The sequence below is a fragment of the Tauraco erythrolophus genome, chromosome 1 (assembly GCF_009769465.1).
Source record: "Tauraco erythrolophus isolate bTauEry1 chromosome 1, bTauEry1.pri, whole genome shotgun sequence".
Classification (NCBI taxonomy): domain Eukaryota; kingdom Metazoa; phylum Chordata; class Aves; order Musophagiformes; family Musophagidae; genus Tauraco; species Tauraco erythrolophus.
In genome coordinates this window covers 36,318,937-36,448,901 of record NC_141465.1, presented here as the reverse complement: position 1 = coordinate 36,448,901, position 129,965 = coordinate 36,318,937, and the positions used below count along the sequence as shown (strand labels likewise).

Sequence of the window (129,965 nt, the reverse complement as noted above, 5' to 3'; positions counted from 1 at the left end):
AATTAATGAGTTAACTCAGTCTAAATAAACGTCAGGCTTTGCTTGAACTAGATCATGGAGATCCGTGTAACTCAGCTAGGAACACTCCCTCTGGAGAAATTAAGAGCTCGTGTCCCGCAGCAGGACTTGGGCTCCGACCAAGAGCTGGCACTGTGGTGCAGTTACTACTGCAAGGAGTTTCTGTGTGGGGATCAAGATGCCATCCTTTTGATGAGCTGTTATTGTCCTGTGTTTTTCCACCCTCTCTGTTCAGTAGAAAACCCAATGTACTTAAAGCCTCCTTCAAAAAAGGGAAAAATTATGAATGTCTTATTCAACATTTTTCCTCTTGTTAAATCAAATTTGAATTTCCAGAGCTGTACGTTAGCTGGATCACTGGCTGCATGCTACTCCATCTGTTTATATGTTTGAGTCACTGCATTACCAATATCTTAACACGTTACTTGGAAAGAATTTTAGGCAATCTGGAGAATGAAACCCCAAAGCTCTAAAAGATAATGTTCCCTTCTGTATGTTCTGTAGCACCACACTCTACATCGGTCGCTTTCTGCTATCAGAGATGTTAATTTGAACAAACTGCTATTTTAGGAAAAAGAGCTTATCGTAAAAGTACAGCTTCCACTTAGAAGCTGAAGACTGAGCTGTGATGTAGAAATCCACTGTCACCTCCTCACCTGCAACGCCTTGCCCTGGGAACTGTGCGAGGACTTCCATGGTGATGGAACAAACATCTTTCACAACCCAACCCTATCTTTTTTCCACTTGAGATACGATAAACAGATTACCTTCTAAGGGCAAACTGTCTGCTTTTAATGATGCCAAAAGTTGAGACTATCTTCTTGTTTGACTGCAAAGTTTCTTCAAAAATGTGTTATACTTAAACAGACATTTTCATTTACATCATTGTGGAAGCGGAGGGGCAAAAAACAGGGCAGAGGGGCAGAAAAGCAGAGTCAGAAGGACAGAGTTGGAATTGCTAATACACATCTTGATTTTTATTTTATGAAAAATAGAGAGTATTTTGTATGAATCTCACCATGGAGGACTATGAATGCGTTCATGTTATTCTGGGAGTTGAGAAGCAGAGTGAAACTCACTGAAATAAAAGAAAACCAGTGAGATTAGTTTTACCTTGCAGACCAGGGGACAGATCCAGCTCTCACAGAAGTCAGTGGAACAATTCCCACCGGCTTGAGTGTGATTTCGATTCGGCAAAGTGAAATGCAGAAAAAATAACCAGGAAGCATTAACGAGAGGTTCTCAAACACTGGTCTACAGAGCACTTTCTTCTGTCCATAGAGACCTGCCTTTCCTCTCCATTACTCATTTACTTCCAGCTGCTTTTATGGGTTTCTGCATTTTGGAGCCTAGAAGAACCGAGAGGTGTTGGCAATGGGGAACGAGAATGGCTGGCCAGCCAGCCTGCTCCCCACACTGTTTTGCAAATGGAAGAGGAAAGAATTCACTTGCTGAGCAAATAGAGAAAAAATAAAGAAGGGACTATCTGAAGGAGTAGAAGGCCATTGAGCTGAGAGGATTAGGTGGCGCTCAGCGAGGATTACGTGCTTTGCTGCCTAATGCAACTGTCTGGCCAGGCACCTGAGCTCCTAGCACAAAGCAAAAGAAAAGCTGAGCTCCACACAGACGTCTGCACTAAGCTAAAAGCAAATAGGAAATGCCAAGGGCAGAAGCGTTCCACAAACATTCCCTTTCTCATCTCCGCCAAGTTGGGATTTGTGGAAACTACCATGCACACCCATTCCCGGGCTGAAAGTAGACAAGCTTGTCTCTGATGGTCCACACTGCAGTACTTACACCATATCCTCCAGGCCCACACCCACGCTGTCATTCCAGATGTGAAGCCTTTCCTCCTTGGAGCAGTCAGGCATCTGGACCAGGCTCTGGATCAGTTGATGGTTGATGTGTGGGGCAGCATTCCCATTAAGGCTTTCAGGCTCTTCCTCAACACGAAGGGCTGTTGTCATCTGAGTACCAGGCTAACACATAGCACACATGACAACCTGGATGGTCCTAGCTGCCACACTATTCTTGACTGCAGGGCAATCCTTTCTTCCACGCATATATGTGGGTCAGACTACCTTGAGTTCAACACTGTCCAGTACTAAGTGCTTAGTGAGAGCATAAGAAACATGAAAACAACTGGGTCAGCCTTCCTCTGGTGTGTCTTAGGAGCTCCTGGGGTTGATAGTTTAGCACCTTTCTGAATCAGAAGTTGCAATCAGACCATCATATTTAATAGCCACTGGCAGACTTCTCCATTAATTCCTCTATTCCCTTTTTTTGAACCCATTTACAGATTGCAATTCTGTAATGTCCTTTTTCCTGCCAGTGAGTCTCTCTTGGAGTTAGACTTCCTAAGCCAGCCTTTCCTCACAAGAAAGAAGAGATGTAGGAGACTTTCTGGACATTTTTTTCTGAGATTTATTGATGAGAGAACATTCTAGGAAAGAAAGGATATGTCAACAGCTTGCAGAGCAGTAAGGTACAGAGATCCCTGCACTGGCTCTGCATGAAACAGCTTTGGATCGGAAAGCAGTAGAAGTAATACCAACCTCATGCTGTGCCCAGGTTACTTGGTGGGCTGAGAGGCAAGGCAAATTAGCTTGAGACTGAACATTATGCTAGCAAGGCAATACTGCTTCTGGGATCCAAGCTTGTATCCCTGCCAAGGCCTGCTCCTTCCTCTGAGAAAGACTGGCCCATTCAGACCTGGGTTGGGGATCTGCAACACAGAGATGCATTGTGCCACACTGGCACATCCTGAAAGGCATGCTCCCAAAGCTTTGCAATTCCTGAGGATACAGACCCACCTCCCCCAGGGACCATCTAAACTGGAAAGTCAGGGCAGTGACTTTTCAGCTCCTTTCAGTTTGCAACATCCTGTTTATTTCCCAGAGTGGGTACAGATTCCCAGGGAGAGACTTAAGCCTCCTCCCATAGAAGGGGTGCATGAAATCCCACAGATCTGCAGACCACATGCCTCATACCATTGGTATAGGGCCTCCTGGGACAGGAGCTGCACCCATCCATTGCTAAGATTCCTCCTTATCGCATACAGTATTTATCGACGAGCACAGATGACAATGGAACAATGCTCTGTAGGATTATTTAAGCACGTCTGATCCAGAATCAGACCAGAAATAAAATTTGCCCTGTACCATGCCCTGATTGCTCTCATGCCCCATGTCCAAGCTGAGTCACATCCTGTATCCATCAGAAAGCCCCATACTTCACATCATACTCTCAGGAAGGACCTGAAGTGCAGTCCCTGAGGCAGGGTGAATTGCTTGGTGTGCCCAACTGCCCACTTCTGTCACACACTGCTTCCCACTGATGGGACCTTGGTAAAGTTCTCCAGCAGACCTTGGTCTGCTGACCAAGACTCATCCAGACTAAATGAGTAACTGGTCTAGTGAGCAGCACACTTACTAGGGAGAGGGGAGACCTAGGTCCCAGCTCACAGTCCCAACAACAGTCAACGCTGTTGTGCTGTGCTGGTTGGCTTGCTTTCTCTTATCCAAGGAATTTTGAGCCCCAGAGAAGAAAGCTATTAGCAACTCATTCCCTTTTACTCATGTAAGGCATAAGTCACATCAGTAAGGGTTGGAATTTTGGGTTTTTTAAGTCTAATGAGTGAACTTCATGTAGATTGCATCTCTTTTCTAATCACCTGTATATTTTGGTAGCTTTACTTTCATAAATATGGCATTGAACAGCGTCAGAAAGAACACAATGGAATCAGCAGAGGCCTTTGAAAAAGCGCCAGGAACAATACTGCTTATGGCTTTGTAACTGTTCATAGAAAGCAAGAGTCAGCATTGCAGTCCATTTCATAACTAACCTGTACACTCCACAACTCCTTTAAAGCATCAAAAAAGGCAACGACGAAATCTGCTCTTCATGGAGAGGTGACTCTTGTGCTCCCTCACCATTGCAGAGATTTACAGTTCAGCTCTCTCTAGGGTTTGCTTCCCTCGAGCCTACTTTCTGCGCATTATCACCAAACCTTGTCAAAATTGTGCTTTTTTCCTGCATTGCCTTCTCTGATTTTCTTCTAAAGATGATCATGCTTCTGCTTTTCCAGTCACACGGGAATCAAAAAGCTGCATCAAACCCAGCATGTTTACCTCAGTATGACATCCCACGTATAAAATGTATGCCTATTTCGGATGTCAATATTTTCATTATTTTCTTTACTTCTATCAGACATAGGAAAACAATCGCAAAACATGCAGGGGATTTTTTTTCTTCTTCAGTACTATTTCAGAGTACTGTATGCATCTATAGGATGATGGCATTCTTTTGACTGCTAAGTAAGCATATTCCCTGCCTGTAGAATCTCCAAAGGCAGAAAGTAGCCGAGCTCCCATGCTGCACAGTTTGTGCGACAGACGGCATTTGCACAGTGAGATTCAATTCTGTCTGCTTATAGGGACTGTAGCTTGCTTCTTCTTTTTAAAACTTGGGAGCAAAGTTTTACATTATCAAAGGCTGGGTGTTTTGTGGGTTTTTCCCCCCCCCCAGTTAGTATAACATAAGCTGCACATAGCCAGAGTCTGCGGTGACTATAAATTCCAGCTGCTCCCCTACTAGACCATGTAGTGGTAGGATGCTACTGACATAATTAAACATCAAACAAATGAAAGCTTTCAGAACCCCCATTTTCCTGTTGTACCTAGACCCAGCCTTGCCCCTTTCTCATACTCCAGTTCAGTTTTATATCACCACCTCCACTGCTGACAATACTTTTTTCAATGGGAATATCGCAGCCGTAGCCACTGCCAGAATCTCTTGGCAAACGAGCTGCTTTCTGAGTCAGAGCCTAATGCCATTACAAGGTCTGCAACAGCTGCAGCAGTCATACATCTGCAAGTCATTTGAACATTTTATGATTAATAAAACCTATCCATTACATAGACCTATACATTATATATTAACCCTAATACTTATTCAGTTACACTAACAACAACCTTTTCCCTCTGCATGCTGTAAACCTCTTTGGCTACAGCATGTGTTAACAGAGATACTTAGAGCTCCGGTCCGTGGTGGAGCAGTCCCTGTGCACATATTACCTAACTTATTCTACCTATTTAAACTCAAAATGGGATGATGGAAAGAAAGAAAGAAAGTGAATGTAAAGCTATAAAAATTCATATCATGCATAAGGAAACCATTTTTATATAATTGCATGAGAATGCATACGCTCATGCAAATAGAGAGGATACAAAACGATGAGAAATGCAGAGGAAGAATGAAAACATGGACTCAGAATATACAGTTAAGAGATTTGATTAGGATATGCACAGATCTCAAAGCCATCCAGATGTCCCCAGCCGGCAACCTGATCCTCAACATCATAGCCAAGATTCGAAATCTAAAAAGTCAGAATACTGAAGAGAGAGTAGCAGGGCTTATGGAAAAAGAAATGGGAGTTGTGAGTAGTTAAAAACCTTTAAAATAATAACGATAATAAAGAAACATAAATGTGGTTTCACGAAGGAAATATATACACAGCCACAAATTATGAAGTCAGCCCTTCAGGACATTACATTCCTCATGCAAGTTGCTGAGCCCGCTCAACATAAATAGGTGTAAAATACACTCACCGGCTTAGTGACTTCAAGGATAGAGTCCCATATGCGATTCCCTACCAGTGAGTCTTCTACATATGTATACTTTTACAACAGTAAATGCGAACTGGGCAAGACATACCTCCCTACGAGTTTCACCATAAGAGTTTTAAAGAGACAAGGCGAAAGTCTGGCATGACAGAAATCTACCATAATTTTTCCACGAGATTCATCCAGAGCCAGAATTTTACTAGCAACTCATATGCATGCAAATGCTATTTCATGTTTGTTCATTCTCTGTTATTTGCAAACTCTTTTTGGATTCTCAGAAACACATCTCTATTGCTTCCCCTTCACTTTTACTCTGTATTTCATGTATCAGTTTAGTGCCCTTCATAATATCAGTATCGCTTTGGAAGCAGAATGTCAATTAACATCTACTTCCACACCAAGTTAAAATGTGTGGATTAGTGAGCTACAAAATTGTGCAGGTTTTAAATAAGAAGAATCTATTAGAATAGTCTTACAGTTAGAAAAGTGACTTTTAGGAAATGTTTTCTTGAATTGATCTGCTTCCTCTGTGCTGTCAGAGGCCAAACTGTTTATTTTACTGGCAATCTATCTTTATTGCTCGTGCTGCCTTTACTATTTCCATTCAAACAATCCACATATTAAAAATGAAAAAGAAAATCCTGAAAAGGTTAAAACCAGTTCATTTAAAGGGGATTCAAGAGGCATCCAACAGAGACCTTTTTTTTAAGGTTCAGAAAAGCATTACATTTCAGGGCTGAAAAACCACCTCGCCACTGACAAACGGGATGCTTTACTCAACACGGCCAAATCCCCGCGGTCAGTTTGGGCAGCACCTACCTCACGCTTAAAAAAAAGGGCAAAATCCTGGCCCTTCAGATTGCAAAGATAACTTACCGAGCATGACGTGACGCAATGATGTCTTTCTAAGTCAGCAGCCAGCCAGCTGTCTCTTTGCTGCTGCTCCTACTTTTCCCATGCTCCGGCGGAGCGGAGCTGAGCAGCCAGGCCAGTTGCACAGCCGCTATCGAGTCAAAGGGCAAGAGCAAAGCTTAGAATAAACACGTTGTTTTCACTCGCTTGCTTGAAGTGCTGCCAAATCTCTTAACATTAGCGCACATAAATCAGTGAGTATCATGAAGCCCGAGGCCCGAGCAGCTGGAATCTTGTAGTTGTTACCTGAAATCTTAACGTCCAGAAAAATAGCTTCCCCATTCCTCGAGGCTATGTGGAAAATCTCAAAAAACACAATCATAAAAGTACTACTAACATCAAGGAAAAGAACTCCCAATTATTTTTTTCTTTAGTTCTCTTTTTTTTATAGTCATCTCAACTTTGCGAAGTTGGGGGGTGGAATGGGGTGTCTCTCTTGAGATTTTCAAATATGCTGGTTTCCCAACACTGTGCCGAAGAAAGCACTCATTGATTCTAGAGTTAAATCCTGAAGTTATTCAGAGGGGAGGAAGACTATGAAAATAAGCAGCTCAGGGCCCAGCAGTAAACAACCATACAGCAGGAGCGAAGCAGCTGGAGGAAGGGTAGACGAGTCGATTTTTCTCTGTCCAACAGCGACCTTCAGGAGGCAGGAATGGAGCAGAGTTGTGATGTTCCTCCCCCAGACAACAGCTTTGAAATGGTTCTTCAGCAAGGACTTGAGAGAAAAAGCGCCTTTTCCTTATCCAGCCGCCAAGAGAAAAGGAGTTGAAAAACTTCGAATCCTTATGGCTAATGGGAGGGTGATATAAAAGATGGAGGCCATTGACTGGTGTCCAGAGACAACAACCTGGTATGAATTCCAGCACCATTTCACTTCCCAGCAGCTGGATTTCTCACCAGGGTGGATTGCTGGTTTTGGATACCTCCCCATTTTTTCCCGTCTGTTAACAGTCTTCCACTAGTAAGTATTTGGAACAGTTGTAAAGCTTTTTTTGTATCTAAACGGCTTTGCCATTGCCTGAATGCAATTTCAAAATTGCTGGCATTTCTGCGCAGACTATCTGAAGTGTATTTTTGTCATGCTGTTAATAAGCGTTGCGTCTCCTGGGAGAACCTCAGCCAGCTCAGAGTTTCTAGACGATGTGCACGCTCGACACGGAAGATGTAAGAAAAAAGTCTCATTTTTTACTAGTTTTTATTTTGAAGTTGCTCGCTAAATAGACGTCATGTACAAAGAGAAAGTTGGGACCGCTAACTCCTCATCTGTAAAGTAAGAATGAGAACCCAAGAAATTATGTGACTTGCCAACGGTTACGCAGGCAGCTGGGGGTCTCACAAATTAATCCAGAGCCAGTCCAATACCTGAGTCATAAGCACCATCCTTGCTCTCAGTTCTTACATTATCCTTTTGTTTTCCATACTGTGAATTTCTTTCCAGCTCCTCTCATATTTCTCCCAGTCCTCAAACAATAGAATACAGCTCGCTTTTAGGGATCTCCCAAGAGAGTTTGGGAAACATCGATACAGTTTAGAATGGCCTAGTCTAGCACGATTTTAAACTAAATTAAGCATAGGAGATGCTTTTTGGAAACAGAGTGCATGAAAATAAGAAATGAAAGCACAAAGGAGTGGTTCTTTCAAGTCCCCTTTCAAGCCTCCAGGGAAAAGTAACAATTGCCCCTTCTTTGATACAAGACATTAGCATGTGCCTAGTACAAGGTGTGTTGTGGCTTGCATATCCCTTCACAGTGCCAGTTTGATGCTGTCATAGGTTTTACAAACCAAACGTACCTCCACTGTGCAAACAGCCAAATGGAATACCAAGGGCACCTCACAACCACGGAGAGAGGTAAGACAGAAACAGAAAATGAATCCAAAACTCAACCAACAAAAAAAGAAAGCATAAATAATCTTAATTAGCTCATTTTTTACATTATTGGATAACTGCTTTAGGAGATATCTATCCAGACTTAATAAAACACTCAGATTTGGAAAGGGGTACTGCCATTTGAACCGCATGTCAGACTGGAGAAACAAAGACAACACAACTGCTGCTAAGAATTTTAGGCATTAATTTTAACTAAGATTCATGGCATGGGTTCTGTGAGTATTAGAAGTTAACATGCATACATGCTGTATTCTGTGATACTACAGATTTACAAAACTCTGTCCCTGTTAATTTATTTTGTAGTTAAAAGTTTGTTTGAGAGAGCAGAGGAGACGAAAATATATTTGAGAGCTGACCCACTGACTCCATACACTGACCCCAAGTCTGTGGGATACTTTATTATCATAAACACACACGCTTAAACTTATGTCCCTGACTATGCATTAACATAGTCTTTTCTATCCCAGAGCTACCACACATCCTAAGACTTTCAGAGGTGGGTATGAATTTGCAAATGCAATTGAATGTGTGCAGGCAAAAAAAAATAAGGGAGCTCAAAAATGTGTGCAGATTGTATTAGGAATCGTATCATCCTGAGAACACCAAGGATAAAATGTAAGCACCAAAACTACAGAATCATAGAAAAGATAAATATTTATAATTCCGTGAAATAGAACCACGTGAGAGGAGAAGGACGATCTGGAAACTTGACTGGATATTTTGTTTAGAGTCCTAAGAGTTTAATTAAAATCATCCAGAGTTCAGAGGAGTTTCTCTCAAAGGATAAAATTAAAACAAATAAACAAAGCCACAATACAAGAACACCATGGTTGTAAAGTCAATCACTCGAACGTTCAAAGGAGCCGTACCAAAGTGCCTATATTACCCTTATTGTGTTGTCTCCTTTTGTCCAATTCTGTATGCAAACAGCAGCACACAATACAGAATAGCATGGGAGGGTTGTAAATCACAGGCAGATGGCAAATACTTGGGCCAGGAATGATTCAAAGTTTTTTTTTGTTTGTTTCTACAGCAGGGCACAGCGGGGACCTGAACCTGCCCCGCACTACTGTCGCTGCGTAGCATCTTGAGGAACAGGAGTCTCCCAGGTCTCTTCCCATTCACTACAGAAGATTCCACGCTAAAAATTAGGAAAATTAACATCAGCCCCCTTCTAGCATGCTACACCTTGAAGCATAAGCTATGGGGAGGAAGACAGTCAGAGACCACTTGGGCAACCTGCGTTGCTACAGAACAAAGTAGGATGCACCGAGGGTGCACTGTGACCGTGCAAGGATGCAAACAGCCCTGGAGTATGTTGCACAAGATGAGTGTGAAAGAACGGAGGCTATCTGGTCTGAGGAAGTGAAGAAGAGGGACCTTATTTCTACCTTCAACTACCTCGTTGGAGAGTATAGAAAAGAAAAAAGCCAAGCTTGTCCATGGCATGTAGCAAGGATCAGTGTCAGAAAACAAAAAATCCCAATTAGATAACAGGTAAAGGTTTGGCTTGCTGTGTTTTTGTTTGTTTTTTACATCATGAGGGTGTTCAAATGCTGGAGAAGGTGACCAGAGAGATTGTAAGATGTCCATCCTTGAAGATATTCAAAACTCAACTGGACAAGGTCCAGGACAACCTGATCTAATTACACCTGCTACGGAGCAGAGGACTGATCATCTCAAGACTTCCCGACCAACCTCAATTATTTGCAGGATTCTAACATTATGATGCTACAGGATGCTGTGAGCATGCTTTCTACTCAATCACTCACTGCACAAGAGTCATTGATTGGACTCACCAGGAATTAAAACTGGAGCAGATGAGCGGCTGCTCTCATCAGCTTCTACTCTTCCTCCCAAAACATCACAAAACCTCACCAAAGCACTTTAAGAGCCGTGGGATTCTGATCAGTGTAAAGATGAGAAGTCCTGCTCTTCTATGGATCTTCAGCAGACTTGGACAGTCTGGTGACTGTTCTCAGCTCAGGTTCTCATTACCATGAGTAGCTGAAAGGAAGAACTGCACGTCATCCTGAGATACCCTTAAAACTTCTCACCATTTTTTCATCATGAGTGTACAGGAAACCAGAGTAAGATGCACTGAAGGTGTTTTCAGTTGTTGAAAGTGGGGAACGTGCTGTGGAAGACCTGTAAGTGCATCCAGTTAAAAGTCTCATTTCCCAAATTTAAAATAAATCTTGAAGACAGCCTTATAGATTGCAGTGCTTATCGTGACTGGATGCCAAAGGAAGTACCAGGAGGACCAAAAAAATCTTGATCTTGCAATAACTACAGTGATCACCACAAACTCTGCTTGCATTACTACTGCTGGACCTTGGATTAGTGAGTTTTCAACTGCTGTCCAGAACCTTTTAGGGTCCTAAGTTCCTTTTGAAGGATCTCAGTGAAAGGAAATGATAAAAAGTGATTTTATTAGGAGTTTGCTACACTAAAAAAAAAAATTCGAAGGACCTAAAGTTTGAAAACCACTCCCTGTGAGAAGGAAAGTAGTTGCTTCTTTTTTTTAATGAGAAGTTAGTGAATTCCACTTTCTACATTTTCATGTACTCCCACGGTAACACACTATTTACATTGAAAACCCACTTCTGAAGCTTATGCTGCTTCTGAAGAACTGGTTTTCACAAAAACTAAACTGAGAATTTCTTTCACATTTGAGGTTTTCCAGAAATTATGTTAATATCCTGGATTATACATTCTTTAATACAAGATCCCCGACTGTATCTGACAAGTGCCTAGCAGAGCAAGACAAAGTTACTAACATTACAGAATTTGAACACTTGTATCACATCCTGCTGCAAATTTAAAATGCTAGCCTTTGACTCAAACACAATAACATCTGATAATAGCCAAGTACCAAAAAAAAAAAAAAAAGTCCAGGAAAACACAACAGTGGGAAAAAGTCTTGATGCCCTTCCTCACATTATCTGCCCTTCCCGTAGCAGACTGTTTAACTGAACAGAACAAACTCAAGACACGCTATACGTACCAGTTGTGAAGTTATTTGTCTTCCAGCTTGAGTTTAGAGGCGCAGAAAAGATCACTGGAAGACACTGAGACAGGATTACACAGCTAGGAAGGGCACTTGCCATTAATTTTTGCTGTAATTGTGGAACAAGAGTAGCAAAACGCCTAGCCCAAATACAAATTCAGAACCTCCTTAGCTAGAAATGCAGCTAAGGAGAGCGTAGGAGTTGACTAAAAACAAGACACGCTTCTGTTCCAACCTGCTCTTCCTTAGCTGATTAAGTCAGTGTTTGTAACATCAACCCTCCTTACAAATAAAAAGGGCACTGGGTGAGCAAGCCTAGTTCCACAAACAGCTGACAGTCACAGCTACTGTGAGATTTCATGAAAACTTAAGCATGTTCATGGACTACATTTAACTTTCACTGTTTAGATTCTGACAATCTGCAGCCTCTTTCCGTAATCACCAACCAAACAGGAACACAGTTCAGCGCCAACGCAGATCTGAGCTGCAGGGTTCAGGTTACTACACCGAGTCGCAGTTAGTAACAAAACACAGCAGCTTTACTGGGGCTCTCCGGTGGGCCCTTAACAAAGGAAGATCCTTTTCCTTGTTCTTTCATGTTTTTCATGTTAACAGCAAATTTCTTCCCCTTTTACAAGTACAGGGTATGTGGTACCACCAGTGTCTCAAAGCGACTTTCTGCTCTTTATTCCTAAGCATGTGGATTTATACATTTGCTGATTTTTAAATTTCCTAGTTAGAGTCAGTAATAAGCTTTTTAGTTTTTACGGGACAATAAAGTTGCTTGCCAGAGGTTTCTGACTTAAAGTTCTACACAGCAGATTGATGTAGGCCTCTTGATCCTTCTTACCACATTTTTGCCAAGTTAGAGTATAAAATATCTGTTCTACTAATTGCACCCAGGGATTTGGGTCCAATATCCAGATAGACTCCTAAAGCTGACTCTGTTTTCCCTTTGATCTTGCGTATTCTGTTGCTTGAAAGAATACAGACAGGTGATGGAAAATGCTGGAGTTATTGCAAGTACAACTGCTCAAAGACCAATTAACTCGAGAGAGGAAAGAAAAAAAAGAAAGCCAAAATGGAACTAAACCCACAACAGCTGGTGGTCATCAAGGCAGTTTTCCCAGAGGGCAGAAGACTGTTACTAATAGGATGGAAACACAAAATTTACTGAGACCAACTGTAACTGCTGATAACATATATTGAGAAGTGCCTCATTTCTCACATTTTCTGCAGAGCAAGAGTGAAGCTAGAGAGTAATCTTAACTTTTACTGTGGGAAATAAAAAAAGTGGGAACTGAAACGTAGTCCCACTGAACAATTAGTACCAGGAACTGACTTTACTGTAATACTATTTTCATCACATTTAAAATAACATTCGAGTGATTCTACTCATAGAAATATGTTATTTCTCAGAGTTTAATCAATGTAGTATAGTTCATTAGAACTGCCCACTGAGATTCTCTCACATTTTAAATTATTTCAATTACTGCAGAACCTGGATGCTAGAACCCCCAAAAGAAGATGAAATAAATTTCTATGTTCTCCCTTTACAACAGCAGAGGTTTTGAGATGTTTCAATCGCATTACATAAACTTACATTCCTCGACTAACACAAAACATACACTCTCGCCACAGGAGACAAATACTTCTTATGCTGTTTCCAGCCAATGATTTTAATTTCAAATCCAGAGTAAAGATAACCTCTTCAGAGCTGGGAATGTGTTTGTGTGCAAGGAGAACAGCTCGCTGCAAGACAGCGATAACAATACCCATTAAAATCACGGCACATACTGAACAAGCACATGCACTAAGGCCATTACGTTCTTCAACACAGTAATGAAAGAACAGTCAGTTTCAAAAGTTTGGAGACACTGAAAGGTCAGGACTTTTTTAAGCTATCACCAAATAACACATACTGAGAGGCAGAAATGCTATTTTTGTTCAGTGATGACTCATTTGCAGCTCCTTCATGAAAGTCAAGAAGTGAGGGACTCCAAGAACCAAGAAGAACTGTTCAAAAGCACAAGCATAAGTTATCATGCATTTATTTATTATCTAATTTATAATACAGATGAAGCAACAGTGCTAAATAGGACAATTGATCATTCTGCCTGGGCGTTTGTTTCCCATGTGGTTCTTTCAGTGCCTTGGTGATGGTCTTCCAGAAGATGGCTGAGGCTGCCTGAATTTTGAGAGAACCACAACAGAATCAACAAAGGTATACGTGTTATATTCATGATGCTGAAGGTTCTTGTAGGTAGAATTATCGAATTCTTCCGGAGCAGGCTCAGCAGCTGCTGTGGTCTCTGTGAAAACAAACAGTAACTGGTGACTATAAGGACGCCACACTAGAGGGCAATATTCTTAATTACTGAGCCAGCTTTCACGTACTGTCAGACCCCTCATCCAGCCAAGATTAAAAAAAAAAAGTCAGTAACTATAACAAAAGGATAAGTTTACTAAGTTCTGCTGGTACCTTGTCTAGTCTTAAAGCAGCACATGATTTTGCAGTAGGTGAACTTGCAGTACAAGTCATCCAATACGGCACAGGTTTTCAAATCCAAACTACCACCTAATGCTGGGGGAAGGATAGGGCAGAACACTTCATTTATATTTCAAAGACGTATGTCTGCATTTCCTGGCTTTTTCATAGTTGCCTTGGTTTTCACTCTGGCCAGAACAGTAGGTGACATTCTTAGCAAGCCAGGACAGGCAATGCAGCAGTACAAGTGATATATCATCATGTCAGACCACAAGGTACAGCTATTAGAACTACTTTAAAGATTGATTTTTTTTTTTTTCCATGGGGAGAAGTGATGGAATTATTGAGATCTCCACAGTTTAATTTCAAATGTGGTTACACTGAACAGTAATATATCAAGATCCTTTGATGTACATTTCCTTTCTTCTAAATGTAATCTTCTAAACTTTGTATCAGCTTTTCTTCCCAAAAGAATAACCTAATAAAAGTTATTCAGAACTCCTTACTTCATGTTAAAGCCAACATTAATTATTACACTTTTAGAATATTATGTGAATTCAGGCAGTACTATTTACATAAAAGGTTCCTGTTACAGGCTGATTTTACAACCAAGGAAACTGCAAGGAATAAAACTTTACTCCCAATATTAATTTATTGTCATATACCCAGAGTTTTAACAATAAGAAATAAGCATAAATCTAGTGAAAAACTTCGTCATACAAATTTGTATGTAATTGTCTAGGTTAGATAGTATTAAGCTTCTTTTTGTAATACAACTATCTGCAATAAAAATACAAGAACTCAAGCAACTGAACACCAGAATTTCCCTTTAACTATGACATAGTAATTGCAACACAAAGCTACCAGTTTAAGAGCATGTATCTGTAACACTGAGCAAGACTTGCTTATAAAACACCATGTAGTAAGCCATGGTTTTCAGCAAAACAACAGCATAACCTATGAAAGGAAATATCCCTGTGCCTACAGCTCAATTCCTACCGAGACAGCTCACAGGAGACAACACGACAGAGATAAAAGCCGGATGATGCAGTTCTTTGCTGCAAATAGCCCCAAGAACAGGCAAGCGTAGGCAAGTGTACATTCAACCTGCAAAAGACAGTTGTTCCAAATGAAGAGACAGATGCTCAGAAAGAAAAGCAGATGGAATCTCATTTTTCCTGCCCGAATACACTGTACTTGGCTTCTTGAAGGAAAAATTTATCCCTGAGTTCATCCTCGCCATACTTCAGACTTCATCTATGCTTTCTCTCTTTAAGACCAAGCATCTCACAGGATGTTCTTCGGAAATGAATCAGAGGAATATTTCTGAGTTATCATGCTACTACTTTGCTACTTAGCAGTTAAAGTCAGCAATTTTTGCTGACTCCTTAGCATGCCTGCTTTACAAAGTGGATGACATCACCTTAACATCCAGGTTTGTAATGGGAAAAATTGCTTTTGCATCTTCAGTGTGCTTGCTGCAGTGTGCAGATGAACAAAAGAACAAGCAAACAAACAGGACAGAATTACAGCTTCCAGAAGGTATTATCATTAACGGTGAACATTAAACACGGAAAAGCAGTAGCTGCTCTCAAAGAAGGCCTCAAAGGGGAGAGCAAGATACGCCTGGAGATACCAGTGACACTGCTGAACACAATGCAGCTAGGTTTGACTCTTTGCTACCCCTGGCACTCAAAGACACTACACCAGCAGTAAAACGGTGTGAACTTTCCTGTACTAACCCTCACCTCTCCTGCAGCCACTGCAGCAGAGCCCTCAGCCTCACCATCTCCATGGGGCAAGAAGAGCTCAACAGCAAAAGTGCCACTTTCAGCAAAGCCCAGTCCTACCTGAAAGGGTTTTGCTGGTGTGGTTATGACGATTATAGGTCTGAGGCACAGTGGTATTATCGCCCCATTGATACAGACCTGCAGGAAAAGTTTGTCACGCAGGCTTAACCTTATTTTGGATTTACAGCATCAGAGCGGGGGAGGCTGTTTCATATATCTTCGATGGGTCATAATCTTCACCTTGAATCATTAGGACATTTTAAGACCGGGTCCTCCCTCTCATACTTGAAGTTCATTGAACTCATTTTTTGGGCCTTCATATCAGCTTCAGTGGGGAAAAAAAAAATGCTTAAGCATCTAGAACTCCACTGTGGATGAATGAGGAGAAAAACATCATCTGTAGATAACTACAAACAGCCCTTCTGAAATTTATATTTTTTATTTTTTTAATGAAAGCTTCTGCTGCTGACTGCAAGGAGGAACAAGTAAATGAAAGTATCATTTGCAAACTGCTGCATTTTACCATTTGAGTTGTGGTCAGGGAAGAAGCTAAGCTTAGCTTCCGACTCTTAGACCAAAATATGAGCTGAAGAGATCACCCCTGAGCCTCCTCTTCTCTGGGCTTAACAGACGCAACTCTCTCAGCCTTTCCTCACAGGAGAGATACTCCAGTCCCTTCATCATCTTAGTGGCACTTTGCTGGACTCTCTCCAGTAGCTCCACATCTCTCTTATACTGGGGAGCCCAGAACTGAACACAGCACTCCAGGTGCATCTCACCAGGAAAGGATCACCTCCCTCAGCCTGCTCGCAACGCTCCTCCTAATGTAGCCCAGGTTAGCAGGTCTTCGCTGCAAGGGCATGTTGCTGGCTCATGTTCAACTTGCTGTCCATCTGGACCCCCAGGTCCTTTTCTGCAAGGGTATCACTTGAAAGATGATATCCAACCAGCTTAACAATTATGCTGCTTTTACTTCCAAGTAGGCAAATTCTTTAATTCAAAGCAGCAACCAGAAGGGGGGGGTTTAAGAAGGGTATGCCGCCTTAAGTTGAAAGGCAAGAACGGTAAGCCACCACGGAGGGGCGTTTTCTACTGAAATACACAGAATGAGATCAGTAGGTAAGGTAACAGGACTGGTAGTAAATAAGAGGAGGAAGTTAAATAGTAAAATACAGCCAGGGAGATGATTATATGGTACACAATGCTCTCTGCTAAAATATATCACTGTCTCCTTCCAACTGACTACAAAAACCGGGTTATAAGGTCAACTCTGTGCTACTTGAACAACTCACAACGTACCAATCTCAGAATCAACCCCTGTTTTTGGTATTACACTATGATTTCTTGAAGTCTACTGAAGTCTGAAACACCGCAAGATTTAAAAAAAAAAAAACAACAGACAGCAGAGTTTAAGCAAAAAGTAGATGGCATCAAATTTGGCTCAGGAGAAAGGCAACTACAAAATCCTTCCAATAAAAGACCAGAGGGAAAACAAGTTTTGTCATATAAAACCCAGAATTTTGCTCACAGTGGAAAAAATCCCGTTTTCATTTTCTAAGAAACTGGTTTATGAAATTATAAAGTGAAACAAAGACTGTTTCCTTTCACAGCATAACCGGAAACTGAATATTACTGAGCTTTTACAACAATTAGCAATGAACAAGAATTTGTCTTCCAGAAAGTCACTGTTACACGGCTAGCTTCAGTTTAAAGATCAGAGAATCATGAACAGAGAAGATTTGGAAACCCTTTAAAAAAAGCTAAACCCTAGCCCAGATGAATCAATACAGTTCAAACAATTTAAAGGTGTACCCTCTATTGTGCTTTCTCCAGTCTGCAATCCTGCTTCCTGAATGGTCTCCTCCTTTGCTGTAGTGCCCATCACCAACACTGTGCTTCCAGAAGCCTCTTCTTCCAGTTTAGGACTGGTTACTACTTCTGCTTCCGACTCCTGTGCCTCCTTCACCTTTTTCTCATCTTCCCTGGATACCAGTTTTTGCTTTTTGCCTTCCTGAGTCACTGATGAAGCTTTCAGCTGAATAGCTGCTACTTGGGTTCCAATGGACTTTTCCTCCAAATAATCAGATTTATGGGTGACTTCGGTCAGGTCTTGGCTTTCAACCATGTGTGGTTCTAAGACCAGCTTCTGTGGATCTGCTGCTTTTGGAGTTGATTTTACTTTGGAGTCTCTCACTTTGGATTCTTTCACTTTGGATTTTGATGTTTTATGGCTGACTGATGTTTTAGAAAACGTAGCTTGCCTGATGGGAGACACATCAGTTTCTGTTTTGCCTGGCAGCTTCTTAGCTACATACTCTTTGTGAGATTTTGGGGACAAGTTCTCTTTTGCTAGCATTGATGCCTTTATTGCTATGTTATCAGAAAAGATGGAATTTCGTCTGGGAAACTCAACTTTGGTTTTAATGGCAACTTCTGAATCATCACCATCATTTTCTTCCTCAGAATCTGAGCTAGAATCTGAATCTGAGCTGGATGAAGATGAAGTTTCTTCCTCAACTAACTCTTTCTTCAAGCTTCCTTCTGTTGCACGTGTAGTGAGGTTTTCCTCCTCAGGGGAAGAAACAACTACTCGCTGAGGAAATGCAACCACGGTTTTTCTTGACATGAACGTCCTCATGTCTTCAGCAGAAGGTTTTGAAGATTCCTCGAGGTTAGTACTAGATACAGTCTCACCTTTGTTTGCAGACAATAGGAGAGAGCTAGAAGACAACATTTTAGGAAATTCAACTGTTGCCTTGATGGCTAGCGGCTTGGTGCTTCCCTGTGGTGACACTACATCTAGGAAACGGCATAAAGAAGATTATCATCGTTATATCCAACACCACTGTTAATTAGTGATCTTAGTCACACAATTTTAACTTTCTGAGATAATCTGGTACAAAAAGCAAATTGAAAGAAGTTATTATACTAAATACAGGCATTATGAAGCAGAAAGTTTTAAGATGTGTTAAGTTAAAGAAACTAGAGATCTAGTTAGCATTTAACAGTTCCTGCTGCTGCAATGCTGAAACTCAGGAGATAATGCCTTTTGCTCCTTGCTTTGCCAGACTCCTTGCAAGGGCTGTTTTTCTCTGTGCTTCAATCCTGCATCACTGAAAATGGTTTACAGACACTCCTGTCTCAGATGAACACTAAAATAGCTTGTTAGCTGAGCTCTTCAAATACGCTACTGCAGAGAACATTTGTCTGTGAACAAGCCAGTGAAGAGAAGACAGAGTAAACAGACATAGCAATAGCCAGCCTCTTACAATAGTTATCTTTAAAGCAGTAGGAAGGAATGACTGCCAAGAGACAAAGTAGTGGAATAAGAGATACTAGAGGCCATACGTGGAAGTATTACTTGTTCATGTATCAATGTGACCTACCAACTGAATTGTGTCTAACACAGTTTAACACGACTTCCTTAAGACTTTATCTTCTTCAGTCCTCACTATCTCCGCTTCTTATTTTTGGTTTGAGACCTCTTTGTGAAAAAACAGTCTTAGAAGATCTCCTAATGCTTCACGGTAGTCTGCCTTTATTTCTTCTCCCTCACAGATACTTTCATTAAGCTAAATTCTCCAGACAAGAAGTCAACAGTTGAAGAGAAAACAGCAGCTTTCAGGCCTTTTCAGAAAGTACCAAATGCCCTTGGATGCTTGTGCCAATGACATCCTCAACAGGCTGATCAACAGTGAATACTATTGTGGTTACAGAAAACAGGAAGACAACGAGGACTGGGAGCACATTAAGAAGACATACCACCACTGAAATTTGCTACAGCAACGCCAACTCTATTATGAGTTGCACCACTTCCAACCAGCAGTGTAATTCAACGGATTTCCAGTCTATCGTGCAGATTTATCTGCACAGTTTGGAAACCCAGATCTACTCTACAAGACCATAAACTAGATGCAGTTTTCCCCCTTACTGGTATTTTACATTAATACCTTGTATGATCCAAGGAGTTGCTATAATTAGTTCTGAATAGAAGCAAGACTTTAGCAACGTCCAAACGAAAACATCACAGAAGAGATGGACACACAAAATTAAAAGCAAAGTATTTAATAAATAAATACAGAGTTCTTAACGTAAGTACAAACAAACAAAAAAATATCTATTTAGCACACAGGTAATGCTTTTGAAAAGTTTCAGATACATACTTCTCTCTGCCAGTTGGAAGGGGCAAGGCAGGGAGGGAGGGCAGGGGGAAGTAGGAAAATGGGCAGCCGCCTTTGAAAGAAGCCTGACAGCCAAGTGAAAGCTGAGCAAAAGCTGAAGAAGTATTAATGCTAAGACATCCTAAGAAACCAAGACGGCAGGTAATATTCAACTTGACCATTAATAGTGTTACTGGAAAAATACTTTAAACAGTACTATTGGGATATGGAGAAAAAGATACATGTTTCAGCTTTTAATCATAAAGTCTAATACAACCATTTTATCAAAGCAAAGAAAGTTTGCAGACCCTGGTCCAGCTAGAACCTGAAAGAGACAGCTGCATCCTACACACCCTGACTAACCATAACCATTTGCAGGGGAAGCAGCTGGCTGAAAGAGGTAGTCTAAGAGGTCTCCTGACTCCTTCTGAAATCAGAGCTGCAGGACAATGAATCTAGAAACTGATGCTCAAGTGCATCTCAAATACACTTAAAATAATGCATAAAATAAATAATAATAAAAAGCAATCTGTTGTTCAATCAAGCTTCTATCAATTCACACAGCAAAAGCTTAGTGGAACCCAAGCTTTTATTGGCCTTAGCACTTAAGAAGCTAACATTAGAAGCCAGAAGTCTGCATTCTACTGCTCTTTCTGTGACCTTTTCAACAGCTGTCAACAAATCTGATTACTTCTACATACGGCCCCATGGAGATTTGCTGTTTAAGCACCTGCATTGCTAACTTGGGGTGGGGATCCTACTCACTGAATCAGTGAGCCTCTATTTAAAAACAGCATTTTGCACAAGATATCCCTCTTTGAAATTTGTATTCATGTTTTGACTTTGGTCAGGGACTAAAGTGGCCCAAGCACTTCTGAATGTCAAATGCACTGCAGCATCCAAATGCAGGTCCATGTTTTATGTTGCTTGCAAACCTATGGGGTGAGAAGCATTATGATCAAATTTAACACAACAGGGCCATGGCAGTTTTCTGCAGCTTCTTGACGCTGTTGCCTGGAGCAGATATTCTGGATGCCATCCAGAGGGACCTTGACAGGCTGGAGAGGTGGGCCTGTATGAACCTCATGAAGCTCAACAAGGCCAAGTGCAAGGTCCTGCACACAGGTCAGGACAACCCCAAGCACAAATACAGGCTGAGCGGAGAATGGGTTGAGAGCAGCCCTGAGGAGAAGGCCTTGGGGGTGTTGGTCAATGAGAAGCTCAACATGAGCCGAAAATGAGTGCTTGCATGGCAGGAGGGTTGAAACTAGATAATCTTTAAAGTCCCTTACAACCCAAACCATTGCAAAATCTTGCAAGTTTTTCTCTCTTTTGGTAAAATGGGATGCATTTTGACCCTTATAATCGAACGTTTTGAAAGACAAGGGGGAATATCTGAAGTTCAAAACCAGATTTTGCACCTCACTAAAAAAAGTAACTTGCTACACTCATTTCCAGCAAATTTCAGGCAACTTGCAAAGCTTCTTTATATTAATACAAACATAAAGATAGCTCTCCTTAAGCCTGGTCAAGCATCATAGCAGCTAACATGTGAAGGTAAACAGGAAGGAAGCATCAAGCTCATAGTGTTGTGTATAAATAAATATGCAGTCCCATTCCTACCAGACCTTTAGTTTCGGTTTATTTACTATGCAGTACGTTTGAACAGAAATCCCTGTTTACAGGGTGATGACCTTTCACTTTCTTGGCTTACGTAGCAGCTGTTCAGAAACGCAGCCACGAGCATTTTTAAGCTCTTCTTCCCTATTTAATGACAACCAAAGGGACTTGAACTTCAGACGGGCTGCAGAGAAAGGCGTTTCTGGTTTCGCACCAGAAAAGGAGACTCTCCTACTAGCAGCTACACCCCCATTTGCTTCTACTTTACACCCCACCACTTTTCAAGACGAAACAAACGCCTTACTCGTTGGCGGCGTCGTCCTGGAACCCCCCGGCCTGGTGCAGAGCGCAGCGGAGGGGACCTCTCCTCGCAGCCCCCGGGCCTCCAGCCGCAAAACCTGCGAAGTACCGTAAAATAATGAAGGAAGCGGGACAAAAGCGAGTTCCCGGGCGCGGCAAGGATCATCTCCCCCGGGCCCGTGGCGCAGATGCCGGCCGCCTCGCTATCTGCGCCACGGGCCCGGGGAGGGGGGGAAGGTCACCGACCGGGTCCGACCGGCTCCTCCCCGCGTCCGGTGCCCACCCTACCCCTTACCTTGCGGGTCGCCGTCCGGCCGCAGCCCAGCAGCGAGGGAGCCGCCATCTTGCCGCCGGCCCGTAGCCGCCCCAGCCCTCCGGGCCCTCCCCCGTGGGCGGAGGCTTAAGCGACGAGGTTCCGCCGCCGTTATCACCGAATGATAGCGCGTAATGCAGCTGCTGAGGATTACGTCACGCCGCTGTCGTGCCCTCCGTTCACAACGAAGCTGCCGCCTGAAGCGCGGCCCCGTCGGACGCCGCTACGGCGCCCGGCGGGATGGGTAACCCAAACCCCGCCGCGCACGGGCCCGCGGTTTGGCGTGTGGGTTCCCCGCAGCCCGGTACGCGCTCAGGGGGAGAAACGCGCCCCGCTAGCAGCCCGCCGGCGCCGCCCGCCACTCGTTCCCCTCAGCAGCCCTCCGGCCGCCGCCTCTGCACGGGGTCCCTCGGGAAGCGGAGGGTATTGCCGGGCATCCCCCGGGACAGGCGCTCCCTCACATGGTCGCCCCTACAGCTTCCCTCACCGCGCAGGGGCGGCGCAGCCATTGCGTCATTGCCTCGTCAGTGACGCCTGTACCCTGCGCCCGGCGCGGCGCGCACGTGGCAGTGTTGACGCATGGAGGGAGGCGGCGGCGGCGGGGGGCGCAGCCCCGGTCCTGGGCCGGCGCTGGCGCTCCGCGGGGCGCTGATGGCCGCCAGCGGCGGCAGTCGGCTCCTGGCGGCGCGGTACAGGGAGCCCGGGTCAGTGCCGGGCGGGGCGGGGGCTGGCGGGGCTGAGCGGCGGCGGCCGCCCCGCTGCTGGCGGCCGGGGGTGCACCGCGGGGGCGCGCTGCGCGGCCCCGGCGGCTCCCGCGGTGTGTGGCGGGGCCTTCCCGCGGGGGCTGCGCGGGCAGGAGGCGGTGGGAGCGCGGGGGAGGCTCTGCGCGCTCCCGCCGTGCGGGAGAACCCGGCGTGGCGGAGCGCGGCCGTCAGGCGCGCCCTGTGTGCGTTTTCTGTTCCCGAAGTACCGCTCTGAAGCTCGTCGGTTTTAGCGGCCTTCTGGCACGATCACGCGCCACGAGATGCACGTCAGGGGGGTGTGGACAACAACAGCGTGAATGCTGGTGACAAATACGTTTAAGCCTGACAAAAGTAAAATACCAAAATACCATGGTTACTTCGCCAACAGGTTACAATTTTTTTTTTTTTTGGGGGGGGGGGGGAAGGCATGCGTGTACAGTGCAAGGTTTTAAACTTCTGCCGCATCTGTAGCACTTTGGGAGCCCGTTTCACAGGGATGGTTCCTCGAGATAGGGTTGAGTTGCGCAAATAGCTGCGAAATAATAGCGTGTTACAAAAGGGTTGACCCTCGTCATAGCTAAGCTCATGGTTGTTCTAGTTGCAGTGGTTTTAGTCTGTCATTCTTTATTTGCAGTGATGGTAGTCTCTTCATGTACAATTGCATCAATGCGGAGAAGACGACCTTAGGAAATAAAGGGTGAGAATATCTGCTCAGGCAATCTACCCTTTTCCCAGAAGCTGCATCTCCTCCCGAGGTTATGTGGCAGTGAAGGTAGTAAAAGTCAGTCCTGGGATGACTCATTGATCAGGTGATGGCTAGATTGTTTTTGCTAACCCTGATGGATATATATGTATGTAATTTTTTTTGTTTCTGTTTCATCCCAAAGGGGAGACTGTACACCTTTTTCTCTTTTAGGGAAACAGCAGTAGTATAATCAGTGATTCTGTATGACCCTTCTCAGGCAAGACATTTATGGAAAAATGCTGCGTTTTGTATTAGGCTAAGACAGTTAGAAAAAAACCCCACAAACCAGTTAGATAAATCTGCCTTCGGGTCTATTCTCTAAGTCATGAGATTTCAAAATCTGAAAAAGTCTTTTTCTTAGTTTGAATTCAACCATTGGACGTTGTTTTACCTGTAACCAATTTTACTGTTTTCTCCTGAATCTGTATCAAGTTCTGCTAGCACAAACCCTAGCGGGTTTTTTTTTAAGCAGGTAATAATGCAGGCTTAGGCCTTATATCAGTTTTGGTTTTCTTGGCCTTTTTCTTTGCATTAATGTTCAAGTTGGCTCAACATTATAAGCACAAATACAGCTTCTAGCATTGTACTTTGTTCTTCATGCTCCTTGGTGGTGTGAGCACAACCTCCTCTTCTTAATGATTTCAGTAAATCTCAGGTTGTGAACTGTTTTCCCCTTCTCTCTATTAGACAGGATGAAAAACTGACAGATAAAGGAAGCGATGACATCTTAGCTTTTGCCTTCTCCCCATCAGGAGATTATTTTGCCTTGACAGATGACAGCAAACGTCTGATTCTGTTCCATACAAAGCCTTCCTGGGAATGTGTTAGTGTCAGGTAAGGAAGCAGGATGTTGCATGTCACTTTGTTAGAGAGTTACGGCTGATTAATGTAGAGTTATAAAATAGTAGTACTTGGGGTGCTGCTATTTGTTATTGCTAAACTTCCTTCTTTCCCCCCCCCTTGTATTTGCTCAAACAAATTTTATGTTCTTGGGAATTCAAAGGTATTTGTCTAGAAGTGATGCATGGTATGCCCCACACCGAGAATGAGAGTGCAGATGTTTATATCATTGGCCAAGGAAAGGATAATCTCTTTTCTTACTCTGAAAGACAGTTTTCTTATCTTTAAGAACTGAAACTTTACCCACTCCTAGTGAACACTAAGGTTGGGCCTGTAAGAGCGATACTGAGCAGTTTAGTGAGTGTGCTGTGTGTTCCTGTTGATTTGAAGGAGAAGATGTTTTGGAGAGTTTGTGAACTCCCCTAAAAGCATATCTTTGGAGGTGCTGTCAACTGTTTCCCTTCTGTAGTACAGTCCTCTTGAGAAAACAGTCTGTAGTTGTCCAGCAGAGGTCCTCCAGTTACAAGTTTTCTGCTGCTTCTTATGACAATTGTCTGTAAAAAAGAGGACCATGAAGGACATTCTGAGAAAGTTCCACAGCATGTAACATCTCTGCTTCTGGTGGACTCTGACAGATGTGAGGCCCTAGTTGCGAAACAAAATGGAGTCTCTGTCAGCTTGGCTGGGTGTGTAGGGTACACAATGAACATTTGGTGGGTTAACTAGTGTTGTAGTGAGTTAACCCACAAAACCAGAAACGGCAAATTCTGTTAATTCTGCATTCTGTCTTCCCTGCTGCCCTGCCCTGTATGTCTTGCCCATAATTTGCCATTAGATAATTGTTTGATGTTTCAATTTTCTGCTAAAAGATCATCTAGGACCAGAGCTGGATTTTTTGGGAATGTGAATACCTCCTTTAGGAAACTGGTAATACAGGCAAAAGGGTCTCTGCATGAAAACAAGAATGCCGGAGTCGATCTATGTAACTTGTGTCAGTGTTTTGTGGCAAGCTGTGTTAAAGGTTTCATGCAGTGCTAGCTTTTGTAGTCAGCTGATTTCAGACAAGGGGAACTTTTAAATCTTTTTTTAAGATCAAAGGCAGTACAATGAACTTGAAGCAAGACTTTTTCTTGTTGGCAAGGTAACCTATTTTGGAACTGTGTTGTCTGAGTCTGGAATGTGTTAGGAGATCGGCAAAGTCATGGAACAGGTTATCTTGAGTGCTATTAATGAGCACATACAGGTTAACCGGGTGATCAGGCCCAGTCAGCATGGGTTTATGAAAGGCAGGTCTTGCCAATCAAACCTGATCACCTTCTATGACAGGGTGACCTGCCTGGTTGACGAGGGAAGGGCTGTGGATGTAGTTTTCCTAGACCTCAGTAAAGCCTTTGATACAGTCTCTCATAGTGTTCTGGTTGAGAAACTGATAACTGCTGGCCTGGATAGGCACACCCTCCTTTGGGTTAAAAACTGGCTGGATGACTGGGCCCAAAGAGTGGTGGTAAATGGGGCTAAATCCGGCTGGAGGCCGGTCACCAGTGGGGTTCCCCAGGGCTCAGTGCTGGGTCCAGTTCTGTTTAACATCTTTATCAATGACCTGGATGAGGGGATTGAATGTACCCTCAGTAAATTTGCGGACGACACCAAGCTGGGAGGCTGTGTCGATCTGCTCGAGGGTAGGGAGGCCCTTCAGAGGGATTTGAACAGACTGGATCGTTGGGCTGAGGCCAATGGCATGAGCTTTAATAAGGCCAAGTGCAGAGTCCTTCACTTGGGGTATAAAAACCCCAAGCATCGCTATAGGCTCGGGGAAGAGTGGCTGGAAAGCTGCCTGGCGGAGAATGACCTGGGGGTGTTGATTGACTACTGGCTTGATATGAGCCAGCAGGGTGCCCAGGTGGCCAAGAAGGCCAAGGGGATACTGGCGTGTATCAAGAATAGTGTGACCAGCAGGAGCAGGGAAGTGATCCTGCCCCTGTACTCAGCACTGATGAGGCCGCACCTGGAATATTGTGTCCAGTTTTGGGCCCCTCGCTTTAAGAGAGATATTGAGCTCCTGGAACGAGTCCAAAGAAGGGCAACTAAACTGGTCAAGGGGCTGGAAAATAAAACTTATGAGGAGCGGCTGAGGGAGTTGGGGCTGTTTAGCCTGGAGAAGAGGAGGCTGAGGGGAGACCTGATTACGGCCTATAAATACTTGAGAAAAGATGGTGGGGAGGTGGGGGAAGGACTCTTTACATTAGTGATGGGTGATAGGACAAGAGGAAATGGGCATAAGCTTAGTCAGGGGAGATTCAGGTTGGATGTTAGAAAGTATTTCTTCTCTGAAAGGGTTGTCAGCCACTGGAATAGGCTGCCCAGGGAGGTGGTTGAGTCCCCATCCCTGGATGTGTTTAAGAATAGGGTGGATGATCTACTTGAGGATATGGTTTAATGGGGATTAGGGATGGTTGGACTTGATGATCTCTAAGGTCTTTTCCAACCTAGAAATCTATGAATCTATGAATCTATGAGATGTTTTTGTCCTATAGGTTTTCCCACTGTTGCAGGTTCCTTTAAACAGTAACTAAAAAGTATTGGAATTTTTGTCTTCCTACCTGAAGTACAGTTTATTGTTCCTTTGCCTCCAGACTGTCACCAAATTTAGAGTAGGTGAATAGAAATGTCCATTCCCTATGATCCCTGGTGTCCACAGTCCTGTATTAACACACAGGATGTACAGGGGTTTGGAAAAGAGGTGTTAGAAAAATAAAGGAATAACAGTAATGACAATAGCTGTTAAGTTGCAGAAGCGTTTTCCAGACTAAGTGGTTAAACGTTTTTTAAAACTTGTTTTCTGACATACAAGGTCTTTACATTTACCTGAAAAGTTGTAAGAAACCCGTTACCTGCTACACTGGTAACTGGAACCATAAAACACTGGCAGATGATGAGGAGAAGTCAGAGTTCAAGTTCATGGCTTTGCGTGAACAAGGTACCCTGAGACTGTATCTCTGATTCTGGATGCGAGGAGGAAGAGTCCTTGAGGCTCACAAGGAAGGACTTCCTTGTACAGTGTGAAGTGGTAACTGGAGAAACAGTTTCAACACAGTTTTTAGATGTGTTGCTGCAAAGGAGTTTTATTAGGAGAACTCCTACTTTATCATCTCTCTTCTATGTGTTTAACTTGTTATTTTTATTATGAAGAGTGCAAGAAAGTCTGCTCTCTTTCTTTAGAGTACTGGTAGGCTGCCTAGGCAAAATGCTCAGTTGAGAAAGTACCTCAGCAAAATGCAGGCATGCAGCTTTAAAGGTCTCTCCTTTTTTTGATCCCATCCACTCCAGGTGTTTGCTATGACCTAGTTTAGTCATTTAATAAGTCTCAAAAGTGCTATTTTGGCCCCATGCCCTCCGTTAACATTATTCTCACTGCTGCCATTTCAAGAATGTTGCATCTGAGAGTTTTTTGTCCAGTCTCTTGTTCTGTTTAAGTGGGTCTGAATCCAGACTTGCCAAAGCTGCTGTCCAGAGCTGTTCAAACTGTGCCATTTTTCCTTCAGGTCTGTGAGCAGGAGATGCACTTCCCTGGTTATTACAGCTGCAGAGGATAAGATTCTGGTTGCAGACAAGTCTGGTGATGTCTATTCTTACTCAATAACAGAACCCCAGGCAGAAGGAAAACTTGAGCTGGGTCACTTGTCTCTGCTATTGGATGTGGTAAGTGTGTGCCTGTGTAGTTACTGTACAAACCTGCATTCCTGCTTGTGTTTGGGTTTTTCACTGTTGCTCTTGTCCCAGATTTGGGAGTTCTTTTTTATATAAATTAAGTATGTGGTCTGGATTTCTCCTTCTACTGAGTTTGTGTCTGCAGAGTTTGCTGAGGAAACAAACTTACCAAGGGGTTATCTGTTCTGGGAGTGTGAGTATTCAAAAAGTCTTCATGTTACAGTCACAGAAGACTTGGTGATGGAACATAAATGGGAATTCACCCAGACTGTCCTGTCAGTTGAGCACTTCAATGTGATCTTTCTTTCTTTTTAAAGATGCAGTGAGACTTTGGCTGTACCTTTGGAGCTTGGTGACTTTTACTGGACCCAGTAGTCAGTGTCGCTTGTCTAGTGAGCAAGAAAGTTACTGCCATAAAGATTTATGCTTCCATTGTGGTGAAAAATTGGTGGAATAGCATGGCTTAGTGCTTGCACCTGCCATTCAGAGTCAGGAGAAACAGAAAGTTTACTGCTTATCTTTTTTTCTCCTGGTTAGGTAGCATTATGTTAAAACAAACATTGAACTACTGGGCACTAAAACTCTTCCTTTACCAACAGGCACTGAGTCCTGATGACCAGTATATCCTAACTGCAGACAGAGATGAGAAGATCAGAGTCAGCTTGACAAAGGCTCCTTATAATATTGTATCCTACTGTCTGGGACACAAAGAGTAAGTTTGTTGTGTGCAAAAGTTACTGTGTGCAGCTCTTCACTGTGCCTCAATGGGTGAAATGATTGTCTCCTCAAATCATATTAAACAACAGCTAGATCTGTGTTTAGAACCATGGAATGGTTTGCGTTGGAAGGGACCTTTAAAAGTCATTTAATCCACCCCCCCCTGCAATAAGCAGAGATGTCTTCAGCTACGTCCGGTTGACCAGAGCCTCTTCCAACCTGACCTTGAATGTTTCCAGGGATGGGACATGTACAACTTCTCTGGGCAACCTGTTTCCCCTTCCCAAGTGAAGGTCCTTCAAGTTACAGTGATCTGTAAAGTGGAAGACAGCAGAGTTACCTGCTAGCTATGCTGACGTGATTCAGATGTGCTCTGACTTCATAGAAGATTAGTAGTTCTTTTGGTGTAGGAATAGGGATTGCATTCTAGCCAGTTTCAGTACTCCCTTTTCAGTCTACAGAAGGGACTGTACTTTCCCTTTTCTTCTCAGTGGTCTTTTCCCATGAAGAAGACTCAGATGGCAAATGTACTTTTAAAAGACTTCCCCACTACGTTTTACTGCTTAAAACGTCTGTGTCAGTTGTGGTATTTTCAAAGTCTCGTGAGTTTGCTTCCCATCTCTACATGGTTTTGTGGGGTTTTGGATGTTTTTTGTTGTCGATTGTTAGGGTTTTTGAGTAGTGTAGAGGGGTTGTGCGAGTTTTTTTGTGTGGCCAGTGCTACATTTTGAAGTTCACAGTGACAGAACAGCAGAGAAGTCGTGACCCTACACAGGGCAGAGAACGCATGTCATTCTGCTTGTCTGACTACTGAGTAACTTGAGGATAACAACACCCTTCCAGGCACATTCTTCCATAAGATGTTGCAACATGGTGCAGTCAACTCACTATATCAGAAACAAGTTAAAGAAAGACAGTGTGACTGGGGAACTTGAGATATGGGTAACAACCTATCTAAACTTACCCACCAAGGTGTTTTAATTGAGCATTTAGGAAGCAGATTAATTTGGAGTGTCAATCTGATTTTAATAACATAATTGGTAGTCTAACCTGTGTAGAACTGGCATAGTATAAAAGCAAGAGACTATTCATGTTAAAGATCTAAGTCATTTTTGATCAGGTCGGTTTCTATAGTGTATTTACAGAGCCGTGTCTGATGTTTCCACCTACTGTGCACACAGTTGTACTTTTTAATGAATAGAACTTAATGGTCAGACACTTTTAAACTGAGGCTGTTGTGCCTGCACAAAGAGTTCATTAGTGGCTGCAGAGGGGAAAGGCGCTTAGTGTAAATTGATTGAAATACATTTTAAAATTCAGTATTTAAGTTAGGAATGAATGGGCAAAGGATTACAGAAAGCAGCTGTAACTGTTGTCTTGTTTCACGCTCCTGGATTTTCTTCTTTCAATGGGGTGCATGGTGATTCTTGCTGGATCTATATGCCTGCATGCATTTGCCATTATTGCGTTGTCATCAAAGTTTGTATCACAGTGACCAAACCTCTTCCTTCTGGGTTTTCTTTTTCCCTCTTTCTTTTTTTAATGGCCTTAAAATTATGCCTGTTTTCAGAAGCAAGGCTGTCCTGCTCAGGTAACGTTCTGCTCAGGTCACTACATTTTAAGTTGCTGAGCTCTTAAGATAATAACAAACTCCAGAAGTTCAGGTCCTCATTACTCGGCAAAGACAAGTCATAATAGACATAGCAGTATTACATACTTCTGAAAAACAAGGTTTCTGGCTGAATGAGGAGACTGGTGGTAAATTGCCTCATACTTGTTTTAAAATTTTGTAAAGATTGCTTTTGAATGATATCTGGCTGTGGTGGGAGAGATGTGGTGCTCTGAAAGCTATATCCTAACTGTTGTGTTTGACAAGCATCTGTTGATTCGCGTTTTTAATGTGCATCATGAACTGAGAAAGAGGAACATAGTATCCAAGTAAATCTGTCTCCGTTGGCATTTTTTGGTCTAAATAGCAGTGTTCTCCTCAGTCAGGAGGAAGTCGGTAGAATTCCCTGAGTGCAGATGAGGAAATTTTTGTTTTCTTTTAAGTAGAAGGTCAGTAGCTTGTGTAGTGTATATATACTGTATTAAGTACTGCAAACATATTTTTTTCTTCCTCCTAATTGGCTTGATGTGGCAAATCTGTTTGTTTATTATAAGGCTCTCTTTAAAATTGTGGTTTTCTCTTACTGTGTGTGTTTAAAGACTGGAGTGTCATGCCAGAGAGTTCAACTTTTGACTACTTTCCCTTTAGGTTTGTAAGCAGAATTCTTGTAATACCCAACTATCCTGATCTGCTGTTGTCAGCTTCTGGGGTATGTATGGCAGTTTCTTCAAAGAAGTATTTTTCTTGAAAATTTAGACTCTAAAACCATTGTTTGCTTGTGTTTCCCCCAAATTCCTTGGGGTACTTGGAATAATCTCTTGTGGTTTCCAGCATGCCCTCTCTCTCACCTCCTCCCTTTCTCAGCTTTCTGTTCAGTCTTCAGCCATTCTATTGCTAGATTATTTCAGAGCTGTTTACTGTGTTTACAACAGGCTAGCTTCTTATTAAGATCTCTGTGATGGAGAAATTGCAAAGTCCTCAGTGTTTCTTCATCATTAATTCTTGCTCTGGAGGACAGACAGACTTTAATCATTGAACTATTTAAACAACTTTCAAGTAAATGGATATTCTGCCAGCCTGCCCTGATAATGAAGTGTCTTGAGAATTAACAGCCTTAGATTCACAGATTTATGTTTTTTCTAGAGCTCTTAAGATGAGAAAACTGTCTCCTCTTCACCCTCCCACTTCCTTTCCCCTGTGAAACTTGTTCTGAATTACGTCCTTGTCTCTATGTCCTCATAGTACGTCAGTGCAAGTTGTGTAGAGATTGCAGTGCAGTGCTGCACAATGCTTGGATGAGAACTGAAGAAGTGAGTGTTCCCTCCTTTCCCTCCCCTCAGCCCTTTTCTTAAATTGATGGGATCCTGCTGTCATGCCAGACCTGTACAGAGTGAGTAGATGGAGTTGGTCTAAAGGAAGGGAAACAATATTCTTTGTATCCCAGACTACCAAAACTGCATAGGAAACAAATAATGTTTCCTGTGAAGATGTGAAGATCATAGTAATTCTTATCATTTCATTTCAGCTGCTGCCCTTGCTTCCCTAAGGCTCTTGTCTCTTGTTCCTCTAAGTGTTTAAGCAACTCTAGCGTTAGTGCTGTGTGTGGCTGTATTTCTTTCTTAGCAAATGCTCTTTGATGACTTTGTTTTTCCAGAGAGGTGTTCAGCTTCTCTCCAGGAGGTTACTAAATCAAATGAGAATTCGAGCGATAACAAAAGTAGGAACGGAGAAGGGCAACCCAAGAGAATTCCCATTAAAATGCTGAGCACATGTATACTGTGCTATTTGAGACAGAGTTGAAATGCGCTCCTCCAGCTACCCAATTTCCACTTCAAAAGGAGAATTAAAGTTAGCAGGAATTAATAATTTAGAATTGAGGGGAAAAATTATGTTAATTAAAATGCTTTCTCTGGAATTTGAGGTCTTAACTAAGTGACTATTTAGCAGCTTCTGTGGGAAGTTCTTCAGGGAAATAGGATTTAGCTGAAGGCCACAAGTGGCCTCTCTGCCTGAGGTGCTGTGAGTAATCAACTTGTGTCTGCTTCCATCTGTTCAGGACTCAACTCTGAGACTTTGGGAGTACAAAAGTGGGGAAGAAGTGTACTGCTGTCATTTAAGTAGCATCTGTGGGGCCGAGATGGTCAAAACTGACCAGGTATGTCCATGTGTGTTACTGCTTTTGCTATCCTCCTGATCCTTGTGACTCCCAGACGTGTGTGTTGCATTTTATTAGGGGTGCTTCCCTTCTTTTGGTGGGTTTGGAGGTTATGTGAGACCTGGAAACTGTAAAAGCCTGGGAATTCAGGAAAGGAAGAGAGTCCCTGAAATCCATTCCTGTGTCTGTGTGCATTTCTTAAAAGTGCCAAGCAGTGACCAAAAGAAGCTGTTAAATTCTTCCCAAATGTAAGTTCTGCACACTGGACAAAGCCTTCACTTGCTAATTTTTCCAAAACCAGAAATGCCTTAGTCTCTTAGCCAAAAAATACCCTGTAGCACTCGAAAGGTCTAAAAATTGTCCCATCTTTTAAACTACTTAAATTGCAACTTCAACACTTGAAATTCTGTCTGAGCAAGAAGAAGCTTTGTGACATTTGTAGCCAGTAACGTGCAGCAGTCCTGCGCTGTGGAGTCAGAAGAGTGGGCTTGTTCCTCCAGGTTGTTCTGAAGCTGTGCCGTGGCCGAAACGATAATGTGCAAGTCCCATGTGAAAACTGAGTATCTCAGGAGCTGTCCTTATCCTGCAGCCTGTACGTAGGTGGTGTGATACTTACGTGTTATCACTTACTCTGTGATTTGGATGATGGGAATCACCCAAAGAGATGTGAGCAGTGGTTCTGGTAGTACTTGATCTCTGGTTTTGTTCCTTCCTGTCACGTGAATTGGCATACGACCTTTTTGGAATGAAACAGCGCTTGTTCTTGTCCCTGCTGTGTACGTCATATTAAGCCAGCTGCTAATCTGTTGGGTCATTTAAGAGTTGTTCATCTTACCACCCACCCTGCTGGGTGTGTTTTTCATTTGAATCTCTAAAAATATTTCTTTCTCTGAAGACCACAGCTGTCTCTCAGTTGTTAGGTGAGTGGGAAGCCTGTGGCCATACATGGCTCTTGAAGCAGAACCACAGTGGAATTCGTATCCAGGCTGAAATTGAATCGAAAGTTCTGTCTTTCCTCCCTTGTGTTTTGTTGTGGTTTTGGTTGGTTGAAGTTTGTTGTGCTCAGCCTCTCCCAGCAGTCAGAAGCCATTCCTGGAGATCTTTTGGAGATTTTTTTACTGTTTATGTAGGTCCAGCCTGATCTTGTTAGTGGGATTCCCAGTTACTGAACTGGGAGCACAGCCCATGGAAGGACCAAGCTCCTCCTAGGGACAGACATGACAACTCAAAGTTGTTTCTGTGCATAAGACATCAGCAAGTTGTTCTTTGTGTTGGAGCAGTAACGTGCAGCTTTCTGTCTGTACGCGAGCCGAGGAGGGCAGCCGCTTGCAGCACAGCATTCAGAGCTTAGATACTGGATATTTTGGTTTTCGCCTAGAGTTTCTGTTAGCAGGAATTCAGAGCTTAGTGTCTATATGGACAGTTTAACCTGCTCCTGAACTTGAAAATGTACTTTAAGGCACACCTGAGCCAGAGACCTCACGTACACATTCATGAGGTCTCTTGACTCATTTCAGCTTGAGTCTAGTGCTTGAAATCTTTGAAGTAGCTACTGCTGTTTTTTTTTCATAAGCAAAAAAATGGGTGTGCCAAATTTGGTGACAAGTCCACATAGCTGATACCCTCTTGTAGTCTGGGTGCAGCAAGGTTTGCGTGAGGAAGGGAGAATTGAGGCAAACCTATAAAATTACTTTGCCACATGTAGTCTTCTGGAAATAATTGGCCCAGGGAGTTTCAAAGCCAAAGTGTTTCAGCTTTGTATTCAAAAGTAGCTAATAAGAGTACTGTGTTGAAACAGCGTAGTTTGATAGCTGTCAAATCCATGTCTGCAGTAATGTTGGAAGGCATTTCTTCTGGGAGGAAGAATGTTTTTATTTGAATTACTTTGCCTTCCAGCTTTATTGGATCATTGAGGACTAGTAAGCAACTAGCTGTGAAGTGGAGAATCGTAATATTAATTTTAAAAATGCTACTTGTTGCTTAGAGTGGCTTATCGTTTTGTAAGATAACTTGCATGTAAATTTATGGTGCTTGATCTCACACTGAATCCTAACTCCATGCCTACAAACAAGTTTATGAAAAATAACGCTAAGCCTAACCCACGACATAAGCCTTGAATGTAGCACTGGATAAACTAACAAATGTTAGAGGAAAAAAAACTTCTTGCTGCCAGCAGGAACTAATTTAAAAATAAAATTTAAAAAGGCAAAAAGCTCCAACTGTCTTAGAATGCTTTTGAATGTAGTTTCGTAATACTTTCCTTGCCTTCCAACATACCTGATAAAGTTCCTTTTATAGGATACTCTGTATAGTGATGGAGTCTCTAGGTGGAAAATTTGGGTTCCCTTTGACTGTTCAGGAAGTCTCTGTTTAGCTTCTTTACCACAGTGTGAGTAAACAATGAGAGAAAGGGAAAATCCACAAAATGAGTTAATAGATACAAGATGTCAGTTAATGAACTGTATTCCTGCAGTGTTTTGCAGTTCTTCTACCCATTGGCATGTTTTAATGTCTCCTAACGGTGGTTGCAGAAGCCTCAGGCTGACCTGTTCTTTGAGCCTGCAAAATTCTGCTTACTGCCAACTCTTACAGGCTTTTTAAAATCTGTCTCTGATGACACTAAATTTGCACAATGCTTGAGGGGTGCAGAAGATTCAGTCAAGTTCCAGAGTTGATGCTTACTTGGAACAGCACGATCAGGCAGCGTCCCGGTGATTATAGGCAGATAAATGAGAGATTTAAACCTTCATGTGGTGCGTTGCCACCTTTGTGCTGTGTTGCTACACAGCTGTCAATATGTACTGCTCTCAGAACAATTACTGTCTCAGTGGCCAGCAGGACAAAATGGGAAAGGAGGCTTGTGTTTTGCTGGCATCATGGTGCTGGAAATGCCAGAGATGACATCAGGTGGTAGTGTTCAGTTGTGCTGTGCATCCAAGTGTATCAAAGATCAACTTTACAACCTAGTGTGACATAGTCTGAATTTAAGGGAACAATCTTTTGAGTCAGGACTTTGGAAGTTGCAACTAGCACACTGCCTGCAAATTACTCTGGCAACCAAAGGTCAGATGGGGATATAAGTGTTTTTTCTTTCACGCTGCATTTCATTTTTACCATTGATAACCACTGTGAATACACTGAAGCTTGAAACACAACTTGAAGCACAACGATAATGGAATCATCAGTAATGGTGAGCCATGTGAGCACATAAATGTGAGCTTATTTTGCTTGGCAGATGATTAATATATGTCTGTTTTGGGAATGTAGGAGTGGTTTTGAGCAATGTAGCATTGATTTCAGCTGATGGGTTGCAGATCCCCAGTTCATTTTCCCACTAGAATGGGAGTAATCCTCTTAATTCCGTAGTGCTATATAAATATTTTTCCTGCTTCAGAGCTTTCACCTCATCCGATCCTCTTGACAGCAGAAGCTTGTTTAAAGTCCAGAACATGAATTGCACAACTCTACCTCAGTGCTCCAGCACATTAATTTTTCATAGGGTCACTGCTTCTCATAGATGACATGAAAAGTTAATTTTAAGGTGTTGGCAGGCTGATAGCAGTGTCATATAAATGCTGAAAAAGTCCTGAGAGCATCAAGTGAACATCTGTTTATCGCAAACCGCTCTTGTACGTCTTCTTTGGGTTAACTGATTTCATAGGCTTGTCCTTGAACTAGATAATACTCTGGGGCTTGCATTCACTTTGCTGATTGGTAACTTACCCACACATGGAAAGGAAAGAGCTTGCAAAGAAGATGCATTGCCTCTGTCCAGCTGTGAATAACACTTGGTTCAAATCAAAAAAGCCTCCTCCTCCCTCCCCCAGTGAGGGTGGGGGAGAGCAGCTGTATACTTAAAGCTCACAGAACCCTTTGTCTCTCTGACAAAGCACTCAGCTGTGTAGGTGGGCGCTTTCTATTGCTGCGCTTGCCCTGCATGTTTGTCATGAGACAGGCAGAGCTTTGTTATTAGAAATAAATATCACAGGTTTGGGTTTTTTAATATATATATATGTATCTTGGCTTGTTCCCTTAAATGTCTAAAGAACCCAGTGGTGGTTTACAATAGGAGCTGTCAGTTCTACTCTAAAGCTGCAGTGTAAATGGCTTTGTACTGCAGTAACTACATTTAGATGTATTAGCTACAGAGAACCTTTCTGCTTCGGTTTACTCATCCTACCCAGTATTTGGAACTGTAAGAATTTTTTATGCCCATGTTAAACAGGGGTCCTGGGTCCCAATGCTAAATATGGGCCAACAGCCAACAACTTAGTGTTTCTGCAGAGTAGCAAGAGATTAGTCTCATCTGTTCCCAAGAGCTCTGAAACATATCATCCTTTGATAATGTTTTTCATAAAGTGCTCCTCTTCTGTCCAAACAGATAATCAAGGTGTGCATGCTATTGTTCTTACTGCCTCTCCATGAGATTGTATCACACAGTTGATTTCTTCTTTCCCTTGTGTGCTGGAGATGTACTGTGTAATCCTGGTTTTCAGCTATGTTTATACCATTAATTAACTTTCATTCCCCTAGTTGGTTTATCTTTTAGTAGTTGCATCATGTACTGTTGACAAAATAGTTAGCTTCTGATATTAAACTTGCTGACTTGAATGTTTGGAAGCTGTACAGCATGTTTTTCTTTCCTACATGGATTGCAAAATTCTGAAACAAGCACCTTGACAATGTCTATGCATCAGCTGGTAGCTCAAAGGGTAAAATCCCGTGGTTACTCCCAAATTGAGCTCAAGATGGTGATCCAGAGCTTCTGTGTAGTGACCAGTGTCATGTTAGGGGAAGAGATGAAGGCTGGAAAGGAGGTAAAAGGAAAGAGGACTCGAGGACGCATCTGAGTTCTGCCAGCAGAGTGTCAAGAAGATGCTGTTTCCTGCCATGAGGGGAGTAACTCAGGAGAATAATTCACTACTTCTCTAGTAGGAAGGTTTTATTAATCAAAAGTGCTAGTGTTATCACTGCTTGTAAAACATACTTGAGAACCAGCCTTTTGCCTTTGCAGTTTTGTCTTTCACATTATATAACAGATACTTTTGAAAAAGCGCCCTGGGGCATCTTCTTGCAGTTTCTCTGCTCCTCCCAAGTTTTTACTTCTCATTCAAGGAGCCTCAAATCAGTTGTTACATATTTCAAGTAGTAGGGTTTGTACAGCAAAGCTATTTCTCTGATTCTCTCCCAGATAAAGCTATATATCGTCTAAATGAGGAGTGTGGTGTGGGGATTTTTGGTTTTGTTGGATGTGGGATTTTTCATTTGTTTGTTTTTTAATGAGGAAAATGGCCTCTGGCAGTCTTGCCTTGTTCTTCAGAACACATTTTCTCTTAAGCGGCATGGCTTTACCCAGACGCAGGTTGGAAACAGAGACAACGCAGCAAGGATATTAACTAAACAAAACTGTCGTGTGTTTTTTTTTTTCCTACCAAACATAACAGCAGTTAATGGCTTGTGTTTATAATTACTAAGCTGCTAGTGTGATACCCTGGCTGCGCAGGCTTAATGTTGATGTTTTTGCCATTAGCATTGCAGGAGAGAATGTTTGAAGGTGGTGTATTTTCCCTTTGTCTATTAGTTTGTCTATTAAGAGTAGTTCACTAAAACATTTACATTTGATCTCTTGTTTGGATGGCTGTGAAGGGAGAAGTGTGGAAAACTTCATAAGACAGCAAACACTGGTACAAAAATATACTTGACTGCAGTTTAAAGGTGATTATGTTGCTTAACTTGCAAATTAAGACATCTGCTAAATTTTAAAGGTTAAGATATGAAATGGAATGTGAATTTTCTGCCCATGAATGGTCTTAACTTACAGGGGTGTTGCTTTTTTTTTTTTCCTTGATAGAAATACCCTGTGTCAAGGATAACCTACTGCTGCCAAGGTGGTTACATTGCCGTTCTATGTGACTGGTAAGAATAGATGGAATAATGGCCAAAGTCATCAGAGCTCTTGCAAAGGCAATAGCAGCTTTCCCTGTTGGCTGTCCTAACTTTTTCTTAGCCTGAAGCACTTAGTACTGTGGATCTCTGAGTGTCCCAGGCTTGCAGGAGCCTCTGAGTCCTTATTGTACTTGGTCTGAGGGCAGAGGTGAGTGCAAGGGTTACCCAGCTTAGTTAGGTTTTGCAGAATTTGTGATGCCTTTCCCACACTTGAGGAAACACGAGGCTAGGATGCGCAAGAGCTCCACTCCATGCTCAGGATGTCTCCCTAAATCGCTGCACCTGACCCGTGTATTTTGGGTCTCGTTTTGCTCGGGGTGCTGTGGCAATGGAGCGGCCAAACTTCTGTTACTGTATTCTGCTCCTGTTTAACGGGTTTGGCTGTTCTGTTTAAACCCACAGTGTTGCTTCAGTTTAAAACTGTGAAGAGGCTACATTGACTTTTGGCTTCAAACATACGCATTTGCGTAGAAGGGAGCTTGGGAGCTGAAGGGCCCAAGCATTGAGGAACCTCACGTGTCCAACTGGCAGAGGATGTCTTGCAGGGATGGACAAAGCCCTCTTCCCCTCTCTTTCCACAGCACCTTAAGCCTTCCAAGGAAGCTGTTCTTCCTGACGCAAGCTTGCCAACAGGAAAGGGAGAGATTGCCAGAGCTGCCTGAATAGTGAAGTTGGTGATCCATCCCCTCAGTGGACTCGCTCTTCACCAGAGCGAGGAGCCTTGGCTGCTTGTCGTGGGTTAGGCCGCTCCAGCAACCGAACCCCACACACAGCCGGTCACTCACCCTCCCCCATCTCCCAGGGATGAGGGAGAGAATTAAAGGAGAAACAGGAAACCTGTGGGTTGAGATAAGAACAATTTAATACAGATGATTTAATACACAGTGTAGATGCTCACCACCCCCTCGTATGTGAAGCCCGTCTCGTCCCGAAGCTGCAATCCCAGACGAACGCGAGGCCCCGAAATAGGAGGGGCAGAGAGAGAGATAGTACTCCGAGAGTGGGAGTACTGGCAGAGAGAGAAAAAGAAAGAAAAACAATAGAGCAAAAGAGCAAAAGCGGCGAAAGAGCCAAAGCGCAAAAGCCCTTCTTTCCGGCTGACCCTCACTTTTATACTGGGCATGACACTGCATGATATGGAATACTAATTGGCCAGTTTGGCCCTCAATCTTAAGTTCCACCACAAATCACAAGGGGAATCGTGTCCCCCTTGTCCCAGCTATGCTCCCCTCCTTATCCCGCCGTGCTTCTGCACTCCGGCACACTGAAAAGTCCTTGGAGTCTCACATCCAACCACAAACATCAGCTTGCTATCAGCATTCTTCTCAGAGCGAGCCTCTGAGTAAAACCAAAACACGGAGCTCTTCTAGCTGCTAAAAAGAAGAGCTAACACTGTCCCAGCTAAAACCAGGACACTGCTTCTTGTCACACCTTCTGTCTGCATGGGCATCCAGACTGGCGCTGGGAGGGGAAGCCATGTCAGCTGAGGGCTGTACCCATGTCCCTTAGCCCAGAGGCAGCACCGTGCTCTGTGTCAGGCTTTTATTTCCAGCTCCACAGCCCAGCGTTTCTAAACAGTGCTGCTATGTGGACTTGGTGGGCCACTCAGGAGGAAGCTGAGGTGTCCTGCCTGGCACACTGGGGACCTGTCCGAGGGAGGTTAGGAAGCTCTGCACGTAGAGGCTGTAGCCATTAGAGGAATGAGTGCTGATGGGAGAGGTGGAGATGAGCGCAGTGGCAGCAGAGTCCTGTTCTTCAGCCTTGTTAAGGTGTCCTGTCCCTCTCATTCCCTCCTCCCCTCCCCAGTGTGTAATTACTTTCCTGTTTTGTTTTGACTGGTGCTCAGCTACCCATTCCTTCGAGTGAAGCCCTGTAAGCCAGTGTGCTCTGATGCAACACTCCTTGCATGAATCCTTAGTAATCCTTAGGAAGTTCCCTTTACCACCTTTTATTTAAAGAAAAGGCAGCCTTGACTGCTTTTTCTTTGATATAACACTTGAAAAGCCATTTGACGTGTTAGATATTTACAGCTTCTGCCTCAGATCGTGTAAGCAAACTGCACTTGAAGTGCTAGGATATTTTATGCAATTCATAATGACTTTGCTTTGACTCTGTTTGGAATTAGAGTGGGTGTTTGTAGTTTGCCGTACAAGTGACGGCTGTAGGTGGATTTGGTAATAATGGTAATTGAGTTTTTCCTCTCAAAAGTATTCCTGCAGTCCACGTCTTTCAGCTTGACGCGATTGCCCAGCAGCTAGTTTACAGACAGCAAATCTCTTTGAAACACAAGGTTTGGGACATTGCATTTGAGGAAATGGGAGATCTGTGGATTTTGCAGGAAGACAGTGAAGCTCCTCTTCAATTGTACAGACCGTGTGATGGACAGTGGAAGGTAGATGCTTTTCTTATGCTAACATCCTGAATGTTTTGTGTTGTCTTGACACCGTAACAAAAATGGAGTAAACTAAGTTCCATGAAAGCTAAATGGCACACTTCTCTATGTCTTGAGACTGAGTAAAAGTCACAGATACATATCTCATTCTACATCTCTCATCTGTGTCTAACACAAAGCTGCTGAGAGCTTGTTACGAATACCAGTGTTTTCTGGTAAAGCTAACATCTGACATAGTGGAATCAAGCAGAGTTGTTGTCAGCTGTTGCACTCAGTGCTTTAAACCATCACCTGTGCTTTCTGTGTGCTACATTTGATTATTTAAAAAAAAAACAAACAACAAAACAACAAAATCCCTTTGTGGTGTGCGCAGGATTGCTTTCCACACAGCCTTCCCTGTGCCTGCCTCTGAGGGATCCTCTGAGGTTCAAGGCATTCTGAGAGCATTAAGGGGATTTTTTTTGTTGAGAACAGGAGTCAAATTTGAGGGATTTGCTATCAAGTTCTTTGTAATAGCCTATTAAACAACTGGAAACTTGCTTGTTATACTTGTAAGTCCCCAGCTAATTATGGTGTAGTCGTGAGGTGTTTTAAATGAAACTTGTAAGTATATTTTTTGACCCTTATGTGTTTCTTGTGATATTCCTTTTCCTCACGGATTAGTAAGTGAGAATTTATTTTCTTCAAGCTGCAAAACTTCCCCAGCAGGACATGTGAACTCAGGCTAGGTTTCTATAGCAGTCCTGGAAAAATGAAGCCTAAAAGAGATCATGGAGGGCTTATACTCGCTCTCCTTTCACTGTACTCATCTGAGAGCTGTCGCATTTTTCAATGTGCTGTGAAACATGAGATTGTTTAGTATTCCCAAAATACCATGCAATGTTCTTTTTTTCCCAGCCCATAACTGATGACAGAGGATTACAGAAGATGTCAAAATATCTTCAAGACAACTGGACAGTGTTTGAAGGTGAGAAATTTGGCCTAAAGGCCCAGGAAATACAATTTTTATGACTAAAGCATTAAGATTTAGGTGCAAGATCAGAGTTCAGGTCAGTTCAGCTGGCTGTTGAAGTCACTAAATCTTTCCGTTTTCTCAGTTTCGTCACTATGTGTTATGGAAGTTAGTGTAGACCATGAAGTGTGTTCAAGTTACTGTTATCACAAAATTATGTAGGTATTTGGGTCTGAATTACAGCATTATAACTCTTTTACATATATCCCTATGATAAGGTGTCTATCTAAATACCCTATGACAAAGCTGGTGGAGTCATGTCTTACTGCAGTGGTATCGAATACTGTTGTTTGTCATCTTATCTCTTACCTGGGTGTGACACTTTATCAGAAGTACAGTGGAGACAGTAAGAACAGAACAGACATGGGAGGAGCAGCTTTACTGTAAAGATGAGCTATTCGGGTCCACCTTGGCAAGGCAGATTATGTGGAGTTTGCTGTGGCTGGAGGGTGTGACCCTGGATGGTATCACAGATGAAATTGATTGGCATCAGGGCTGGTTTATTTTGTTCTTGATTTCTGCCCCACCCCCAGTCTCTGGCAGAAAAATAGTAGGTGGTTTACTAGTTCAGAAGCACTCTGTTTCCAGTTTTTTGTGTTTGTTTTTTTTTTTATTTAAAACCCACCCAACTTTATTTAGAAGCTGAAATTATAGCAGCAGTGGCTGCAGGGTGGCGAAGGGTTGCGATGTGTGCTAATGAATGTCTCATTATGTACTGAGAATTGATTAATTGAGATTTCTCTCTTGTACTTTGCTGGGAGACTGGGAACCTTCTTTAAAAAACCTGTTACAGTTCCCACTGGTCTTTTGGTCTGTTCTTGGTGGTCATGCACAAAGATGGAAGAGTTGCCAGAATGTGCAGTCTAATGTAAAGTCTCCATAATATCTGGTATTGGATGGTTTAAGGTGTAGCTGTCATTAAGTTGGTGCAGTCTTTGCAATCTAAGAGGAAGTCAGGTACTCCTTTGGAAGGGAGAGTGTTTGCATGTAGATGTTGCAGACTTGGTAGTTACAGCCAGGCAGATAATTAGAAATATGAGGTCTGAGTGAAAATGAGCAACAGAGAAGTAAAAAGAGCAGGCAAGGGAAGAAGTTCTGAGCGTAATTAGCCAGCGTAGCAAATTACCGTGATACACAGTAGCTGGCTTACAGCTGCAGCTGGGAAAGGAGAAGGGCTTGAATGACAGGGTCTATTATTATTAATTAGTAAGGAGAGCCTCACTTGATGAGCACTTATTCCAGTGCATAATTAGTGCTTGAAAAGGTAGTTACTCCTTTTAAAAAAGGTGATCATTATATTGTTTAAGCCCAGTCTTAATGCCTGCATATTGTCCTTTTCTAAACTTGTTTCACCTGATTGCTGATTCTTAGGATTTCAGATGCGTAGGTCGATCTTGAAGTACGTGTTGAACAGTTTGATGTTCTGTTATAACCGATTCCAGAAAAAGATGGAACTAGTTTTAGTGCAGTCATCAAGTGGAGAGTAGCATGGATATTCAAACTGACAGCACACAATTTCTCCCAGGGCCAAAGGCCAATAGGCTGATTACTATGTGAGTGCAAGACCCTCAAAAGTAAATGCATGCGCTTTGCTGTATACCAGCAAGGGCAAATTGCTTTGTCTGTCTCCCAAGAAATACAGGGATGCTGTATGTACATTACTGTGGAGTAGCATACTAGCTTTAGGGCCAAACCCTGGCAAGGACTGGATTTCCTTACATTTGCCCTTTAAGATCAAAAATTTTTGTAAGCAGGAAAAGGTAGTAAGCCAGGTAACTGGCTTTGTCAGGTGCCACTCTAACAGTTTTAAGAAACGTGAGCCTAGCCAGCTAGTCTCGTTCTGTATTCTCTTCAGAAACGATCCGATTGCCGTTTTTTGTATAGTTAGTTACCCTATTAACTCATCTAAACTTAACAGTCTTGGTGTGCTGAATATCATGCTGAATTCACAGAAGGTGTAACAGAACTATCAGGGTGAATATTTAGAAATGTATATGCACTGTAGGACATCACTGTTTGAAGTCTACTTCTTTGGGCTTCTTTTTACTCTAGGAGACAAGTCAGGTAAGCACAGTCAGGTAGCTTATGCCCTTTGCAGTGCTTAGGTCTTGGGATACAACTCCAATGGGATATCTAGCAATAAGTTGCCACAGCAGTCTTCTTTCAAAACAGAAACCTTGGATGTCTGCGAGTGTCCAACATGTAAAGAGAGCTGGGTGCCCTCTTTGCTTCAACATGAGGTGCTTGCCTCTGTGCAAATTTTTTAGCCTAAAAATGGAGGCCATGCTTGGCTGTGTAAATGCAGGACAGATGCTTTCCATCACAAATCAGGTTTGCACAGTGTAAATGCTGATATTTAATAAAGTGGATAGACCACAGTAAATGAGTTGAAATGCCACCATCTAGAATTGCAGTACAGGAAGTAATTGGTGAGACCCCTAAGGGAATTAACACTGCTGTTGTGTTCTTGCTTTGCCCGACTGCAGGTTTTGTTGGCGTGGAGAGCCACTACAGCAGTCTCTACAAGGCTTCATTTGATAATATGGCTGCCTACCTACAGAGGAAAGAGGAAAGGTTACAGCAGCAGAAAAAGAAAAGGCAGGATCTGCAATGTGGTTCAAATGGACAAACAAAAAAGATGAAGACTGAAGAATCATCGCTATGACCCCGTTGTTAGCTTGTAACTTTTACCTTGCTGAAAGGAACTGATCCAGCTGTGAACTGTTTTTACATGCAAAGTGAACTGTGGAAGAAGAGTGGTTTAAACTTTTATTCAGATTCAAATTTTCAGGTAGCCTGATACGACAATATCCTGCTCGCAGCAGATAATGTATTTACCAAATGCCTAAGCTTCTAGCAGCATACAAGTGTTAGCAGTTCGTTCCTAGTAATCTCTAATGCATGATACAGGAATATCAGACATGGTATTTTCCTTGAAACAGGATTTTCTTTTCGCCTACTGTGTTCAGGCTTTCTTCTTCAGGTGGAAGCGCACTGATTAAAGTTGATGTGATTTTTATTTGTTTGTTTCTTTTGGTTTGTTTTTAACTTTTTAAAAGGTCTCTTAGTTAATGTAACTAACTTAGTGTACCTGGCTATGGGATAGGGAACGTAGCAAAATTCTTGCTGTATGTTAAAGGTTTTACTTGAGACTTCACCATCTGTGTTTCTACCTTCAGTTTGTATGGTAGGGATTCTGCCTAGCTTGCAATTCATTTCTTCTTGCTTGTGGCATATTTCTATAGGAAGAAGTACAAAATAGATTTTATACACTGGAAAGTAAAAGTAAAATGTGTCAGTCACCTTTGTGTTTTTGGAAGATCCTTCTATTGCAATATGATCCTAGTGTGTCTGTGAGAATGATTTGGGAGGCCTCTAAGCAAAACTTGGAGAGTATTCTATTTCTTTCAGCAAGAACTCTTTTGTACTGCAATTAGCCAAGAAATACATCTTTTGGAAAAGTTATCAGTAAGAGCCTTATGGGATCACTTGTTGCTTCATCATGGGGCAGAAGATGTGCATTCATCTACCAGGTGGCATCATGTCTATTTGGAATATAATGTATTTCATAAAACCAGGTGTAGAAATCTGTACAATCCATTAAAAGTATTCAGAATTAGCCTATGAACCATGAACAGTTCTCTAGGTCTCTTTATATAGCTGTCCTCTTTGGGGGTATCTGGAGACTTGAAAATTTTGCACTCAAATTTTAGGTACACTAGTGTATAAGACATTGTTGAGATGTACCTTGTTTTGAGAATATCAGGTATTCAGCAGTGAAGCAGAACTGGCTGCTTATGTCTGCTCAAAATTGCAGTCTTGGCCTTATTCTGTGTCCCAGAGGCCATGAGTCTTTCTCGTGCTGTAGGATGTCACATGGATTTTCACATTCCTTCTGTCTTGTAAGTGCCTCCTTAAGGACAGAGCGTTGCATGCATTAGTCCTGAGCCAGTCCTTCACCTCCAGGGTCTGATTTCTTTCAGTGATTATTTTTAAGTAAGGACCTTCTCCCTTGGCAAAGGTCTCTTTGGACAAAAATTACGAAGTGTCAAGAGTTGTATTGTCTGTCCTGGTTAAAAGCCTCAGTTCTGGCAGGAGCTGCCTTGGTGTGAATAAAATGTGAAGTAGTTTTTTCTACGTGTACAGTTACATGACGTAAGAATGGAGTGTCATGCCCACAAAGATTATGGTCTCGTGTAGCAATTCAGCCCCCTCTGTCCAATATCTGCATACCATGGATCTTGGTATATCTGGTGCATCTTGTCTAGGTATCACCAAATCAACCAAGTGCTCCTGGATTATGGTGGGTCTTGGACAAAGGAGAAGGTGTTAGGTGAGTATGTTTGGGCTTGAAGAGTTTTACCCCCTCAAGTACAATAACAGTAAACAGACCTGACTTTATGTTATCTGGAGCAAAGACTTTTGAGCTGATGTGTTTTTCTGTCTTTTGAGAGAATGCCTGAACCACCAGGCTGGCCTAGTGGAATGGCTCTCTGGCTTTCATGGCAAAGAGCTGGCCTAGGTTGGAGATCAAGCCCTAGGAGGGGGTTATTGTCTGAGCACCCTGAGTGCCTAATGGCTCTTGTGCTACATGGAGTCCTTGACATTTCCTAGGAGTTGGCTTAGGTAGTTTCTTGATTTGTGGTGTTGACTGGTGAGGATCATGTTCTCAGACGTGTTGCCCTCTCTGCTCTGGGAACATGGCGTCTGTCCTTAGTTACACTGTATTAGGAGTACTTATTTCTGCAGTGCATCGTTGTATATGCGTGTGTGATGTCATATAAACGGAGCAAATGCTTTTCCTATATTTAGGTTATGAATATGGTAAAAGGCTTAAACTTGGAGCTCAAATGCAGGCATTTGAGGCCCAGCTGCTTGGTTTGCTTACAATTTGTAGCCTCTCCTTCTCCAGTGGAAGATGTCGAATGTCAGTAACGGAGCTCAACAGCAGGTAGGCAAATTTCCTGGTATTTTGCCTATGTACCACATTGAACGGAAACTAGGATTATGAAACCCTGTAATTTCAGTCTTTTGAAGGACAGTTGCATATGTGAGATGAAATCATTTGACTGTAAATCCATCTCACACTGCTTGTGAACAAGACAAGACTGGAGGAAAGAGCTTCAACGAGCCTTTTTGCTGGCTGTTGGTGAAGAAATAATTCTTTACTCAGCATGAGGCCTGCTGATCTATGTGACAAACTGCAAAATTTTTGAATGGATTTGAATCTGTAGCAGGAGTCTGTATTGGATAATTTCTGCATGTCACGAGGTAATACTGTTTCTGAAGTGGTGGTGTGAGCCAGAAGCATGTCTTTTTTTCTGTGTCATTAAACCATTATTTTAGCCGGGTCATCTGAGCTGGTGAGGGCTGGTCCCAAGAATTGCTGCTGATGCTCTTATCTGAGCATGGAAGAGCTGCAGGGATGCTGGAGCTTGCGGGGCTTTCCTGCAGGGGCTGGCAGGGCAGGTCCTCTGTTCTCTGTGACGCTCCTCCTCACTACAGAGGTTTCTGCCCAACCGTGTCTTCTCTTTAGCAGTTTTGGTGTTGAATGTTACTAGTCCATGTGCATAAACAATACATTTACTCATAGAGGAGGAAAATCTTTTGAGGAGGACATATAACTGCCTTCAGTGGGTTGGTTGCAGATTCTGTATGGTGTTTCGGCACAAATGTCGGTATTGTTACACTTCTAAAGGATAAGAGACTGCCGTGTTGGCAATTCCTATCCCCGAGGGATATTTTTCCCCAGCTGTTTTCTCAGCCCAGGATAGACCTTGGCAGTGATCTTCACTGGCTGTGGGAGGCTCTTGTGACCCTCACCCTGCTGCTGTCCTGGAAGAAACCCAAAATTTCTTCCAGCGCTTGAACTCATGGCATATCACGGCATGTGGGAGAACATGAGATGTGGTATCTGGCAGATGATTTAGACCTTCTTGTTCTTTTTCCTGCAAATGTTCGTTTCCCTTTCCTATTCCATTTCATGTTTCCTTTTCTGCACACAACAGTTCCTGAGCTTAAGTTGTGAGGCTGTGCATGTCTGTGGACTGCCATGTAGGGGGTCGGTGAAAAGCGATCAGAGGAAGGAAACTTGCTGGAAGGTCTAAATCCACTGTAGCGTGCCTACACCTGGAATGGAAAATGGTTAGACACATGCAAGTCATTAAAAAGGAGTGAATACCACTGCTACAAAGAAAGAGACAACACTCCTCTCCCTGGTATTTGAGCTATTTATTTCTAGTGGTTAAACCTGATGTCGCTCGCTTGTGTTTATTTTCTGAACTTGAACTGAGGCGTGTATGTGTGCCTAGCAAAATGTGGATGTGTCAACTAGGGCATAGGTTTATAGCAGAAGTAGGAACCCTCACACCATTGCGAGGGGTATTTGTAGGCCACATAAGTTCATCCCACGCTGTGCTAGACACTTTTGTGGTGATTGTGCGAGTCCCCTGCTTCTCTCCTGAGCAATGACAATCCAAGGAGCCTTTAAAAATGCAGGTAAAGAAAAAGTTGAAGCAGTACTGAGTTTCTTTTCCTCAGCATTTTAAACTGAAACATACGCTTCCATTGCTGGGATGTCACTGAAACCCCTTCAGCAACACATTGTTGAACTGAGCGATCTTTTATCTATCGTACCAGGAAGAAATCCTAATCAAATGCAGCCCAGTAGCATGCTTTAGAACAATCCTTACATTTTTAACAAAACTTTGAAAACAAATTTACTCTATAAACAGAAGTGTCTGTGAGCAAAAATGTTCCTTTGTGTTGTGGTTTTTTTTTTTAAAGAAACACAAAAAATGATACAATGCAGTTGCTTTACCCTCAGGCTAATAAAGAGTTGCTGCCAATTTCGATATGCTCCAAATTCTGCTTCAGCTTTCTTTGCTCTTTGCTGAAATATTTTGTATGAAATGCTTTGATCTGAAAAAGAAAAGCCCTGCGGGCTTACTGGTTGTCCCTGCTGCCATCAGTCCTGGTGATGTGGTGTGAACAAGGCCAGGATGACTCAGCTGAGTGTGGTAGTTCGCAAATGAGAAAACCCAGGCTGGACATGATTTGTTAATAGTTGTAGTGGCAGAGGCTGCAAAGAAAAATGGCTAGAGAATTGAATGACTTTAGAGGCCAACAGATATCCATTTCCAATGTGTTGGCACAAGTTACTGTGCACCTCTGAACACCAGGGTTCTGGAAAGTCCTGCAAGAACTAAAAGTAAAGGCTCTTCCACTGCTGAAGTGAGTCATTGCTTGATACTCCACATCAACACTTTTTTACCCGGTGACCTTCTGCACATCCTCTTCTCTTGGTCAGGTCAAGGTTGGAGTAGAAATTCTGTGGAAGAAAGCTGTCGGGAATTAACATGACTCTGGAAGGCAAAGGAGCAGCTGAGGGATAAACCAAGGGCTGCAAGGAGATGGAATGGCCCTGCAGAAGGCAGGGACCTGCACATGAAGGCTGTGGCTGAGGGCACACCTGTACGCACGTGCGGTTAGCAGGTTCTCACGGGTTGGTGCTGATTGGGCTGGCACATGGCTGCTTTGAGCAGGGGAGCAGGGCACAGAGCACAGCCCAGCAGCAGCCCACAGGTGCACTGATCTCCACCTCTGCCACTCAAAACAAGAATGCTCGGGCTTTTTGCTCTGCGCTACGATTGTTTTTGTCTTTGCTTTTCTCCTCAGCATCATACTTCACTTCAGGCTGTCACCCACCCCAGCAGGGGCTGCAGCAGCAGCAGTTCTTCTCCTGGACACCTTTGAGCTGAGGTCCCCAGGCAGCAGCGTTACAGCTTGTGGCCAGTGCTGAGGACACTGTGCCCAGCGTGTGGGCAAGTGCACCTCACCACTAATGGTGACTGCGCAAGTCTCACGTGTAGTGTGTGATGCTCGGCAAGCCTGTGGTGTAATGCCACCATATTTTGCGGGGATTAGCAGCTAAAATCCATCAGACCTTATCTCCAAATTGAGCTACCCTGGCTATGGGTGCCTCAGGGGCTGGACCACAACTGTGAGTAATCATTAGGCAGATTGTGCTAATCGACCTTGTGCTCACCAACAGGGAGGGACTGGTGGGTGAGGTGAAACTTAAGGACAGCCTTGGCTGCAGTGACCACGACACAGTGGAGTTCAAGATCCATGGGGCAGCAAGGAAACCATTCAGCAAGCTCTGTACCCTAGACTTCAAGAAGGCGGACTTCGGCCTCTTGAAGCACCTGATGGGCAAAGTGCCGTGGGAGGTGGCCCTGGAGGGACAAGGGGCCCAGGAAAGTTGGTCCACATTCAAGGAGCACCTTCTCCAAGCTCAGCAGAGGTGCATCCCGACGAAGAACAAGTCGGGCAAAAAGACCAGGAGGCCGGCGTGGATGAGCAAGGAGCTCCTGGACCAACTGAAAATGAAGAGGTTAGCCTACAGAGGGTGGAAGCGGAGACAGATAGCCTGGGAGGAATACAGAGAAGCTGTAAGAGTGACCAGGGATCAAGTGAGGAAGGCTAAAGCCCTGAAGGAATTGAATTTGGCAAGGGATATAAAAAGCAACAAGAAATGCTTCTATAGGTATGTAGGGGACAAAAGGAAGTCCAAAGAGAATGTAGGCCCCCTCCGGAAGGATACTGGTGCTCTAGTTACCCGGGACATAGAGAAGGCTGAGGTACTTAATGAATTTTTTGCCTCAGTCTTCAATGGTAAAGCCTCTTGTCTTACCACCCAAGCTGTGGAAAGAACTAGCAGGGACTGTGAGGATGAACCACCGCCCACTGTACTTGAAGACCAGGTTCGAGAACATCTGAGGAACTTGAAGGTGCACAAGTCCATGGGACCTGATGAGATCCATCCGCGGGTCCTGAAGGAACTGGCGGATGAAGTTGCCAAGCCACTGGCTATTGTATTCGAGAAGTCGTGGCGGTCTGGCGAGGTCCCCGATGACTGGAAGAGAGGGAACATAACCCCCATTTTTAAAAAGGGGAACAAGGAGGACCCGGGCAACTACAGACCGGTCAGCCTCACCTCTGTGCCTGGCAAGGTCATGGAGCAGATTCTCCTGGGAACCATGCTAAGGCACATGGAGAGCAAGGAGGTGGTGGGTGACAGCCAACATGGCTTCACCAAAGGCAGATCGTGCCTGACCAACTTGGTGGCCTTTTACGATGGGGTGACAGCATCGGTGGACAAGGGTCGACCAATGGATGTCATCTACCTGGACTTGTGCAAAGCTTTTGACACTGTCCCGCACGACATTCTTCTCTCTAAATTAGAGAGTCATGGGTTTGATGGATGGACCACTCGGTGGATAAGGAATTGGCTCAATGGCCGCACTCAGAGAGTAGTGGTCAACGGCTCAATGTCCAAGTGGAGACCGGTCACGAGTGGCGTCCCTCAGGGGTCCGTGTTGGGCCCGGCCCTCTTCAACATCTTTGTTGGTGACGTGGACAGTGGCATGGAGTGCACCCTCAGCAAGTTCGCCGATGACACCAAGCTGTGTGGTGCCGTTGACACACTGGAAGGGAGGGATGCCATCCAGAGGGACCTTGACAGGCTGGAGAGGTGGGCCCGTACCAACCTCATGAAGTTTAACCAGGCCAAATGCAAGGTCCTACATCTGGGTCGTGGCAATCCCAGGCATAAATACAGACTGGGTGGTGATTGGATCGAGAGCAGCCCTGAGGAGAAGGACTTGGGAGTACTGGTGGACGAGAAGCTCAATATGAGCCGGCAATGTGCTCTTGCGGCCCAGAAGGCCAACCGCGTCCTGGGCTGCATCAAGAGGAGTGTGGCCAGCAGGTCGAGGGAGGTGATTCTCCCCCTCTACTCTGTCCTTGTGAGACCTCACTTGGAGTACTGCGTCCAGTTCTGGAGCCCCCAACATAAGAAGGACATGGACCAGTTGGAGAGGGTCCAGAGGAGGGCCACGAAGATGATAAGAGGGCTGGAGCACCTTTCCTATGAGGACAGGCTGAAAGAGTTGGGGCTGTTCAGCCTGGAGAAGAGGAGGCTCCGGGGTGACCTTATAGCGGTCTTCCAGTACCTCAAGGGGGCCTACAGGAAAGATGGGGAGAGGCTGTTCAGGAGGGCCAGTTATGATAGGACAAGGGGTAATGGTTTTAAAATAGAGGGAGGTAGGTTCAGGTTGGATATTAGGAAAAAATTTTTTACTATGAGAGTGGTAGAACACTGGAACAGGTTGCCCAGAGAGGTGGTGGATGCTCCATCCCTGGAGACGTTCAAGGCCAGGTTGGACAAGGCCCTGAGCAACCTGATCTAGTTGGAGATATCCCTGTTCCTTGCAGGGGGGTTGGACTAGATGACCTTCGAAGGTCCCTTCCAGCCCTAACCATTCTATGATTCTATGATTCTATGAAGAATGTGTTGTGTGACCTGATGCTTTGTGTTCAGGACAGCTCACAGCAACAGCAACGTATTTCTTTTAGTACTGTATTTCCCCCCATCTCCCTTTTCTGTTAAGAGGGATAATGAATGTGTGTTTGTGCATGCGTAAGACAGGTGTTCCTGGATGCATAACTTGAACATCTGGGAGCAGCTACTCCCCATTTTCTAATGAGTACTTACAGCCTCGAGTCTCAACATCTTTTGGTAAGAGGTTATGAAAATCAATGGGACTGATGTTCATTGGATATGGAAGTTAGGTACTGTTGGTTGTTTAATTCAACTTTTAGTTCAAACAGTATGTGATAGCTAGGTGGATGTAGTAACTCCAGAGAATCAGCATGAAGCAAAACGGGTAGAAGTAAATATGACATTAACAGTCATGGAGCCCCCCTGCTCCTATTAACAGCAAGGCTGTAGCTCTCAATGGAAAAGCTTTGTATGCTTGCTCTCTTGTCTGAGATTGATCAGATTTACATCTACAAGCAGGGGATAGTATTTCTGCAAGTTGTCCATAGGGATGCAAAGAAGAATGTAACAGTCTCATCCAAAATGGAAATTTTAATTTTGGACTGTCAGACCTGGTCATATATATATAAATACCACAACAAAAAATCTCAACCATTATTAGGAGACCCAAAATGCTTTCTAACACAAAGTAAGGAGACCCTGCCTTGTGTTATATCTTGCTGTCATCCTTTGGTTTAAACTTCACTTGTACGTGGGAAGAGAACAATATGCATCAAACAGCTTGCGGCCCTTGCCCCTCTTGGTCGCGGTGGGAGGAGAAGGGGACAGCCTAAATCCTGCGCGACGGCCAGGGAGCAGTACGTGCTGGCACCATTGAGTTTTCCGTGCCTTATGTTAAGGAAAGGAGTATGGTGTAAGCAAGTAGCTGTTGCTGTTAATCCCTTCTGAAATGGCTACTGGGGAAAGGCAGTTATGAAACACAGTACTCAATGTGAAAAACACCAATTAAAACATCCATTTCAGCATTCCATCTGTGCAGGTGTTTAGTCCCGTAGCTTGATTAACTGCCTTTACAGCTGTATTGTAACCCACCAGTGTTTTGTGCTTTTAAATAAGGACTGTGTTAACTGTTTTCTCATCAGCATGTTGTCAAGAAGGCAGCATCTGATATAAATTCTAGTTAGTTTTCTGCAGTGCTGAGTGTCTTGGATTTCTCCACTGACTCTTCTTGTTTATAATTGCAGTATTTCACATTGCAGTGCTTCCTTTGCTCTCTAATATTCCAAAGCTCAAGAAAGTTAGGATGAGACACACCAGCTACTTAAATAAAAAACAACATTGATCGTTTTTTTTTTCCTATTTCCTGGTCTATGCAAGAATTCATATTACCTACGTACCATTTAGATTTACCTCAAATAATAATTCATCATCATACCTAAGGCCAACAGTATTCAACAAATAAACTAGCCATTAGAAAGTGAACGCTTCTTATCGTCAAGGAAATAATAATTGTAATAATTAGTCACTGTCTTCAGATTTGCATGTACTGCGTTTCCGGAATACTTTACCGAGAAATTGTGTTTTGTAAAAAAGGCAGAGATGTTTTGTGTCAGGCAACTTCTAGGAAGAACAATAAAAATCAACCAGCAGTTCTCAGTTTTCCAGAAATTTCTTAAGAGAATTTCTTTAGAGAGAAAAATAGTTTCTGCCAGCTTGTTTTAATACATACTTTTGTCATTATGTCCTAAGACTGAGTTTTCAGTGTTTTTCTACTCTTGTCATTACCTTCGTTAAAAAACAAAACCCCTTCCCAAACACAAAAAATAGAAATGGAAAAAAATCCGAAACAAACTAACAAACCCATAGCCAAATTAGAACAGAAGACTCCAGTGATCCTTGTCTGCTCGGTGCAAAACCAGCTATATGAGATTTCCATTGCTTGGCAAAAATACTCGTATCAAATCAGGCTCTGTCCCTTCTCTATGCTCTGTGGTACAGTCTGGAAGAGGTTTCAGCCATCTCTTTTTTGTTTTGGTTTGTTTTTTTTTAACCCAGCACAGATAGGATCTACAGTAAAAAGAAATAAAAAGAGAAAAATCCTCCTGACTGTTTCACCTTTGCAGCTGTAGAGAGTCCTCTCTGCGTAAAAGGTTAATGGCTTAAAACTCAAAGCACTTGTCAGTCAGATGCAGCAGCTTGGGCAAAGAGTTGGGTATAGCAGCTCCATTTGGATGTGTCAGGCACCAGCATGGAATCGCTGCTGCTGCATTTTTGCTTCCTGCTAATAAGCAGGAAGTATATTTAGGAAGGCACTGAAAATGGGTTGGATAAATCGAAAAGCAAGAGGTGTTTTCACCCTATCTGCTTTTTTTTTTGATGCTTGCTGGGAAGCCCAACAGACTGCAGTGTTAGCTAGATAGCATAGGGGACACCCGTGCATGAAATAATAACTACTGTAATTCTTAGGAGGTTCCCAGTTCACTTATTTGGTTCACTCTACTGGCAGCGCTGCTCCTGAGCTGGTCCACCCAGTTTGTGGCACAGCACTATCTAAAGCTGCACAGCCACTGCCCACACCCAGCTTCCGTTGGGCGGGCTGCCTGTTGGGACAGAGCAAGCTCCTGTCCTCCTGTGACGCATCTCATAGACTCAGCCTAGTCTGCTCTGCAGGAATGAGGTCCCTCAGGGCCCCAAACCAAAGGGAGTTTAGTCCTAGTGAGCACCGACTGCGTGTTTTTAGCCCTAGCCGATTCCTTTTGGAAGAGACACGGCTGCACCAGCCCTGCAGCAGGTGCTACTTTATCAAGCCCTGACTCACCCAGGAGGTGGTAAAGTGTGTGAGTGGGACCCTGCGATGACATTTCTGCCCGGCTCCCCGGGCAGCAGTAGTGACTGATTTCCAGCTCACATGCTCTCGGTTAGTCAAGTACATCCCAATTTACAGGAAAAGTCTTTCCTGGGAAGACTAAAGGCAGCTTGGTGTTTGCCCCAGTGTGCTTTGCTTTGAGAGTTTAATGCGTTCTTTGCACTTAACTGAGCTGAGCACCGTGTTCCCAGCTGAGCTCATCTAGTTACAATAAAATTATGTAATGCAGGAGGAAAGCATATCTAAATTATCCTTATTTAAAATCAACAGATAAGCTGAACATGCCAGAGTAATATGAGGCCCAGGAAGATCTCGGGGAGGAAGAGAAAGTCTCTCTGGATCCAATCTTTGAGCCAAGCTCCTCTGAGAAACAAATGGATCACCTCTGTACAGAGTTATCTAGCAGACTTCCACCTAGGTGTAAAGGAGCTGCATCAGCCCCTGTGTGCTCTGCCGTGGCTTAAACTGGTGAAATCAGCAAATCTTTCCAGAACTACAGCAGAAGACATGCTGTGACCATCACTGCAACAAACTAAGCAAGAAACTTCAGCTGAAAAAATGTAAATGGGTTTGCACTGGCAAGTTCATTTTGTAGAAATGTAATTAGTGTTTTTCTGATTTGGTTCTGCGTCCCTCTGACTTTCCTGACTTCTCTCTCAGATCTCTGGGCGACCAAAGATGGCACCAGCACTGTGTTCACACACAGAGGTTAATAAGTAGGAACTACTTGAGGAATGAGGGTGGGAGGAGGAGTCTGCTGTTGCTACAGAACATTCAGCATCATCAGAGCGCTGCCATCATCTGCTCACTCATCCTAGAGTGTGTATTGCAAAAAGTTTTGTTCTTTCTTCATAACTTTTTAATTCATTTATGTCCCGTTTGAGGTTATGCAGTCAACTCCTTGAAGTAGAAACCATGCTTCTCTTAACATTTGCAGACTGTCCAGAAATTCGGGGCTACCACAGTTTGAAGTCTTTTTCCAGCAGAAATTAGTATGTGGGATTAGAAGAGAAAAGAGAATTAATTACATCTACTGTAACTTCTCCTAGGAAGGGGAGACACCCATTTCCATTTTATCCTTACAGATGTCTGTTTCCTGGTTGTCTCTGGAGAAACCTGGATGAATTTTAAACTGAGAGGCTTCTAGTGAAATGTTGCTGTTCTACATACCCACTGTAGAAGTGCCCTATCATAGCTAATCCGAAGAAGCAGTGTTTAGATTTGGTAGATATAGTCTAAGATTTGAGGTCAGGGCTCCAACTGAGTCAAATCCATTTGGGATGATTCATATCAGAGAGCTTAACGAAGATCTGTTACTACTATAAAATTGCCAACTGGTTAATCTCAACTTGATCTAGAGGAAGAAAATACTTGAAAAAATTAATGATAGTCTTAGTCTTGAGAGGGTAAGCATTTGCTCCATCTGCAACTGTTGTGGTTTTAGTGGCTGTACAGCTTGCTTGTGTTTCTGGAGAACAGCGACTGTAGGGCCACTCAAAGCTGGAGCCTATGGGTGGCTGATGCATGTTACTTATGGAATTGTATTCCTGGCAGAGACCTCTGAAATGTTCAGGGGCTTTTACAGCCATACAATAGTTACAAAGTTGTCTATTGCCATACCAGGTAGTCACTGAGAATAGTGGCTGTTATCCTCCCCACCCTGCTAACTCCTTAAGAATCAGAAAATGTAAAAATTTTGCCTGATTTTCTTCTCTGATCCTCCCTAGGCAGTTCTTTAACACAATGGTTGTGCAATTGGGAGTGGAGACTAATGTGGGTATCATCCGTAGTATTTCAATGTGGTTTGCGAAAGTATAATGGAATGGCCTGCTTGGTGCAGAAAGCTTCCAAAGATGGAGAGTCCTTTCAAATGATTAGTCTCCTTCACCTGTGAAAAGATAGATATCATCAATATTCCTCTAGGACATTTTGAACAGTAAGTACCAACATAAAAAGAAATGTCAGGCTCCTATGTATTTCCTTGCTATTATGCTGCTTTTATGGACATGAGAATACATTTAGATGGGCTAAAAAGGGGTTCTTAATGGAGTAGAGTAGATAATAATATAATTCTGAAAAAAAAAAGAGAAACTGGAGAAGATGAAAGGTTTCAGATTTGGGTAATGTGGAACAAGGATGGAGCTGATGCAAGCTACTGAATCCATATTTCGGCAGAAGAGGGTATAATCACGTCTGAGGTAAACACGACAGCTACCACGTAGCATAAAACAGTACACCTGCTGGGCCTGTGCGTCTGCCATTCTTGCATGCCCTGAATGCTTAGCTGGAATTTTGTCTAATGAGGCCGGTATGCAAATCTGTATGCAAATCTAACTGCCAAACCTACTTTGTTAAATGCTGTATTGCAACTTGAAAAGCACACCAACACCATGAAGGCAAAGCAAAAGTCAGGCAAAAAACCCAGGAAGCCTGTCTGGATGAACAGGGAACTCCAGGACAAAATCAAACCCAGGAAGGAAGCCTACAGAGGGTGGAAGCAAGGACAGGTAGCCTGGGAGGAATACAGAAAAATTGTTCGAGCAACCAGGGATCAGGTTAGGAAAGCTGAAGCCCTGATAGAATTAAATCTGGCCAGAGACATAAAGGGCATCAAGAAAAGCTTCTATAGGTATGTCAGTGATAAAAGGAGGTCTAGGGAAAATGTGGGCCCTCTCAGTAGGAAATGGGAGACCTGGTTATGCAGGATATGGAGAATGCTGAGGTACTCAGTGACTTCTCTGCCTCAGCCTTCACTGGCAAGAGCTCCAACTGCACAGCCCAAGTCACTGAAGGCAAAGGCAGGGACTGGCAGAATGAAGAACCACCCACTGTGGGAGAAGCTCAGGTTCAAGACCATCCAAGGAACCTGAAAGTGCGCAAGTCCATGGGAACTGATGAGATGCATCTGTGGGTCCTGAGGGAACTAGCAGAGGAAGTTGTTAAGGCACTATCCATCATATTTGAGAAGCTGTGGCAGCCCAGTGAAGTTCCCACCAAATGGAAAAGGGGAAATATAGTCCTCATTTTTAAAAAGGAAAAAAAGGAAGACCCAGGGAACTACAGCCCAGACAGTCTCACCTCTGTGCCTGGCAAGATCATGGAGCATATCCTCCTGAAAAATATGCTAAGGCACATGGAAAAAAAGAGGTGATTGGTGACAGCCAATATGGCTTCATTGAGGGCCAATTGTGCCTGAAAAATTGGATGGCCTTTTGTAATGGGGTTACAGCCTTGGTGGATAAGGGAAGAGCAACTGACATCAGCTACCTGCACTTGTCCAAAGCATTTGACACTGTCCCGCATGACATGCTTGTCTCTAAATTGGAGAGACATGGATTTGACAGATGGACCACTCAGTGGATAAGGAATTGGCTGGATGGTTGCACTCAAAGAGTTGCGGTCAATGGTTCAATGTCCAAGTGGAGACCAGTAACAAGTAGTGTTCCTCAGGATCCAGTATTGGGGCCAGTGCTGTTTAACATCTTTGTCATCGACATGGACAATGGGACTGAGTGCACCCTCAGCAAGTTTGCTGACAACACCAAGCTGTGTGTTGTGGTTGACATGCTGGAGGGAAGGGATGCCATCCAGAGGGACCTTGACAGGCTTGAGGTTGGCCTGTGCAAATCTCATGAAGTTCAACAAGACCAAGTGCAAGGTCCTGCACCTGGGCTGAGGCAACTACAAGCCTCAAATACGAACTGGGCACAGAAGGGATTGAGAGCAGCATGGAGGAGAAGGATTTGGAGGTGTTGGTTGATGAGAAGCTCAACATGAACCAGCAACGTGTGCTTGCAGCCCAGAAAGCCAACCATATCCTAGGCTGCATCCAAAGCAGTGTGGCCAGCAGGTTGAGGGAGGTGATTCTGACCCTCTAGTCTGCTCCAGTGAGATCCCACCTGCAGTACTGTGTTCAGCTCTTGGGCCCCCAATAGAAGAAGGACATAGAGCTGTTGGAGAGAGTTCAGAGGAGGGCCATGAAGATGATCAGAGGCCTGGAGCACCTTTCCCACGAACACAGGCTGAGAGAGTTGAGGTTGTTCAGCCTGGAGAAGAGAAGGCTCCAGGGAGACCTTCTAGCAGCCTTCCAGTACCTAAAGGGGGCCTAGAAGAAAGCTGGAGAGGGACTTTTTACAAGGGCGTGTAGTGATAGGACAAGGGGCACTGGCTTTAAACTGAAAGAGGGCAGATTTAGATTAGGATCTAAGGCAGGAATTCTTCCCTCTGAGGGTGGTGAGGCACTGAAATAGATTGTCCAGAGAAGTTGTGGGTGCCCTATCCCTGGAAGTTTTCAAGGTAGGTTGGACTGGGCTTTGAGCAACCTGATCTAGGGGAAGATGTCCCTGCCCATAGCAGGGGGATTGGAACTAGATTATTTTTAAGGTCGCTTCCAACCCAAACTATTCTATGATTCTATGATAAGGCATTTAACTCTTGTGTCCAGTTGACCAGTGCCTTTTATTTTCTGCGTTGGTTATGTGGAAGTAGTATCTGGCACTTTGTTCCTTAGGGCCAGCACAGTCCTCACTTTTATTCTCTGCACGCAAAGCCCAGGTAAGAGGTGCGTATGTCCTATCTTCCTCCAGCTTCGCAGTTGCCAGCTGTTAACTTCCACTGCCGTGGGAGGTACATGTTGCATGGGCCCCATGCAACAAGAGGTCCTCAGCAGGGTGTCCACTGCCCTTCCCAAGCCTGATACCCCCTGAGGGTCTCAGCAGCACCAGCAGAGCAGACGTGTGCAGCCTCAAACCTGGGACCTCTTCCCCTTCCAGGAAGGCTGAGGATGAAGCTGGGGCCATGGGATGTGGATTTTGGGGGTGCCAAATTTACTCTTCCCTTTGCTATAGCTGCATCCCTGCTGCAGGCGCTAACCCTGACCTGGAAACTGCCAGCTTCCTTACGTGTTAGTGTTGACAGCAAGGTCACAGCCGTGCTGCCATCCTTAGTGGTATCGTGCCTTGGTCATTGTCATCTCTATCGCCTGAAAAAGGGTGAGCTGTGCTACTGTGTTTTTTTAAGCAGGCTGGCCTTGCTGGGAGTGCAGACTGGAGCATGAGCTCTCCTTCTTGCAGACCAAAATGCTCCTGCTGTGCACTGAGGGAAACAGTAAAAGGGTTTGGTTGCTGTTCACCCTCTAATGCCTACTGTGATACCTCCTCCTCCTCCTCTGGGCTAGGAAGGAAGGGGAAGCCCCACAGCACAGAGCATCTGTGGCTATGCTGCCAGTCACCTGACAGTAAAAATACAGCAACAGTTGGGAGAGCAGAGTAAGGGCAGCATGTGCACTCATACCCAGGGCTAATCCAGGTACTTTTATCTGCTCTTGATTATCTGGCTTGTTTACAGAGAATCTGATGTTCCAGGTAACTAATTGGAGGCACCTGCCTGCAGCTTCAGTAAGACTGCATTGTGTAAACGTGCGTTCAGAGGGTGAATTCTGATATAACTTACAGTGATGAAACTTAACTTTTTTACTGAGCTCTAAACGAGACAGGGCTCAAAAGAAAAAAAGTTAAAAAAGTCAAGCTAATCTCATCTGAGAAACAGCCTTCGATTTTGACCCCAGTGTACAGAGAGCAAATCCTCCCATGCAGCGCAGTGCAGGATTCACCTCTTTTTTGAAAGAATGTCCCAGAGGTTATTATTCTCTTTTACAGTCTGTAAACACCATTCTTACTCTGCAGACTTTGAGTTCCTCTTCTAAGTCACGCTACTGAATCCCCCTCCGTGTGCAATGTGTCTCTCAAGAAGATTATTGTCTCCCTAGTTAAATTTTAACAGCAGGGAAGATAAAAGATCTTTGTCCTAGAGATAAATTCAGAGGTGTCATAAGGTTATTACACTGGAAATAATGGATTTAATCTCAAGTTTTGAAAAAGTAAGCCCCCTCAGTTAGCCTGCATAGTTGATGTTTAAAAGGAATAGCTCCACCAAACTAATTGGTACAAACCTTTTATATTAATCAACTTGTACCTTTTCAATTTTATATTACGTATTTTCATGCAAAAGATACGTGTTGAGCCTTTATTCTGTAGAACACCTAAATGAATCTATATGAATGCCTGTAATTCAGTGCAGTTCAAAACTGTGGGTGCCACTATCTGAGTGTTTACAATTTTCTCCTTGATCAAAATAGTTAAAGCAATACATAAATAAAGTAAGACGTAGGCACAGGAATGCATTTTTGCTGCTTTTTAAATGTACTTGCCAGGGAATGCAGCTTGATGACCTGTCATAGCCCTGTCTCTCATGAATGTGTTTAGCACTGTGTGGAGACTGGGCAGCAGCTGATGCTTTCTGCATGGGTGGAAATGGCAACACAAAGCACAGGTCAATAAATAAATCACCAGACAGGATGAATAAATGAAGTGACTAGTAGGATAAAATGAAACACTACAAATAAAGGGGAGATTCCTGTACTTTTTGTCCACTGGCATCCTATAAACCAGGATATCCCTGGACTCAGGCTGCCTTCCAGATGGAGACGAAACTCACTGCCCTTCTCCGGCAGAGCGTCGCCAGCCTCTGCCAGGTCCGGATGACGCAACTTTGGCTCACCTTCCCCCAAGTGAGTGATGTGTCCTCTGCAAGCCAAGGAGCTGGGATGAGTCGCTGAAGCTGGAGATATGCCCTTGGCAACACATACAGTAGCCAGCGTGACGAGGAGGATCAAAGTCTTGAGTGAGGGGAAAAAAAAAATACAGCCTGGAAGAAATGAAATTGTCATTTATGACACGCTCATTGCCCTGGTGAACTTTCTGAAGTACACAGCGTTTTAGAGTTGTTATCGTATAACCTTTAGGAATGCATTTCTTCAGCTCTTCCCCAAGATAAGCAGCTATCTCTCTGCAGCCAAATCCTGCTGGCCAGTCCTGGTGGCACCATGCGACTCCCAGTGCCCTGGACGGCGCTGGGAAGCTCTGGGGGTACAGCTGTCGGGGAAAGGAGGCACCAAACTCCTGGTGCGAGTGGATTTTGGGTCCACCAGTGCCCATCCCAGACTCTTCCTGCTTTCTGGGGTGTGCTGGCCTCCTGTTGGGTGCAAGGTGCTGCCTGCACAGCTTTCCCAGCTTGCCTCCCATCCTCTGCCCCCCATCCTCTGCCTCCCATCCTCTGCCTCCCACCATCCTCTGCAGGGCCAGAGGGCAGCAGAGGAGGGATCCCAGCCATGGCCTTGTCATCACCTGCAGGCTGAAATGAAATTGGGCGGATTGTTTCAAAGCAGGGCAAGGAAATGTGGAGGAAAACATTTCTGATAGAGACGTTGTGTGTTTGTTTGTTTCAAGGATAACTTCGCCTGAAATCAGAAACATTTTTTGAAAGGGAAATAATACTCAAGACTGAAGCAACACAAAAGCATTGTTCTGTTCATTTCATTTAGCTGAGGATTTTTTAGAATCATAGAATGGTTTGGGTAGGAAGGGACCTTAAACATCAGCCAGTTCCAATCCCCCTGCCGTGGGCAGGAACACCTTCCCCTAGATCAGGTTGCTCAAAGCCCAGTCCAACCTACCTTGAAAACTTCCAGGGATGGGGCACCCACGACTTCTCTGGACAATCTATTTCAGTGCCTCACCACCCTCAGAGGGAAGAATTTCTGCCTTAGATCTAATCAAAATCTCCCCTCTTCCAGTTTAAAGCCAGTGCCCCTTGTCCTATCACTACACTACACACTATGTTTTTTAGTAAAGAAAATGACATTTCAGGCTTTCAGGTTAGTGCAGAAATTTTGAGGCGGAGGGAAGAATTTGCCCATCAAACTGGAAAATCTGTTATTCCTGTGACTTTTATTCCCAAAGCTGTGAGGCTGTCAGAGGCTGTTCCCCACGGCTCCCCTCCTTCCCTTCGTTCATGAGCCTGGCTGGCTGCAGGGGCAGAGGTGGCTGAGGGAGAAGGCTGGGGCCAGCAGCTGAGAACCTCCCATGGCAGCCTAGAGGTGCTCTGCTCACTGTTTCCCCACCGCTTTGTCCTGTAGGGGCTTCTGGGGTGCTGGAGTCCTGGTGTGCTTGCTGTGGTCCCCTGGGGGCTCTGGTACCCATGGTGAGAGCTATGCTGCCACCAGCCCCGGGCTGTCCGGGCTGCTCCGAGCCGCCCTGCGTGGCGTGGGCGCTGGCCATGCCTCACTGCACGCTTTCCAGAGCCGCCTGCTCACTTCTGGGCTACGTTTATAATTAAACTACAAGAGGGGTTTCAGCCTGCAGTGCCATTTTAGGTGGCCCCGCAGGTGAAAGCCTGACAAGGTGGCTCTTGCGGGGCAGAAAGCCTGCCCGGTCCCCAGGCGCTGATTGCGGTGGTGCGCAAACGTGGCCGCTACGCTTCTAGCACGCTGATTTGAAAAGCAGACCAAGCCCTGCAGGGCCAGGTGGAAAAGTGCTTGAAAAACCCCCACCCAGCCCCAAAAAGAAGCTCCCCTTCAAAAAGCAACCTCAACCAGCTTCCCTGGTACGAAGCTGAAAAGAGCAGAACGGCCTCATACATTGAAGCTCTTGCAATGCTGGCTGCTGAGGGCAGTCGTGGCTGGGCACAAGAGCCACAGTCGTCAGTGCCCAATGTGTCCATCACCAACAGTCCTTTGTAGGGGGACATTTTCACCTCTCAGGTGTGGGGAACAGGGGAGGTCAGGCATCAGACAAACAGTTGGAGACACAATGCCAGGAGTGAGCCATGCACAGCTGAACACTGAACCTAGCTGGGAAAACCTGAAAAAAAACCCCATAACATCTGAGGCTTAAAAATTATAAGGGGACGCTATGTCCCCACACCATGCAGTGACCTGACTGCTCATCCGTCTGACTCCTGTGCTCTTCTGTTTTAGGCCAGGCCAGAGACATGTCTGGATCTGCTTTTCCACTGAGATGTATGCGTATTTGCATGGTTTGCAGCTTAGCTGTCCATACACAAGCCCATTAGTTACGGGTACTTTGGAACATCTTTGTGTGCTGTTGGTGGTTGCAGAGCCTGGCAGCAATGTGGTGGCACAAGACTGTGGGACAAGTTGGAGAGACATCTGGCTCGCAGGGGTTAGCCGGGGGAGCTATTAACTGAATGCGCTAGAAGCATGGCTTGAACGCACAGATTTGTGGAGGATTTATACATTTTTGTGTTGATTTTCTTGTTGTGTTTTTCAGCCTGGAGCACATGCCAGCTGTTCTGAGCCCTGAACACCATCAGCGGGCTGAGAGCAAGCTCTTTACGTCTAGAAAGAAATAAAGCTCCTCCAAGTCCCTGTCACCTTGGAGCTTCCTTTAGGGCAGAGGATCTGCTGGGTCTGTCAGCCAGGCAGTAAGTGTGCTTCCACACAGTTTGGAAAAACAGAGATATTTTTCCTCAGACATGATAGCAAATGTTGGCTCTGACAAGACTAGTTTACACTTTCCAAACTGTCCTGGTTCTAAGTATGTCTTGCAACAGAGCCAAGAATAGTATTATAAAAATATCTACTGATAGCCATTCTGTGCATGTGCATGTGCCTGAGTACACCTGTAATTCCTGATTACATGCCAAAATAGTCAGGAAGCTTTTTCTATGTGTGTGAGATAGTGAGAAGTAAGGCTTCTTGCTAGCAAAGAGCCAGATCTACTACGACATTGTCACAAAGAAAGAGATATTTAACTTGTTGGTTACAGCTTCTTCATTTATAAGGTTATCTAATAAGTTTTTTGGCCAGAAGTTACCATGAAGTCATATTTTCTGAAAAGAGTAACTCTTGGTTCTTGCAGTGAAGAGCATTTTACATCTGAATACCACAAGATGCTCTACAGAGGTGGATCTCTCTGTTTGGAAGGAGAGGGAAACTCTGGCTTGGTGACTTGCTCGAGGGCATATTTGAAGCCAGTGGCAGATCTAGGTTCATTATTAAGACTCACTGGTTTCTCGCTCTATCATAGCATCCACACACAGACCAGGACTCCAATGTGCCAATTTTTCAGAGTAAAAACTTTACCTCTGCCTAGGCACTGCCCTGGAAAGCTGAGAGAAAGGAGAGATTACCCGCTGCACTGCCAACGTTGCCTAGAAAAGCAGCATCTAAGCAGTTTTAAACACACTTTAGAAAGTCTTTACTTCACTTTGCGGGCACTGAACAGCCTTAATCACAAGAGAGCTGCATGGCAGAGGATTGTGCATACAGAGGGGTGGCTCAGAAGGGCAGGAACCTGCCTTCTGTCCTCTGGACCACAGCCTGGACCTGGGATGTGCCTGGTTCCAGAGCAACCTCTTGGAAAGTCATTTCTTTACATTGGGAGTCAGAGCAGCAGCTGGATGGCTCTACATCAGGTCCTCCTTTCACATACATCCTTCCTGCAGGCTGGGGCTGAGTGTACCTTGTCACTAACAGGCATGTTGCTGTGTTTTATAGCCCACTTTGCCACAGGGAATCAAGGAGATGATAGTGTGGGAAAGAGGTAAATATGGAGAGACTCTTACCTTAGTAGGGTAGGTGATTTGCCCCACTGTTTCTGCTTTTTCACAGAAACCCTCACAACAAAACAGAACAATATGCTATGAGGATTAACCAGACAAGAAAGGTAAGACTTCTTCAGATGTTTCTGGGCAGAAGAGGCAGTTTGCAGTAAAAGCCCACCGTTTAAACAGGAAAATTGAATATTACTTGACAGTTCTTTTCCTGATGGGTTCATACTCTGCACCCACTGCGCTCCCATATGAAACAGATGCTGTTGTTATTGCTGCTCAGAGGCAGCACTGAGATTAACAATTTCCATGTACAGATAGTTCTCTGGCATTACATAACCCATGTATTTAACACATACTAAATTTTCATTGCAAACTGCCTTCTATGGGGGTATGCACCTTTTTAAAAAGCTATTTCCTTCCCAAGACATGCAGTTATACTATAGCCTGAGTTTGATCTGATTATGAAAGCCATGCTAAAAAATGAAGTGAGTATGGGGCTGTGGGATCTCATAGCTTTAAAAAACTAAGAAGTAAAATACCAGGGCTCACTGCTAGTTTTCCAAGGTAAATGGCGAGGAATAGTTATAACCTGTTTCACATTCATTTTTGATCACAAGTATAGGAGTAGCAATGTAAGGCTGGGATGCACATGGCACTGTCTTGATGCTGAAGAGGTGCATGCAACGGATCATAGGAAGTTCCTTGTAAGGCACCTGCTGTAAGATGAAACAACAACACTGAGATGCAATATTCACTCTTATTCACTGGATTAGGGAGAGAAAAGATTAAACCACATCTGTCTGGCTGCACCAAAAAACTTCATTTTCATGCTAAGTGTGGTTTTAAAATGTCGTCCTGAAAATGTGTGACATTTTAATGGGCTGATTGCCAAGATTCTCAAATATGTTAATTTGCATATGAATCACAGCATCAAATATTATGGAAAAAGTATAAGAAACTACAATTATGAGAGAATGTCTTGTGTTCCCCTTGGTTAAACCTATGTTGGGAGGATTGTCTCTTAGAAATCTAGTATTACAAAGGCAAATGAGATTTAAAAATGCTGTGGTATTCCCATTTATACCGATAGCTGGTTGTGATTGCATGTGGTCTTTTTTTACAGCTATCTGTGAATAGCAGCCTGGATGTTGCTTGTTCTTTCAATAAGCCGCACAGCACGTTACAGCATCGTGACAGTCACTAGTGCATCCCTGAGGAAGGGTTGCATTCCCTTCTCCACATTTTTGATGCAGCTCCAATAAAGTCAGTGGGATTTCACCAATGTCTTCTGATCATCTCCCTCCAGTAAACAGTTTTCAGGTTGCTCTTAAAAATGATGGAGCCAAAACAAACACCAAGGGCCATTAATTCTCAAACTTCCATGCACTTCAATTAGAGAAAGCGAAGGAGCCTGCACTATGCAATTAGCTACTGTACGCCAGGGTCCATGACTAGGCTCGTGGGAGTTACGCACATGCAGAAATACTTGTTGGATTAGGGTTCATGGTCAGAGAAAATCCTTCCATCTGAAAGAAAACTTCCTATCAGTACCTAACTCTTAAACAGTTTTAGTGGGAGGAGGGTGCAGTCAAGTTCCTATGGCAGGTTTTTTCATCTAATGTAACTTGCTCAATGCAGGACTTGGCATATTCTAAGCAATTGTTTATAGCTCCTGAACAGCACATTTGCTTTGGGAGCTGATTTGTGATGGAAATCTGCTTGAATGGAGATGGTAAATTTGATTTACTTGTGAAAAAGAAGTGAAGAATTCCACAGCAAAACAATCTGGGTCACAATGTACTTTGAGTTCTAAGATTTAGTACAGAAAAAAGGCCCAAACCACATAATTCAGATCCAACTTTCAGGCATCAAAAGTTTGAGGTTAATTAAAACTAGTTCATCCATTCATGAAGATGTCTGCGTAGCTTGGAGCTGACCCTGTGCTTGGATCTTCCCATCTCCATTGGGGTCCCCCAGGAGTGTTCAAATCCAGGGATTAGACCGTTTTCCAGTTTGAAGCAGAAAGCCCAAAACCACACACGCAAAAATCTGTTTAAAGGAGAAGGCAGCTTGGGCAGAAAGAGGCACCAGCAGAGAGAACTAGCTGTGAGTCTGTCCTGGGTCTCTTGAAATGTGTAAGCAGGAATAAGGTAGAGGGATGGATGTTTAAAGGTAATATTGATCTCCCTGAGAGACTGAAGAGTAGCTGGAGTAATACAGTTTGTGCAAAAGAGACCAAACATGGGAAATGGCACTGGTGCAGAAACAAGAGTTAAGCTCAGAATTAACGTGCAGAAACAACAGGAGAATAAATCTGAATTTCCAGAGCAGGAGGCTGGGTTACCTGTTCAGAGGTGAGGTTGGTATTAGACACCTGCCAAAGAGGCTGAGCTTCCTAAGGTGTTTCCTGGGTCACAGGGTGAAAGATTAGCTCCCACCTGCTCATCTCTTTTTGAAAAACAAGCTGAGACAACACAGGTGGCTTTAGACTTTGCAGAGGCATAGCACTGGTGTTACCCTTATCGCTAACACACCTGGCAAAGTTGATGGGGCAGCCTCGGGAACTGAGCCAAGGAGGACTGGAGCAACATGCATGATGCTTCGCTGGCTGCATGCCTACGGCTGCCGGGGGAGAGATGCCAGCAAGCCAGCGTGCACGCAAATCACTGGTATTAGCAGCCGTGCCGCGGTAGGAACTGATCCTGCCTGCTGAAACCCTCAGGGAGGGCGACCTTTCCCCAGTGGGACAAATCAGGAGTGGGTGAGCAGCACAGCTGTGGTTTGCCTCTCATGGGCACGAGGAAGCGGGGTTTCTTCTGGCCTCGCCTTTGGCAAGGTGGTGCACAGGAGTCGACCACAGTGTTGCCTGCTGTCTGCACAACGGCAACTCCAGGCAGAGCTTGGCTCCCAGCATTTACAATGTCATCAAGGGAAGTGAAGCTCTTTTGGTATTGTGTTTATGATGCAAGTATGCCACAAAAAATGTTTCTGAAGCTTCTCCTCTTAAGGAGAAGTGACCTGGCCTTCTCCTTTACAGCCCCTTACCTTGTATTCATTATGAAAGCATTTATCTTTATGAACAGAGACAGTTCTCACCTGAATGCATACGCAAAAGAAAACAAGTACAACACTCATTTCTGTAGAAGAATATATTATTTAGCGGATCAGTTTAAAAGTAAAAAAACCCTGTACATCTTTGAAGGTTTTTCTTGTTGCTTTTTGCATCCACGAGAATAAAAATAGGCTTGCACAGTGGTTTCAGATTTGTGCTCCCTTCTTTGCTTGTGCTGAAGGATCCCATCACGTCTAGCTGTACTGGACCACAAAGTGAATGTGCAAACTCACTAAGGTTTCTTCTGATTTCTTCTAGTGTAGAAAACAACAAAAAAATGCATCCACTATGCTGGGCTTCTGAATGTACTGTGAATACTATAAAATTCAGAGAATAATACAGAGAAATGTGTCTTTAGGGCCTACTAGGCAAACAAAAATATATGCCAGGACCCCTGTCAGAATATAAGCATCTGTTAATCTATGCTGTAATTAGCATACTGCTGTACACATATATATAGTATCTTGACTAAAACAGCTGCTTCTTTTCTTTTTGGATGTCAGTGGGTCATTTTCCAGAAAAGGCTCCTTAGCTAAACTCGTTTTGTCTCTACATACTGTGGTCAGCGTGGTCACCAAAAAGGTAAATCTGCTGAAGATCTGAGCCATGCTTCGACCTGTGCAATGTCCGCAGGGGAAGTCCTGTCGGGGAAGCTGCGGTGGGCATGCCGGAGCCGGGGGAGCCCTTGGTGCCTGGCGGCGGCAGCACCTGTGCAAGCAGGCTGCAGGCTGTAGGGAAGGTGCCCAGGCAGGCAGACAGGCAGGCAGGGCATCCGTGCCTGCCACCTCTCCACGCACGTGGTCCCAGTTGGATTTTGACATAGCCACCATGTCTGTTTGGCAAATACAGTATTTCTCAAAAACAAAATAACCTTAGGGCTTATGTTTTACTCAATGTCTCTTTCATCTCACTTTTCGGTACTGCTGGTGGTCAAACTTTCACTTTTCTTTTTCTGCAACTGAAATGAAGAGCAAAGCAGGATTAATATCCCTGACCCACACAGTGCTGCTTTCCACTGCTGCTGTGAGTCAAACGCTCATCTCTCCACAAGGCATGTGTGACATTTCTTGGGAAATAATAGGCAGCAGCGTGGTATATCACAGGCATCAATTAATGCAAACAGCTCTGGATGTATGTCCTTAGTAAACAGCACTTGGTGTTTTTCGTCATCTGCTGTGCTAGGCTCAAGGATTATTAACTAACTCCTTTTGTTCCAGAATATTTCTGAATGCCGGCAGCTCCAATTTTCCTAAGACCTCTTGTGCCAATACACCATAATTAAAGCTCCATCAGTTTTTATAAAATTTCTGTTTTGACAGCTTCTGTAAACCAGAAGAAAAATCTTGGCTTGACTTGAAAGATCAATAGGACTGAGAAAGTCTGGCAGTCATATTTGAGTTCTTCTTCACTCCTTTGAGAAATGCTCCACTCTAAACTGAAGAATGCCTAGAAGACTTTCTTCTACTTTATAACTTTGTGCCCTCAAAGCATGTGATCTTTGATTAACCAGCCTTAGTATTTGTGCCGCTGAGGGGCTTTTCCTCCAAAGCAACTGGGAGGAGATGGGAGCTACACCGGAAAGCTACTCTTTGCCTCATCCTGCCAAGGATGATCAAGTGAACGAACCTTCATTTCCCACGTATATATCAAACAATATATCAGCACAACTAGTGCTCCAGGGCACTTCCCAATTTATTTTAATGACAGAATGACTGATAGTATCCTGTCTACACGATAAATTTGTTCATGTCAGAAAACCCCTACACTGTGATGCTGTTTGGGCTGGTTTTGTTGTCTGCCTCTGCAGGAAAAAGAAGCACTCAAAGAAGTGTGCAGGGAAGGCGTTCCGGCCTCACGCCAGAGGCTGCCAGGCACTGTGGGAGCTGGGCCAGCACACTGGCTGCCGCGCTGCGGGCGCGGGGCAACCGCTCCCAGCACCTGGCCTCGGTCTCTGCCCTGCCAGGTTCCTGAGAGAGCAAACGTGGTTACATGTACCTCTTAACTCCCCTAAGACTTACGTGTCAAAATGAGAGACACTCTGTAAAGGGAGGTGACCACTCAGCCTGGGCCATAAAATGGCTTCATTGGTCGCGTGTTTAATCCTGCTGGATGCTGTGTGTTAGAGAGTAATTCCTTGTAAAATTTCAAGCACATCCTTGATGATAGACACGTGAGTGGGAGTTTCTTCCCAGGAAATAAACTGCATGGGTGGTGCAGTGCCTTGAACTGCCCAGCCACAGGATGTTTTGCTGCAACCTAGCCCAGGCTAACTCCTTTTCAGGGAAAGGCAGCTCCCTCCCGGAAGAGGTGTTTGCTAACACACTCCCTTCAGGCGGTTATCTCTGGGGTTTGTCTTGAGGTCCCTCTGTTCCAAGCAGTTCTCTTCCTACAGCTGTACCCATGTGGTGCCTGGTCAACTCTCCAAGGGGATGCTCTTGTACACACTTGCTGCTCATGGTACACATCTTTCTCCAGCCAGGTGTAATGAATGTGTTTCTCCTGACTATGATTATGCCATAAGCATTCCTACTGTTTCAGAATTAAGCTGTTATTAAATTATAATGTTTAACTTATTCAATCATCATGTTTGCTTTATCAAAGAGATATTTAGAGCTTACCTCTTTCATAGCATCATCTATCTGTTTTAATTCCTCATAGCGGTCCCTGGATTCCCAAAGGGGCTGGAGCATCACCTCCTCCACTTCTGGGAATAGCTAGGTGAAAACAAGAGAGAGAAAATCAACATTTCCTTTTGTATTCATTAACTTGTACGTGCTAGAAGTGGGGTGAAAGACAGGACATGAACTGTACATGCCCATTTCCCCAGCTAACTAAACACCTGTCAGAGCAAATGCTGAAACTTTGCACGCCCCCACTTCTGCTTCTGGCCTTGGGTGACTTACCTTTGTTACTGTTTCGAACATGGGGATGAGAACGAACTTCAGGAAGCCAATCTGTGCTGTTGGCTTGGTCACTTTATCACGGTCCATGAATGGTGCCACTGGAAGCCCCTCAGATTTTTCTCGGTCGCTCTGGAACATATTCAGAGTTAACAAAAATTAATATTGGCTAGAAGCCTGAGAGAAGAGTGATGTACCAAGCAGATCACTAGCTAAAGAGCAGTAGCCTTCAGATACAGATCTCAGTGGTGTCTGAAGCTAGCACAGAATAGCAGTACATTTCCCTTAGGCCAATGTATCCTGCTTTGTTGAGAGCAAGCATCTGAATAAAGAGAACTCTGTTAAGTTACTTCTGCATAGCACTGTCATTAAAGTGTTCACCTCCAGGCTTACAGGGCACTGAGGCCACCTACTTCCCTTTGCAAAGCCATGGGACTTATGAGGTAAAACATTTCTGAGCATTCAGAAAGGTGATAATGGCTCCTGCTGCTCTGGAAGACAAGGCATAGGTTTTTGATTTCCTCATGACTCTACAGAGAGTGATCATTTTCAGGTATTCAACCAGAAATTACATAACCTTCTCTACTAAAGATTGAAACTAGTTCTGGCTAGGTCAATGGAGAATAGCTCCACTGACTATAATGAGTTTTCCAAGCTACCTACTTGACCACAGAACTCACTGTTTCTGTGTGGGTTCATGTGTAAGGAGGACACAGACAGTGAGTGCAAAAAAGACATTCTCAATTATTGGGTCTTTAGCACGTAGTGCTTTTGCTGGATGGCCAAAGCATTAAGGCACACAGATACTGTAATTTTGAAGAAAAAGCTGCAGATGCAGTGAGCTAGAAGTGTTTCTGACACATCATGCAAGATGTCTGTCTCTTGTGAGAAGCCCTCCTTGGCATGCACCCTTATCAAAGTCCAGACAAAACACACAAGAAAGCTCTGGCATCTCCTCTGAGCACTGCAGCTCTGTGTCACTTGACACACACCACTTGGGAGCCTGTGTGCCGGAGGCAGATGAGGGTTGCTCTTCCAGGGATCCTTTTTTAAGCAATCAAAAACTGCGTTCAGCTGAGCATCTGATGAGGAGCAATGGTTTGTGGAGCTTAAAGTCTGGCTTTGCACATCTCAGCAACTCTTCTGCTTTCTTTTTAGGGGAATGTTCACATGCAGCGAAAATTATCTAAACTAGTTCCCATGTGATATTTGATATAATTTGCTTGAAAACTTTCTCTTGCCTCTGCTCTTGCGCTTTTGGCTCAAAAAATATTTATATGTCAAACGAGCTTGCAAGGCAGCTGCTTTCCAGAGAACAAGCTTCAGTCTGCTAGTGTTAGGATTTCTAGGTCGCTATTGTCTTTCATCTGCAAATTGCAGTTAATTGCCTTCACTTGCTTTCTGAACAGCTTCTTTTGCTGACATCCTTCTCCAGCTTTCTATAAAAGAAACCTTTCCATTCTGGAGCTAGACTGGCCTGTCAGACAGCAGAGCACCTGTAGCTGAGGTGGGATTCAGGAAGAGCAGCAGTTTGTGCAATTGCATCTCTCCTTCATTCTTACCTGCATAAAATATTCCTCTAGCAAGCAATCTACCCAGGGCTCTGCTACTTCCATCGGGCGGACTTCATTGGAGATATCACAGCATTTTATCAGTATCATCTTCAGCTGAAAGAGGATAATTCTTTAATACTGCAGTCTTAATGCCAGCTCTTTTTTCCCCTATCCAGAACCTGTATTTTTACAATGCAGTGGGAGGCAATGTCTTCAAACAGAAAGGACAGTTTTAGGATTAAATCAGAAGTCTTAAATGATCTGGATTCTTTCCCACTCTCTCAGTTACTCTTTGTAAACCACTTATCCCGTCTCTGCCTCAGTTTCCCTGTCTGTAGCACTGGGATGTGTCACAGTGGGACATGCACTTATCTGCTGCATGAAGAGATTCAGCCACAAATGACCATGAAGTTGTTTGTGGAGCACTCAGAGGCAGCTGGGGAGAGGCTTCCCTGGATGTCAAAGATGACTGGATTAGGTCACAGAGGAGACTAGAGTTTGTACTCCTGTGGATGCTTTTTGTCCACAGAAATGGACAAGCAGAATTTGTGTCCTGACAGTAAATATATGTACTTTTTCTTGATGAGACTGCAGGAGCTTTAAAGCTGGAATAATCTATTTTATATAGAGCACTTCCAATTTTAATTCTTTTTGGTGGGGCAGAGGATGTAGGAAGGATTCATTTTTGATAACGTATATTGAATTATGCACTATGCACAGAAAAATAATCTACAAAACCTCCTTACACAGGTCATGTGTTCTTCATTTGAGTAATCAAAATTTTCCATTTTTTCCTTGAAAGAGTCCAGTATTTCTGCATGTCTCGCCATGTCTGTAGCCAGGATTAATGTAATTATTCCCTAGCAAAGAAAACATGTTCACATATTAACTTGACATTCTTTACAAAGTCTACTATTACAGCACAAAGTAGATTCTTTCTTACACACAAAAAAGCCTCAGATGCTTTACATTGTTAACACTGAAAGGGGAAGCTTCTGACTTGAAACTGCCGAGCAAACTGGAAGAGGGTTGTAAAGAGTACACGGTATATGAAGATCATAGTTGGATCGATCTGTAACACTGGTGTGATATTCCAGAGGCATTGAGGTTTTTCCTTTCTGATTGACTAATTATGGAAAAACAAACTGTACAACAAGATGTTAAAAGTCACACTTTTTTTACTAAGATCCACTTCTGGCTCCTTGGAAAGCCCTGTAAGTTTTGCTGCTGCCTCTTCATGGCCCTAGGAAGAGACTAAGATCAGTAGATGTGGATGTCCTCTATGGTCATCCTCCCTGGATTAAGGGCTTTGAAATATCCAGATGCAGCTGATGTGTTAGGAGCTCTGTATCCTCCTGCTAGACAGAGTTTATGATGGGAAAACATGTGGTTAATTTAAAGTTGTGGGTTTTCATACATGTCTATCCATTTTGTGCCCATGCCTGCTTCCCATGCACTGACAGAATCAGTAACTCCGACCAGACCAGTATCCGAGCCCTTATTTTGCTCTGCTTTTTCATTTGATGTGTAAGGAAGGTGTAACGTGGAAACTAAGACCGACTTTTGGCCCTTAGTGCTCTAATGGGAATTGTAGCATTGTTCACTGTCTCAGAGATAACTATGATGACTTCCAGCCCACCAGAGTCTCTTCCAACAGTACAAGTGCTCTGCTGTTGTAAATCTTTTCCTGTTTTGAAGCCCCTCTTAAAATTAATGCAATGTTCTCTTAAAGCATAAACTTCTGCTGTGAGAGCTTAATCCTTTCCCAGTTAGAGCTAACTGGCTCCTTCGATAATATAAATATCTACCCCCAAAATGTCATAGGCTTTAATAGTCAGGATGTAGTCATTATTTCTCAGCAAGACATTCCAGGGAGTGCTGCTGTGGAAATTTTCCAAGAATCCCTCTCAGATCCTTCCAGTGTGAGGGGCTTTTTCAGTCCTACCCTCCAGGGAGAATGATTCACTCACATTGTACAGCAGGGAAGTCTGTGCATGGTTACATCTTCAGGAACAGATTGTACGACACACGTGGGAGCAGCATTCATACCTGTCTTATCTGTTTGAATTGATCCTGGTCGACGTTGGAGAAAATGTTGTATTCTGGCTGGGAAATGATCTGGAAAGCCACAGCACAGTGGTGGTTCTCCAGTGGGGAGATGTCATTGTAGCGTACTGCAAGCTCAGTTCGCGCATTTATCTGATAGCTGATGTGGAGAAAAGCAATGAGAACTCCTGCAGACACATACCAGCTGCTCTAAACCATACTGCTTACTTTTATTTACATTCTTTTCAATACTTATTCAATTAGCTGCAGTTTGTTTTTCGATTGTTAATACCAAGTCAGATTTTTAAAGAAGGTAGATATTACTTTAATATCATCTCAGGCACTATTTCCCCGTCTGTTGGGTTGGTGTGTTTCTTTGTGGGTTTTTTTTTGTTTTGTTTTGTGTTTTTTTTGTTTGTTTGTTTGTTTGTTTTTGTTTTTGTTTTTGTTTTACCTAGTCTCTGTAGCTTAAAATGACATAGAACACACACAGAAGGAACTACCTGGGCTTCATTCAACCCCAGCTAACATCAACAGAGAGATTCTCACTGATCCCAGTCAGAATTGGGTTCTGCCCTTTTTTAATGAATGGCTACAAAGAAATTAGATTCTCTTTCTTTTTCACACACACATGCATGCACACAAAAATGTCCATGGATCAACAATTCTAATTTCCTCACATGGTAATAAATAGAATAATACGCACTTCATGATTTATAATTATGAAATAATGTGTAAGTTAAATCACCCTTTGCATTTTATCAGTCAATGGAGTCCTCTATGGAGGACTCTATCAGTCATTTATGTCCTCTCTCTCAGCTGTAAAATATTTCACCTTATTTTCTCAGGAGTAGGGGAAAGTGTTGGAATAGAAATCTGAAAAAACATTTTCCTTACAGAGCCAAGGACAACTGGCAACCCCAACCCAGACCTGAGTTTTCTGCATGAAGCTTTGCCTTGGCCCACATATAAATGAACGGCAGGGCCTTGGGGGAAGGTTGTGGCCGGCTCAAGCTCTGAGAAGGAAAGGCTGATCTACCAAAAACGCCAGCTGGTATTACCTTCACAACAAATTTTAAGGGAAGAGAAAGCAAGAGACAGACTTACGTATTGTTATAGCCCGGATGGTCCAAGTCATGACACACTGCTGCAGTCATGAGAATCAAGATGTCAATTTGGGAAAATTTCTCCTGTAAAATACAAAACATTAATGTAGTATTACGATTTCTACTTCCCCTATCCCCATAAATGAAAAGAAGTGAAAAAAAACACTGACATTTACTTTTTAGAGAAATGTAAATCTGAGCAAATGAAGTATTTTTCCATAGATCAATTTACTTCAGTCAAGAAAAAGAATTCTGCCTTCCCTTCCAGTAAAAATGACTCAGATTTGCCTTTGTTGCATTAAATAACAGCAGCTCGGAGGAGGCAATTTGCTTGAAACTTGCTATTACTGCAGAGATCATATAAAAGCACTAATATATTAGTACAGTCTCTTATAAGTCATTTGAGCATCCTGATTAGTCAAGGGAGGGCTGGAAGACAGCTTAGTTTCCATTGCATTCTGCATTAACTACAGTCATGATAAGAGTGAGAAAAATTAAGCATTGCATTCCCACAGCTTCTGAATAGGATGAACTTCCATTAAAGCAAGATTTTCTTCATACTCTTAATGGCAAAAAAATAGACTTAGGCCAGTAACTGAAATGTTTGACTATGGAGAAGAAAGGGGGTTTTTAATTGAATAAAATCTGATTTATATAGAAATGAATGAACATACAAACACAGGTTATCCAGTCAATGAAAATAAATGTCTATAGTTTTGGACAAAGTACAGGACAAATATGAATCACAGAATGGTTTGGGTTGGAAGGGACCTTAAAAATCATCTAGTTCCAATCCCCCTGCTATGGGCAGGGACATCTTTCCCTAGATCAGGTTGCTCAAAGCCCCATCCAACCTTGCCTTGAACACTTCCAGGGATGGAGCACCCACAACTTCTCTGGGCAACATGTTCCAGTGCCTCACCACCCTCAGAGAAAACAATTTCTTCCTTAGGTCTAATATAAGTCTACCGTCTTTCAGTTTAAAGCCATTGACCCTTGTCTTATCACTACACACCCTTGTAAAAAGTCCCTCTCCAGCTTTCTTCTAGGCCCCCTGTAGGTACTGGAAGGCTGCTAGAAGGTCTCCCTGGAATCTTCCCTTTTTGAGGATGAACAACCTCAACTCTCTCAGCCTGTGTTCGTGGGAGAGGTGCTCCAGGCCTCTGATCATCTTCATGGCCCTCCTCTGAACTCTCCAACAGCTCCATGTCCTTCTTCTATTGGGGGGGCCAAGAGCTGAACACAGTACTGCAGGTGGGATCTCACTGGAGCAGACTAGAGGGTCAGAATCACCTCCCTCAACCTGCTGACCACACTGCTTTGGATGCAGCCCAAGATATGGTTGGCTTTCTGGGCTGCAAGCATACATTGCTGGCTCATGTTGAGCTTCTCATCAACCAACACCCTCAAGTTCTCCTCAGGGCCGCTCTCAATCCCTTCTGTGCCCAGCCTGTATTTGTGATAGCGATTGTTTCAACCCAGGTGCAGGACCTTGCTCTTGGTCTTGTTGAACTTCATGAGGTTCACACAGGCCAACCTCTCAAGCCTGTCAAGGTCCCTCTGGATGGCATCCCTTCCCTCCAGCATGTCAACCACAACACACAGCTTGGTGTTGTCAGCAAACTTGCTGAGGGTGCACTCAATCCTACTGTCCATGTTGATGACAAAGGCGTTAAACAGCACCAGACACAATACTGACCCCTGAGGAATGCCACTCATCACTGGTCTCCACTTGGACATCAACCATAGACCACAACTCTTGAGTGTGACCATCCGGCCAATTCCTTATTGGCCAAGTGGTCTATCCGTCAAATCCATGTGTCTCCAATTTAGAGACAAGCATGCCATGCAGGACAGTGTCAATTGCTTTGGACAAGTGCAGGTAGATGACATCAGTTGCTCTTCCCTTATCCACCAAGGCTGTAACCCTATTGTAGAAGGCCACCAAATTTGTCAGGTATGATTTGCCCTTAGTGAAGCCATGTTGGCTGTCACAAATAATCTCCTTTTTTTACCATGTGCCTTAGCATATTTTCCAGGAGGATCTGCTCCATGATCTTGCCAGGCACAGAGGTGAGACTGACTGCCTGTAGTTCCTTGAGTCTTCCTTTTTTCCCTTTTTAAAAATGGGGGCCATGTTTCCCCTTTTCCATTTGGTGGGAACTTCACTGGACCGCCACAGCTTCTCAAATATGATGGATAGTGGCTTAACAACTTCGTCTGCTAGTTCCCTCAGGACCCGCAGATGCATCTCATCAGTTCCCGTGGACTTGCGCACTTTCAGATTCCTTGGGTGATCTGGAACCTCATCTTCTCCTACAGTGGGCAGTTCTTCATTTTTCCAGTCCCTGCCTTTGCCTCTGCAGCTTGGGTAGTGTGGCTAGAATATCGTATAGAGTACATGCAAGACATTATTTGCCATGCTGACCTGGGTGCAAGCATACCTTTGGAGAAAACCTCTTGTGGGAACATTTTGTGTCACAGATGAAGGCCATATTCACAGACCATAATTCAGTAGGCTTTTGGATCTGATTCATAGATGTTTCATGCTATCAGTGTCAAAAGATCTTCAGTGTACAAACTGGGGATATCCAGGATCATAGAATCATAGAATCGTCTGGTTGGAAGAGACCTTCGAGATTATCGAGTCCAAGGAGGTGAAGGTAGCTTCCCAGCAGCCTTAGAAAGCTGTGGTGCTTGTGGTCTGGGATGAGATGGCTGAGTGGGTAGCCAGAGGTGGAAATGCAACACCTCTCCTTCTCTCCCCAGGGACTGAACAAGTGCAGCTACTGCAAAGCTCAGCTCTTCCTAGCAAGCTGGTGGCCTGTCTTGAAAGAAAAGTGGCACAGGTGTCGTGATGCTCTGTGGACGAACATGTGCCTCATGATGGAAATGGAGTGACACTGTTGAGGTGGGGGGCATACCTGGAGGCTGCAGAGTGAGATCATGCTGTACATCATCTGGGTCACACAGAAGCAGTGCCGGAAATTATGAAAGGGGTTGTTTCTGTAATTGTCATGAATACACAGCTGCAGAGAGAGAGAATGAAGCAGTCAGAGACAGGAGACCTCTTTCTTTATAAAAACATGATTATATACACTCTGCAGCCTCCCTGGAAGCACTGTATGTCCCTACAGGAGCCTGCGGAGCCCAGTATTATTTTCTGCTAGGACAGAGAGACAGCACAAGGCCCTCTGACACTCTCTGCCTTCCTGGAGGAGGGTGAGAGATTACTGCCTTTCAAGAATTTGTCAGCAGGTAAAGCTCATAGCAGTTTCTCTCATACCAGCTAGCAATGGGTAAACATCCCAGCACAGTTGCAAGTGCATCTCAGTCTTCAGATAGGACTCTGTGCCCTCATCATGAATTTGTATTTTAAACTGTGTGGTGGTTAAATGGTGACTTTGGGGTATGAAAAGAACTCGGAGAGCATCCCCGTTCCCCTCTTTTGCTGAATGCAAACTGCAGCTTTGAAATCTTCAAGGCTGAAATGTAGTTGTTATTTCATTTGCAAATACTCAGAGGCTGCACTTCGGGATGTGTTGCTTGGCAAAGCGAAGACACAAATGCACACGCACTAGAATACCTGTGCGGATTTCCTACGCTAGGCAGCATGGGAGAGATTTAGCCATATGGACACATGGGACTGATTTTTGTGTGTTTTACCTTTCTACAGATCCTGGCTATGTGCCCTTGTTACAAATGGAAGCTAAAGCATGTCTTTCCATGTGTCCTTGCTATTGTCAGCCGGGCCAAATTTACTGCTGACCAAATTTGGTGTCAGCAAGCTGAGTGAAGCTGGCGCAGCTGGGTTAACACATGCCACAGTCATTCTTCCAATGTACTGGATAGCCTTTGGTATCCTGTCCTGCACAAAACAGCCAAGCATCAGCAGCACTGCTGGACCCCTTCTGCTGAATCCTCTGTAGCCTGGACCCTAGAGAGCCCTTATGCACGTGCTTCAATTACTGAGCCTGAATTAATGACATGGACGGAATTAGTGTCCCTTTCTCCAGCTAAATGGTCAATTTACTTCAAGAGTCCTCAAGCCCCACCAGGATCAAACCTTCAACCTGAGACCTGACTTCTAGGAAGCCTTAAAGCTCTGGATGAAATCAGAATAACTGTGGGTTTTCAATGCTTATTCAGTATTTGGGGGCTTTATTGCAAAAGCTGTTCAGAGTATTCTGCAGCAAGGACTTGAGAAATATACTATGTTATTTTAAAATGAATGACTAATGGCACAATATGGTTGCGTTGCCAGCCAGGCTCACAGGTAGTAGACAGTATCTCATGACCTCCACATGGACACCACGATCACGCACAGACATCGTACAACACTGCGCAGATGTGATGTATACATCCAGCAGCGGAGCTCAGAGCATCTCAGGGGACTCCTAACTCAAAGCACTGAAGGACTGGAGTGATTGGGTTGTATTAGTCATCCTTTCCTTCCCTTTCTGGAACATTTCTGTAGCTGGTGGACGTGGGAGCAAGAAAGCAAGCATATGCATGAGGTGGCTTTTTCTCACCCATCAAGTTCAAACAGGTGCCCGTACTGTGCCTGGGGAGGTATCATAGTTTGAAGCAGAGTCCTTGGGGCTTTTTTAAACCATCTTTCTTTCTGCGAAGCTAGTGCTTAAGAAAGGAAATCTCACCCTGTCTTACCTTTGAAGAAAATACATAGTGAAGTCCTCTCGTTGTTCAGAATGGGGCTTTCTTAAATGCTAGTGACCGTCACTGCCCTGCATACCCTGGTGCCCCGGTGCTTTTTGCTCTTTCTGTACTTCATGATATGATGAATCCAGTGTTTTGCTTTGTGTTTCCTAGCCACCTTCTGATTTTGTGGAATTTGTTCAGGCCTTTCTGGGAGTCTACATCAATCATGTAAAACAATTCCCTCTATTCTGTCCCTACTATCCAGGTAATTAGAAAAGATTAGTGAGATATAATTCTTTTCTACAGGAATTCTATGAAACATCTGTACAATGAACTTCACATCGTGATGTATTTAATTATTGTTTCAATCAATTTGTCAGGTAGAGATGTAAGTTTTACTAACTATAATTCTTCAGGCTATCCCTAGATCCTTTTTAAACAACGAGTAAAATATTTACTGTTCTACAGTTCTCCAGGAATATTCTGGGTTTTTTTTTCTGAGAAAGTCAATACATTATTCAGATTTTTAGCAAATTCTTTCTTATACTCTCCCTTGGACCTGATAACTTATTGATTTTTAAATACTCCAGCATTTCTTTTTTAGACATCTTAGTTGTGGTATGATCTTATTTTTATCATGTCTTGCATCTCTGCAACATGCTCAACATTAAAAACCAAGGAAAAAAAAAGTTATTTAACTTCTCAGCAATTCCTTTTTCTCCCTGCCTTGCTCTTTTACTCGTTGTGATTTACCACATCTAATGATTATTGCACACACTAGCTTTTTTTTGGCCATATCTGAAGTCATTCGTCTTGTTTCCATTTACGTTAGGTACAAAGAGCATTAACCAGAAATGAACGGATTTCAGTAATAGAAAGCTCATCAAACAAAGGTAAAACAGTTAAAAAAAAGTCATCTGTTACCACATTTGCTGAAGTACTTAAATTTTAAGAATTTTTATAGATTGACTGCTTTGAGTGGGATTACTCATGTGAGTCAAGTTAATTCCATGACTAAATGTTTTGTTTATTGATTTTTAAATTTGAAATTGCAAATATCAGTAATTTGAAATACTTACCAACCACCTCTTTAACGTGATAGGATTGATGTTGAAGTCTTTTACCAACCCAAGATCATGGTACATATGTTCCAAACAACTCAGCATCTGCAGCCAGGAACAGATAGGTTATTGGCTTGGTAAATATCACTTTACTTTACGATACATTGCAGAGTGAATTTACTCCTTGCAAGCATCAAATAATTGCAGAGCCCTCTTGTTAAGATGAAAGAAACATGTTCAGAGATTGCATGATTAAAGACAGTGCAAGAGGGGAGACAGAGAGGTTCTGAAAGCTTTTTGAAGTAGACAGATTGCTGTTGACTTCATAGGTTTTGTGCAGGGCTTTGAATCACACCAGCTCTCTTTAGTAATAGTGATTCATGTGTATCATAGCAATTCCTTCTCACAAAAAAAAATTGTAATTTTTCTAAATCAGTTGGGATATGTTCTAAAGCTCAATGAAATCAGTGGGAGTTTTTCCACTGATTCCAAAGGCCCTAGCTGTACAGAAACAGATCAAGCCCTAGCTGTATAGAAAATGACAGCAGAAAATAAGAGATTCCTAAAGAAACATTTATTCTAGATATATGTTAATATCTTCTTTCTTTATGACTTCTCATGAGTTCCTAAATCCACTATCTTAACTCAAATTTCTTTATTAATAAAAAATCTCCTGTTCTAACACTACAAAATTACAGCAGGTTTGTGACCATCCACTCCTATAAACCGTAACTATGAATCCCAATAGGGGAAATGCAAAGGCGAGCTGTTCTTTTGAGACAACATCTGCTCTGTAGTAGGAAGGGGGGTGCAGGTAGTTTAGCACTACCATTCCCAGTTATTTTCTGGGTTTGAAAATATTGCAAAAGAAAGGTATCGATAATATGATGTGTCTGGGCACTTAACAGCTGCCACCGATCAGAAACAAACAGGCTTCCAGGAGTTCAGGAGTTTATGTATCTGCGTTCCCATTTCTGAAAGTAAAATCTGCAGGGGATGAAATGGAGCCATTATACTAGCAGACGCAGTTTTTAGACTGCAGACTGATCCAGGAGTTTTAACATGATGAGTATAATGTCACAAATATGGCCTTGGAGATATTTTTAGTTAGGTTTCTGTTATTTAGGCTCTCTAAAACTCCAGAAAAAAAAATTATTTAATCTAATGAAACTTTATATTCATCCAAGGAATATACATAATTTCATGCAGTAACAAGGATGCAGGTTTTGAGTCATCCAAAGAGGAAGAAAGTGACTTTCCTGCAAAACTTAAGGGGCAATGTCACAAGCTGAATAGTGCTCAGATCACAAGACCTGCATTTTGCTGTAGACCACCTTGTCTTGTACCTAGTCCCTGAGGTAGAATATATGTTTTGCAATAGTTTCAAAACAGACTTTCCAAGACAATAAATGTAATCCAGAAGGGCTGAATTACCCTCAGAAATGCCTGTCTCCTTCCAGCTGTTGCCAAGACAGCTTTGGGTGACTGGCAGGGTGACTCTAAGTCTCAAAGCTCCAGCCCCTCAACACATTAGAATCTCAGTTTTCATTTTTAGCTTTCTTGGTTAACAGCAAATGCTTGAATATTGGACTCTTCTAAGGCTTGAAAGGGAGTGGGCATTTGAGAAACAGAATGCAAGCTTGCTGCATGGCTCTGTTTACCAAGATGCTGCACAGCACATTATTAATTTGCTTACAGAAGACTACGGTTTATAACCTGCCAGCCCTACATTGAGCATATGGGCAAATGCTTATTGCTAAACAAGCATTGACAGAATTGAAATATTCTCTGTAAACATAAACCAGAGCTAAAAGGGTGAGATAAACCCATATGGTGATTGGCTCGCTAGAGCTTGTATGGTATTTATTTCTGAGCAGCACTCCTCCTTGAAGGGCATGTCTAATCTCCGCACCCTCTTGTTAGTCTCGTTCATGCCACTATATAGTGTTTCCTAGTACTCTGAACAAGTTACTGTGCTAAAATACTATGCCTCAGCACACAAGAATTCATGGATAATGGTTTTTGTCTCTCCCTATTCTTTCTTAATAGTCAGAACAACAATGAGCCAACAGTGTTATCGTCCACCTGGTAGGTTGTAATTCTCTCTTGCTGTAAAGACCTGACAGGCATTTAAAAGCTGAGGGCGAGTCATTTTGCCTGAGCAATTGTACGGCCATAGTACAGAGAAAAAGGGCTGGAGAAGGAGCGGTAACTGCACAGCACCAGCCTCAGCTTGGCACGGGCCACACAAGGGAATTGCTGCCAGCCTCTGCGAATAGGAGATGGACCCAAAGCCACCAGAGAGTCCTTCTGTAACTGTGCCAGCCAGACGAAATATTCTGAAGGGAATATGCTGTTCCTGTGGGTGCAGTATGGGGTATTTTTTCTTGTCATGTTGATCTACAGATGCTGAGCCAGAATGACTCTTGTATGCACAACATCTTATTTGAGAAGGTAATTAAGGTGATTGCTGCTGGGAGTGCTGCTAGAACAACTCGATCCTTCCCTTGGGAAAAACCCAACACTAAGCCCCTAGTTTAGTCCTGTCCTCTCTTACATTTTTCTGAGGTGAGCTTTGCTTGTATTTGCTGAATCTAATTTTACAGCACATTTTAAGGTGGCCATTACAGAAACATCCTTCTCCTTCACATTACTACAGAGGTTTATATATTGGCCTTCCAGAACCTTCTGCAATATGAGTGACGAACAACGAATAATACTAATAGCAATAAGAAAAATAAGCAAATGAAGCAATAAGAAAATACTAACAGGTCATGCATGCAGCTTTGCAAACTGTTCAGTAAGCATCACAGAAAAATCCTTGTCTAAAAGGATATGAATCAATACATGCACCTCTGCCTGGCCTCACACAGCAGCACGCAGCTTCATTGATTTGAGCAGAGTTATTGATGATGTGCTTAAGCACAAACTTTGCTAGGGATTGATTTGTTAAAATAAAATGGCACAAGAGAACACATGTAGCAGTAGTGATAGTGCCCTGGTTGTTGTGGGACGTTACTAGGAAGAGATTAAAGAAAAAACAAAGAGGGATCAGGTAATGGCAATCAGCATAATCTATCTAGTATCTGTAGGGAACAAGTACCGTATTCTGGTGTGATATGAAAATAAAAAACATATAGAGATTAAGGGGCAGAAAAGGGAGAAAACCTTGCAGACCATCTCAAAGGGCTATTCCGGCCTTGTTGGCACTCAGAAAGAGTGCTAACCCAGCTAAAGCGGCATCCTTACCTCGTTGGGCTCCCACAGCCAGACGTCAAAGGTTGGTTTCCGAAGTGCTTCTATGGTCTCTTGGGACAGCATGTACTGCAGACAAAAAGGCGGTTGGTGTAAGCGAGGGTACCCTGCCCTGACACGGAACCTGCCGTCTGCACATCCCTGAGACTCCTTGGGTGCCATTCACACCAGGTTTAGTTGTATTTCCCAAGGACAGAGAAACTAATCTCTCCCTCTGCCTGCCTAACTCTTCTTTCCCTCCCCACCGGCTGCTCTTGGTCATGCAGGGATGCTCACGGTACCAACAGGCAGGCGCTGATCAGTGGAGATCCTTACAGAGCAGGGAGGTGGAGGGTTTAGGAGAAAAGGGAGGAGAGCAGAGGTGTTATAGATGGGGTTGCAGGTAAATCCAGAAAGGGGACATAAAGGGCACAGATCCATCTCTGGCTGCACTGGCTCTGCTTCCTGCAGAGCACCAGTGACATTCCGTGCAGCCAGTCATGGCTGAACAGTTTGAAGTGTCTATGCTTGTAGTGTTAAATTAGCTGGTGGGTATAATGTATTTACTTTCAGATGATTTATATTCTCATTTTGAGTATTTTTTCAAGAACGCCCACATTTTCAAATTGGTTGTCAGCCTGCAAGATTCAAGTGATTTTTTATCGTTACGCTCAGAGACTTAAAACAAAATCAAGCTCATCAGCTAGTTACAATTTGTATACAAAATGAAAAAAAGGAATGTGGAGGCTTAAAAGACATGGGGAGATGTGGACTCTACTGAATCTTTTTTTTTGAGACTCTATTGATCAGAGTTTTTCTGGGACACAAAAACCTTGTAGCTTTACTTGGCTCACCTACCTTGGCTGTGTCTAATTAGTTTGGGCTTACTGTACTGAGCAGGTGAATGAAATTTTCTGAGCCATCAAATTGTTGATAATTAATTCAAAAAAGAATAACACTGAAGATTAATTTTTCTTCTTGAGAAGGCAATAATTTTTGCATTTGCATATGTAATGTACATTTAATATTACATTCTGCAAGAAATCTGTCAATTAGCAGTTCACATTTGTTATTTGATAACAGTGCTGTAAAGACGTCTTCTTTGAGCATAGTCATCACTTCCTATCCTCACTGACATTGGACAAATCCAGCACCAACAAATTTCACAAATCTGTCAAACAGAACCCAAGCTCCTGAAACCAAAACTCGTATGAGCTTTGGTCTAGAGATGATACAGAAATACAGACTACCAGTTTACTCTGCAGTCAGTCAGCACAACTCTTTGTAGCACTTGTTGTTAATTCAAGATCCTAATACCATAGCAGTATATCAAAATTTGATCTGAAAATATATACTTATCAAGGGAAAAAATCTGTTTTAGAACCGGTATGTTTTGCGAAAACGTGTCAGGAGCACAAGCCTCTTGGGCAAAAGTTAATTAAAAGAAATTTAAGACTCACGATGTCTGCTTCAGAGACGTAGAGGTCACTTTTGCTAGGCAGAGCAGAATAAATAGCAAAACCTGTAATTCGCTGCTCTGTAAGGCCCGAAGACAAATATGCCAGGATGCATGTCTGTATCATACACCTGCATCACACGAGACCATGTGAACTTCAGAGTGGCCAAGCAGCTTTGATGTGTGCTATGATTTGCACATGGGTGAGCCAGTGTTTCATCAAGGTGTGAGCTGGGCACTGAGCAGACATAACCTGGTAGTTTTGAGTAATTCTTGTGGGAAAAGACCGCTGGTGCTAGGACCAAAGATTCTGTGTGCTTCATGGTTTCAGCATCATTCATCACTGTGGATTTGTACTTGTACTTGCCCAGTAGACATTTTTCTTCAAGCATTACTGTTTTCTCTAGCAAATACACTAACTCATTTTCACAGGGATAATGAATCATTCTGGAGAGAATCCAATGTCACATTTTCTCTTTGTTTCCCTAGGTGAAGCATCCCATAAATTAGTTTTTAAATTAAAAATTAATCCATTAGGAGAAAACAGGCAGCGGCACTATTTTCAATTAGAGTACAACATTACAGGCTATTTTTGATTGTTTGCTACAAGCATGGAGAATAAACAAATATAACTAGACAAAAGAGTGTTAAATATTGATGAATGCAAAACATTCATTAACATTTCAAACACTAATGAACATTCGAGTATTAAAGACTACTGAGGATCCAACTTTAAGTCACTGCAGACAATGACAGCTTTTCCCATCAGCTTCCAGGGATTTTGAATCAGGCTCTGGGTTTAGAATAACTAGGAGGTAGATGGGTAGGGAGTCATGCACTGTAAACCAGCACTTGTCAGGATGGCAAGCACATGGTAGGATTCTGGGAAGAGCAAGCATTGCGTGGTACCTTTGGGTAGGATGGTACATCCCGCCGGGGAGTCGGCCTCTTGTTTTCATCTAAAAAGCTGTACTTGCAGGGACAGTTAGTCCTGAAATGAAATATTCAGCTCTTAACATTGTGAGAACAGAACCGCAGTGCCTCGAAAAATGCCAGAACTACTCCAGTCTCTTGGTAGGCGTCACTTGGAGAACTACCCTACGACCCAACCTCTTCCTTTCTAATGTGGCGTTGCTCAAATGCTTTAAAAGTGTGATCCTCTTCAGGATTTTCTCCCCTTGTGCAACACCCCTGTCACCCATTCTCCATCTATTTAAATTCAAGTGAGGAATGTCTGTCTTCAGACAAGTATCCATGGATACCCAATCATCTTTGTTTAAAACAAGTAACCTTCCTTTCAGCGAGCAGCTTGCTGTCTGTGGCAGGCATAGTTGTCCCAGGACAGCAGTGCCCTGCCTGAGGCCATACTGAGTATGGAGTCTGGCACCCCTGCTTATTTACTACTATAGGCACCCACTGAGCCTATGGCTTATTGCAGCCCAGCTCCAGGCCCTCTAAAAGCTTGGATAAGACCATCCATTTTGATGGCATGACCATCTTGTCTGCTGTCCTTCAGGCAGGACAACAGCAGTGAAGCACAGGCTTGGCAGACACAATCTGCTTGGCTCTCTGGTCCTGGAGGAAGGGAGCTGCTGCCAGCAATTACAGGCAATTAACACTTGCATGGTTCTTAACAGCAGTGCCCATTGTCAGTTATCTATTCTTCCTTCCTCTGCATGCAGAAGAGCCAAGCTGATGCTATCCCATCTGAGCAGAGGCCCATGATGGCAGGAGGTGCACACCTACCGCCTTTGCGGATCATCTACATTGCTGCCCTGTGGTGCAAGCACCTTGCAGCCATGGAGGACACAATAAAATGAAGAGCTCTGTGGTGTCACCCAGGGCAATTGTGATACTTTAATTTAACACGTTTCCCAGGTAGTCAGCCACATGTACTTTAGTCACTCTCATTATTGAGTTGATCTGCTTGCATTTTGCATTTACTCCTGTAGTCCTAATGCTTGGATTATCCTTTCTCATTTTTAAAGCCTCCTGCCAAATTAAGCTAAAAGAAACTCCCAAAAGAAGCCAACCAAAGTATTCCATTAACTTTATTTGTCCCTTTTGTAACAATTTTGCATATTCTGTATTGCACCTCTTTTTAGTGCTTCTCTGTTGGGAATTGATCTGGGTCTCTTCTTTCCTCCTCTTAACATCGATGTCTGCTATCACTTCTGATGGTGTTGCCTGAATCCTGTCAAAGTTATGTCATCTTATAGTTCATGGTGGTCAGCTGGCTTCAACCAGCTGCCTTTCCTGTCTTATTTAAGGAGATTCTCAGTTGGTGAAAAGCTGTCTTAATCATTTCTAAAGCTGTTTCCTCAAAACTCCACTGTGAGGGGTGTTAGTAGGATAAAAATAGTGAGATTGGGGCATTCCTCGCCCTAATTGGAACTGGCTGCCAGGGTTAGCTGAGGGTCAGCCAATTATTCCATAATTCCCAGCTGCAGTAAGACATCGAAGCCTTCATTCTACCGCACTGGGGAACACACCAGAGACAGGATGCATCAGACCTCTACAAATGTAAAACTGTATCTGCAAACGATCGTGATTTTAAATGACACTGTAATGTCATTAGCATCTGCCAGTAGTAAGCACAAAAAGCAGACTAGCAAAAAAAGCAAACTGAGAGGATGCAAGTGGGGCTGCTTTGCTCTTCTGCAGATGAGATGCACAATTCATTGTGTGCGATGACTTTTATAAACCTAGCTGTTCATCCTTACTCTGTTTGGTAACGTAAAAGCAGATGTAAGAATATGTAAATATACAAGAATAAAGCTGTGTACACTGTGATATTGTTGAAGTAATATATGCACTCAAACATACTTATATATATTAAATAAATTTAGGTGTGATCTCTAATTGCAACTGTAACATGCTATCTAGCAAATGACGTTGCACAAGGGATGACTAGTCTAAACAGGAGCAAAACCATTTCCATTTGCCCTGGGATGCCTCTGTCCCCCTCCCAGCATGCACAAGCTCCCAGTATGTCCCCCTCCCATGTCATGCCAGTGGGAGAGAACTTGCTCAGCCGTTCTGGGGTGAAGCACCTCTAGACTGGGGTCACTGCAGGCTAATGGCATGGCTTCTGCAGAGCTATGGTCACTCGGGAATAGGGAACCACAGCTCATTCCTCAGGAACTTCTGATGAGGTCCCTCTTAAGGGCCAGTTACCAAGGAGCATCATCTCTTCACTCTTATATCAAAAAGAAGTGACTCATACCCACCCCCGGTTATATGCTGAACCTGGCCACATCTAGCTGGTGCTTTGAGACTCAAGCCCTTAGGGTACAGATAGTCATGGGCAGAATTTTGTGCAAGGAGGAGGAGCTTTTGTGCAGCTAGAACGAGCAAGACTCAGCTCAAGACAACCAAGAAGAGCTGTGACAGGTAGCTGCCACATTGATACAACAGAGTGATGCTGAGCAGAGTGAGTTGGGCTCTTGCTTCAGCTAAAGCAGCTATGCAGTGCAAGCTCAGAGCAAGCTGCTTGGGTGTCTGTGCCCAGCACTACCTGCTGCTGAGCACTGCACCCATTTTGACCACAGATTTCCAGCATCACGCTCTATGCTGGTCTCTGACTTTTGGTGGCTGTCATATCCCACTCACAGCCCTCAGCAAATGGAGCCGGCTGCACTGGGCAGATGCAGCACTCCTCATTCCTATTTTTCTTGTTAACAGATTGTTGTTTATACTACAAAATATAGATTGTAAGGTGACAAGGTCAGGGACAGGAATGAGTCATGGCTGCTGATGGGACAATCTTGTACTTCCTGATGTGTGGTGGCAACTGGATGACCGTGAGGTTGCCATAACTTCTTTCTTAGATTTTAATTCCCTATCTGCCTGTGAGTCACTATGCTCGTAAAAGCAGCTCTCCCAGCTACCCACAACAGTCCAGGAAAGGTAAAGACACATACACAGGCACACACATTATTCACATCACGCCCAGCAAAAATCAGCATACGCGTTTTTGCATTTGCTGCCAATCCGAGCTCTGATTTTTCCTAATGAGAATTCCTCACACATCTGAACAAGAAAAGATGCAAGGCTCAGGGCAAACTGCAATCCATCCTACTGGTATAAATCTGGAGCAGATCTGAGGTTGATAACGCTACTTTGCATTTATGCTGGTATGACAACTGAATTTGGTCTTAGACTTCATAGGAATGTATTAACACACCTGTCTCCTGACATATCTGGATAGCAAAATTTATAAAAGTGAGTGATTACAAAGCCTAATTATTTTACCAGATCTCCCATTGCCCTCAATAAGAAATAGCTTTGATTAAAGGTCAGAGAATTTGACCCCAAATGAAGAAAAAAGAGAGAGGCTGTCACGATAGAGTAGCTGCATTTCCTGACAAAAATCCCCTGCACCCACACTTTGAGCAACGTGATATATTCCTCTTCAGCCACCTTCCCAGAACTATTCATAATCTCCCAGTGATGATTTGTTTGTCCTAGGGGGGCATTTCAGTGACACAGGGGGCAGGCTTTCCAGCTGAGACCGTGTACCGTACAAAATGCAATTTTTTCTGCTGTTGTTTTAATTACAGTGAAACCACTCTTCACAATCACAGTGAGCCCTTGAATTAGAAAGTAAATTCCCAATTTCTTGTTGAATTTGAAATGGATGTTTTATAATAGCATGAGATCATAATTAGAGGATCTGTTGCATATTTATTTGATATTTTCCCAGAATATATTGGAGCTGATTTGAGCGTTAGCTGGTTCCCAACCAAACACTGCACTATGCAGAAGCTCTTTTCCCATTCCCTCTCTCTCAGTAAATCTGGATGAAGAATTCCCATTTTGTATGGTGAAAAATAACTCTCTGTTGTGAGACCTTTTTCTCTATTCCCATGGCCCGAGCTATTTTATCTGATGAATGGCTATAATTCTTCAGATGTTAAGTTAAAGCCACTGTCCTTAATGGTTATTGGTTTCCTTGCTCCTTTACTTCTAAGCCCAGAAGGTAACTCAATTCTGCGGAAATGTTGCATTAGGGTTTGAAACTGGATGCTTATTTCTTTGGCTAGGTCCAAAGCAGAACCTACCTGCTGCTTCTTGCTGCCATTTCCTCCCTCATCTTTTTAATGTCGCTCTTGCATTTCTCAATCTCCACTACTTTCAAGCCTTCCACTGTCAACAAAGGAAAACAACAGGGTTGTTACCATGGTAAAAGTCGAAGGATCTTGTTTCACAATTGTGTAAAATTTCAAAGGCCTTTAACAGTGAGGTTATCCAGTGAGCCAGCAAGCTCTTACAGTCTGCCCCAGTTCTCATACATGCAGGTGCTGCCAAAGCGATATATCTTGCAAACCCATAGGAATTCTCTGCTGCCAATTTTAGATAATAGCTACAGTATTTTAATTCACAGAACGGCTATAACGTCTCAGCTTTTCCATGATTGTTAGCAGCAGTCAGCTGTTCTGGTGCCTTCACTTCTCTGCTGTAGAACACGAATCAAAGGAAATCCTGAGCAAAAAAACCCTCCCATGATGGGATGATAAACGCAGCTAGGCAAACACATCCCAGTAAGATAAAAGGTTTTAATTTGAAAGTTCACGCAGAGCATTAAGGAGCTCTGAGAGGCATTACTAGATACAGCAAAACCAAAGTGAGAATGCAAGAGAGAGAGGGAAATGTTGAAAAGTTTTGCTCTAATAATTGATTTCATTTTTTTTTTTAGGTATTGAAGATCTGTCGCTTCTTTTTGTCAATCAATTTTTTAATCAGAGGTTGTTTCTGCATGCGGCACAAAAATCCTATATTCCCCTTCTGTATGTAATTATGAGAGCCACAAGGCAAAAAGTTTGATTGTCTGTTTATGCAGCAATGCACTTCATTCCACATAGCCGTGAGAAACTAACGAAGCGCAAGTATGAGAATATTCTCCCCTTTCTTTCCCTCTCCTTGAACTATCAGCATGCTCAAGGACATAATACAGCACCATTTATTAAGTACATGTCATTCATATGCAATCATTTCACAGCTCATTTGTTTACTGAACTCATTGTTTGCACGGACAAGCTGTGGTTCAGGGAACTCTAGGGAATGTGCAATCATACAATCAATGTTCAGTCACTTTCTTAGAAAATAATAGTCAAAATCACACTTATCTGGAGGGTAGCATGTAAGTGATAAAAAACTGCCTTGGAAGGGCACAACTCTGTAGATAAGCAGAGACTTCAGTTTTGTTTTCTTTCTGCTAGCAACAACAAAGACTGCTGCTGAAACTGGGAAAAGGGAAAACCAGATAGGTATATGAACAAAGTCCGAAATGCCACATATTAGGAGAGGAAAGGGAAAGAGTTTTGATATATGCCTGATTACAGGGACACCCTCCACTTAAAAATCCCATTTCCAGATCAACGTTTTTCTGCCTAGCATTGTTATAAGCAGTTTCTTTGGGTGATCACAACGTGATGATACAGGCAAGACGCTATCCTGCTTATTAAAGGTCTTCATTCTAGGTATCCGGCTTCACTTTTTTGGGTACTCGGTTCAACTGTCAATGATCAGCTGCAGCTGACCTGCAGGCCCTGTGCTGCTACGTTCTGCCGTAGTCCACCTCGGTGCATTTATCCAGGAGAAGTTTGTGGGTAGCCCATTTGCCAAGCTATCTAAATGCTGGCCAGTGACTATTTGAAGCAGTAGGAGCAAAGCAGAGTTACCAGACTGGCAGGGGAGCGGGGCAGGCAACAGCAGAGAGAAGAGGAGTTATGGTGCAAAATGACAGCCCCGGGCATTTTTTTGTATTGCATCTCTTTAGTTTTCTTAGAAAATCCCTCCAGGGGAGCAGAGAATTTACATAATTATTTTCTTAAGGTAGATGTGAGATGCTTACAAATTGTAAAGGGTTTTTGCCAACTTCCTTATTCATGTGTGGGCTGCTGTGCAAAAGCTGGAGCAGAGTAAGTCAAGCCATGGGACAAAGCATTCCCAGTGCTTGCCCTGCGTGGATGTATTTTCCAAGGGGAATTCAGAAGCTTTAGATGGGATTTAAAAATCAGTTAAAAGATTTGGCTTCTTGAAAACACATCTCTGCGATGTGGTCTCTAGACAGTAATGGGAAGGAAGCTGAGAACATCTTATGTGAGGTGCAGATGTGGAGCTGTCATGAGCACTTATCCCCACACACACATTTCCTAAGGGAAGAGATTGTGGAGATCACATGTGAAAGTGGTGGAAAAGGGATCTCTGAAGGAGGTAGGAGAAAAAGCGAAACAAAAGCACAATTCTTTTCGCATTTGGCTCACAAATGATAAATAGCCTTGTCATGTGCACTGATTAAGGGCCCATTATATTATTCCGCAGCAAGAAATACCTTCTGAAAAGACCCTGTGCTGTCTAAAGAAATCCTTGGGCTGAATCCAGCACTGAAACACAGCTCTTAAAGCAACCTCTGGGAGCCCAGCTCTGGTAGGGAGGTTGGACGCTCTCTTCCCCTCACAGTTTTAATTTTAAACATGAAAGCCTGGGATTATTTCAAAATGATATGGATTTGGCTCTGTTGCAAATTTGGGAAGCCCAATTTCGAGCAGATGGGTGCACTTGTAGACAGGCAACCGAGGGAGCTCCTTCCCACAGGCTGAGGCTGCGGGAGACGGGATGACGAGCGCTCAGGCAGAACGGCAGCAGATTGCTACATCTGCTGCTATTTCCATCAGCGGTGAGATCCACTTATGGAAAGAAGCCTTGTCTGGGAATCAGTGAATCCAGTTCACCTGCACGGCGCGGCAGCACTGGGTATGCTGCCTTCCCTAAACCAGCAATAAAGTGCCGGAGAGTGCGAACGCACGACTCTTCCCTGCCAGCAGCGGCGTGCGAATTTCTGTTTTCAACCTCCACTGCTGCCAATGCTTAAAGGCAGCGTGTGTGCAGGTGCGCAGGGTGCAGCTGGGGGTCCCAGGGGGTCACTGGGGAGAACCAGTGGCTGAAAATAGCCCCTGGCCGGCTGGAGTAGTTGCTCACCTGGGCTGCCAAGGGGATAGGAAGACCTACAGGAATACTTGTCTCATTTGCTCTAGTTCATGGCACTTAGCCCTGAAGACTGGAATTAGTCAGAAGTTTCAGAGAAAACACAGAGTGACTGAGCTAATTTTTTTTTTTCCCCTTCCTTTTTTTTTCCTTTTGGACAAAAGAATAAATCAGTGGAACCTCAAGTAAACTGCAGCCAAGCAGACTGGGAGGGATTGCTACCCAGGATTCTTGCAGAGGTCTGTGCTGGGGGTAGGCATGCCGCAGGGTGCCTCCTGCCATGGATGTTGCTGGAGGGCTCCCACCGCACCAGGAACCTGCAGCTGGGGTGGCCTCTGGGAGAGGTTCCCCTGCAGCTGCGCTTCGAATAAAAACATTTTTTCCTCTCCCTGCTGACAAAGGCGTCAGTCTCACTGAGCAGCTGCGGGGTCAAGGTAGCTTCTGGTCAGGGGAAATTTCAAGAAAACAACTTCTTCCATGAACCAGAAACTTTTTTTTTTTTCCCCAGCCAGCTCTAGTGAGAAAGTGCTCACTGCAGCTGTGATGCCAGGGAAGACTCTGCCCACTTATGGCTTAAATGCTGCATATCAGCGAAGATGTGGCCTTCGGTGTCGAAACAGTGCTGTGCGACGGTGCCTTATTCACAGACCTTCTCTGCCTTTCTGGGGTCTGTGTTCTGCATAATATACTGAAAAACAAGTCAGATGCTGCCTTGGGAAAAAAAAACAACACCAAAAAAAAACAGAAAAGGAGCTCTATGACCAGATGAACTTAACTTGGTTGTTGTACAGTAACTGAATATGGTTGTGTTACTGTTAAGACACTGAACAAGCGAGGAAATGGATGCTGTCTAGTAGTCTGCCAGGCAATATGGTTGAAGAGGGGTGAACCCCCCAAGCCTGCAGCCCAGAAACTACTGCCTCGTGAGATAACGAGATGTCCCCTCCAGCTGTATTTCAGCACACACCACGCCACCCATTTACGGACATTTTGGTGTTCACGCCGGGTCTGTGCTGCACGGGCGGCACGCACGCGTGCCGTGGGGAAAGCCCTCGCCCCATTCTGGACCCTTTCCTGGCAGAGCGAGCTGTGTGACATGGCGCTTAGCAGAAATACAGTCGGGTCTCAGCGCTGGCACTGGACCTCGGTCAGCGGCAAGGACCGACCCGGCTGCTTAATACGCAGTAAACACCTTTCTGAAAGGAGAAAGTCTCTCTGCAAGACAACGTGGTTGACCTGTGCAAATACCCTACTTAAGGTAGAAGAAGGGCAGCTGCAGTACCCTCCTTTAATTAATTACAGCATGCCAGGGTGTGCAGGATGCCCATAAAGCCCGGTGTCCCTCCCCGCCTTGCCCCGCCAGTCAGTGCCACCACAGGCTCCAGCCTGCTCTGTGTCTCATCCCGGCTGCCCCACTGCCATTTGGGCTCAACGCTGGCCAAATTATGAGTGACCGGAGAAAGCATAGGGGCTGTGAGGAGCAGGACGGAGCAGGGGTACAATGGGGGCAGCGAAGCGGAGGGTTTCTGAGGCACCCGTCTCCCACTGTGATACGAAGAAAGGGACACTCACATTCAACCTTTTTCTCCAGCATTGCCAAGTGATTAGCTACTTCCGTTTTCAGCTCATTGATTTTAAAAACCCTGAAAAGAAAACCCTCATGTATTAATGTTATACACTTAGTGTCGTACCTACCCTAGGTACAAAGGACTTTTGCTAGAAATGTCTACGTTTTTCAGAAGACTGACCCGCCCAGCAGCAGTTGCCACAAGGAAAAGAAAATTTTCCATGGAAATGCTAAAATTTGGGCAGAAAATGCACCCAAGTTTAATTTGCAGAAAAATTAACAACAAATTGTTTTGTTAGGGCCCTGGGAAGGCACCGTGGCTTTGCAACACTTCATCACCCCCTCTATCCGCAGTGACTTGTTATCGTACCCCCTAGGGAAGCAGAGTTAAACTGATAATGCTTCGCCTAACAGCAGCAACACTCTGAAGCCCTTCTCCTTTTGAGCTATGCTGGTGATTTGCTGAGCTATGGGGGGATTGATCTGCCTTGTTGAGAACAGCTGGAGTAAATTAAAGGGCTATACAGATGTTCAGAAATCCTCTCGGAGGAGAGACATGTTTGGGTGATAAAGGAAAAAAATGAAACAAATCAGGTGATTTGACTGTTCAGCGAAGAAGCATTTCTTTTGCTTCCTAAGAGGGCAGGAGCACAATGAGAACATTTATATTTAATACTTGATCTCCTTTTAGATCAAAGATAATCGCCAAAATTGCTTCTGGTTTAAGAACCGTATTGCTGTCAGCAGGAAATAACTTGTGTACCAGGCCTAAATTTGGCAGGAAGGGTGGAATTTGAAAGAGATCTCAAATGCCTCTCTGCCTCTTGTGAAAATTTCACTTCAGGCTGACAAAAGAAATACTAGCATTTTAAATTAATAATGACGTTCAGCTTCTTACCTCGAGAACTGCTCGGCAATCTGTCCCAATAAATTCTGGAACAATTCTTCTTTCTCTGAAAAAAATAGGAGGGAGACATAACAGAAAATATCAGAGGAAAGAAGATACCCTCAACCCCCCTGCAAAGCGGCGTACTTAGACTTCCAGCTCTGACTGAGGTGTTTAGCCAAAAAGTCGTTCTGGTCCTTTGAACAGCATCAGCATTTGAGAATGACTCCTTGTCTCACCTGCCTTCCTCTGCCTGCAGATTACAGTCAAGTTTTCTCAGAAGTTTTTTTGGGGCATGCTGTGTCTCTGAGAGGTGGCTTGTTTAAGGCAGCACTCTCTGGAAAGGAGACCCTTTCCGCATTTCTTGGGTGGGACACCCAGAATCACCGTCTGCTTTTGAAAGATCTGGCTCACAAATACTGCCTCAACACCACCAGCGCACTGTGCCAGAATGCCCACGAACAATGCAACGGCTTTCAAACACATGAAAACCCAGCTTGCCTTTCAGATTTACACTGGGAAATTATTCTGGAGATCTATTTTTTAGTGCAAATTCATAAGGATCATACTGCTGTGCATAAACTTCAGACAAACATGAGATGCCAAAGTGACTGTCCTTGCAGACTGAGGTCTGCCCTTTCATGCAGGGCACAAATTTCCCAACCCCTTTTCCCTTGAGAACAGAACTTGGACAGAGCCGTCGTGGGGATCCCGTGGGGGTCCCACTGCTGCCTGAGCTGGTGCGGCAGTGGCCGCACTGGGAGCACGCGTGCCGGTATCTCCCCGCCTCCTGCTGCCAACTCCGGTGCGCGGGTGCTTCAGACAGCTCGGGAAAGTCAGCCTGGTGAAGCCTCAGCCCCTTCCCGAGACCATCACAGGATTGCAATCACTAATGCAGAGAAAAGCAAACAAGTCCTTAAAACAAAACCCTGGATTTCAAGGGACAGTACACTTTAGCAAGGAAGGAAGAAGTACAACAGCAATGTTTTCCCATCTTTCAGTCTGTCCACACTGTATTCACACAGACAGGGGAAGCATAAATCACCTTGGCTGAGCTGTGAGCTGCTGTTTCGAGATTGCTCCCACTTTCCCCCACTAGTTAATTTAAATCGCACTGTGCTGCAGTCGTTCTCATGCCTGCAATGTGGATGTACTCTTGGTTTCTCATGCTCGAGGAGTGGAAATATTGCGTGCTCTCAGATACACGCTGCAGATTACAAAACACCTATTTATACCCTACGTAGAAATACTCCAATGGCATTTCTGAAGCTACTTCTCGCACTTGCCTGAGGGAGCACGGTGCCTCGTGAGTGCAACCACCCAGGCAAATCACATCAGACAGAAATATAGCCCAGCATTTCCAACGTATTTCTAAATAATAGCTCTTTTACCTGTTGAAAGGATTTGCAGTTCCTCAGGTATTAGAGATGTCAGAAATACTCATCAAGAGCATTCACTTTTCTGGTCAAAACAATTTGGCTGTTGCCCCCCGTGTCTCTAAACTGGAGCAAGCACTCTGTGCTCTGAAAGTCTCAGATCTAATTCTGTCTTTTTTTTTTTTTTTATGTGATCCAACTCCCAGTGGAGTGGCTAGCAGAGCAAATGAGGAGATTAGTTCTTTTCAGAGAGTCTCGTTTTTCAATTTTCTCACAAAACCCATTTGAAAACCCAAGCACTGAAACAAAGCACACGCTGCGTCCTATTTAAGACAGGAGAAAAGCTTACCGTATGCAGCACCTGGGATGGTACCCGAGTCCAACAGCGAGAATAAGCAGAGAAACCCGTGTCCTCTCACTTCGGTGCCGCTCAGCTCTCTGACAGTGGCTGTAGCGTGCCAGAGACTGACAAGTTCCCTATAAACACCGTTCCAGTAAAAAAACCCAACAATCTTACTTTCACTCCCTCCCCTTGTCAAAACTCACTTGGAGTACTAGGACATTCTCATCCAGGGAACAGTCAGCTGCAATCTGATGTTTATGGATGTAATAAAAGACTTTCAAAACGAAGATGTATGTTTTTATAACCCTAGGGTGCAGTAAAGATATATGACTAAGAGTGGCAGTTCGTCTCATCTTAAAGAGACAAAGATCCATTTCTTTGCCCTGTTCTTTTCCGAGGGGAAGAACTCTGCTAACCTCTGATCTCTGAAGAAAATGAGACATTGTGCCAACATTATTTAGTCTCACTTGCCCACTCCTTTATACAACAGGAAGACTAGGTGTCCTTTTGCTCCCTTTGTTACCATCTGTCTTCTGTTTTTTCAATACCTGTGGGCAAGGCTGATGCCCCTGGTACACACAGCTACCGTTTCCCTCAATTGTTTGTTTTGCTGCGATTCCCTCTGGGAAAAGGAAATCCTACTGCATGTAGCATGGGCAGATGCAATCTGTGCACCTCGCCAAGGGTCAGCAGCTCCTGCCTGCAGTAACCCAAAAGCTAGCAGCAACCCTCTTCTGAGCTCACCTCTCTGCTGGCACCATGAATGTGCAATGTTTGCAAACGCACGTGTTCAGCAGGTCAGATTTTTGCCCAATATGCAGGGTGTTTTAGAGCTGACAAATGACAATTAGAAACCCCCCCTCCAGAAGATGCTGCAATAGCGTAATAATGGGCAGGGGACAGGCCAGCTCAGGCCTCCCCAGGCTTCCCACGGCTCATTCCCGCGCTCACTGCGGACACAGGGACTTTGGCTCCTCGCCTGCTGGCCCCTGCTGAGCTCAGCAGGGAGCTTAGCCAGGGCATCACAGAGCAAGTTGCCATTTTGCCCTACCTCCCTCCCTCCCTCCCAGCAGCTCCGTCTCCAGCAGATCTGGGCAGAAAGCAAGTGAGGGGCAATATGGCAGCAGTACTTTTTCCTGCGGCTCCTGCTGCAGCCTCATGGGAGGGCTGGCGCTCACCTTCCCTGCCAGATGGGGACTAGGTACATGCTGGGGCAGCTCAGGTTAGGCCTGCACTGACACAGATGGCTTATAACCCGCTGCCATGAACCCTCTGCTTCACACTGCCCTGCTTGGCAGTGACTCTTCCTCTCCTGTCTTACATGCTGGGATCACGGCCAGGGAGCCACCTCCCTCCTCCCGCCCTCCCTGGCTCCCCTCGCCATCGTGCCAGCTTCGATGAGGTGCAAGCAGGGAGTGCATGGAGTTGTAGGGGTGGGTTGGTTTCCCCCCGTCTTTTCTGCTGTTGGCCAAGCCAGGCTGTGGGCATCTGCCTTTCCCTGCCAATATCAGGCTGGCGAATTCCTACCACACAGTCTTTTTCTCACCTGTGCCTGTACCTCTGGCTCGGGCTTCTGTCTGTATTTCCCTTTCTCTGGCTTGTTTGGATCTAGGCCGTCAGAGGAATTTCAAAAACAAACAGCCAGGTGGACAAAAGCCTCAGGAAGGGGTGTGCTTCGAGTCCAAGCCCACATCCGTGAATCACGTCATATCGAGCGCCAGATTCGCCTGACAGCTCAGGTTAATTTGGGCTTCTGCATGCAAGTCTCTGCTTATGTGAGTAATCCTGAAGCAGTCGAGCAGTTGCCCCCACCCCGATGCACGCATCCATGTGGGATGCGTGTAAGGAGCAGCAGGCAGGAGGGTTTTTTCTCTCACAGTCTCTGCCTTTTCATTCTTGCCTCAGCTGCAAGCGTGAATATGCCTCCAAAAGGAGAAGAAAGAGATCCCAGAATAAGAAGACTGAGACACGGTGACAAGCTTCTGTCACTTTACTAATAGCAATGTGCACAAGATTTTGTGTATTTAATCACTCAGGGGAAAAAAACAGTCCCTGGAGACCTCTGGTGCAGCCATAGGCGTTGTGGGTGGGCTCAGCAGCGGGCAAGGCAGGGCTGGCACCGACTCAGGTATGGTCGAGCTAGGTCTCCTGCTGCAAGCCAGTATCGCTGGGGAGAGACCGTGGGTTCTCTGTGCAAATTCTGGATAGCTTGTTCTTTGAAAAGGCAAATAACTGATGGGCAAGTGAAGTGGGAGGTGAAGGCACTGCTTACTTACAGCCTTAGCCTGGCCACAGCAGCTCTGACGCTGGTGGGGCTTCCCAGCACTGAGGCTGTGAACAAGGAGTGGCAGGTAGTGAGCTCTCCCTGCATGCTGGCCTCTGTCCCCATAGAGCACTGCTCTCTTCGAGTTTCTTTGCCTGTTTCCCCAGGGATGAGGGGATGCTTGTGTTGAAGGACTCACCAGAAGAAGCTGGAGACAGAGGTGCAGAGAGAGCTGGGGCTGAGCTTGGCACACATCACGCTCTTTCAGGTCACACCTCTGGTGAGGTCTTTAAGGGCTCATTCAGCCACCTGCATGCTTTGCTGCCCTAACTTTGGAGCGGTAGGAAAGCCCCTGCGCATGTTTCCACCCTGTTTAGGTCCATAGTGAATCAGTCTCACTCAAGCTCCACAATAGCTCCTTTCTCTGCACTGTCAGAAACGCAAAAGACTTCAATTTTCTTTCTCAAGAGTGTGCTGCTAGTAGGATTCATTCATTTAATTGGCATCTCCAGCAATATTGCAGAGTGCCTGAACCCACCTAATTACAGCCACAACACAGCCATCAGTTTGTGAGTTTCGAGCCTGTTCCACCGCGAGGACTCAGACCAGAGTCTTTCCGCTGTAGGGAAGAGAGAAGATGCCCGTTTGATGGGCTTGGGACTTGAAATACCCCAGAGAGAAGGAAGGGTTTTACACTGGGGCCGTGATGCTCTGCTCAGATGTGATGCTCTGCTCCGATAGCCGCATGCCTGCTGGTCAGGGGCTGCAGGAGGAGGGTGAGTACGTGGTGTGACGGCCCTGCAGGCTCAGAGCTGGCCAGCTGGGCCCCCGCCTTTGCCTTGCAGACAGCCCACCCTGACCCCGCGGTGATACGGCAATCACCGCTGCGTCCAACGGACGCTCACTAGAATAATAACTTTTTCTTAATTCCAACCCTCTCCCATGACTATGGCCAGGAAATGAAGAACAGTTTCTTAGCAGGACTCCAGTGGATATCTTCTCCGTTGGATAAAAGCCACTGCTTATATTTTCCTCCCAAAGGATCGTATTTTTCAGTCCCACCTTTTGCAGTCTTTGTTCCGCTGAAGCATGCAGCACTCTTTTCCAGCTGCCTGGGAGACTGCTGAAAAGAGGTGCATTACCTCCCACAGCTGTGAAAATTGGGGTGATCCCTTTTTTGGCATGTGTTTGGAGGAGTTGCTTTGGGAAGCAGAATCATGCAGGCAGAGTTGTTTAAGAAGTGAAGACTAGAACGGAGCTGATTTCTTTCTTTTAATGAAAAGGAACAATTTCCCACTCTGTTTATTCTTCCTACTCTCAGCAAAATGTCAGGAATGCTTAAGATTAATGACAACTCATGTGAAAGAGAAACAGATACCAAGCAACATTAGTTCCATCACACTCAGTTCAACTTTCCTCCTCTTTCCATAGCAGACTATGTCTTATGCTTTGGCAACCTACTACCAGAATTTGTCTTGCCATTTTCAGCTTAGATCTTTGGAAATCCTTGCTTTATGAAATGCAGGGAGGGAAGAGAGACCTTGCTGACACAGTGAGCTCCGCTCTGCACAAAGCAGAGCCGTATGCTGTCAGCTGGGTTGAAAAATGAGGGCCCTGGGAGTGTGCGAAAAGTCATACATGGTCTTATAAAAAGATATGGTTAGCTTCATGTTAGGAAAAAAAAAAGACAGATTTTTCTGGAAAGCCCTTCGATCAGCTTCCCAGCTGGTATAACACAGTGGCTTCCCCCGACAGAGCTCCATTGGCTCCATTTGCGGTTCTTCCTCCATCTTGGGGCAAATGACTATTGATTACCCATGCCAGCTGGTACACAGAGACACATGCTCCAGTTAAGACCCCTCTTTTTCTGATCTGATAGCGCAAATAGCAAACTCCTGGACCAGAAGAGTGATGCTGCTCCAGCAGAGTTTGTTACAACAAGGAAATAGTTTAGGAGACAGCTTCTTTTCCCTGAGCAGTCACATGCATCCCCCGGCTTTGACTACCTCCTTCTGGCAACAGCGGCAATCACTGACATGGGACCTGTTTATGGGTTTTAACATATCTTACTGTGATAAAGTTCTTCCCTGTTTCCTAGCTTCTGTGTTCTTCTTATTCTCTGTTGCCTCTCCGTCCCCCTCATCCTCCTACACTGCCTTGCTGTGCCCTTTTCCTACAGATGTTTCTGCTGCACTGGACATGGGTACCTCAGAGAATGGCTTCAGTTCCCTGCACCTCCCTATCTAAAAAAAGACAGTGCTGTGAGACACCATGTTTTCTTGTGAAACAGAGAAGCCTAAGCAAGAAGAAGAGGTGGGACCTGCAACTAGCATTAGCAAGAAGACAATGTGGGACCAGCAAAACTGCCTTGCCTCTATCCCAAGAGCCTCACCCATTACTGCAAACTACTTTTTCCAGCACCAGACTTTCTGGCTCCCTCTTGTTCTTTCTGTGCACTCTAGGTTTCCAAGATAATCTTAACCTTTTGCCCCTTGTCTCTCCTATCTTCCTATTTTACTGCTCCAAACTGTGTCCCCAGCTGACATCTTCAGAAAAGCTGTGGTTGCCCCAACCCTGGAAGTGTTCAAGGCCAGATTGGATGGGGCTTTGAGCAATCTGATCTAGTGGAAGCTGTCCCTGCCCATGGCAGGGGAGTTGGAACTAGATGATGTTTAAGGGCCCTTCCAACCCAGACCATTCTATGATTCTATGATTCTATGATTCTGTCTTCCTGCAGCCCCTGCCTTGATGGCCAGCATCTCTCTATAGCTCCACAGTGCACAGACTAGGGCTCTTGCCCAGGCTGCCTCGGAGTGAGCGGCAGGAGATACTGCAGTTGCACAGATGAGAGAGACTGTGAGCCAGATGTTTTACAGGAATTGCCCCAAGCAAATGCTCTGCTCCAGTGTCTGAGAGCTACTGGCCTGAGTAGTAGGCCACTGCAGGCAAAGGGAACAGGTACAAACGCCACGTCAGTCCTGCCTGGGGAGTACAACAGTGCTGTGTGCTGAGGAATGTGTTCCAGATGTGTTCTTTCATCCAGGCCTTCTTTAATCTTGTCAGGTGTATTTAAATATTTATTACACTTAGAGCTACCATGCCCCCAACAGAAATTATGCTTTCTCCTCAGTCATTTGGAAATAACATGGGGTTCAAATGTTGTGCTCAGATTTCCTAAGCTTTGCTGAGAGGTGAACAAGTTTAACAAAACACTGCAGGACAGGCTTTTAAACACTGTCTGCGTTACCTGAAAAAAACACTGCTCCATGTGAGACTTTCCCGAGGACATTAGTGGTGCTGAGTCAGACCAAAGCTAAGCACTGTGAAAGTCCCCTGGACCCCAGCCATTCCACCTCATCCTCAAATACTTTGAAATCTGGGGACATTTTTTTTAGCTTTGCTCCAGAACACTGTGATCAAACACTTCTTATTGTGCTGTAGCTACAACCATGACACTGTCATCTTTCTTTCTTGCATCACAGCCACGTAATTTCCATGTGCAAATGTTCACAAATCCAGCTTTAGTAAATTCAGTTCAAAAGGTTCATTTTACCTGAGAGCTGCCCAGTGGCAACAGGTATCACTTTGTATGGAGACCTAGAAAAGCCAGAGAGGGCTGATGTTAGCAACACTCAGAAAGCAGTTTGTATTTCACATCTGTACTCCCTGAGAAGTAGGAAGAAGCATCTGAATATATTCTAAGCTCTCTTAAAACCTGTCAGTTTAAATATGCAGAAGGTGCTTTTTATGAATGCATGACCCTCCGATTTACTACTGAACCAGAGACAAAGAGATCTTTCTTGTGCTGTATGATCACACAACGGACATGGTAAAAACGTCTCCTCTTTGGCAAGACTTGACAGCTTGTGGCCTGAGTCGGTGAGGAAATTTTGTAGGTCAGAAGGGATGTCCAGCGGTGGGGATCATCCTATTGCTCAGTGTTCCCGCATTGTCCTGTGCAGTAGATCCCTCACAACTGTTGGGGCCCCACCACATGGTGTCAGTGAGAGTAATGCCAGTGAGAGTAATGATGAGAGAGTAATGAGAGTAATGATGAAATATGCAATGAAGCAACTAACAGCAGAAGGAGCAACTGCAAGCAGTCAGAGTGAAGCGAAAAGTGCCAGGATGAACAAGCAACAGGAAGCCAAGGAGAAAAAGAGAAAGGGATTTGGAGGTGGGAAGGGCCAAAGCCAGCATGGAAGAGACCTAACCTCATCAAAGACTTTGACTTTGCTTTGCAAATAATGTCGTGGTTGTGTCCTAGCAGAGCAATAAAGGAGTGGTGAAACAAAGAAGCTGGGAACTTTGACAGCAAACAGGGTGGAATGGGAACAGATGTTCTACGTTAAATACTTAAAAGCAGTATTTTTTCCTCAGACAATTTCTCCTACTTTGATAACAAATAAAAAATCTTCAAAACCAGCAGGCATTAGTGTTATAAGCCAGCATGCAATTCTTACTGTCATCTCCCTCCCTCCAGGGAGTTGCTCACCTCCCGCTACACACAACAGGCATCTGCAGGCAACCACCACGCCTTCCCTTGGGCTTGACCCTATTTTTGAAGAGCCGGTTGCAGCAAGGCTTACCTCTCTGAGTTTGCAGGCATGGTTGGATCAATGGATACCATACAATTGTCTGCAGTCAAAAGGGAGATCGTTGTGTTCCTGAAAAGCATGTTTCAAAGAGGTTTATCTGACCTGGAAACGCTGGCTGAAATTCTGGGCTGCTGCATAGAGTGCATAGCCATCTTCTCTCCTGCAGTACTCCTGGCCTGGCCTGGCACTGTCTCAGACCCATTCTACCTTGGTGCAGGAAGGGTCAAAGCACAGGACAGGGTAGACTTGATGCTTCACCCTTTTCAATTACAAGAGATGTTTCTGGTGAAATGTTAGGTGTGATCATCTTCGACCTCAGAGCAGACTTTGCTCCCTGCTAGCTCATGTATTCTATTGACTCATCAACTAATAATTTCTATTAAAAAGCTATGTTTTGTGATACATTGACTCGGTAGCTATGTATTGACTCATACTATACAAATGACTACCAGTGCTATGAATGTCTTGAAATTATTTAGTTACTTTTTTACCAAAAAAACCCGAACTAAACAAATGTCTTGCTGAATATGGGGCCTTTTTTTTTTTTTTATACTATGCTAGGTGTGGTCTCATAGGCTCAGATGCAAACCTTGGAGGTTTACTTTGGCTCCAGGAGCCTGGTGGAAATGCACAGTTCTTTGGAAGTCTTTTAATGAAAATAAAATACTAAATAAGCGATGAACACCCTGATCATGAATCACTAAAACTGCTAAACAAAGTTTCCTGGGTCATGGAATGGAAGTATTTGACATCATAGGCAAATGAGAGTTATTAACCTTTCTAACGTCAAATGGGAGGAAATAGCCAGCATAAACAGCAAAGGGCGTTAATTCTGTCCAGCAGCTTATGCAAATTCTGAGTCAATATAGACAATTTTATCTTTCAATCCTCAGAGCTGGAATCATACAATAAACCCATGATTAAAGGAATGGCTTCTTTTTTTCTGTGATTCTTCTGTATTGTCAACCTGTATATACAAAAGCAAAGACTGGTTTATTGCATGCTGTTGTGCATCTGGCCCACGCTGCGCAAGGTCCATATGCAGACAGCATATGTCCCCTTCTAGATGTGACTAAGGGACTTCCCTTCCTCTGCACCACTGCCCTGGACAGGCGGTGCTAAAGTGGCTGGATGCTACACCACACCACCCTCCACCACGGGCCGGCTTCTGCCACCCCAACACACCTGCTCCTGGATCCCTCTCAACACAGAGATTTAAGTTAGATGCTGTAGGATGAAGGTAAGAGAAACAGGAAATTACAGCAGAAGAGATGCGTGGACTTTGGAGGACGACATAAATTAGGAAATTCTTGGTCTGGGCAATGGATTTGGGGATATTAATGTTCTATAAAATTGTTTTGCTGGAGTACTTTTCGTTTGACTATCTCATACCTGGGATTACATTTTACTGCATCTGAATACAAAGCTTATCACCTAGTGGCAATGCATCTCATTGGCCTCAAATTTTTCCCTAAAAACCAGATTCTAAACGTATGGTTGCATTTTACTCAATACGGGCAAAAAATGTAGTGCTGAGTTATAACTGGTAGGTGCACGCAACCCATGTGCACTCAAGGCTGGGCTTCTGTACTTGCTTTCATTTTTTTAGACTATATCTCTTCTCTTCTACTCTATTCCACTCTGTTCCTCAGGCGCAGCTGGCACTGAGGTGGCTCAATGCCTGCCAGAGCTTCGTGCACTTTTCCAGCTGGTGCTCTCTGGCTTGCCCTGGTTTCTTCTTCTAGCAGACTGGAATGACAGAGGAGCCTGAATAGCAGGTAAATGAATCAGTTAGGGCCTGTCTTTACATGGTCCCCAGAAGTAAAGGAACAAAAGTGAACTGAATGTCACGAATGAAAAGCGAGACCTACCTTGGTAACCCTGTTGCAATGCAGAAGAGGTCCATGATATCTTTGGAGTTGCAATATTTACTGAAGATCACCTTCCAAACCAAACAGCAGCAAGGGAAAAAAAAAGGAAGAGAAAGAAGAAAAAGGACAGTTAGTTCCCAGTGAGATATGAACTCTATTCAGGCGTGAAGTGGGCTAATTTTAAGGCTCATCCTACCACTTCAATTGTCTGATTTGACTTGTGAGCTGGAATAGTTATCTACTCCTGTTTAATACCTGTGCTTTTTTCGATAAAGCAAGCAAGCTCTGGAGACCTAATTGCACTGTTCAGAAATAGAGCAATAACGTATGTGAACAGAGAGCAAAAGGTATCTCACAATGCAGTATTGCTGCAGGATTATAACTGCAAATTTAGGGATGCAAGATTTAGGCAGAAAACAGCCCAGATTTGAGGAGGTCTTTGAATGGTATAAAAGAACACTGCTTTTTGAACTGTACCAGCTTAAGCTAGCTTTAAACAGAGCAGAGGGTTTTTTCCTTCAGGTTGTGCCAAATTTCCTGCCAACTATCAGGCTGTATTGTTCCTGCTGTTAGGTCAAAGCTCGGACCTTGAATTACAAAATTTGCCACTTTTACCTTCCCATGCCTCCAAACACCTCTTCATCATCCTGCCCTTCCACATATGCCCGGCAGCCCCTATGCAGAGAAGGCTATTTGAGTGGTGGGTCCGAGAACACAACATCCCCTTGACCCTGGTGTGATACAGCCTTCAAGGACACGATCCCATGCCACGATTTTCCCCAAGACTCCTGTGTCCATCAGGACATGTAGGTGATGGTGTTCCCTGGTTGAGAAGCTCTTCTGCAGCCATGGTTGGGGGCAGAAAGCCTCCCTGTGTGCCTTTGATTAACTATGGCGAAGGCTTTGAACCTGCTGTGGAAATAAAATGCCTCATTGCAGTCAGGTCCGGCTCAACTTCTCAAAGCCAGGAGTAACGTTGAGTGGTGGGGCTGATTTGTCTGGAGGCCGCTGGTGTTAACAGGGCAGCTGCAGGCTGTGGGGGCCAGTGGTGGTGTGGAGCAGGGCAGCTTCCCTGGCCAGCACTGGAGCTCAGCTCCCTTGCACCGCTGAAGAAGAAATAGCCACAGAGCCTCTGGGTTTGGGATGCAGAAGCTCTAAGGGTCTTCTGGAGACCTAATGGCAAAACTCTGGAGGAGCAAGAAAGTGCTATTTCGCAGATGAGGTCTGACGCACTGGGACATCAAGGTCAAAAGTCTCCTGTCCTTGTGAGTGCCTTGCTGGAAATGCTGTTTTCCACCCCCTATGACCACCCACAGCATCCTGTATTCTCAGGAACAATTTCTGTTGCCGTCCATTACAGGCACAGGGGATGTGCACATCTGCAGATCAGCCTTGAGGCTGGTGGCCTAGAAAGTGAGGAACACGTCAGGCAGGATGGCCTTTCAATGGTTTGTTCTCGCTGTCTTGCCTTGTGCTGCCAGGAAGAGGCAGGGGTTGAAGGCAGCGGAGGCTGTGGACAGTGAGGGGCTGCTGACAGCCGCTCTCCCTGGCTCTGGTTAGTCGGGAAGGCCCCACGTGTTCTGCAAGGTGAGGACCATGCTGGAAAAATAGCATGTCATCATCTAATTAAAGACTCTTCTGAAAGGCGTAGGTGCCAGGAGTTAATTAAGCCTTCAGCCTTACTCCAGCAGTCTCGGCCTTTGAGTGCTTTAATTCCTAAATGGTAATAGCATTGCAGTGACACGGTTCCCATGGGCCTTTTCTAAGGTGCCTTTCGGACACCAGGGGAAATGTCTCACACAGAGATGTTGTGCGATGCCGACCCAGATCTCTGCTGCTGGCAACGGGAGCCCTGTGAGAGCCTGTGGGACGCTCTGCCAGTGAGGAGCTGCTAATGCCTGCTCAGGACATCTCAAGCCTGAAGTATTGGGAGAGTCAGGACAAAATGGCAAGATCCAGCCAGCCTGGTTGAGTCCTGTTGTGCCTGGGGTGCAACGCACCAACACTCGTGCTGATGCTGAAGCAAAGCTTCAGACCTCAGTTTTCACTGATGGTGGTGAGGAACCTTCTTACTCTTGAGGGTGCATCAGGAGTTTTGTGGTAGAGAAGAGAGCAATACTGGTCACCTCAAGAGGCGGCTGTAACTGATACGTGCATGCACACCCATCTTCCACCTTTTCTGACCAGCTGAGAATACATCAGGCAATATCTTTACTTTCTAAAACATCAAGGCACTTGATTGCTGAGGTAGTTAGTAACTGCTATGGGGAAAATGGGTGGGATTAATGTCCGGATATGTTGTAAAAGCTTGCTTTGCCCAATGATTGACCCTTGGTTATAAAATACAGCAGCAATCAAAGCAGTAAAACATAGCCATAGCCATTCGAGTTCAGATAGGGCTGAAATCCCGCTCCTAGCAGAACACAGCATCCTGCTGGAGTGATAGCTGCTAAAATTGGCTGACAGAGTATTGGAGGGTACAACAACTGGTACACGCAGTAACTGAGGAGTTGATGTTAATTGCGGCTGAACAGAGGGTAAAGGCTTGTGATGTGCCGGGAGTGCTATTTCAGGTATTGAGGTTTCTTATTCTGGAAATCAATTATTATTGACTGGGATAGATAAGAGAAGAAAAGATAAAAAAATAAATTAAAAAACATTAAAGGTGAGACAGCCGGCCTGACTCATAGAAAGCAGCAGGAGCTTTCAATGCATTGAGGATGAATTTTAATGTTTCCTTTACTCCATGTAATAGTGAAAGAGTGGGAAGAAAAACAAAGACTGTACATACTGGTTTCTAGATTATGAGCTATCTCCATATATACTTTTCAGCTTTCCATACTTGGCATTTTTACTGAAGTTTGCTAAAAGTGGATTTGTGAATCACTCACCACACTTTGATACTCATCTCAGGATGGTTGTCCTCAGCTGGTTGTTTTTTTTAAATCAAATAGCGTATGCTACTAAAGTTTTCTTCTATTGCAACCTGCTGAGCTTTTCTGACCAGCTTCCTTCTGTTCTAAAACAAAGTGGTCAGCCTCAGACATTTCCCAGCAATAAGCAATTGTTCCTGTTATTGCCTGCAGGTTTATGTTCCCAATAATGTCCGTGCCAGTTGTGCTGATGGACTACAATTGGAATGTATTTTGGAGTACTGCGCACTGTTGATGGCTCCAGCGTAATATAGGAATCCTATTTGTCTAAAGTCCATTATCATTGCAAGGACATTAGCGACATGAAGGCAATACAGTGACATTTGGCTTGCAGCCATACTTCAGCCAGATGGAACACATGGTTTCTCCCATGACCAGGGAAGATGGCTGACCTGCAGCTTTGAGGATAGAAGCCCTGTTGGCATAGGGTGGAGAAATGAACATCTTATCCAGTCCTGTGAAGGTGTCTTTACTTGGGCAGATGTCCTGAAGCCATTGCTCTGAGACCCAGGTCTCCATGATGATACTTTCCTGGCTCTGTTTGTAGATCTGATCCAGACTATCAGTCAGCAGGGAGGGACTTCATCTCCCTTCAAACCTGTCTCAGCTGTCTTTGACCCGCAGTCATCATCTTGCATAGGTCTGTGTTCCTATCCCTGAGTGGCAAGCCACGTGTCTCACAGCACCTCACTCTCTGCATTAATGCCCAGTGATGGAAGAAATCACTGCTTAGGACAGGACTGAGACCTTGCTATGGAGTGTAACAGAGGCCAAAGTCAGGAGACCACAGCAGTTTCTACAGCTGTGGTAGTGGGCTACGATCATGCATCTATAGGGCACAGACAGGTTTCCCCATTAAGGGCTTCAATAAAGTCCATAGTCACACAGGTCAGCCAAAAAAAGCCAGGGATGCAGCTCCTGATGCACCTTCTATAGGAAAGAGTGGACACAGAAACTCCAATATTACCTGGTGGTATGAGAGTCTCCTGCAAGACCAGACAACACCAGACACTCATTTTCCAGTGTCATTTCTGAAAGCAAAGGCAGAGCCCAAATCATGTAAGCAGAGTCACGGAGGTGATGCACTGCATGGGAAAGGGAAATCGAGGCCTCTGCATCAGCCTGCGGACTGATGACTAAATACCACAAAGAAAATCAGCCACATACAAACCCTGTTAATTGCACCTCCCTTAGATTCGTGCCAGGAGGAAAAAGAACGTATTCCTCAAAAGCTATGCAGCATCTGCAAACAATTCATTTGCCCCATTTGAGAGTTAACATTTATTTCATATTTCTGTCCTTGTTACTGTTAGTAAAACTTCTACCATGTGTAGAAAAAAAAATGACAGGAAAACTAGAGTTATCTGAATGCTCGGCTTGATCATTTCAATAATTCTCCATCAAGACCAAGAAGTAGTCATTTGATTTAAGTGGGGAACGCTGTCTGCCTGCCTTGGAAACTAATGTAAAGCAAAGGGGGAAAAAGCAGAATGAATAATAACTGAGGCTTTTTGGAGTGGAAATAATATTCTGATGAAGCATGCAGTGGCTGTGAAGTAGGACAGCGTGACTCAATGGGGATGCCTGATTCCTGGCCCAGAGCTCACTTCTATGGGACTGGTTTCTTTCCTGGAGACAGTCCTGCATTTTTTGAAACATCTTCCTCTGAAATAAGGTGCCATTGTTTCTGAATCCATAATATCCACCTCTGGTAGAGGGCAAGGATTTTAAAAGCCCTCTCAGAAAGAGCAGGGATTAAGAGCTCTGCTACTCTGGATGGCTTTCCCACTCAGAGGAGCAGTTCAATATTGTGATTGTGATGAAGATATTACTAAGGGACTGCAGTGCATATACTCTGCAACCTACCAGCTTACAATTAATCACGTTATGTTTTGCTTTCAGATAGGATGGGTAAAAACACAGCCTACAAATCCAATTTCTGTTCTATATTTGATCCTCAGAACAGCTAATCCTCTCTGTAAACTGTAAGCCCTGTCCAGAATGTTATCCTGTTCTGATCTGTTATTGGTAATTGGGTTTTCTTCCAAGAATTTAACTCATGTTTGGTTTTTTTACCCTAGTAAAATTCCTAAATAAATAATGCAGACATATTTTTAAAGCCAGTCTATTCTCAGTTTCCAGTCCTACTTCCTTTTGCTGGTCTCAACCTCCTGTGTTTAAGACTCGTAGCACTTCATGATGCCTTTCATTCAGCTCAGTGAGCAATGTTCAGAGTCAAGGCTGAAAGTGCGGAGTTGAAACAATCTAAAATGATAATCTTTCTCTAATGAGGCTGGAGGAGAGTGTGTCAGAAAACAGTCTGGTAAAACTCAGATATGTGTCTTGCAGAGACTGTGAAAATTGTTGCTGCTTCTGCACCAGGAGCTTTCACGGAGGATTTCTGAATTGCTAAGGCAGAAGGCTGATGTGAAATTTTTCATTGCGATTTTCCCTATCTGTCTTTGTTGTCCATATCAAAATGAAGCAGGATCCAGAACTTTTAGATATCACTCTGTAGAAATCACTGGAAGGTATTAATATTTCTAAAGGTTAAAGCAAATAGCTCTTCCTCAAAAAACGGTGATAAATGACCTTATCAGTCATAGCTCCCAATATCCAACAGAAGCCTTACCCAAAACCCCACAGTTAAAGATCTCCCAGGTTTCTCATTCTTTGAATTCAGATACAGGCATAGCATGAGCCCAGCTATATCCAAAATACCTATTTTTTAATTTCTCATACTGATTAATAGTTGATATTCGGAAAACCACTCCATTTATCTGAGCTTCAAATGTTAGGCACTATTAAACATAGTATGCCAGATTTGCCATCTGTTTGATGCAGTAGGAGCTTCTCTAAGAGAGGAACAGAGAATAAGTGTGTGTGTGTGGGGAAGAAAGCATGAGAGCCCTCAGCTGAGAGTCCGAGTGAAAATGAAGCCTCCCCCGAGCTATTCAAACACCGCTTCTGTTAGAGGATGAGGAGCGTGGTAGATGTTTTACTTCCAACAGCTGGAGCTCTGCATCCTGCTGATTCATGCTTACCTTTAGGCAGCGATGCGGCTTGACAGCATTCATTTCAACACGACACCTAAGTGAAATGTACAGGTGGGATCCGTCTGATGTAACTTCAAACATCTACAAGTTTGACGTCTCATGCATGTTGCTCTGCTAGGCTCCCTCTCTTGCCAGTAAACAAAGAGGACAACTTCCAAATGATAAATCAGCCCACATATCTCCAAAACCCAGTTTAAGATGGGATGAATCATCCTCTGGAGGTACCACCCGCCTCCCCAGAGACTACGGGAGAACCTGCATGACTATCTTGGAGCAGTTGTCATTAACTTTTAGATGGCTACGGTTAACGGTTAAGTGGGGTGAATCCCGCTAGTTTCCTAATTATATACATTATCCTAGAATGAGAAACAGGAGCTGCCAGACAGAGCTGATGTATCAGGATCCTGAGGCACATGGCTATATGGTAAGTCACAATTCCCATCCTTATAACATCCCTGAACAGAGAGCTATAGGAAAAGAGATTTTTCTCTTTTTAGGAAAGAGAAAACGTCTACGATACACTGATACTTGTGATCCCCAGGGCCATCTTGGATGTCCATTGAGAGGGACAGCATGGCAGGGGTTGGCTCTGTCACTATGAGCAAGGAAGGATCTCATTACATATTAGAGTTGCTGGGGCTCATAGAGGAAGCCAGGTTACATTAAAGAGAGCCTTGTGCAACCTGCTAACTATACTAAGGGACATACTGCTACTCTTCAGTCTTTCAGTACTAATGATTAATGGCAGAACATAACCAGGAACCAGCAAGGCTGGTTGTGAGTGGCTAAAGTTTCTCATTTTCTGTAGCAGACATAAATTTCAACCTTTGACAAATAACAGAAATGTCTCTACTCTGGCTTTTCTTAACGTAACAAGGGCAAACAGTTGCTGCCAATGGAGTACTAGGTGCAATTAACCCAGTAGCACATTAATACATTAGGCTTGAAATGTTTCATAAACTGGATAATAAGGATGCTTCAGCACCAAATGTCCTCACTAACTGAGAGTGAAGCTAGGCCGCTTGTTTCAAAACTACTCACACAACTGATGTCTGACATGTCTTACAACATGCTTGATAATATAAGGCTGTCAGAAGGGTGATGTTAGTTAACAGAATATGGAAAAGCAGGTGTGATGAGAGGTCAGTAAAAGATCCATCTACAGCTGTAGAAGTAAGTTCACTAGAAAGGTGATAGAAACAAAATGGTTTTATCCTGTTTGTATTAAGCCAAAACAGTTTGTATGTAAGCAGCATAAATTGCTACAGTTGACTTGTCTGAATCTATAGGTAAAGCTAGCAGGAGAGTGTTAGACCTACACTTTGTCTTAGCTAACATGAGCATAAACTGTAATGACTATAATAAACTGCATATGACTTCAGAAAGATAAACAGCAGTAAACAAGCCTTTCTGGGTGAAGGGTACAGAAGAATTATGGAGCTATGCTGGAATTATAGAGCTGTGCTAGGATTATGGTTTGGCACCCTAAATGCTCTGAGGAGCCCTCTCTGGGAAGGAAAAAGAAGGGGGAGTAGGAGAGAGACGGGTCTCAAGTATGACATTTTCTCTCACTTTTTTACAACCCTGGTTTTAAGTTATTTTTTGTCTTTAAAATGTTTATGTGCTGTAGTGTGATGGGGTTTTAGGAACCTGCTGTTCATTTCTTTCTGTTTTACAACAAGAACATCTAGCAGCTGCCGTGTATTCACTGGGGCCAGCTAAAATCAGAGAGTCAAGAGAGACCACTGGCCAGACTCAGGCTGTGTTACCTTGCACACTCCCTCACCCATAGAGATCTGCCAGTACTAAGAAAATGGCCTTGATCCCACCAAAACATACTTATGCCTCACTGTCCTAAAGTGGGTTTTGGCATTGGCTTGTTCATGCGTGGGAGGAACCTGTGAACACTGGCCAGGCAGAGCGGTCCCGGAGGTGTCCCTGTACCCCACCTCTGCACACTCCTCCGATGGTCAGCAGCTGAAAAGGTATTTCCCTAAATCCATGGTCCAGATAGACAGGGGCCGCTTGCCCTGCTGTGCCGATGGAGTCACAGGGATGCAAAAACATTTAATTGCCTTGAACTGATCATCATGCCATAATTTTTCTGCTGTGTTTTGTTTTTAATCTGAATCCAGTTTGGCGTGTTAAAATAGCACGGCGAGCTTTGCAAAATCTGTTGGGTTTGCTAGAGTCTAGGCATTTATACCGCAGTTGCTGTTGTCCTAATTAAAAAGAAAAGCTCACATGACGAATACGATTCCTATGTGCTGACGCTTCAATGCAAGAACCACAGCACCAAAACATGGTCTTAGCTTTGTTCTGTTCGTCATGGACCTTAGACCAAGAGGAACAATGGCTGTGGATGGATCAGTGTCCTGCTCCACAGGTCAGTAGACACTCGAAAAGGTTGAACTCTATAGATTTCTTTGAGGGAAAAAAAGAAGGTAATTTCTCTGTGTGGCATCCAGAATGACTCAGTAAACCAGCAAAATGACTCCAAAATTCTTTCCTTGCTTTCTGAAGAGGAAGAAAATACCACCCTGAGTGATGTCCTTGAATCCTTGACAAAGTCGGCAGTCCTTTTCTTTTTTCCAGTTAGTTCAGGCTCTGTACCCTTCTGACTTTCCATCCTTGTTACAAATATGATGTTGATTAAGACACTGGAAACAGTAATCCTCTCAAATAGAACATTTTTCCTTACAACTCTGTGAGCGAAGCCACTACCCTGTGACATTTAAAAATAAGAGCCATGAAGCCACCCACCTGGGAATAAGCCCAATGGCTGGTTCAGCTCTGCTACCATTTAAATCTCATAGGTCAAAAGAAAATGCTCCCCAGTAGTTTCCTTCATGGAAAAAAATTGGGCATGAACTGGGGAACATTTTCTTGCTGGTGGATTTTTAATTCGAAACAGACTCAATAGGAATTTTTCTTAAAAATGCAGCCAAAGGGTTAATAACGTTATGAAGGAAAATAGGACTGCAGATCCAGCTTAAGTTTGGCATAGCAAACCTCACTGCTCCACTGGTGGGCTGGGGTTTTGGGTGCTTGACCCCATCTCACGGCACTCCAGGCAAAACGAGAAATTCCCATCCTCGGTGGCACCGCAAGATCACCTTATCCTGTATGAAACATGGCCACAGCTTCCCCCCACCCCATCTTCTCCTTTGCCTGGCCGCAGACCAGGCTGTGGCAGGGGTGGGACATGGACTTGTTTCACGGGTGTGCTAAGATGGGCACGCGTGTGAAGCGCAGAGGGAGGTGTGTGTCCAGGCAAGCGGGTAGTGAACTGCTGGGTGTCTCTGGGCGAGAGGATCCTTTGAAATAAATAAACTGAGCAGTGCTTGTTTCTCCCAGGCGTGCATCCCCTTTGCGTAGGCACTGGATAGGAAGTGCATTACGCTGTAACTTCATTTTTCAATCAGCTCCGAGGACAAGTGTCCTCTTCGAAGCTGGTTTGCACAGAGCTCTGGTTTGGCATACAGCTGTGATGCTGCAAAAAGCCTTTAATCTTCCCTCTCCAGCAGCCCTAGCACGGCTGTCCCCTCCACCTCCTTCTTCATGTTTGGCTCTACCTCCACCAGCTTGGCAGGTGACTTCCCCACGGGTGACCCCATGATAGAATCACAGAATCATAGAACCGTTTGGGTTGAAAGGGACCTTAAAAATCATCTCGTTCCAACCCCCTCTGCCACAGGCAGGGACACCTTCCACTAGATCAGGTTGCTCAAAGCCTCATCCAACCTGGTCCTGAACACTTCCAGGGATGGGGCATCCACAACTTCTCTGGGCAACCTGTTCCACTGCCTCACCACCCTCCATGTAAAAAATTCCTTCCTTAGATCTAATTGAAATCTGCCCTCTTTCAGTTTAAAGCCATTGCCCCTTGTCCTTTCACTACATACCCTTGTAAAAAGTCCCTCTCCAGCTTTTCTGTAGGCTCCCTTTAGGTACTGGAAGGCTACTAGAAGGTCTCCCTGGAGCCTGCTCTTCTCCAGGCTGAACAATCTCAATTCTCTCAGCCTGTCTTCAGAGGAGAGGTGTTCCAGCCCATGGATCATCTCTGCCCCTGCTTATTGGCCAGGACACAGCTACTGAAGCCTTTCTCTGGTGGTCACAAAAGACAGCCCTTTGAGGATCTTGAGCTCAAGTGCCTGTGGGGGTTCCACAGTTGGTGTCTGCTGGGCCGGGGTGGGTCATCTCATGCCCCGGCATGGAGAGTTGCTCAGTCAACTCTGCCTACTGGAGGAGAGTCCATCCCTGCCGTCAACTTTGGTGGAGATCATTTTGTGACTGCCCGTGCCTCTGAAAGGTCAGTTTATCAAACTAGGACAAACGACAAACCTTTGCGGGTGAAGGTGGGATGGGGCCGAGGGGAAAGGGCAGGAGCCAAGGGAGTTATTAAGGTGAGGGCTTGGCTTCCCCAGTGTGATGCACAGCAGCACTGGGCTGGGCTTCCCTCTGCTCCCAGCCTTCCACTGCCCTCCTGCAGGAGGCTACTGGGCTCCTGGGTGCTTGTGGTGCTGGTCTTGCAGGTATGGACCTCAACCCTTCCTCTAGGACCTGCTGGCCTTGGGCATGGTCAAGGCGTTCAACCTCTGCTTGACAGTGCCTCCTTAATTTTAACGACTACTGAGAAGGGTTTCAAAGCCAGAAAACTCTCCTCACACCATCGCCGAGTCCCTTTGCCCTCACCGCTGTGCCTCTTGGGACCTGCTGACACACAAACCTACTTAGCTTGATTCAACGCTCCTGTTGCAGGGCACTTTCAAGTGCTCATCTGCAACGCTTTGGTTCCTGGGGAGGTGGCATGCAGCTCTCTGAGTCTGCTTTGTCCCTTTATTTACTCCAGTGCCAAGGTGAAACATGTCCCAAAGTCAGTAGCACGCCCTGTGGCTGCATCAGTAGAAATTCAGGATGAGGTCGTGGAATTACAAAATTGCCTGTGAATAATTGTCAGCACAATTAGCACTATTGTAGGATGTCCAGTTCTATTGCATGACTCTCTAATGTCCAGCAAGCCAGTCACAAGCTAGAGCTGAGCCCTTTCAAACTCAACAAGTGCTGTTATAATGAAGCTCATACCTCATTACTGGGCTGACAAGTAGCTTAGCATTGATTTAATAGGTTCCCTTTGCAAGCCTCTAATACTGCATTCCTTGGAAGATTAAGGGTTGTTGTTTTTTTTCTCTTTCTAATGATGTTGTTACTGAGGAAGCATGAGAATCTGAGATATGCCCTGCTTACCCCTGGGTGAACCTCATTTATGTGGCACTTTTACTGCAGGAATCCATCCAAGCATTGCACAGATGGAATTTCATATCTGACAAAAGAAACAGATAACGTTTATCGAGCAAAAAAACCTTAATTCTGCCTGAGTTTGCATTTGTTTGTTCATGTGATTGTGCCTCTCTTGCGTTATTAGTGTCAAAAGCACTCTCCAGGGACCAGATCTGCAAAATGCTATTTTTTTTTTTAAACCAGAGTAGATGACAGATGTTGTGCTTTATCAACATCTATGAGAATGCTCACCATCTTTTCAAAATACTGAAATGTTTTTGTATTGACCCGCAAAGGTGCCAGGGAGCTCCACACAAGCCTTGGTTCTGGGGGTCATCAGGCAACCAACTCATTAAGCCCCGGCAAGAGAGAAGTGGCACCTTCAGCTCAGCAGAGTCAGCATGGAGGAGCTCATGGTGGCAGGGGGACCATTGTCACGTCTAAGCCTCTGAGGTAGATGAAAAGGAGCAGCCTGCTCTGGGAAACCTGGTGCAGATTTGGATTCTCTGAGGTCTTATTCCTGAGGACAGGACTCTGGCAGTTGCGGTGAGTCTCCAGGGCAGTGGCAGAGGGACTGTCGGCAACGGAGGCGTGTATGGTGGGACGGGACTGTGAGTATCAGCTCTCCCTTTGCCTTGTTTCTGCGGTCACTCTTACAGCGAAGGGGAAGGAAGGGAAGGGAAAGGGTATCTTTGCTATTTCTTTTTAAAGGAGAAATGAAAGGTGAGGCTGGGTGAAAGGAAACTTTAGAGCAGGAAGACGAGAGAGAGATTTGGATTTTGCAAGTCAGAGTTTACTTGCTCTTGAGCCTTGTGACCTTTTTCACTCTATCACAAAACAGGCACTTGGATATTGGCCAAAGAATTGCTGACAAAAAGAAGTCTTTTTAGACGACTTACAAACAGGCAGCGGCATTGTTTCTGTTTAAAAGCAGTGGGCTGTCAGCTCGACAGCATGCGAGCTCTCCCTTCTAGCCAGAATATGTTTCCCCCGCGGTTTCCCTGTGCTGCGGACCGTGGTTAAGCAAACAAGGCAGGCTAATGGAAGCGAAAGTTTTAATTAACGTTTATCGCTGTTTACGAACAACTTGGCGATGGTGGTGGGGACCCCGCAGCCCCCCCCCCGGCAATGCAGCCGCACACTCCATCGCCCAGCAGCCAGGCACCTGTCTGCAATTCAGCTTGGCAGTAGGAAAACGCCCATCACTAAGCCCCCCCCCAGCAGGCAATCTCCAAATAACCCAGCGCGCTGCGCTTCCCGGCTCCCACTGCTTGGGTGAAAACCTCTCCGCAGGCAAAACTTTACTGTAAACACGTTGCGACGCTACTCCGGGAGAGGAAGCCTGCGTGGCTGCTACACCGAGGATCCCCACAGCAGCAGCGAGAGCTGGCAGCGCCCAGCCCTCCGCTTCTGCTGGCCTCCCCTTCCCCTTTAAATAAACATCTGTGTACAAAGCAGAAGGCACTCAAGATCCCCCCCCCTGCTTCCCCTTAAAAATTGATTCGGAGCCCGCAACGGTGCTGAACGCAAACACGCGTCTCACTCGCGTTACAGAAATAGGTCGCGCAGCAAACAGAGCCGGCAGCCGCCGCCGCGTCCGGAGACGCTACTTGGTGAAAAACAGCAAAAGTACCTTTTGAATTCTTCCGTCAATATCCAAATAAATACACTTGGGCCGGTAAGTTGAGGAGGCAGATCCCATCTCGCTGCAGTTGGGCTTTTGCTGGACTTTTTTCCAGTGCCAGACAGAGTAGAAAACAAGGTTTATCCTACCAAGCCGAGCCACCGCTGCCTGACAGTTTGGTGTCCCCGCTCTTCTGTATCCCACTGTACTCTCATTCTGGGAAGGTCCCTCCTCTAACATGCATGCATTTTGCTGTGCCTCTGTCTCTCTCTGCCACCTCCTTTTAGTTTTGCTTTCCTCCAAATCCAGCTGCCTCGGACAGGGAAAGACATAGGCTCCAGATGCTGTCTGCAAGTGCCCTCTCCATTCCCATAGCAACAACCCCTCTCTGCTTCAGGGCTGAGAGCTGCTGGGCATCCCCATCACAGCTCTGACCCTGGGGCTGACCAGCTCCTGTAACACACAAGACCAAGTGGCACTTATCCCCCAGGTGGACGTAAAAGCCTCCTTCATTGGGGTGGTGAGAGATGGCATTTGTTTTTATGCTGAAATAAGACCGTAATTATTAATTAGTGCCAACCCTCTGGTGAGCTGCCCACATCCTGCCAGTGGTGTGACAGGCTCCCGGCTGCACCCTGCTCTGGGATTGTCCTTTCAGACACGCATGGCAGCCTGGGCTCGGACTGTCTCAGCCCAAACTCAGCAGCTTAATTTCCACATCTCTCCTGTTATTTATCATTACAAGGATGGAAAGAAAAAGCAGCAGCTTTTTTTTTTTTGAATCTCTAAGCTGCAGAAGCACAAAGGAAGCGTAAAGCCCGTGCTCTCGCCCAACGCCCTCCGTGCCACCCCCAGAGCGAAGGAATTTGTTATTTAAGGGAACGTGAAGTATCCTGGCAAAGGCATCTCCCACGGGAAGGTGCAGCCAAAAACCGGGAGGGAGCAAAGCATCCGACGGCTGATGCTCTGAGCGGATGCCAAATGCCATCTGCTGAGTGTCTGTGCTGTTCTGCAGTGCCTGCGCCTGTAGGGAGCTGGAGCGGTGGCGGTGGGTGACACTCGGTCACAGAGGGGAGAGAGCTTTGGAGGCAGTGGCTCCTCCGCCCTCGCAGTGGAGGGGCTGCCTGATGGGCTGCAAGCGCACACGGCGGCTGCAAACGGCTCGTCCTGCGAGCGTTAGTTCTTGGTGTTGTCTGAGGCTTCTGATGGAGGAGCTGCGAAAACATTTCCCAGTGTCTTCTGCACTGGAGTCTGGGAGAGCTGGGCTGGCGGAAGAGGGGGCAGAGGGGGTGGGTGCTGCCTGCCCTGCCCACCCCCAGGCCCTCGCCGCAACCCGAGCGTGGCACAACTGACCCACAGAGGAGGCCAACGTGACCCTGCGGGCTACAGCGTGACGTGCAGCCTTGCCGGCCCCTGCAATGCGCAGGCAGGACACGAAAGGGATTTATAAAAGCTGGCAGGGCTGAGCGGGTCCCGGAGCCAGTCCGGGAGCCAGAGCCAGGCTGGCCTTTCAGAGTGAAGCCAGCAGTACTCCTAATGCCCTCCGAGCCAGCAGCAAGGTGACTCTTTTGGGAGGTACAAGCCTTTGCTTCACATCCTTCCCTCTGCCAGCTTGGAGCAGGAACTTGAAGTCTTCCAGGAGAGAGCCCTTGCCACTGTGGGGCTATCCCATGGGCTATCTCCTAGGCTGTGTTACGGTCTATCCCATCAACCATCCTGGAAGCTATCTCCTAGGCTATCTTCTAGGCTATTTTGTGCTCTATCCCATAGGTTATCCTGTAAGCCGTACTAGAGGCTGATCCCTGTAGGCTACCCCATGGCTATTTGCATGGCTGCTCTGAGGTGGAAGCAGCCTCTCCCACTGCAACAGCCCTTTCACATCAACCCCGTTGCTTCTGTACGTCAGTTGAGACCTCTGTGACCCATCATTTCATACCCTGCTCTGCTAAGCATTGCCTTAACCCCTTTTTACCACGGTTCACTCCTGAGTGACTCGATTGACCTTGACAAGCAGCAGGTGCCTGAGGGAGATGGCCATGACAACAAAAATGCAGCCATTCAGAAAGAGGCAGTAAGAACACTCGCACAGGGAGATGCACATGAGGCATTTGGTCTTGTAGAGGAGGAGGCTGAGATCTCCCCTGTGATGACTCCAAACGGGTTCGGATGAGGTCACTGGTGCATTACAGGATTTGATCGCACATTGAGATCTCTAATGATCTGAATCTCACACTGATGAGCATCCCTCTTTTGATTTCTATTTTAAAAAGTGACCAGCTTCACCAGCGAGCAAAATGACAGGCTCCAAAATCCAGGTGATGATCCTGTTCTCTCTCTCCATCCTCCTTGTCATAGCTATTGTCCCTGTGTATTTAAATTGTATTTCTTAAACTCCAGCACACATTCCCCCTCCCTTAATTACATTATACTTGTGGGAAAAATGGCTTTGCCGTAAAATTGCTGACTGCTGCACTTTTCAAGAACTTTTCACATAGAAGTGAATCTACAAAAGCTGAGCTTTCAGAAATGATGGTAATAGCCTGATGCGGCCTAAGGCACAGCTCAGGCTCACACCTGAAATGTGACAAAAGATGGTATTCATCAAAGGGGGTGTGCAGCTCCGTGAGATCGCTGCCTTACTTTAGCTGGTTTAACTCTCCCAAATCTCCTTATTTCATTAAAAATTGTGCAATGTGGGGCAAAAACTACTCGCAAGAACTATCCTAGCTTATCAAGTCCTTCAACAGTTCATCAGCTGGTCCAAATCCTAGCAATACAGCGCTGGATGGTGTTTCTCCATCATTTGCCTTAAAGGAATACTTTGACCAGCTAAGGGCAGCTCTAGGCTGTTATCCCCCAGACCGCAGGCAGCACATCAAGTGTTGCACAGCTCTGCTTTGCCTTCTCTGCTAAGTTGTTTGCTGAGGTCAACAAACACCACTTTGTGCACAGAACCCTTAAAAGCAGACATGCCTTTCAGAGAGCTGCAGGGCTTGAGCCTTTGGCCCGATGATCTGGTGGTGTCTGGTCAGATGTCACCTGCCCCAGTGAGCACTTCCGAGGTGTAAAAAAAAGTGCCTCTGTCTCCCGGTCCTGGCTCCTGCTCCACATATGCGGTTCAGAAGCAGCTTTATTAGAGTTTCCATGGCGTAACTGGAGGATATTCAGATCACACGTGGTTTGCGCTTGGACTCACTGCTGTCCAGACACAAAACATCCATGCTGTCTTTACGTGGGTTGAGATCCCCCCCTGCTGCAAACCCTGCTTAATGGGTGAGTGAAAGGCTCTAGAGACGAAAAGGGCTGCCCAAGCCACTCTCCATGCAGGCCTGGTGTGGGGTGACATGACACTTTCCCTGTCCCTGTCCCCTCCGTCCCCCTGCCCGCAGCTGCAACTACGCAGAAGGGACCAAGGCAGTGAGCCATCAAGTACAAGGTGGGCAGATTGTCAGCCCATGTGCTCCATCCAAGGAGCTGCCCCTGTCAGATGTGTCTCCAGGTAACGACATCCTTTTACAAGAGTCTCCCAAAATCTGTCCGTTTTCCAAAGCATCCCTGTCAATCCCAGTCGCCTATTCACAGCCATGGGACAGGGTTTCCAGGGCTCGCTTCACCAGTCCTGACGTCTCGGTGCTCTCATGGTGGCACCCACCGCAGAGGATGACCTCCCCAGCCTCTCTAAAACATAGTTTTCCTGCAGTACTCAAGAAATTGAGAGCCCCTCGCAACCTGCTGTGAGCAGCTGCACATCCAAACTGGGGGAGCACAGGGCTGTCATCTTCCAAGGGATTTAGATGGAGAAAAAAAAGCCAGATAAGCTACACTTTTCAGTGAGAGATCTCCTGTTTGGTTTTCCTCAGAGAAACGTGCTTCCACATGTCATTGCTGAACCCTCTTTTCTCACTTCCTGCTGCACTTTGGCTTTCCTTGTCCTCCGTGATGGAGCGAGATGTCTCGGTGTCCTGCCTGCGTCCTTTCCTTCATTCCCCAAGCTCCTCTTCCCCTCCCTACTTTGTTCAGTCTTCTCTCCCTCCTTTCACCATCTCTGGTGTTTCACCACTCTTGCTTCTAGATTTTTCTCCCCCGTAAGCCTGTGAGTCAGGGTCGAGTCTATGCAGGAATTAACTTTTCATGGGGGTTACACCGTTAATTGCTAAACCTATGGCTACGCCAGCATCAGCTCCTCCATCAACGGCTGTTGCAGAGCATGACTGACCTTTTCAGTCCAGCTCTCACTCTTTTCCATAAGCCTATGGAAAGTGTAGGGCCTGCTATGTACGGAAACTTTAGCTCACTTCTTCTCACGTTTCTTTGATATACTGCTAGGTTTCCACGGGGCCGGTCCTGGAAATGATCATATTTAATGCTAATTACAGAATGATTGATTATTAATACTGGGACCTTTATATGATTTGTCTATATGGGCCCTGAAAGCCCATGTTCGGCCCTTCACCACGCACCAGCCCAGCTCTCCACCTCACTTTTGGCTCCAGCCCCATTCCTGGGTCCATTGTTCACCCCAACTCCATCCCCAACCCACGCAGTGCAGCTGTAATCACCCAGTTTCCATGGCAAACCCCCAGGAACGTGGGCTGGAAGGGAGCTGCGGCATCGCCTGACGTGGCTGATCTGGGGCACCAGGGTGCAGATACACACAGCCCTGTGGGCTGGAGACACAGTATTACTCACTCGGGAACCAGCCGTGCTCTTTAATCCAACAATGCTGGCTACCTCGGTGATAATGCTGCCTTTATTCTGTTCACAGTTGTTACAGTTCTGGTACCAGTGGTTCTTGCTTGTACCTCAACGCTCATGCGCACCAGTTAATAGGCTCAAACCTTGGGAAAGTGAAAACAGCACACCCTGTTAACCCATAAATACTTGTCCATATGTGCAGTACTGGCTTAGAGAAGAGCAGTACCAAGCCACAGGTGATCCTTCCGCTTTATGAAAGCACGTGTCCATTACAGCGTCTGGCATTTCTTGAATTTCCTCTTTTCTCTATTGAGGAAAAAGCCTTCTTTCTCCAGTTCTACATTAGCAATTTTTTTAGCAATCTGTTTTCTAAAGCACTTGCAACACCTGGCAGCTCCCCAGATTGATTTCCTGAAGGTCTCCCAGTGGTGCAAACTCTTTGCCTTTCCCTGCTCCATGCTGGGTGTGGAGGAAGCTCAGCCTCCACAAGCCTTTCTTTTCATTGCAGAGCTACCACCAGGTCCTGGGCACAGGCCCTGCAACGCAGCAGCGCAGACAACCCTGCGTCCTGATCTTGCTAAGAGCATTTTGCATCACCTCCCCAACCAACCCCTTCTCCCTGCCAGAAGCAAGCAGGACCTGGGGCATCACCATGCCCTGTGCCAAGCTGCGGTGCGCTGCCAGCTGCCTACAGAGAGCCTTGGCTGCGCTCCCTTCCATTGCAGCAATCCTGCAACCTCTCTCCTTGATTTTTCAGGCTCCCTTCCCTCTCTGCTTCCCATTTTCCACCTCTTCCGTTCATTTCTCACTCCCCTCTGATCTCTGCAATCCAGCTATCTGTTCATAGGCCGTCATTTAAAGCATCAATCTGGAGCCAAGAGCACCCGAGCGCTTTGCAATCTTGCTGTAGGCACCGCTGTATACAATATGAAGCACGCAATGCATACATAGAATCATCGAATCATAGAATGGTTTGGGTTGGAAGGGACCTCAAAGATCATCTAGTTCCAAGCCCCCTGCCATGGACCCTGACCAGCTGCCAATGACACACAGTCAGCGTGCTGGATCCCTGGTATAGAGCTTCTGGGAAAGCCCAGCTATAAAAGCTGTGTTTTCATACAGTTATGGAATAAATTAGCAGACCCAAATGGAACTTTCAAGAGCTGATGAGAAAAAAGTAAATGAAATTAACTGTGTCTGGAGTCACCCACTAGATCATTCAGAGGGATGATAGCCAAGAAGTGGAAAAGTCAATTCCTTCCCTTGACTGGGCAAGGTTGGCTCATGCACTTGGCAGGAAAGCCTGAGAGGGGGCCGCAGCCCGTGCTCTCAAACAGGAGGGAAGCGATACATGGCTTGACTTGAAGAAAACTGCCTGGCATTTTATGTGGTGCAGGAAAGCAAAGTTACTTCAGATGCCTGTTTTGGGAGACTGCCATCTGAGCAGCTCAGAGCTGTTCCGTGACTCACAGTAAATCAGCTATTCCCATCTTTCTGACAAGCGGACCCCAGACACCCTGAAGTCTTGGCAACCTGAAGATTAACAAAGTGTTGCTAATACTGGTGCCAGCCTAACGTAACATATTCCATACATTCATGAGATGTGGGGCCTGGGGAACTAGGGTGGTCATGCACTTTTGTGTCTGGGCTAGAGACCTGACATGGGCAGAGCAGGAGGCAATTGTTGCTGCAACCGCAGCTCATCCCCAGGTGCTTCCTCACCTGCACACTGCCCATCACCCCTCCCAGCAGGAACAGCTTCAAAATGTTTCACTCCTTGGAGCTGCTTTTCAGCAAGGTAGGTGCATTGTCAAAGTTCAGACACTGGGTTGAAGATGGTACCTCAGCTGCATCGCACCTGCGTCCCATAAAAATTGGAGCCAGCCATGTGAGCTCCTGGGGCGAGTCAGCGTAAAGGGACTTTGAACAGTTCTTTGCAGCTTATAAAAAATTAGACCTTCTATTTTAACATGACTTTAAAAATATAGACCTTCATAGATAGCTATATAATATCTCAAATATATAGCTTTTTTCTATAATGTACATATTTTCTTATATTTGTTCTGTTTGCACAAATCTTTCAGTCTCATTTCCATTAATGGGCAGAAGCACATTTTCCTCAATAAAGAGATTAAAGAGTCTCATCTTTTAGGCTGGGAGGCCAGAACAGAGCCACATACACTGTGTGAAATGGATGACAAAAGCCTCAGGTAGCAATGAAAGTGCCTGGTCGGCTCCACCAGAATAATGAAGGCTGCACAAAATGGGGAAATTTTTAACTATGCTTGCAGTTTCCAAAACTACATTGAGTTGAGTGATGCTTTTCCCCAGGAGCCTTACCAAGACAATCACCCATCACACCATTAGCATTATCACCATTTCTAAAAATCATAGGTCACAACCAAAAAAAAAAAAAATCAAAAGATTGGATGAGAAATCATTAGCATCTGCTCTCAAATAACACATTTGTGACTCTTCTTTCCACTTGTCTCCTATTTTTTGAACCTGGCTGTTCATTCAGCTCACGTACATAAGCTTTCCCCTACAACTTTGAAAGCCAGAAACTTTCACTAAGGAACAAAATTGAACTGAGATTTTCATGCAGTGAGACGATTCCATTTCCCGAGGAAAACATTAAATATCATAAATTAATGGTACAGTCAGTAGAAAGGGCAGCACTGAACTATTACACAAAATGAAATGGAAGTAGCTTATGGGGGGAGGGAGTGTCTAACACAAGATCAGATTTTTTTTTTTTTTTTGTATATATTTTTCAGGAACTTTTCTTCATCCTCCATTTGATTCTGCCCTGCACAGCCCAAGTTTTCACCACGGTGCTGGGTCTCAGTCAATACCTCCCCTCCGCTCCTGCACCCTTCCTTTCTTAGAGGTGGCCCCAGGCAAACCCTGAGACCAGTAACGTTGGTTTTGAGATGCAAACATTCAAGTCCAAGATATTGCAAGAGGTAAAGAAAAGATGATCAAGCCAGTGCTTCCCCTCTTGTCTACAGCACAGGGAAAGAATCAATGTCACCACGATGAGGTGAGCCCTATAGCATGTATTTAGCCTCAAAATTGAGGAGAGCAGCTCAGGGATCATCACCAGGGACAACCCTCGTGGCCGTCCCTGAGAGCTCCCGGTGTGGCAGCTGCTGGCTTTTAGTGGGAAGCTTCTTCCAGAGGGGCTTTGTTAGTAGCTGGATCCTCTCCCATCACATTCCAACACAGCCAAAGCCATGTCTCCTTCCTAGTCTTTCCTCCTTCCTCTTCCTCCTTTCTCCTTCTTCTTTGAATGGATTTCACTGGATTCATCCAGATTTTTTTTTAAAAAAATCCTTATCCTCCCACCTTTGGCTGCTTCCACACAACCTGGACACTGGACGTGATGGTTTTCACCTCCTTGGATCTCTCCCTCTGCCCAAGTGTTTGATGAAAATGCAGTGTTGCTCTTAGCCACTGCCTAAAATCTTCCCATAGGCAGCAAACACGTTTTTGGACAAGAAACTGAGATGATCAAGAACAGACAGAAATAAACACAGAAAAAAGTAAAAGCCCAGCAACCCTCCACTAAAAAGAGCACAACATTGTGCCCATCTCTTCTCTCCAACCCCACACCTTCTCCCTAGGCTTTTATTCTTTTTTTTGTTTGTTTGATTTCTCCTGCTGCTATTCTGTCATCACCTTCTCTGACCATTGTTCTGCTCCCCATTGTCTGTCCTGATGTCTTCACCCGCCACAGCTGAAGGGGCCTCACACTTTTTCCCCTGCCCCGCTTCATCTGAGAGGTGCAATCTCCCTGCCGTTTGTTATCTGGGTCTCCTGCCAGCATTGCTACCAGCTCTGCGCCGTCCCTCTGCCTAAGAAATGGTGCCCACAAGCAGCAGAAAAGCCACAGAGCCAGAACCACTTACCAACAAAAGAGGATTCCTGCAGAGACACCAAGCCTGGCTTACTTTGGAGCGTATGAGCGCTCGACCCTCGCACTTGCTAAGGAGGAGGCCAAAGGCAACACAGCTCTTTGTTTCTCTCAATAAAATGGTGCTTTTGGTCTATTTGTCTTCTACACATCCCTTTCCCCTCCTCCAACATCACATTCCCAGAGTGAGCGACTGAGACCAGAGTTTTACTTGAAGAACTGTGCCTGTTGCTGAAGAGCTGCTGTGCAGAGGTGTGCACACATATATGCTTGTGTGAGGGTCTATAAATCTTTAAGGTAAGAAATGCGTTATGAACATGCCCCCACCCGCCCCTCCCAAACCTTGCCCCAAGACGCATGGTGGCTACCATGAAATAAATATCTCTGGTGTGCTATAGCATCATATCTCCATAGGCAAAACCACCATCACTAGCTGTTTCTGCATGGCTGAATATTATTTGCAGGAACTTCCATGGGGTCCTTCACAAGGACATCCAAACCTCCTACAAGATTAAGACATCCCACCACTACCTGGGATTAACCACATGCTATTATTGCATCTTTGGAGTCCAGTTTCCCCCCAGTGCTGCTCCTCTCTGGTGCATCTGGTCCGTGTTTCTTTTGACGCAATCACTTGAGAGCCTGCCAGCTTCAGCAACCGGCTCTGCTTCATATTCTAAGGGTGAAGAGGTTTAAGCTTGGCTGAATCCTCCCAAGACACAAAATACATCACTGAAGATCACTTCATAAAAGCATCCTGCCCTTAGCATCCCAGACCAGCCTCTGTCAGCCAGCACATCGCCCCTGGAGCATCAGCTGCCCCA

The 129,965-nt window shown here is 44.6% G+C and overlaps 3 protein-coding genes across 7 annotated transcripts; 1 reads left to right on the top strand and 2 right to left on the bottom strand.

Annotated features, from left to right (window-relative positions):
- Positions 1-13,504: 13,504 nt before the first annotated feature.
- NDUFV3 (NADH:ubiquinone oxidoreductase subunit V3) lies at positions 13,505-22,160 on the bottom strand. Of its 2 annotated transcripts, XM_086618350.1 has the most exons (5): positions 22,109-22,160; positions 21,818-21,911; positions 21,595-21,597; positions 17,546-18,532; positions 13,505-13,767 (listed from the first exon to the last, which is right to left on the bottom strand). In XM_086618350.1, the coding sequence occupies exons 1-5, from the start codon at positions 22,154-22,156 to the stop codon at positions 13,601-13,603; spliced, it is 1,299 nt and encodes a 432-aa protein (XP_086474476.1). In that variant the 5' UTR covers positions 22,157-22,160; the 3' UTR covers positions 13,505-13,600. The 2 variants fall into 2 exon arrangements, with proteins under 2 accessions (XP_086474476.1, XP_086474466.1); XM_086618340.1 differs by lacking the exon at positions 21,595-21,597.
- A 545-nt stretch (positions 22,161-22,705) lies between these two features.
- On the top strand, positions 22,706-45,012 carry WDR4 (WDR4 tRNA N7-guanosine methyltransferase non-catalytic subunit). Its single transcript, XM_086608351.1, has 11 exons — positions 22,706-22,830; positions 23,504-23,566; positions 24,302-24,448; positions 27,997-28,153; positions 28,762-28,874; positions 31,137-31,197; positions 32,545-32,643; positions 38,495-38,559; positions 40,798-40,981; positions 41,879-41,948; positions 44,480-45,012. Exons 1-11 carry the CDS (start codon positions 22,706-22,708, stop codon positions 44,656-44,658), a joined length of 1,263 nt encoding a protein of 420 aa, XP_086464477.1. The 3' UTR covers positions 44,659-45,012.
- Positions 45,013-69,636: 24,624 nt separating this feature from the next.
- PDE9A (phosphodiesterase 9A) lies at positions 69,637-120,608 on the bottom strand. Of its 4 annotated transcripts, XM_009987206.2 has the most exons (18): positions 120,540-120,608; positions 107,638-107,708; positions 105,758-105,835; positions 104,722-104,765; positions 97,199-97,253; positions 96,306-96,376; positions 91,808-91,892; positions 87,654-87,735; positions 85,304-85,378; positions 82,073-82,159; positions 79,259-79,363; positions 76,336-76,418; positions 75,232-75,388; positions 73,929-74,042; positions 73,192-73,296; positions 71,633-71,761; positions 71,348-71,443; positions 69,637-69,687 (listed from the first exon to the last, which is right to left on the bottom strand). In XM_009987206.2, exons 1-18 carry the CDS (start codon positions 120,606-120,608, stop codon positions 69,637-69,639), a joined length of 1,557 nt encoding a protein of 518 aa, XP_009985508.2. The 4 variants fall into 4 exon arrangements, with proteins under 4 accessions (XP_009985508.2, XP_009985516.2, XP_086464459.1 ...); XM_009987214.2 differs by lacking the exon at positions 105,758-105,835; XM_086608333.1 differs by lacking the exons at positions 97,199-97,253; positions 107,638-107,708.
- Positions 120,609-129,965: the final 9,357 nt, after the last annotated feature.

Excerpts from the sequence above, each read along its gene's own strand:
- PDE9A (XM_009987206.2), bottom strand. The coding sequence starts at position 120,608 with ATGGGATCTGCCTCCTCAACTTACCGGCCCAAGTGTATTTATTTGGAT. Across the intron at positions 91,893-96,305 it reads GCTGGAGAAAAAGGTTGAAT|TGGAAGGCTTGAAAGTAGTG; the intron begins GTGAGTGTCCCT and ends CTTTGTTGACAG. Across the intron at positions 79,364-82,072 it reads TCACGTTAAAGAGGTGGTTG|CTGTGTATTCATGACAATTA; the intron begins GTAAGTATTTCA and ends CTCTCTCTGCAG.
- WDR4 (XM_086608351.1), top strand. The coding sequence starts at position 22,706 with ATGGAGGGAGGCGGCGGCGGCGGGGGGCGCAGCCCCGGTCCTGGGCCG. Across the intron at positions 28,875-31,136 it reads TACTGTCTGGGACACAAAGA|GTTTGTAAGCAGAATTCTTG; the intron begins GTAAGTTTGTTG and ends CTTTCCCTTTAG. Across the intron at positions 31,198-32,544 it reads TGCTGTTGTCAGCTTCTGGG|GACTCAACTCTGAGACTTTG; the intron begins GTATGTATGGCA and ends CCATCTGTTCAG.
- NDUFV3 (XM_086618350.1), bottom strand. The coding sequence starts at position 22,156 with ATGGCGGCTCCCTCGCTGCTGGGCTGCGGCCGGACGGCGACCCGCAAG. Across the intron at positions 21,912-22,108 it reads GCCGGACGGCGACCCGCAAG|GTTTTGCGGCTGGAGGCCCG; the intron begins GTAAGGGGTAGG and ends GGTACTTCGCAG. Across the intron at positions 13,768-17,545 it reads TGGAGAAAGCACAATAGAGG|AGACCACAGCAGCTGCTGAG; the intron begins GTACACCTTTAA and ends TTGTTTTCACAG.